The 143334-nt window shown below is 42.8% G+C and overlaps 11 protein-coding genes across 13 annotated transcripts; 4 read left to right on the top strand and 7 right to left on the bottom strand.

The window, feature by feature from the left end:
- Positions 1–21658: 21658 nt before the first annotated feature.
- Positions 21659–24336, bottom strand: LOC131286925 (calpain-7-like). Its single transcript, XM_058315936.1, has 4 exons — positions 23932–24336; positions 23238–23866; positions 22284–23171; positions 21659–22215 (listed from the first exon to the last, which is right to left on the bottom strand). The coding sequence occupies exons 1-4, from the start codon at positions 24212–24214 to the stop codon at positions 21841–21843; spliced, it is 2175 nt and encodes a 724-aa protein (XP_058171919.1). The 5' UTR covers positions 24215–24336; the 3' UTR covers positions 21659–21840.
- A 1239-nt stretch (positions 24337–25575) lies between these two features.
- On the top strand, positions 25576–26455 carry LOC131286374 (DNA replication complex GINS protein PSF1-like). The gene is made up of 3 exons (XM_058315321.1): positions 25576–25710; positions 25777–25841; positions 25904–26455. Exons 1-3 carry the CDS (start codon positions 25639–25641, stop codon positions 26349–26351), a joined length of 585 nt encoding a protein of 194 aa, XP_058171304.1. The 5' UTR covers positions 25576–25638; the 3' UTR covers positions 26352–26455.
- Positions 26363–27455, bottom strand: LOC131286373 (peroxisome biogenesis factor 2). Its single transcript, XM_058315320.1, has 3 exons — positions 27374–27455; positions 27239–27316; positions 26363–27170 (listed from the first exon to the last, which is right to left on the bottom strand). The coding sequence occupies exons 1-3, from the start codon at positions 27404–27406 to the stop codon at positions 26454–26456; spliced, it is 828 nt and encodes a 275-aa protein (XP_058171303.1). The 5' UTR covers positions 27407–27455; the 3' UTR covers positions 26363–26453.
- A 933-nt stretch (positions 27456–28388) lies between these two features.
- On the top strand, positions 28389–29184 carry LOC131287341 (protein transport protein Sec61 subunit gamma). The gene is made up of 2 exons (XM_058316381.1): positions 28389–28519; positions 28599–29184. The coding sequence occupies exon 2, from the start codon at positions 28606–28608 to the stop codon at positions 28810–28812; it is 207 nt and encodes a 68-aa protein (XP_058172364.1). The 5' UTR covers positions 28389–28519; positions 28599–28605; the 3' UTR covers positions 28813–29184.
- Positions 29185–30091: 907 nt separating this feature from the next.
- On the top strand, positions 30092–32582 carry LOC131285653 (leucine-rich repeat-containing protein 15-like). Its single transcript, XM_058314510.1, has 2 exons — positions 30092–30108; positions 31472–32582. Exons 1-2 carry the CDS (start codon positions 30092–30094, stop codon positions 32580–32582), a joined length of 1128 nt encoding a protein of 375 aa, XP_058170493.1.
- A 1371-nt stretch (positions 32583–33953) lies between these two features.
- On the bottom strand, positions 33954–54833 carry LOC131285654 (uncharacterized). Its single transcript, XM_058314512.1, has 8 exons — positions 54488–54833; positions 52708–52864; positions 49124–49334; positions 44771–44921; positions 44396–44671; positions 43460–44164; positions 42326–42441; positions 33954–33971 (listed from the first exon to the last, which is right to left on the bottom strand). Exons 1-8 carry the CDS (start codon positions 54831–54833, stop codon positions 33954–33956), a joined length of 1980 nt encoding a protein of 659 aa, XP_058170495.1.
- Positions 54834–55811: 978 nt separating this feature from the next.
- LOC131285655 (mucin-5AC-like) lies at positions 55812–57104 on the top strand. The gene has a single exon (XM_058314513.1). It carries the CDS (start codon positions 55812–55814, stop codon positions 57102–57104), a length of 1293 nt encoding a protein of 430 aa, XP_058170496.1.
- A 9441-nt stretch (positions 57105–66545) lies between these two features.
- LOC131288706 (uncharacterized) lies at positions 66546–87424 on the bottom strand. 3 transcript variants are annotated; one of them, XM_058317876.1, is made up of 8 exons: positions 87319–87424; positions 76077–77991; positions 70520–70962; positions 69836–70445; positions 69649–69759; positions 67692–67943; positions 67244–67346; positions 66546–67169 (listed from the first exon to the last, which is right to left on the bottom strand). In XM_058317876.1, the coding sequence occupies exons 2-8, from the start codon at positions 77679–77681 to the stop codon at positions 66850–66852; spliced, it is 3444 nt and encodes a 1147-aa protein (XP_058173859.1). In that variant the 5' UTR covers positions 77682–77991; positions 87319–87424; the 3' UTR covers positions 66546–66849. The 3 variants fall into 3 exon arrangements, with proteins under 3 accessions (XP_058173859.1, XP_058173858.1, XP_058173857.1); XM_058317875.1 differs by having other exon boundaries at positions 87294–87410; XM_058317874.1 differs by having other exon boundaries at positions 76077–77994; positions 87294–87409.
- Positions 87425–123899: 36475 nt separating this feature from the next.
- On the bottom strand, positions 123900–129536 carry LOC131289423 (serine/arginine repetitive matrix protein 1-like). Its single transcript, XM_058318675.1, has 6 exons — positions 129523–129536; positions 129044–129123; positions 127291–128952; positions 125316–125872; positions 125101–125244; positions 123900–124619 (listed from the first exon to the last, which is right to left on the bottom strand). Exons 1-6 carry the CDS (start codon positions 129534–129536, stop codon positions 123924–123926), a joined length of 3153 nt encoding a protein of 1050 aa, XP_058174658.1. The 3' UTR covers positions 123900–123923.
- A 251-nt stretch (positions 129537–129787) lies between these two features.
- LOC131287350 (phosphatidylinositol N-acetylglucosaminyltransferase subunit A) lies at positions 129788–131846 on the bottom strand. The gene is made up of 6 exons (XM_058316391.1): positions 131750–131846; positions 131330–131666; positions 131128–131245; positions 130942–131064; positions 130242–130881; positions 129788–130178 (listed from the first exon to the last, which is right to left on the bottom strand). The coding sequence occupies exons 1-6, from the start codon at positions 131758–131760 to the stop codon at positions 129971–129973; spliced, it is 1437 nt and encodes a 478-aa protein (XP_058172374.1). The 5' UTR covers positions 131761–131846; the 3' UTR covers positions 129788–129970.
- Positions 131847–136633: 4787 nt separating this feature from the next.
- On the bottom strand, positions 136634–141697 carry LOC131289155 (catenin delta-2). The gene is made up of 3 exons (XM_058318364.1): positions 139515–141697; positions 138243–139067; positions 136634–138163 (listed from the first exon to the last, which is right to left on the bottom strand). The coding sequence occupies exons 1-3, from the start codon at positions 141568–141570 to the stop codon at positions 138156–138158; spliced, it is 2889 nt and encodes a 962-aa protein (XP_058174347.1). The 5' UTR covers positions 141571–141697; the 3' UTR covers positions 136634–138155.
- Between the last annotated feature and the right edge of the window lie 1637 nt (positions 141698–143334).

The following is a 143334-nucleotide window of genomic DNA, read 5'->3' on the forward strand; positions in this document are numbered from 1 at the left end:
TTGCAATATATAAAAAAAATTGTAAAAAAATATATTTAAATATACATTTTTTATGTTTGGGATGGATCTAAACAAAGTGGTGAAGATACCATATAACAATTGTATTGATAAAAAACAAGGTTTGTATCAACACTTCATTGAATTACTGTAGAGCCTCAAATGCTATATTATCAAGATAATCACCTTCGTTCCGCGGCCCATCACGACGAGAGGATGCAATCGTTTATATATATCGTTAGTTCCTGCTCCACTCACTCCAACACCCCGGTGTTTGTGTGCTTCACATTTGCATAAGGATTTACGGAATGAAAATTTATGTCAAAGTGCGCCACGGTGGGCGGTATGGCGTGAAATTTGATTCGTTTCTTTTAGTAACTATCTCCTTAAAAAAACGAAAACGGATTGGAACGTGTGGCGGCTAAGTGAGGATACCATTTTTATCCAAAACATTACCGCCAGTTGAAATGAGCTTCAATCCTCCGCTAGATAAAGAGCAAATGGTTCGAGAAAATGACGCGAGAAGCTCATCGAAAAGATTGTTATCGGTCCAAAGATGATGACTTCGAGGAATCTTTAAGATCTGAGACAGTGCGGAAGGAGGAAAATCCGCTCGGTGTACAGGTAACATTGTGAAATATTCATATTTATTGTGATAGCAACGAGCGCAGTTGAACTACTTTTTTTAATAAACATTTTTCACAATCTATACGGAATTTATTCATGAAGGCACGTTTGCTTCCCAATGCTCCGCAATGCTGGTCCGTCACCAAGCGACGTTGTAATGCAGCATGGCTGACAAAGTATGCATTCGAGAGCAAAGCAACAATGGAAAAAAAGAAACGAAAACAACCATAACGGTAGAAAATATGCAATTGTGCCTTTCTGCATTAATGATGGAAAAGATATGAGTGCAGTGCACGGTTAGTTGCTATGGCGAAGGCAAAGTATACCTTTTTGATGAAGCGCTTTTCCATGTTTCAACCCATCTTCGTTAATGAGAATCGATTCATTCTTTATGAAACTTCGTGGAAAACCCACGGGGCTCAATTACGAATGTGAAGCCTGCAGCAAATGTCAATAAAAAATACATTAAAAAAGAACCATGCAGCATCACACGCCTCAAGGCTGGGAAATAATATTTATTTTAAGTTCCATCCAAACAGCATCTCGCGCCGGTTGCCATTGTAAACGTGTACATTGCAGGTGAACATATGGGGTTAGAAACAGTGGCAAACCAATCCATCAACCCTGACCTGCTGTATCGATTCCGACGAAAAGGCTCTCTCAATTCCCAGCAAACAACGGTGGGACGCCGCCTGGGCATGTGCCCTTTTTTTGTATGATCATTTGCCAACGAGCAACTTTGCTTGCGTCCCGGGATGGACATGCATTTAATTTCCCACCACGTCACCGTGTTATCCGCCGTTTCGTAAACAATCAGCCAAACGATGCGACAACCTTTGCTTCCGCTGATGGAGTCATTAACGTCACCGTCGTTAAAATAATTATAAAATTGATTTATTGTATCATTACTTTTAATACGATATTAATGCAATGAATTTTCCACCTTGTCCACTCTGTTTTCTCACAACCCGGGTGGGAAGGTGCTGTAGGTGGGTGGGGTGTTTGGAATTCACTCATACGGAACATGCTCTTTCCGGGAGCACTATGAACCAGTATCGTTATGAACTTATCCAATGTTGATGAAGGTTGTCGGGCAAATCCAAGAAAAATCATTTTGGGTTAATTTAACAAAAATCCTATCGCTGATTTTACTCTGTATCGTTTTTTATTATTTTCCAAAATTCAAATAATAGCAATTATCAATCTGCGTTTTTGATTAGAAACGGCTATTTTACACTTCATAGATTAATTATTATCGTCTAATACAGGCTGAAAACGCTGATCAGTTTTTTTTAGTTTTATTTTGTTGTTATTTTTTCAATATCGTGTGAATAACAAAATTTTAAACTGTAAACCTACTACATGTCCAACTATAATGCTCATCTCAAAGTTTATTAGACTGATCAATTTTATGTTACACCCATTATATTACGGCAACCTCCATTTGAAGAATATATTTCCCCGTAAGTCTTACGACTCATCTCCTCAATGACACATCGATCTGGAATTCTCCTCCATACCGGTCCGATTATCTGTCGAACGGTCAAACATCCCATCCAAAGCCAGATCACCCGTCGTGTTGCACGTTAATGTGTGCAAGTGGCGGTTTTCGGTGGCCTTTTCTCGTTAAATAAATAAACAAACCACCGGTGCGTTTCCCTTGGGATCGCGAACCCCTCGCTTTCACTCGTCCACACGCGCCATCCGTCGTAGTGTTTGCTTTAACGTGAAATGTGCACTGAAATGTGCATTATGCGTACGGCCAGTAAAGAGCCGTCGTGGGCTGCCCGTCCTTCTGTTCACCACCTTTGTTCCCTCGCTCGCCCTAGCCGTCCAAAGCCGAACCGTCAAAGGTCCTCGGTCGAAGGTCTACACTGGCCCTGCTTTGCATATATTGATCCAATCCAATTATCGAGTAGACTAAAGGCTATGAAATATTTATCGGTAGCCATATTCACAACCTCGCGCCCCCTATTTCCGTTCTGCACCCTACTTCCCATAACGCGGTGGGCCACGCGTCATCCGGGTGGCCTAATGATGTTGCAAAATTTGCTAAAAGTCACACTAAAACGCACCGAACACGGGGGCGCACTGGGCCGTGGGCTGGGCCGACGTATTCCGGTCAGCATTATTCAGCTGGCCAACCGGAAGGGTTCATAAATCGTGCTGCCATGAGCAGTGGTCGCGTTCGTGCGAACACGGGAGATCACATTTCCGTTGCGATGTTGGGTTTGGGGCATATTATTTTTTGTTCAGAATCGTTTTGCTCATCAACACGATTATAATGACGATATGTACAAAAAAAGTAACACATACATTCGTGGATAGGCTAGACAGATGCCCCGTAGGTGATATTGATTGTCACAATCAGAAAACTGTATGATACGTTCTCTACATTGACAAGTGATATCACGTCGCGTAACGTCGCGAAACGAAACTTTCGCTGTGCGGCGATGTCGCTTTAGCTTACTTTCTACCAAAGGGCCCAGCGTCAGTGTCATATTCGAATCGTAAACAAACCATCGTCAGTTGGACGAGACGTAAACAAATTGGCACAGTCTTGTTTGCTTGTAGCCGAAATGAAAACAACCTGCACTTTTTCAAGAAAGTGGTGGCAGGGTAACAAATACCTCCTATTGTGGGTCAAAATATACACACCCTTTTGTTTTTTTTATACACGTCCTCTGTTTTAGATTGATTGCTCAGTAAATTCAAAATGTATAAGCACCAAATTCACTTAGAGTTTCTCAAAATGCGCAACTGAACTATTTTTTCCATTACAATGCTGAAAATCAACCTAATATATGGGGCGAGTTTGCGCTCCATTTAAAGATATAATTATAACTGGTATAACGATTATTCCAAGTGTGACCAGAGTAAATGACCCGACACTAAGCCTGACCAGATCGGTAATAGAAAGAAGGACTCTCTTCCAACTTGGCCTCTAGGGTTACAGACGTGCGAATAAAGGAATTCACGACACAACACATTATTATATATTTCCACTTGTTCCCATTTCTGTGTCACGCTAGCTCTAGCGCCATTGTTTTTGGTCTAGTTCTAGCTACTTTGGTCCCGCTTCGTAGCGCCTCGTCACTTGTAAATGTAGACATCGTGTAAGAAACAACACTTTTTCAAGCTATGTACAGGTGTATTTAACCATATAGCAAATATATATTTTAACGGAACCAATTAAGAATTCTTTAAACTACCCGTCTATACAGATTGTAATTAAATTTTTTCAACTAATTATAATTTAACTCATTTTTTCAGCTCATACCATTGTGTCCTTTTTAAAAAAAAACTCTACAAGATGAATCCGTCTTGTTATCTATATTTTTTTGTAAAGAAACCATTTGAAAGTCGAAATTTTGCTCAATCGTTTCATGTTAAAAAAGTTAGAGAAATGGATTAAATTACGATACATATCTACAGGAAAATCACTTTCTTGCTTAAAAAAAAATTTTCTTGCTATAAAATTTTCTCATCTGTGACACGTATAAAAAATTCATCGTTACAGGTTTTCCTATTGAAAACCCATGCCACGACGATGTTTACGTTTTATCATACAAAAAATCAGAAAAAACACGCTTTCGGAATTCCGTTATGCGAAGGGAAAAAGTATATTTGTTGCACCCCATTATATGCCACGACCAATAACACAATAATTACATCATCTGCCAATGGATCACCGTCAATGCATCGGCACGCCTCTGGCCGTATATTTTCAATTAATGAACCATTCCCTAACCGACCGAGCGATCAGATGATTAAGGGCTGTATTGGACAGCAGCAGCCCCGACATAATTTGCAACCGGATGCACCGGATGCAATCTAAATAACACCCCAGCAACCATTTCTGCGAAGTGGTAAAAATGCATTCCCATTTGTCACCGTTCGCCCGATGGAGCCTCCGTTCGCACCGTTTCCATGGACAAAATAGAGATATCAAGGGAGTACCGTGGGTTGACAAAATAAAACACAAAATGTGGAGCTGTGCTCATAGGTACCACCATCATTAACTTGTCCGGGTGGTGGCTAATTAATAGAATAATTGCACGCGAAATGCGTTTTTGAGTTCACCGAAGGTGTTTGGGGAGGACGCGGCACGGTCGACATGGCCGTGGACATCGATGTTGGCAAAACGCTGATTTTATCGATGGTTTGATAATCGCACTGTCGTACACAGATTGTGGCCCGCACAAACCACTTACGCCGACGACCAACCCGGGGTGCACAAATCACGATGCGTGTTGTACAACATTAGTCCCACCGATTGTGTTCCATTTCCGGCGCCAGAAAACCACTCGTAACCCATTACACACCGTTTGGGAGGGGGATTAGTGGTGGCCGAGCGGGCTGGGACAATTAGCACCGGGCATGGCGTACTGTTCAAATGTTTTTTCAGACCTTGCCGGTGCTTCCCGGTGCAATAAAGGTGATGCCCTGGGGTGCCCCGAAAGCCAATTCGGGAGTCACCAACTGGAGCCGCTTTACAATTATGTGCAAATTTAACAGATTTTAAATTGATATCCACTCACTCGCACGGTATGAAGGGGGATGGGATGTGTCAACAGACGGGTCACTATCGCCATGATAGAATCGATTTTTGAACTTTGCCCCACACTTCACAAAGCACCAGGCGCCTCCATTCCCGACGCAAATCTTTTACACCGCACCAGGCGCCTCCATCTGAAGCCACAACCCGGAGGCCGCGGTGGTTGTTCCCGCGTGACTATAATTTATTTTATTTAGCGTTGAATTTAAATTAGACTCGTTAACACACTTGGTGTGTGAATCGCGTTACGCACATCGCTTCGTTCATCTTTTTCACCCTCATCTGCGCGTCATCCGGCGTACGCCTGTCCCGTTTTGGTTCGGCGACCACGTGCATTATGTTTCGGCGTCGCATTCTGCCACAACGCACTGCACACAATTGAACCATCACGATGGTGCCACACCGAACCACACCCCAAAAGTCCTACATCGGATGGGATAAATAATGCGTAATCGATAAATGGGATCGAACTGGGCGATAGTTTAATGAGTGAACAAAAGTAGTGCTTCGCCTTATACAGGCGTGCGCACGCGCTTCCGCTTCAACGCTCGATCGCGTTCCGAACAATCAGGATTATGCAAAGAACGCATAATTGATAAATTGGTCAATTTAATTCAATTCATATCTTAGATCAATTAATTCACAACACATTGGACTCGCACTGGTGTAGTGATTATGCCCGCAAAAGGCTCTGCATGTTTTGTTTCGACGTTTCAATTGAGCTTAAAATCCACAAGAAGCGGTAATGATCTTTATCAAACATTTAGATTTATTTTTCTACAATAGCATGTACTAGTAAAATTTGAATAAATGGATTTTGAAACATGGCAACGAAATTGTAGAGAGCGAACGAAATTAGAAGCCCTTCTTAATTTAATTTTACTAAAATAAATATGTAACATAGCAAAGTTGAATCCTCAATTTTATGAAAATTTGATAGTTAATTTAAACTAACTGCGATTGCGATACAATTCAATGAATATTTATAATTTTCAGGGGAGTGCAGTTTTTTTTGGTAAATTTTTCTATATTTATTACTCACTTCATAATGTAAGTAAAAGATTTTTTTAGGTACTTAATATTAAATAAATTGGAATATTTTAATAAACACATTATTAACGTAGAGCAATCATTGAAGCAACACGATAGCATCTGCAATCTTTCTCAAGTTCTTCCTGGTTTTGACCGTAAACTTTCGTACCACTCTGACCTCCAATGGCAAACATCACGTGTGCGCATAAAGCACCCAAATATGCTACCGGTGTGCTCCATTTCTCTTCGTCCGCTTTACCTTCCGGAGCCTCGGGGATGGGGATCAGAAATAAAAAATCATGAAGCATCATCATTCATCCTGCGAAAAACAGTGAGCGAAAAAGGAACACATCCCGGTGTACATATTAAAACCCTCCCCGAGCATATGACAAGGTGCGAGCATACACGTCCCAACGCTCAGGCAAACGGGTCGAACTATTTTTCATTTGCATCTGGCCAAACGGAGGGAAGGAATGAAAAAGAAACAAAAGTCGAAGAGAAGGTAGAGTGAGCGGACAGCAACAAAAAAAGAATAAAACTGCCAACCCAAGATAACTTGTCGCCGGGCGAGGCGTTTCGATGTCACGGGCCGCCACTTGGGCCACGGACTTTCGGCATCCTCTAGTACATTGAAATACACACACACACACTAACATACACACCAAGGTACCTCCACCGGAAAGGGGCCCACTATTAAGTGAGGAAATATATGAAAGCCTCATTTTTCTGTCGTAAATTCTCCCCCAGATATTAAATATAATGTATCATTTTAATAGTTTTCTTCCGTCCCCAGGGACGTGGTGGAGGTGCTCCCGGCACGTGCAGCTCCTCTAGAAGGTCCACCGGTGCCACTCGTTTCCCTCTTGCACCACCTTACCATGGTAATTCCACGCACCGCTCCCTCCGTTTCCCATGATTTACGTTACTATTTTTATTCTCACTTAACTATGGCACCTTCCCTTCCCAAGACAAATGCTGGGAAACGTTCCCGCGTTAACTTCACGCCCGGAACGGCATCGGGACCGGTGGGAATGCGGTAAGAATGCAATGCCCAACGCAAAGCGAGTGGAGGAAAAATTCTAGTAAATTGTTTCCTCATTCAGGAACTTCATTTTACCGCACCGTGCCGGAGATGATGAAGCCACCCGGCGGACGTTTATGGATCGCAGGCAAGCTTATTGTGACGGAGTGCAACGATCCATTACAAGATCTTCCATCTCTCCTTCTCCTGGTCATCCGCTTTACACATGACTCTCACTTTCTCTCCCTCACTGTCTTCTTCTCTCTCTTTATTTTGGTACCCTGTCCACGTATCCGAATCCAAATCCACCAGACGAATAAAGGGTGTCCCAGAAAGTATAGGCACGATTTCTAAATTACGTTTCTGGAAAACGGATGACGCCAAACAGTTGATTCTTCGGGTGTTTGATTGTTTGCATTCAAACCTACTGGATAATGCATCGAAACTATGTTTTTTAACCGTTTCTGTTAAAATGCGAGGCATTTCCGTCAAAAAGCGCAAAAGCGTTCTGCACAAATGGTGTTCGACTCCTTACATTTCGCTAAGGAAATTGGCGAAATCGGTAGGTGTGAGTATCGGAGCCGTACGAACCGCCATCCAAAAGTTTCGGGAGGAGTCCAGCTTTGAGGATACGCTTAAAAGTGGTCAAAAACCTGGTCCTATCGACCAACAGTTGAACCGGGAAAGAGCAAAAGCATTCAAGCAAAAATAGGAAAGTTCCATTCGCGATGTGGCTCAAAAAATGGGTACGTTAAAAAGTAACGTCCAATGAGATAAGGCAAGATTGAATTTAAAATCGTACAAAATTCAAAAGAAATCGAAACGGACTGCAAATTAGGCTGCATGCATTAAACATCGGGCCCGGAAGCTGTACGACAAGCTGCTGTGTGGTCAACCCCCATGCATCAGTTCGACGAAAAGTCGACCAAGACCAGACCAATAGAGATATTTTGGGCGCTAACGAAGGCACACTTGAGAAAACATGTTAAAGCTACGGAAAACATCAACAGTTTTCAAAAAAAGTGTAAAACCGTTCAAAAGTGTCGAAAACCGTTCACGACAAGTATGTGCTGAGCCATATCGGAGGCGACAGATCAAAAGTGCGGTCATTAGAATACGATTAAATTTTTAAAAATTTTATCTTTCGCAAATAGTCCAGAACAGAACCCAAACACAATTTATGAAACTAAAATTCAGTTTCTGGAACAGGTTTTATTTTTTACATAATTTTGAAATCGTGCTTATACTTTCTGGGACACCCTTTAATTCCACATGCGGCCATCAAAAACACGCGCACGAAGCGTCCGTAGAGAAACGCAATTTTCCAACCCACTGCTAGCAGCTAAGATTTTCATATTTACACACCCATATTGTCGATGTGATGTCGTAAAAATGATGAGTTGTAAAAATGTTAACCTCGTCTGCAAAGTCCCAATTACGTCCAGTACCTTGTTCCAGCCGGAGTTGAGCAGATTTTATTCGCTTGCATAAAAACTGCATCGCCACCAAACACAAATACACACGCACACACACAAACACAATCGTGCACTCGTTGATTGTGCATCCGTGCGCGCTGTAAAATGGACGATCAAAAACGTCTGTCCGATTATTCGTGCTGTCTGTCAAACAATCAGTCGCTTCGCATCAGGCTTCAGCTCGAAACAAACAACGTTGACACGTGTACGTGAGCTGGCTTGTGCCTGTGCCTGTGCCTGTGTGTACAGAAAGAAAAGCGCGTAACATACATACTATAAAATATGTGGCCACCAACAGTGCAGCCGGGCATGACTTGAAACCTCGGTTGAATTTGTTCAATTCGCCTCTCAAACAAGTGAAAGGTTATGTTTTTGCTCGCTTCTGTGTTCTTATCTTGTTGGCGGTTTGTTTTTTTTTTATTTTCTTCGTCGCTTCTCCAGTCATGAACAAAGAAACTCGCACTCGTTTGCCCACTTGCCGCCATATCGCCGTTTACGACGGTTTCACATGGCATCGTTAGTTAGGGTGAAGAAATCGCGTCACCTCGCCTCGTACTTTTGCTGGAATTGATATTTCATTTTTCACGGTTCCATTAAATTTGTTTCTACTGCGATGCGAGATAAATGTTACTATCTTTTTTTTTGTCCATTTTTGGGCTTTAACTCTTTTGCTGAATATAACATTTGTTTCTTTTTCGTATTTTACTCTTTTCAGCTGTGTTACTGCTTAGATTGTCCAGTGAACACCTCCACCGGTTGTAGAACTATCAACACCGGTTCAACATATAACTATGTTGAAAATAAACTTTTTGAGAAAAAGTAAAAAATATGGGTACGTAAAATACCTGGAGAATACTTGAACAAAATAAAATTATCGTAAACTTAGTAAATTTCATTTAAAATGTCATATGGTCATTTGTCGAGACATTTTTTGCTTAGTTTTGTACATTTTGTCCGTTGCCTGTCTAGACAGGCAAACGTGCTTTGTTCGACGTTTAGTTTTAAGATGCGTAATGCTACTTGAATCGTATCTCAACATCGAACTGTCCCCCAAAAAACTCTTATACGTTGATGTCATAGGCGCTTAAAGAAGTTTACTTTTGCCAAACTCCACTACTAGCAATGTGCAGCTCATTTTTCACAACAGCGCAGCAATGGAGCACAACATGCGACGTTTTTCATCAACCTTTTCTATCTTTTGTCCACCGCTCGTTAGAAGCAAAACTACTTTTTCTGTCCGCTTTCTTCGACTTGTGACTTTTGCGAATATTTGTTTACGGGAACGGAACGGACATAACAAACGTAAAGAAGAAACAGCATTCTCATCAAAAAGCGACAGCGATGCTGTTCGCGGTGCTTGTGATTCAGATCTGCAAAATACAAGCACATTTCAGGGAAATTAAAAGCAGCACCACAGAACAACGCACTGCTTTTGCTCAGCTCACAACTTCCACACTACGCTAGTGACGCTGAGGGAAAAATAATGTTTGCTTTTTATGTGTTTTATACTGCTTTCGGTAGAGTTGTTAACCAAAGTGTTGAACATGAGGTTTAGGATTCTGCAGTTGTCTTAAAGATGCACACGTCCTTAAAGAGTAGAAAGAGAAAAAATAATATTTTATTTTGACAAAAAGTTCTATGTTATTTTATGTTCTTGAATAATGTTCTGCGCTGTGAATTTACGTGGATAACTTAATTTATGGAATTAGAAACAAGAAGCTGATTTATTGAGCAAATAAAAAAGTAAATCATCAAGGTCCTAACAATAAGTTACAAAGTTAACTAGTAAAGTATAAGTTCAAATTTGAAGAATTATAAGCTAGCTAATATCATAGCAATGTATTAATTAGTCGAGAAAAGAAAAAGAGCGGGAAACTCTACCGTAAGCTGTTGATTATCTCGATTTATCATTTTTTCATCATCGACCAAACCTACTATGGTAAGCGAACTTCAATGAGTAATATCCACTAATTAAATAAAAGATAAAGAAACCTTAGAAAACCATATTTATAGAACTTATATTTAATTTATAGTAAAAACAAGTCAAAAAAGTCCAAATTTTAATTCTAAAGTGCACCTTTACTGATATATAATAAATAGACGCCATCAGTAGCGTGCTGTTAAGTGCATTTACTGAGAAAACGTTTTCTGGTTCCACTTCCTTTCTGATGCTTAACTTTCCCCTCGATTTTCGTTGCACCTAAAACCACACCAATTTTCACGACACTTGCTGCAAACACTTTTCACAGTAGCAATTCCACAAAATCCTCTATTTGGTGCATCACACGAATGCATCGGCACATCGAACTGTGATAAATGAGCATCCTTACCCACGCACGGTTCCTGATCCGTGTCACGTACGTCTGTGTGTGTAAGCGCTGCCATCTTGCAAGGGAATGTAGTCCCTGCGGAGTGAGAGGTCGCGACAGGCGACCGCAGCTGAACTAGCGAACAAGCGGAGATGTTGTTTGGTGGGCGAGATTCGTAAATAAGATGCCACCCGAAAAGTTTCGACAGCTGCCGTCTGGTGGCGCGAAACGTTGAGGCGTTTTACTGCATCCTGTGTCTTATGACACCCCACCCACCCCCCTGCCTCCGTTGCTTTGCCGATCCCGATTTCGCTCATCCGCTCGGCATTAAAGTTTAATTAATTAAGTTTACCAAAGTCAATTTACGATTATCGTGCCTCACGTGTGTCGCAGCGCAACGTGTCTAAACACACGGCGAAGACGAAGCCAAACCACGAAAAAGGCATCGCCTGCGAGGATGCGGCGTTGAAACGGAAACCGTCTGCGATGGCACTTCATAGTTTATGCATTTCGAATCGCAGAAGCCGAAGAAGACGAAACTCACTATAGTGGATGGTCCTGTGGGCTTTACGTAGATACACTAGAGGACATCCCAGCTTCCTACGGAGGAGAGCATCATGTAATGAGGCAAACAAAGTATTTAAACAAATTTTAAAAGGAACTACAGTAAATCCTTAAGTTAAGTGATGTGCCCACTCGGGGTTGAAGATGCTTCGACTAATTGTGAAGCTTCAGGTGAGAGATTCAATACCTTGAAATCATATTAATTAGGACATCGAAAATAGCGGGCTAAGTCAATCAAAGCCTCGCTGTTAACGTTGGGGAGGGAAAATCGATCAAACAATTACCAGCTCCAACATACCCGTTGGTCTCACTGGTTACACGCACACCCACATGAGATGCCCAATTTGCGGACATTCAACACTGGTTGATGCGTGGATAATTCCCTTCGGGGACTTGTCGCTTCACCACACCAACTCGGGTTGGGCCGAATCGAAGGGATTAGTTCATTAGGCTGGGTAGGACGATGGTTCCAAGTACGTGCTCGAACTTTCTAATACATTTTACCTGAGCCGTTTCAGTTCATTTTGCAAATTACGCTCCTGCTTGCGTGCGGGGCGGAATGGCAAAGTCCTTGCAGGTTGTTTTGAAAGTTACTTATGCTGTTTTTTTTACCTTCTAGTAGTTTATTGCACATTTGTTTCGTAACAACTAGCTGCGGGCTACAATTGTCAAACACTTAATTTTAATTAAATTTACAAGATTAGAGATACAGAGATTTACTAAAAATGTTAAGTTAAGTTTAGTTTTTGTTAGATGGACACGTTTGGATTTTCTTTCATTTATCTTCAGTAAATTATGAGTTAAAGGGCATATTAACATATTCCATCGAAATAGAAAGACCCCACGAGACTTTTAGCTAATCATGCTACGTATTCTACGAGCTTGTTTATTCCTCCTTCTATAAAGCCTACGAACAGTGGTTTAGCGAGCGGACATTTTATATAACCTTTCGATAGACCTTTCATTAAATATTTTATACTTTCTGAGGTCAGACATATTGTAAGGAAGATTTAAAAATTATGATTTTATGCGACATGTAATTCAATGAGCATAGAAGAAATTTTTGATAGGCAAAAAGGATTTCTTTACATCTTTTATTATTTATTTTTCTTCATTAAGTAACCACTATTTGCTCTGTACAGTTTGTCCATTTTATAAATACATTTCGGAAATCAATATAAGTCCTGCTATTTAGATGGGCCAATCAAAAATTGAAACTTGTGAAAGTTTGCGCTTTCTCCAAACATCGATAAATTTCCATTCTTAAAACTACGGATGTTTCAGTGTTCTAAAAGCGTTAAAAACCAAAATTTTGCATGTATTTGATTTTTTTTATGTTTTACCACCCATTTGGTTCATCACTGTGTTCGACGTGCTCATTGAGTGAGAAGCAAACTAATATTCTATGGCCACATTTTACGCCACAAAATGAGGGCGAGCGGTAAACGCGTATGTGTCGATTTTCGCCATGTGCGTGTATGTTTATAGAATTCTAATTTAGTAGAACTGCACATCGAAAGATGGGGAAACATAATGGAGCAGGAAAAAGTTTGACCGGCTCTTTTTACCTTTCCTTTTTGAATTTTCATCTCAATTTGCCCATTACATCAACTCGTTCATGGAAAACTCGTCTGGTACGCTTCCATTCGGCAGTTGGCTAATTTTCGACCGAACATCGGATAAAAGGTTCCGATGTTTTTAAGTCCTGTGTTTGTGCGCTGGCCGGACAGGACGGGTCGGACGCCAGAGTGGTTGCTACTGCTACGAAAACCATTAATACGGAAGGGAAAAACTCACATGCACTTGGACGGAGCGAGAATGCTGAGCAGATGGCCGGGATCTATCTGCACTTGAATGCTTTTAGTCCCGATGAGCACCGAAAAGTTGATCGAAGCTAATGTAAACCGTTAACCATCTACACCCAGCTCCAGTAACTATTGGATGGTGGCAGCTTAGGTGGATGAGCAACTTTGTATGGAAGCTGACTTTCCTCCCTCAAATACAGCTTTGCTTTCGATTAGAGGGTGAATACTCGTAGGTAATATTTTTGTTCTTGCACTTTTTTTTTCTTTGAATTTCGTGCAGGTGAAGTAGGATGGTTTTTAGATTAAAAAACTTTTCTATCAATAGCTTCAAGCATATCGTATTCTGTGAACTTTTTCTGTGGCTTAGCATTTTTTACTAACATTTTGCGAACATTGTATGTTTTCCTACTGACTCATTTGACTACAAATATGCTATTAAGGTAAAATGTTGTATTTCAATCTCTTTCAAGCCTAGTAATCTTCTTTGCTCAATTAACGTTGTGTCTTCTTAAAGTATGCAAAGTCATCTGACAACCGGCGAGAGTTCTCGATAGTCTTTCGCCCAAATCGATTGACATCTGCGACAATGGGAATGACAAACATACGCGCATAACAAAAGCCAAAGTCGCTTTCGTTTGAATGTTAATTATTAAGAAGTTCAGTTCAACTGCAATACTATGGCTTCAAGACTGAGTTAAGACCTTTGTGTGTTAAACTTCCTCTCGTTTAAGTCAAATAGCAAATATCGTCGGTAGCTTTAGAAGACACTTAAACTTATAAAAAGGTACATTTTTATGAATTGTCTAATTAAACTGTGGATGCATAATAATTACTGAAAAGCACTAAATCTCAGGTTTTATTCTATTCGTAGGTATGACCAAATGAATGATTTGAATAAGAAATACGGCAAAAGTTGAAGTATACCAAGCTAATATTAATATTTTTTTAATAAATGCTATGAAGCAACTACACAAGAAAGTAAACAAGTTTACGAGAAAATTGAAAAAAATTATAATTCTAAACAGTGTTATTAGACTTTATAAACTTATTAATCTAGAAAACTTTTTTTTATTATTTCATCCATTATTTCAACAGTGCAAGTCCGAACTTGGCAAACCTTTCAAATCGTAGATCGAATTCCATCGCTTTATTCGCTGTGTGTCAGGGCCGATATTCACTCGAAACACCACTTGCAGCTATAAATACATTCAACAATCACGAAATTGTTTTCATCGATACTATTCGAATGCAATTGAACTGTCGGAATATGAAAAAAAGTCGCCCAAAACCTACCCGGGAAAGGGACTCTAGACAAAAAGCAAAAATATTAACGGAAAACACTCCACGAAAGAGATACGGAAATGTGTGCTCACGATAACAACGAAAAACCAAGCCGGTTTTCCCCGCTTTAACAAATAACGACGCGAAAATGGATATTAAAAACGCCCTCACACATACGCGCATTCAGCACCATCAATAAAAAATAATTTGGTAACTATCGGATTCTTTTTTTTAATTATCAAAATTGCCACGTTCCAACTTCCGCCATGATATGTGGACTTTGCGCCGATCTCGCCGCGGTGAAGTCGAAATTTCAATGCAGACAAATTTCGGCCAACGATCCTTATTGCGACACCGAGCTGGATATTGAATGCCACCGCACACATTGCATATTACGTTACTCGATAGTTTTCCAATTTTATGTTTACCTTTCCTTTCGGTTTTTTTTTTTTTTGGTTTGTTTTTGTTTAAACTCATATTGAATGAGAAAAAGCCCATCTGATTGCACGTAATGTTCCGTGCGGTGGCAAACAGAATGTCCTTTATTCGGACACTCCCATCTCAGTGACACGACACGTCAATGGTTTATTGAATTCATATAACGTACGAACAAAGTTGCGCGGGACATTTTCCATCGGGGTCGGGATTGGAGTCAGTCGGAAAAATGCACTCGGAAAGCAGCAGCAACGAGCGCTGAAACGCCGGAAAGTGAAGTGGAAGTAACAAAAAACCGTATCGGAAATAATAAACGACGCACACTGCAGAGATTCGCGGTTGGTAGCATAATTGATATACATGGAAATTATGGAAATGGAAAAAAGGGGAAATAAAGGCGAGCTGCTTTTCTGTGATGGATATTTTTTAAACTTGTCTGATTTTCCTGGCATGTTTTCTTCTTTTCTTACCGGTTTTTCACTTCCTTCCTTTACACACACACACAAAGTGCAATTACGCTTTCCTTGCATCATCAAACAACGTAGTCAATATGTTTTCCATCGCGAATGGGGATTTAATAGATGCAATTCACAATAGGAAAAACCGGCACCACAACGTTCAGAGGGCGCAACGTGCATCAATGCTGTTTTGGTTTTACGAGCAATTAAGTGCATTCTCCACAGCCCGCGAGAGGGCAGCAAAGGTGAGGTTCAAAATGAAAAAGGCAGGAAGAAGATTCGGAGGCAGGCAGCAACCGACCGGCTACAAAAAGGGCACACCGACACGGGGGTGGATCGTTTACGGGGTGTAATCGATATCGGAATGGAATGAAGGACATGTGTGGGTGAAATGTGTTTGTTTTTTAATCATGCGTGAAACTTTAAGCGGCTTAAAATAAGTTGTTTTTCGGTAACTGCTTACAGGGACGGACTGGATAAAATCGCTGTTTGCTCATTATTGGTCATTACACGATGTATTTTAGCATATGCGGCATATTAACGATTCCATATACCAACATCGCTTATGTGATATATTATCTAGGTAAAGTTTAAATTAATTTATCTTAGAATAACACAAATGTTTCTTCTTTGTTGCTCTTAAACTTAAAAAAATCATTCAAACGCCATGGTCATTCGCCGATTTTCATAATAAAAGTACTAATGTTTACTAACTAATGATTGTTAAACAAGATAAAGCTTATTTTACCACTCTTCTAAGTCATGTTCAGTTCCCATTAGTAATGTTCATGTCATATTAGGTACTAGGATTGTTTTAAAATTCCGTTTTTCGCTGTTTTGTTTCAACTGTTGTTGTTTGTTGCCAACTGGTCGATAGTTGGCGTTGGACTAAAACAACGGTTTATAAAGAACCATTACGAATGACACTCATCTCTTTGATTGTTTATTCGCTTACTCTCATCGATAGAAAGAACCGCGATGCTGTGGGACAAATCCACTAAAATGTGTAACGCCAGACAAGTGTCGTGTTTTGTGCATAAACCCATCGGACAACAATTGAAGATGTTTTTCAGGCACGAATAAATACGAATACACCCACCTCAATGAAGCTATCGTAATACCGGTAACTCAACACAAGGCAATTAAAAACCCTTCAATCGGCGCTAACTCGGCATTGAAGATGGTACAATTATTTACTACAATTTATCACCCCCCGGCGGTGTGGGGGGAAGTGGGGAGTACCGGGTGGCCGGCCGGAAACGGAAACATCTTCAAACAATCGTACCGGACCACCCGGTGTGAAGCCGTCCGACGGTTCGTGACAAGCCACCCGGGGGGTTCTGGCGCAACGTCGGGGAAAGCGGTTGTTGCAGTGCGCTGAAAGCGCCCTGTCGACTATTGCCCACCAGGGAAATAGATGTCGAAAATGGAAGATGAAATGTTTTCAATCCCGAAGCTACCGATAAAATTGCAAGGAAAGTACAAGGAAAATGCGATAAACGTGGAGAAGGAGTTAAAAAAAAAAACACATTGCAACGACGACCAAGATTTGCTAGGGATACACACACGCACATCGATGGACAAATGTCTTATATGATTGTGACACGAACTTTACAAAAAACAACAACCAAAGTCCGTAGAAAAGAAAGGACGAACGAATGAGCACAAGTTATAAATCATTGCTCAAAGGCCACTTGTCCCTTTGTGCATATATGTGTGTACATAGAATATGTGTTACTGTTTTTGTATACCACTAGCTGGCATGTCTCATTGTTGCTATACTTGCCGGCTAGTAGACGATTGTTTTGCGTCGATTTTCATCAGTAGTGATTTTTCCTGACTATCCTAATGTCTTAGATCACGCTCCACGTTCTCGATGTTTAATTAAAGCTGTCTAGGTTATTTACGCATTACCGTGCGTACACACGGGCTTGCGACAACTCTGCGACCGGGGTTTCTGCGACCGATTTGTGCTCACCGGAAGTGGCAACGCAATCAAAAATAGCCCAAGTCGGCCATCTTGCATGTCAAAAGTGTCGCAGAAACTCCGGCCGGCATCGGGTCGCGGCGTTGGACGATCTGGCCAACGTTTTCGTCGCAACTTTCTGCGACATTACAAAAAGACCGTTATTCGTATGTAAAAATGGTCATTGTCGTGGTTTGTTCGAAGAGGAGGAGTTTTCATATAGGTAATAAATATACTGGCGTACTAATTCATGTTTCTATTGCGTTTTTTAATTTACCTATTGTGTTAAAATGAAAGAATGTAAATAATAATTATCATGTAAATGCATATAGCATATTTTTATTTATCTAGAAAGTCAACAATATTAATTGAATGAAATTGAATTAAAAAACGGATTCAACACATGAATTAATACGTCAGTATATTTATTTACTATAGCTTTCTTTGCTCCTTCTCGTCGAACAAACCGGCGTTACTTGTTTTTACATTAATGCTGTTGACTTTCTAGAATAATAAAAATATGCTATATGCATTTATATGCTCGTAGAACCCAATGCTAGAAACGATGACGTATTAGCCTTAATTGGCAACAGCTTCATGTCTTAGGAACAATACAATATCAACGATCACTTAAAAAAATATTACCTTCTGTAGGAATATTTCTTTAAAAGCGTGATTTATAAAAAGCCTATTTTATGGTTATGTTTATTTTTAGGCATAAAAGCATAGAAGTTTGTATAGAACCATCCGGAGCAGTAGGAAAAGAACCAGAATAAATTGTCATAAGCAGCAGTAGATAGGGATTTCGAGCTTTTTTTTTTGTTAAAATAGTTTGTTCGCATTTTGGGTCTTTTTACCAATTTAGAGAACAAAATCATACAATATTTCATTAAAGTGAAAACATTCTCATTGCTCAACGTAAAATCTTACATATGTAATAATAAAAATTACCTACTCAGCGTTATCTAAGTGCTTTTTAGTTTTTTTTTTTCTATTTTGTCCCGAGGAAGAATATTGTTGCTCCGAGAAAAGGAAGAGAAAGCATCAAAATAACAACCGAACGACGAGAATAAGTATTTATCGCAAAATTTGTACACGTACCGTCAGAAGTTACAATAAATTTCCATCAACCAGCGCTGAAATGTGCCAATTTTTTTCATTTTACTTATTTATTTCCAATGCGGTCCTTGTTCGAAGGCGCATGGCAGATGCAGCGGGGTAATTCAGCAAATGGCTCCCGGGGCTACAAATAACGTCTATTCCATTCAGGAGATGCTATAAATTATTGGATGTCGGTAGTAGCGAGGGATACAAACATCCGATGCATTGAAGGAACGGAAAATTTAGGAACGTATTGAATAAATCCTGACTTTTCATAACACTGAGCAAGGGGTGAACAAGTGAAACAAATATTCCTTAGCTATACCGGGTGCGCAAACCGCAGTTAAAAAGGGAGAAGCAAGTGACAGTGAGTCCATCGACTTTCTCCCTCGTGAACTAGGGTAAACCAGTTTGTCTGCTTGAGCAAAAATTGGTGATGACAGCGGCGAGACGAGCGAGCGTCCTGCAGTCGGACAAAGACGAGTCCTCCTAATGACCACCGTGGGACGTGCCTGAGGAATTAAGATGGATTACTCCAAACGAGCAGCGAATGGATCACCGTTTGCAATGTTTCCATGCATTAAATGGCATCAGGATGCGGTCTCAGAGTACCGACAGGACGATTAAATGCACAACTGAAGAGGAAGCTTTTTGCGAATACTGGAGAACGTGGATTCCTTCAGTGGGTTTTCTCAAATGTTAATTTAAATGCAAGCTTATTTTAATTGCAGTACAAGAACGTATTTTGTACTCGTGGGATTTTCCCAATAAATGAAAACCAATATCTCCTGTTTGTAAATTGTTACTTTCATCTCATTATTCAGCCGGGATTAAAAAACGGAATCGAATAACAACATCGTATCATTTGCAGTGAAAACATTAATTAATTGAAATTAATTGAATACAAATTGGTAAACAAAATCGAGTTTTAATTGAGTAACGAAAAGTTATGAGAACAGTACAATCGAGAAAAAATTGTGAAATGACGCCTCCACTCTAAGCAAATTTGTAGCATTCTCTGTGTGTTTGATTCATTACACAAAATCAATGTAGAATTTCAAAGAATGTTATTAAATTTAACAAATCATCTGTTCATATAATTTCTGCTTTGATTGTTCTCAAAGCAAACCCTGAGCACACGGTCCAAAGAAAATATACCAACGAACAAACAATTCACACGATGGTTCCAAGCTTTCTGCTTGATTATCGGCCCAATTGCATACACCCACCGCCGACCGGAAACCACCGGAATCGAAATGTTTTATGATGAAAGGGGTACCCCAAGTTACGAAGCGTGCCAGTAAGGTACGCAAATGAAATTACAAATCGGCATGCGATCGGGTACACCGGGGCAGCAAGCCGGATGCCGTTGCCCTGGCGACCGATATTCCAGCGCCCGATACGGCGCATCTGCTCACGGGTCAATGGGTCGCGAACTCGCGCTCCGGCCCGGGAAAAGTTGATTGTATTTCGGGGGAAAAGTGAGTCGCTGGCGAAGTCGCTAAGACATCAAAGCGTATCGCGATACGTCGAACTGGACGGATTGGAGCAGTGCGGGACCGGGTGCTGGTAGGAGTGGGATCCTTTGGAAAGCACACGGCGGCACGGTGTAGGAACTGCGAAGCTCCGAACTTCAATCATACTTTCGATGATGAAAAACCTCACCCACGTGCTCGCTCTGTTCGCCATGCCTTCGCTTCGCGAATCAATCGAGTCGGTTCACCTTGCCCCGACGTTGGTCGGAACTCCGGGCACAACGACATCGACCCATCATAAATTGCAAAGCTTCACCATCCGCCGAATCGAACCGAGTCTGGCCCAATGCCCTCCATCCATCGGCGTGGTGCATTTGTGGCTTCTAGAAAATAGTCGGCAAATAGTCAGTCAATAGCAGCTCCATCATCGTCGGCATCCTGCGGTGTCCATCCCGACCCGCCTTCGTAATGCTTCTGTGCGAAAAAGGTAAAAAAAAACTCGGCATCAAATAATGTGGGTCAATCGCATTACGGACCCCGATCGGAAGCGTGTGACGGTTGGCCATCGTCAGTTAAAAAGGAAAAAATCTAATGGACCCACAGCTGTTTGGAGCAATCAATATTTTCCTGCCAGTTAATACGATTCCACCGATGGGCTTCCGCTGATTGCGGAACATAACAAGATTACGGTTGGGCAATCCGCGCCACCTTAAGGGAGGCGTTTTTCGGTCGGAATGGTTGTTTTATTTTTGGCGGTTTCGCGGGTTCGTACAAAATTCACCAAACGCCCCCAGTCGTCGGCAGAAGGGTTCGGGAGGAAGTGGCAGAAGGTGGACATTCGATTAAACCACCAGCGATCAGGCGATTATGATGATCATCATGATGTAGCTCGGAGTAAATTAAATTCTTCGGTCTACATTACAAGAGATGACATCGCGAGCAACCGTCCAAATAACACCAATGGGACCAACCTTGATTGTCCTGATGGACCAAAGCAGGCAGAACGAACAGCATTTGCAAAATTACTAAAATATAATGTCATCATGCCCTGAACTAATAATTTGAAAAGAAAAAAAATATCTGACCGAAAAATCCTGCTTGACAAAACAATATTCAAAGCCAATCAACTACAATTTAAACCGTTACTACAATTTAAACCGGTTTTTTGGGTTTGGGAAAAATAAAGGGAAAATTAGCTTTTCTTAAGCCCAGTGGCCCAAGAACAAAATAATTCAACACGAATGCTACGAAATCTGGTATAAAGCTACAGTTTTTATAACCCGTGCAGAATGAAATGATTATGCTTTGTCTATAAATAGACCCAATACAAAGTATTTGGATTGAAACTAGAAGAAATGGTAGCTAAAATCAAAAGGAATCTCTTTAAGTTCTCTCAGAAGGAATCGTAATCAGATGTTGAGGTTTGAGCTTTTTTCACCTGTGTAAAAAGAAAGAACGTTTTACACTGGGTTACAAATGGATCCCTTACTAAATGTTTTAATTGAAACTAACGAACATTATTGCTGAATGTTAAAGCAATCTCTCTTATTTTTTAACTTTATTTTCACATTTAAAACTATTTTCATCATTATACATTCGATTGGTAGCGGTAACAGCGAGTATACGGATTATAACAAAATAAACCAAATATGGTGAACAATTAACACGTTAAAATGGTAAAGCTTTGCTTGGTAAAATGGACTTTTTAACAAAAAGCTGCGCGCTCTTGGTGATCTTCAGTTAAGCTTCTCTACCACCACGTTCGTTGTTGATTTCACCTTCAGAAAGAATGGTGATTCCTGCTCCGGTAGGAAGGTGGACGGCCGCACGTGGTACACACCGGCCGGAATGTTCGCCAGGTCGAGCACACAGAACCCCGACCGGTACACGCCCGTCTTCTCCGCCACGAACGGTGCCGTTACGGTGGAGTCCTCCAGGGAAGCCACCGTCAGCTCAAGGCCGACCTGATACACCTTGGGGCCGCGCAGTTCGATCACCAGATCGCTCATGTCGGCCGGACCAATGTGAAGCCGGTAGAGCGGATTGTTTTTGTACGTCAGCGGATGGTTAGGGCAGCCACCCGCCGTCTTTCCCTTCCATTCACCGTTCAGCTGATTGAGGGAGAGGTGAAGGAACAAATCAGTTGTAAATCGGAAGCTTTAAGAGCAGAAACACTTACATTTTCAACGGTCTGATAGCGCGGGCCCAGCTGTTTGAGTTCAAATTTTGTCCTACTGTAGGCCCGCAGCGAGTAATAGATGGTGGCCGTTTTTTCGTACTGTGAAACGACCAACGTATACCGGCGTTCCGAGTTTGGATCTAGCCGGATCTTGCACAGATAGTGCGGACTGTTGATGCGCACCCCGTCGATGTACGGTGGTGGATCGGTCGGATAGTATACCCGCTTGCCGCCACTGTTGTACACCAGCACCGTTATGTACTCGTGGTTCTCCCGGAAATCCTCAATGCTCGTGATGTGTCGGGTAAGCAGTATCCAGACCGACCCGCGGCCCGCCGGCACGGTTAAACTAAACTGCGGATTGTCACCCACGTTGTACGCATCCTTCGTCGGGCCAACGCCGGCACTCCACGACTGGTGAATGCAGTAGGTGTACTGAAACAACGACGGATCCCAGTTCAGGTAGAATACGTCGAAGAAGTTTATGATCGAAGGATAGTCGATCCAAAACACGCCGTTGTCGTATGTGGCCGCAAGCTTCGGATCATAACCGAGTGTCCGCTGGAGCTCCGATGTCCAGTGGATCACGTCCAGCTCGGAGTAATTGCCCCGCCAGCGGAGGTGCGACCAAGGGTTCTTTAGCTGCAGCAATTTCACGCCATCCACGACGCGCATATCGAGCACGGCGTACGCGTGCGTCGATACGAGCCCAGTCCGTTCGGCTTCCGCGTCCGAAAGTTCACCGGTAGCGACCGTCACCAGACACCGGCCCATACTAAGGCCCTCCTGCAGTCTGGCGAACACGGCATCGGCATTAAAATCCGGTTCGCTCGATTTCACCAATGCTCGCTCCGGAATCCATCCCGTTAGCGCGTGAAGATCGATATTCTACAAATGATGAATTCATTTTAAAAAAATAACTAATGGATTGCAGGGAAACCCCTTAAGACTTACACTATTCGAACCCGGGAAGTCGTAGCCTCCCATCAGCTTCATATACGCCTTCTCCAGCAGTGACACCCAAAACTCGTTCTTATTGCTCGAATACGAGCACAACAGCTGATTGTAGCGTCCGAGCGGGAGATAGTCGTCAATCACCACCTTCCGCGGGATGCCATTCACGTGCATGCGGATCGAATACTTCCCGCTTGGATTGTACACTGGCTCGTCCTTGCTGTTACGTGGATAAATTATCGACGTCAGTATGCGTCGTTTGAACTTTTTCTCGAACTGCGATGCGACCGCCAGCGATGCCACAAAACTGCAGTCCGAGACGACTGTCTGCCGTATGCTGTAGAAATCGGCATGGTCACCTACGATCAGCTGCGGGTTTTCGCTGAGCTCGCTCACCCGCACCCAGCTGACAAAGTCGCGCTTCTGTTTCGGGGCCAGTTCGAGGTAGCCGTCCTTGTCGGTGTACGGCATCGGGAAGTGGAACTTTTCCACCAGATCAATGTCCATGAACGGGACGTAAACCTTCGCGTTAATGTGTGACGTATGCTCGAGCACCTTCTTTTCTTCGTTCGTGTAGGCATGCTTGCTGCCACTTATCGCAAGCGTTGGTCCGGAACGAGATGGACTAGCTGAACAGCAGAATACATTGTATTTCATCAGTCAAAGTGAAGCCCAACCATTACCTCAACCTTACCCAAATTTGCACTACTACGAACGACAGGATTTGAAGCGGTCGGCGTGAGACTTGCGCCCGGAACCGGATTGTGGCCGGTGTACTTAATCCCTTTCAGCTCCTCCGCCCGGTCAAGCGCTTGTTTGGCAAACTTGCTCAACTTGTCTTTCTTTTCGCGATCATCCAGCCGCAGTATTTGCTCCACTGCCTGTCCGTACAGGTTGATGGCCTCATCTTTCCTGCCAGCCTCATCGGCATCCAAGGCACGAGTAAGGATAGCACGTATATCGGATTCACTAGCCATGGGCGGAAAAGGTTTTGCCGTACCGGTTTCAAACAAAACAAAAAACCAACGAAGATGAATCCCCCGCAGACCTCCAAAATATAGCCGTATTTTGTGGGGGATTAAAACGTCGAAATAAAGCTAACGATGGTGTTCGGAGGGTGCATGGTCTAATGTAATACTCTGGTCAAATACTGTAGAGCATTTTGACAAATCGTCAAAAGAAAAATACAAGAAACCTTTGACAGTCCGGTTAATATTGTTTGCTTTTAGAATGACCGTTGTGTTGGGGAGTACTATTGCGGTTGTGGTAATTGTGTCTGTTTTAAGTAAAATTTTGCATAATTTGAGCGCACACGAAGGCAGATTTGCAAGGATGCTGCTCACTGCCACGGTTATTTGGCCGTTGGCGATCGGGAGTACTACTTCCGGAAGGTGTTGTCTCGGTTAGGCTACTGAAGTTGACCAAGATCCCGCGTTGCATGTTGCTATTGGTCAGGTGTTTGCGTACACGTTGAAGGGTCTTCCAAAGTGCGAAACGGTCAACGGAACAGTAGGCAATGTGGACGACGGAACGTTGTCTTGCTTCTTGATCAAGCTAGTGAAGCAGGAAGCAGGTGAATGAAACCACCTGCAGGCGCAGGCCTGTCTGAAGCAGGCTTGTGCTATCTGGTTGCCGCCGAAAAGTGCAGAAAGTTGCTGCCGATACGCAGTTGTCCCAGATAGGCGTTCTCATCAAGGTATCCGATGAGTAAGGATGGGTCCTCCAGAAAAGGGAAAATTGTCGTCAGTGCTCGTCGTTTTCCCTTTGTTTATAAACAATATTTGACACTTGAGTTTAATCAATATGGTGGACATGAAATCCCCTATTCCATAACCGTAGTCATTCACCGTGGGAGGGTGACTCAGCTCCCTGGTTTGTTTATGTTTACATTATTTTTAAAAGAAATAGCGAAGAAGTTTCGATCCAAATGTCATCCTGTATCAAGGTAAATTTACCACAAGTATCAAAAGACTGTAATAACCTTGTCCGAATCACAGTCGGTCTCGGTTGGACCACGATATGTTAAAAATTACATTATTATCTCCCGGGGATATATTGGAACACTTTATATTTATAGATCAACTACAATTTGATTAATTTGTAATAAGATTCATAATTAAAGCACACAAACTAACAAAACAGTATCAAACGGATGAATTCTAAAAATAGCAGCTCCATCATGATGTGTCGCGTGGTAATCACTGTATCTTTGAACAAATCGCACCTAAATATTTAACAGTGTAAGTTCACATGTAAACAATTATTTACCGCGCTTTTAATTTTTCGATCAACATCATTTCGGATATTTAATTTTATGTGTTTATCTTCCTAAAGTAAATGCTTCATTCATTGGAAAGTGTCTTCGTGCTATAAAGCCTTATTCGTCTCGCAAGTGAAGACTATGACTTCCGATAAAGGGTTCGAATTGATAAGAGAGTTTGAAAGGTCAACCGACCCTATCCCCGCATTTAATGTAAGTTTTCAAACAGCTCATACTTTTTCATTCATAACAGTAGTAACATTGTCTACCCTTGTGTAGGATGATGGCGTTCGATCGGTTCTGGAGGATATTTCAAAGATCTACCAAGAAAACTATGCTCATGCGTAAGACCATACCATAGCGCGATTGGAGACTGTTCAATAACCTTCCGTTCCGTGTTCTGTAGCATAACCTTCAATGAAACTCGTGACCGCAAGTTCCTTCCACTGGTCCTGTACCGGCACAAGCTGATTCAACGCCAAAAACGGTGCGTCCTGGCATATCTTGCGAACCGGCTGTTTCGACTGAAAGCCCTCCGGTGGCATGTCGGTGCTACGCTTCCTCCAGAGATTAAGGCGTGCATTAACGAACCGGAATCTTTGTGGTTCAACAAGTACTCGAAAATACTCGCCGAATACATGGCCTCTATCCACGACGGGTATGGATTAAACCTCACAAATGACATCAAACCACCGAAATCGCTGTACATCGAGGTTCGCTGCCTGACTGATTATGGAAAGTTCGAGCTCGAGAATGGCGAAATCATTTTGTTGAAGAAGAACAGCCAGCATTACTTACCGAAGCTGCAGTGCGAACAATTGATTCGGCAGGGAATTTTGCAACACATTACTTAATCATAGTGAACTTTGTAATTATTTTCCGTAAACTTTTAACCCGTACATCGTACTAATGTGTAACCTCATCCAATAACAAGCAGAAAAACAAAAATCACTTTACTACAAAACTAAAACTTTCTTAAACGAATCGCTCCGGTAGTCACAGACGTTACATTCGAATCCCTCGTCAGCTAATTGATTGCCCTTAAGGCAATAGTAACAGAACACATGACTGCAACCCATGTGGTGAGGAAGGATAACACGTTCGTTGCAGTAAGCGCATTTGCTTTCCGAGGTCAGTTCAACCCGCTCGACAGGCTGCTGGTACGGGTCAAGCCGTAGGGCGTTTCTTAACTTTCGCTTCAACGAATGGTAGTTGATAAACGGTATGGTGAATCCCAGCAACTCCATAAACCCGGCCCAAACCAACTCGCGCGTCATGTAGGAGTATCCGATAGTTCGACGCTTTGCGCCGTCCAGAGAACGGTGGTTGATGCGCAGCAAACAGTCCACCAGCGATGGTTGTTTGCCTGATTTAAGGAACTTGAAGAAATTCAACAGATTGAACAAAACGAGCGCATTTTCCACTACAGAAAGAACTCGTTGCAGCAGCGACCAACTGGTTAGACGGAATTGGCAACTTTCCTTAATATAGGGAAGCAACGTCGTTAGCAGGTAGTGAAGACCCAGCTTTGCCGAGGGTAATTGGTCTTTTTCGTATGCTATCGACAACATTTGCTGGCCGAACGTTGCATACGACTTGGGAAGAGAAAAGTTCCATAGCGCCGAGTTGAGCACAAAGTTTATCTCCGGTTGAAGGTGACTTAAAAGGCCTGGCTGTAAACAAACGTTAATATAAAAGCTATTATAAAAATCGGTGCTTGCAGTATTTGATTGTAGTTCACCGGTAGACACTGGAGGATGTTTTGAATTTGTTGCCGCAGCAGGTTCTGTATTTCGCTGTCCAGTTGAATGGAGTCCAACTAAAACAAGAGCACTCGATAAATGTTGGTTTGTTTACGAAAAAACTCTATTCATACCTGATTAACGCGAGGCACAAAGTTAGTTTTCATTGTTACTCTGGTTTTATCTACAAATTATAGGTTGTGAAGTCATGTTTTGGTTATTCAGCTAAGGATTATAAACATGTCACTATAACAGCATTCGGTTAGACAAAACGTTCTGTCAACTTTTGATAAAATTGATCAATAATGATAGTTTAAACATCAATAATCGTTGCATTACACATTTAATAATGTACCAACCAGTAGAAAAATCAAGTTTCTATTTTAAACATCCTGCTGCTATCATATCATTTAAAATCGTGAAACCTAGTGAAAATAAATCACGATGCATTACTTTCGACGTCTGTTGTCATGTAACATGCGTTACAGCTGTTATTTGACTACTTGCCACAGTAGTGGTGGGAAAATCATATTTCTTACGAGACTCGAATGTTTCGAATCAATCCTAGTGTGAGATCCGGTTCTCCAGTTCCAAATCCTACTCAGCCATATCATGCGTGCACATACAACTTGCCGATTATTTCATGAGTTGAATTCATTGAATGATTTAGGAACAAAAATCAGAAGTTATAAAGCTTCTTTTTAACACAATACGTCGTCGAGGAGCTCAGCGAGCTCGGTAGAGCAAAATCCCCATGAATGTGACCGGGGATGAAGAGGTGCAGCCATGGATTGTGCTCCCTGGAGAGCGATTGGTTACCAGGCCATGTCAGCACGACGTGCTCAAATGTGAGCGGGCAAGAAAAGAAGAAGAATAAGAACACAATACGATACTTCAATCATCTCTTATCCATCTTGACAAAAATAAGGAAATTAGCTGATTCAATCAATTTAATTTATAAAGAGTAGCAGGATTTTTCTGAAAAAATCGTGTGCAATCCAATTCAAATCTCAAACAAATTAAACCTAATTCAAATTCGTCGGGATCTACTCCTTCAGATTCCGTCAAGGGATTGAGTCGTCGAATCTTCCGAATCTAGATTCTGCCAACACTACACGACCCCGGGTGACGTTGAAGTATTTTGCGTTCGACGTGGAATCCAAAACGGACACAAACTTGTGAACCGTAGTCGTGGTTAGTACGTCGCTTTCATTCCATCTCCAAGTTTTGCTTAATTCAGACCGTGTATTGCTGGATACGATCTCCAAGAACTGTTGACGGTAAGTGTAACGCATGGTGAAAGTTTTAATCATAATAAGTGAAACAAAGTTTCTACAATATCTGTTTTCTGGTGCGTAGCGTTAACATGGATCAATTCGCAAAGTTCTACGAACCAGGCCGCTCGTTCGCCAAGGATTCCATCCGACTAATTAAGCGCTGCACTAAACCCGACCGTCGCGAGTTCCAGAAGATCGCTATTGCCACCGCTATCGGATTCTGCATCATGGGATTCATCGGTTTCTTCGTGAAACTGATACACATCCCGATCAACAACATCATCGTCGGTTCATAAGTTAGGCGATCGCCCCCTTCATCGTTTCCCTGCAAAAGCTTAAGAAAAAACATCCCCTTTAAACTTGGACGACTGATACCCGTACACATAACCCTTCTGCTCCGTTTTTCGCATCCCACAACCCTTCACATCCACAATCGGTCACGAAGACGATTGGCAAGTTTCACTGCTATCAAAGGAACAGCTTACCGTCGCGGTCCTACTCGGTCGATGGCGTACCGAAGTCGTTTTCCTGGCACTTGCATATATTATAAGAGTATGATTCTGTTCTCGAGCGTTATAAGTTGTAATTAATCGTGTAACCCGTTACTTGTAGTAGCGAGAGTTGCATAGTTTAGTGAAATGAAATAAATAATTTATTGTTTCACTAGAGACCTAGACTCAATCTTTTGTTACTCGCGTAATTGGAGTGAAAGAATTAATTAGTTCGTGGCAGAGCCACAAAAGAACATGAAACACTAAAATAAAGCAAGAACATAAAATATTTACACGACTAGCAAGACAGATATCCTTACTTTCCTGTTGGATTGATAATTTTCTGAACATCAATATTATTTTCAATTTTTTTCGGATTGCAACATTTGCTAAGTTCTCTTTTTCTGTTTCTTATCTACAAAAAATCTTATGGTGGAACAATATATTGATGGGGTATTTATTGAGCACGGGATAACAGGTGCTATTACTATTACTTTGCTACCCACCCTCTCCGATAATACAGTTCCCAAGGGTGTTTTCGTACAGTTGCATCTTTCAAGTTAAAGCCTTTTTTGTCCGTTGGTTATTTGAGCCAACATAAAACATCTAAACGAATGTTGAACAGAAAGATACCTTTTCATCATAATTAAGTAGGTACCGCCTAAACAAAGAGAGAGAAGAATCGTATTTCTGAAACTGTGGGAAAGTTAAAATACGACATGTGATAGAGTATCACTTGCCGCATGTATCATTTTTAAGGCACAGGATGCCTAAATAAATAAAACCTGTAATGTTGAAAATTGTGACTGAGCGGATACTTTAGTGAGCAACCGTAGACAAAATTAACGTATACTTCCGGAGTCGCCAAAGTACGACCCAACAACTGATTTCATGCTGCACGTCGGATATCTTGTATACTCTAGCCCCTGAACATCGAAAAACGTGTGCCAACCCCTGCCATAGTGTATCGCTCTTGGATCGATGCGCTCTCTCGCAGTTCAGTCAGTATTTCGTGAACCTTTGGTCGAGAACGTTGCCGTTATCGAGTACTGTGCGGAGACGTCCAGATAGAACCCTTTTTAAAATGCAGCCTCCAATCAGGTAAGTTATTGTGGACTCAACCGTATGGTACCGATTGCAGAAGGTACACGTGTTACTAGTTTGAACAAAAATCTAGCGCCCATAAGGCCTGTTTAAATAGTATTTTTCATCACACTCAACATGGAATCTACTTTTTCCGTCGCCCATCGCGTCATCGCTAGACAAATTGCAGCCGATTGCAGTTGGAGCGAGGGATGGGAATGTGGTTCGATTTGAGTATGGAGGGCAAGTTCAAGAGACAGACAGAGAGAGAGAGAATGTTAAATTGAAATAAAACCAACGTTCGTTTGCCGGCTAGCTAGACAGAATTTGGCGCATGCGGTTAAGACCTGTGGCCCCGCTGTCTTGTTCCGGTGGCGTGTTTTGGTTTTCGCACGGTCTCCACCTGCCGGTCACCGTGTTGCACATATCAACGTGTCTCGAACACATCAATGTCTCGGTGGAAAAGGAAGGAAAGGTTGTGTTCAAGTCTGGAAATAACAAGTAGCACGGTAGCCATTGATTTGTTGAAGTATATTCGTGTTTTCTTCTCATTGGCACTCGCAAGGTGAAGTTCGTTAACGAATTATGAACAAACTTCGCGACAAGAAGAGATTTTTTTCCACCCCACCTCCATACACGTGGTGTCAGTTACGTGAAATAATAAATGGATTATTACTGTGATGCGAAAGTTGCACGTAAACGTTAACCATCACTTTATTTATTCTCAGTAACAAAATGGTATGTGTGTTTCTGAACTAGTACCAGTAGTGTTTTCACGGCCAATATTAAAAGGTTGAACAAATTGACCTAACAACTATGTTTTGAATAATTAATTACGACAGTAACCAATTTTAGGAATTTACACTTGCATCCAGATAGTCTCTGTTGGTGCGAATAGTTGATAAATCAAAGTACCATGGAACATTTCTTATACCCAAATTAAAACTCCTCTGTTATGCAGGTAGAACTTTGGTTTGCTTTGGGAGAGATCCAAGAAGAGAAAAATAGCAGTAAATAAACAGCTTCGAACTTCCTGCCATGTTTATTTTATCACTGCCGTTGGCTGAGTAAACAAACTGATACAAGTGTTCAGTATGCTAACGAGAAAAATACTCTACAATCCGACTCCGACAATCAACAGTAGGCCGATAAATCAAAACCACAGGAGCATCTCCGTGGTCTACCATTGATCCTCGAGAAAAACAAACTCGAAAATACGTTCATTTTGTTGAAAAATTGTAGAGGCTTCAGAGTGTCTGGATATTCGTTTGTTATATTTTTTATTTATTTATTAGAAACACTTTGCACTGTTACGGCAACAATGGTCTTTTGGAAATTATTATGTTCTTTGTTAATTTAAACTTTATTATTATTTTTTCAGCTTCACTGCTTTGCTAGCGATCGTATGCAGCCTGGTTTGTATTGCTTTGGCTAACACCATCCATGAATGCACCGTGGAAAAGCGGCAGGATGAGCATGTTTGTGTGTTCCGTAGCGTGGTTTACCGTGCGAACGATACGAACTTTGTCTTCAAAGCACCGGCGTCGCCCAAGGTAGAGCACATTGTATTCGAAGACAGCACGCTGAATCACATTCCGACGGAGTTTCTTACGGCTTTCCCCACACTGAAAGCGCTCACCGTGGTCCAGGCGAACTTGAGCTCTGTAGTGATCCCGTCCAAGCTGGAGCGCCTGTATGCGTCAAATAACCGTATCTCGAAAGTGATAGTGCATCAGACTAAGGATAGTACAACGATGACCGAATTAATACTTGATTCGAACCATCTTTCGGATATCTCAAACCTAACACGCTTGGCAAAGCTGGAGATATTGATGCTTAGCGGCAACAAGGAACTGCCATTCGAGGACACGGTCGATCTTGGTCGCTTCAAGGGACTAGATAGTCTCCGCTCGCTGGTGCTGTCCGATGTAGGTATGATGTACGTCGAGAACAAGGACAATGTCGCCCTACCATCGTTGGAGCTGCTCGATCTTTCCAACAACAATCTCATCACCACAAACCTGGAAATGAAGGTGCTCGCGCCTATGAAAAAGCTGGAGATTCTCCGACTCACACATACGCTTATCTCCGACCTGGAGGCGTTGCAGCTGACGCAAAACAATGGTAATCTGAGAAAGGTATACTTGGAGGGTAACAATTTCCAGTGCGACCGACAGAAGCAGATAGTGGATCATTTCAATCTCTCGGGAGTTGAAACGCCGGTTGACAACAAGAACGCTAACTGCATACATGGCTTCCAGAAGCAGAACGATATATGCTGCCAAACTGCTGCTTTGGGAAAGCTGCACCAGGCACTAGAACCGACCACGAAAATAGCCACGTCACCCGAAGTTCAAACGACTACACCAAGCACCTCAACTATGCCTTCTAGGATGGAAAAGAACAAAGAAAGCGCAGCCACTCTGATCATGTTGGGAAATGGGCTGTTGGTCCTGACGTTTGTCGCCATCCTCAAGTCAGGTTGGTTCTAATCCGTCTACAGGGCGCACGTTCCTTTATGGAGTGGTCGGACTATTGATTTCGTCAAATTTTTTTTTGTTCTATTCTTAGTGGGTGGAAAAACAGTAGATGATGAAAGGCCTCGGTGGTAATCTAACAGTACTGATTGCAAACTAATTACAGTTTGGGAACGATTACCTCGTTCTACATTTATTCCACATTCGATGTCTTACCTTTTTTTTGCGAGGAATTCATATCTTCACATGAAACTGTGGCCAAAACGACACACGATACCATTTTATCATGTCATGGCTAGGAAATACTGTGGAAAAGAGATATGAATGCCCGCTTATGATGTGTTTGAAATTGTTCGATTAGAAGGAATAGGAGGAGACCGATAAAATATCATTCTTAAATGAGGCTGAGAGCGTAAATAGGTTGCATGGCGATGTGAAACAGCAGATTGGCTATTTGGAGGACTACGATTAATTGTGATTTTGCAAAACGAAATCGGGTAGTTCTAGAATTACAGTATATAAGAATTATGAATTGTCTGCATGCGGTATTGTTTCCATTTGGCCATTACAGTAAAAGTTTGTTTTTAATCTTTATTCTGTACGTTTATTTCTTTGCCACAAGCTTTCGATGTTCATACATGTCAGGTTTTAGGCGATTTTAGCTGCCAAATAGTTGGGATTGGGTTTAATGCTGAAAGTAATAGGGTATCATCGGATAATCTTGGTAGTCAACGTAAATAAATAAAAATAGATGTAGCTTTAAGCATTCATGGTAACATTTACGGAAAACAGATTTGTCTCAAGTAATCCTATCCATTTGATAAAACATACACACACACTTTAGCTTGCAAAATGAGCAATGAATGGCTGCAACCACATGTATTACAATAATCTTTTATATAACAGTTTTTGAAAGGATGAGTCCGTCTGGTGTAAACGAGTGATAGAAGTATGGCAAGTGCTCTTACTGAGAGGAAGTAATTGTAACCGAGTTAAAAAGGGTCAGGAACATTCATTTGCCAGCAGCAGTAGAAGAACAAAACCAAATGAAGGTCCGAGAAGGTGATTGATAAAGAAGTAGGAGGAAAATCGTCCTGTAAAAACTCTTCTTTTGTAGCTTGAAGCACTTGAAACAATTATCGTCCACGCATGCCATAGCAAACACCTATTATCTTCATTTCAAAATTAAATTTCCGTCGTCCTTCTACCTTAAATTAATACTTAACAATATTGAAAATATCGTTTTTTTACCCATGCACATTTCCGGTCTGTTTTTCGAGCCAATTTGATATGGTGCTAGTGACAAAAAGAAACCCGCAAACCACAAATTAGAACAAAAGTCTCCTTACCCGAAGCTTTCATCTAACATGCGCGTCACACTGCACATTATTCATCGTATTCACGCTGTATTATGGTAGAAGTAAACAGGTTTAGAATCTCACAACTTACCACCCTGAAGTTATTGCTTTTGAAGGAAAATATGAGAAAACTTAACATTATTTTATTTTTCTTATGATAGTCATGTGAATGACGAGGTATTGATTTATTTCATTATAATAGTTGAACTTTTTGAGCAATTTAAACAAGTTTTCCCAGAATAGCAAAAACAATATTATAATATAAGTAATTAAAATCATCATAACATGTTTTACAAATGGCAATTGTTATCAATTTAACTAAACAGATCAATTATTGTATGTAAGTTCACCTAGGTTTTCCGCGTGTCTGAGAACAAGGCAAATGTAATGAGCATCGATTGTCATGGAGCGTGTGGCTCCTCGAGATGCTATTTTTTGTAATTTCGTTCTTGGTGTTCGAGCAACTTCCCAGAGTCGATTGCAGAGATGCTTCAAAGGACGGTGGGACTTTCCACGAATGTGAAATTTCTCTAAATTTATGAAAATTGGTACATGCTGTGTATCACCTGGAAAGTGGTCTTTAATTAATGGGGGTTTGGTTAAGTTGGGAGGTGCGTCCTCAAGCACTAAGCAGAAAGAGGGAATGATCGAAGGGGATTTTGAATATAGAGAGGAAACGATTTCATACGGGGTCGCTTCGTAGGCAACACGTCCGACTCTTACAGGGTTTTCCATTTGATAGCACAAAATAATCAGATGATTCCACAAACGCAGTAGATGATTCCACAAACGTGACAGATGACAAGCCAAATGAGGCATGTACACAACAATCGTGGCACATGATATCACAATTGTGGGAGATGATAGCACAAGCCAGTACGGTGGTGTCAGTGAAGTACAAAATCGCGCGTATAAACGAAAGTCAACGCGGGTCTACAAGTCTGCCGAATCGCTGTGGATTCGTTTATACGCGCGATTGACAGACCATCCGTACCGGCTTGTGCTATCATCTCCTACAATTGTGATATCATGTGCCACGATTGTTGTGTACATGCCACACTTGGCTTGTCATCTGTCACGTTTGTGGAATCATCTACTGCGTTTGTGGAATCATCTGATTATTTTGTGCTATCAAATGGAAAACCCTGTATTGACGATCTTAAGATTCTTACGATCTTATGCCAGAGTAAACTTCATAAGTATGGCACAACACACGCAGAAACGATCTATTTCCGCTGGCGTTTCTGCAGCTGTTTGCCTTCTCGAGACTTCAGCTCTTGCTGGATCAATGTCACTGATCTTGCCTTCCTTTTATCTTCCCTTTTAGGGTTCGTTGCCAACTGGTATGCAGATAGGTATCTGTAATACTGCTGTTTACATTGTTACATTTACTGTTGCTGCTAGTGATGCTTCGGTGTCAGCGATTTTATTCTGTATTTAGTGGCACAGATTTGTCCCGTGATACCTCTGACAATATTGCTTTGAATCTCGTACACGATGCGACCCTCACTCTTACGAAAGGACGTGCCGTAAGCTTGTGAAGTTGGCTTAGAAACAAAAACTGGTTTATTTAAGGCCCGACTTACCTGTATGCGAAATAAGTCAATCCAATTTCACGAAGGCTCCTTTCGAATATTTATTGTTTTTTATTCGTTGTAATGTACATTTTTTTTATGTGAACCTTATCTTAAGTTCATTTACAAGGTTACTTCATTATTTATTTAAGAATAATATTATCAATAACTAGCTTAAAAACAAACATATTAACTTTACAATTATTTTATATTATTTTGATAAACTTCATACGACAAGTGTTTACATAAATCCGTGAATATTCTTCTTCTTTGCGTAACGACCTCTTGGTCATACCAACCCGTTAAGGGCTTACGAGACTTGTTTCCCTGTTGTACGTGGATAGTCAGTCCTCTCGTACAGGGGAGGGTCCGGTCTCGGTTGGGATTCGAACCCACGCCGTCGAGGTGGTGACCCCCGGCGCTCATGGGCCTATTTTCTAACCGGCGCTACCGCTTGGCTGTCGCGGATCCGTGAATATTACTAACTCTGTTATTGCCATCCCCTAGTTTTCAACGATCGAAATACAAATTATGTAAATCTTCTCAAAGATTATCAATAAATCAACCGCATAGATATATCTTAGACTTATAATTACACTGTTGAAAGATGATGTTTCCTCAATCTAACTATTCTCTTTGGTATATGCAACCATATGATTGCCTTTCCATATACAGTTAATTTTTTTCTAATTTTGATTCACTCCACCGTTTCGAAAATTTGGAAACCCTTTCCTCAACTAATCTTTTGCATTGAACTTACTTGCAACTTGCTAATATGCTCAGAAACAAGTATATTATTAAACACCGCATGATAATAAAAAAAACCCTCAAACCGTCGCAATCGAATACACCAAGGTAGTTACGATTGAAAAATGAATGATTAATTTTATTAAGCCATCCTCAATTATGCTCACGTAATAGAACAAAGCGTTTAAGATATCATATTGATCATTCAGTTCCTTCGCATCTAAACCGTAATAATCAATGAGACATTTCAGCATTTTGATAATAAACCCCTGGCGGATTTGGCCAAGCAACAAAAACTTTCTTACCCGTTTCTTTGACTCCCGAGTTCAGCTTTCCAGTTGATTTTAAGAAATTTCATAAGATATCCATCAATCAAACGACTTTTTTATAATACTTACACTTCTAGTTCAATTTTTTTGCCCATTCCAACAGAGGTTTGTGCAATTAGAGAAGAAATTGTTCCTGCAATTTTTGTTCTCGCTTTTTTATCTCTCTATGAATTTTGCTGTTATTGAACGACGCATACCAGAAGACGCTCTTTCCCATCGAATCCGGTTGATCAATGCAGTCAAAAGGGTCTTTGTCCATCAAATAAGTGAATATTTCCACTTTCTGTGCAACATTCCTACTGTCGCCAACGCAGTAGAAGAACGCATTCCTGTTTTCATCTTTTTCATTGATTTCCTTTGCATCAAAACCATGTTGCTCAATGAGACATTTCGCCAAAGTTAACCAACCCTCCATACAAACAATATGCAGAAGATTCCTGCCCGTGCTTTCGTATCTGTAGTCCAGTTCTCCATTTCTTTTCAAGTAATCGCAAATGATCTTTACCGACTTTTCATCAACCAACATATTGTCTTCTAAATATTCTAACTTTCCTTTAAGATTTAAGGTTGAACTTTGTAATTTGACCATCAAAAGAGGGATTCGTTCTTCGATAGGAAGATGTTCCTGTCGCATACCAAAAAACGCTCCTTCCCATCGAATTCAGTTGACTGAAGCAGTCGAAAGGATCTTTCTCTATCATATAAGTGAATATTTCCACTTTCTGTGCAACATTCCTACTGTCGCCAACGCAGTAGAAGAACGCATTCCTGTTTTCATCTTTTTCATTGATTTCCTTTGCATCAAAACCATGTTGATCAATGAGACATTTCACCAAAGTTAACCAACCCTCCATGCAAGCGAAATGCAGAAGATTAATGCCCGATTTTTCGTATCTGTAGTCCAGTTCTCCATTTGTTTTCAAGTAATCGCAAATGATCTTTACCGACTTTTCATCAACCAACATATTGTCTTCTAAATATTCTAACTTTCCTTTAGGATTTAAGTTTGAACTTTGTAATTTGACCATCAAAACAGGGATTCGTTCTTCGATCGAAAGATGTTCCTGCAATTTACACTCTCGTTTGAAAATATCCTTACGAATCTCATTATTATACGTCGCATACCAAAATAAACTCCTTCCCATCGAATCCAGTTGACTGAAGCAGTAGAAAGGGTCTTTCTCTATCATATAAGTGAATATTTCCACTTTCTTTGAAGGATTTTCACTGTTGCCAACGCAGTAGAAGAACGCGTTCCTGTTTTCATCTTCTTCATTGATTTCCTTTGCATCAAAACCATGTTGTTCAATGAGACATTTCGCCAAAGTTAACCAACCCTCCATGCAAGCGATATGCAGAAGATTCCTGCCCGTGCTTTCGTATCTGTAGTCCAGTTCTCCATTTCTTTTCAAGTAATCGCAAATGATCTTTACCGACTTTTCATCAACCAACATATTGTCTTCTAAATATTCTAACTTTCCTTTAAGATTTAAGGTTGAACTTTGTAATTTGACCATCAAAACAGGGATTCGTTCTTCGATAGGAAGATGTTCCTGCAATTTACACTCTCGTTTGAAAATGGCCTTACCAATTTGTTCATTAATAACTGTCGCATACCAAAAGAAGCTCCTTTCCTTCGAATCGAGTTGACTGAAGCAGTCGAAAGGGTCTTTCTCTATCAAATAAGTGAATATTTCCACTTTCTGTGCAACATTCCTACTGTCGCCAACGCAGTAGAAGAACGCATTCCTGTTTTCATCTTTTTCATTGATTTCCTTTGCATCAAAACCATGTTGCTCAATGAGACATTTCGCCAACGTCAACCAACCCTCCATGCAAGCGATATGCAGAAGATTCATGCCCGATTTTTCGTATCTGTAGTCCAGTTCTCCATTTGTTTTCAAGTAATCGCAAATGATCTTTACCGACTTTTCATCAACCAAAATATTGTCTTCTAAATATTCTAACTTTCCTACCAGATTTAAGTTTGAACTTTGTAATTTGACCATCAAAACAGGGATTCGTTCTTCGATAGGAAGATGTTCCTGCAATTTACACTCTCGTTTGAAAATGGCCTTACCAATTTCATCATTATTATCCGTCGCATACCAAAAGACGCTCCTTTCCTTCGAATCCAGTTGACTGAAGCAGTCAAAAGGGTCTTTCTCCATTAAATAAGTGAATATTTCCACTTTCTTTGAAGGATTTTCACTGTTGCCAACGCAGTAGAAGAACGCATTCCTGTTTTCATCTTTTTCATTGATTTCCTTTGCATCAAAACCATGTTGTTCAATGAGACATTTCGCCAAAGTTAACCAACCCTCCATGCAAGCGATATGCAGAAGATTCCTGCCCGTTTCTTCGTTTCGGTAGTCCAGTTCTCCATTTGTTTTCAAGTAATCGCAAATGATCTTTACCGACTTTTCATCAACCAGATGATTGTCTTCTAAATATTCTAACTTTCCTATAAGATTTAAGTTTGAACTTTGTAATTTGACCATCAAAAGAGGGATTCGTTCTTCGATAGGAAGATGTTCCTGCAATTTACACTCTCGTTTGAAAATATCCTTACCAATTTCTTCATTACTACCCGTCGCATACCAAAAAACGCTTCTTCCCATCGAATTCAGTTGACTGAAGCAGTAGAATGGGTCTTTCTCTATCATATAAGTGAATATTTCCACTTTCTTTGAAGGATTTTCACTGTTGCCAACGCAGTAGAAGAACGCGTTCCTGTTTTCATCTTCTTCATTGATTTCCTTTGCATCAAAACCATGTTGTTCAATGAGACATTTCGCCAAAGTTAACCAACCCTCCACGCAAGCGATATGCAGAAGATTCCTGCCCGTGCTTTCGTATCTGTAGTCCAGTTCTCCATTTCTTTTCAAGTAATCGCAAATGATCTTTACCGACTTTTCATCAACCAACATATTGTCTTCTAAATATTCTAACTTTCCTTTAAGATTTAAGGTTGAACTTTGTAATTTGACCATCAAAAGAGGGATTCGTTCTTCGATAGGAAGATGTTCCTGCAATTTACACTCTCGTTTGAAAATATCCTTACCAATTTCTTCATTACTACCCGTCGCATACCAAAAAACGCTTCTTCCCATCGAATTCAGTTGACTGAAGCAGTAGAATGGGTCTTTCTCTATCATATAAGTGAATATTTCCACTTTCTTTGAAGGATTTTCACTGTTGCCAACGCAGTAGAAGAACGCGTTCCTGTTTTCATCTTCTTCATTGATTTCCTTTGCATCAAAACCATGTTGTTCAATGAGACATTTCGCCAAAGTTAACCAACCCTCCACGCAAGCGATATGCAGAAGATTCCTGCCCGTGCTTTCGTATCTGTAGTCCAGTTCTCCATTTCTTTTCAAGTAATCGCAAATGATCTTTACCGACTTTTCATCAACCAACATATTGTCTTCTAAATATTCTAACTTTCCTTTAAGATTTAAGGTTGAACTTTGTAATTTGACCATCAAAAGAGGGATTCGTTCTTCGATAGGAAGATGTTCCTGCAATTTACACTCTCGTTTGAAAATATCCTTACCAATTTCTTCATTACTACCCGTCGCATACCAAAAAACGCTCCTTCCCATCGAATTCAGTTGACTGAAGCAGTCGAAAGGATCTTTCTCTATCATATAAGTGAATATTTCCACTTTCTGTGCAACATTCCTACTGTCGCCAACGCAGTAGAAGAACGCATTCCTGTTTTCATCTTTTTCATTGATTTCCTTTGCATCAAAACCATGTTGTTCAATGAGACATTTCACCAAAGTTAACCAACCCTCCATGCAAGCGAAATGCAGAAGATTAATGCCCGTGCTTTCGTATCTGTAATTCAGTTCTCCATTTGTTTTCAAGTAATCGCAAATGATCTTTACCGACATTTTATCAACCAACATATTGTCTTCTAAATATCTTAACTTTCCCATAAGACTTAAGGTTGAACTTTGTAATTTGACCATCAAAACGGGGATTCGTTCTTCGATAGGAAGATGCTCCTGCAATTTACACTCTCGTTTGAAAAGATTCTTACGAATTTCTTCATTATTCGTCGCATACAAAAAGACGCTTCTACCCTTCGAATCCAGTTGACTGAAACAGTCGAAAGGATCTTTCTCTATCAAATAAGTGAATATTTCCACTTTCTTTGCAGCATTTTCACTGTTGCCAACGCAGTAGAAGAACGCATTCCTGTTTTCATCTTTTTCATTGATTTCCTTTGCATCAAAACCATGTTGTTCAATGAGACATTTCACCAAAGTTAACCAACCCTCCATGCAAGCGATATGCAGAAGACTCCTGCCCGATTTTTCGTATCTGTAGTCCAGTTCTCCATTTGTTTTCAAGTAATCGCAAATGATCTTTACCGACTTTTCATCAACCAACATATTGTCTTCTAAATATTCTAACTTTCCTTTAGGATTTAAGTTTGAACTTTGTAATTTGACCATCAAAACAGGGATTCGTTCTTCGATCGAAAGATGTTCCTGCAATTTACACTCTCGTTTGAAAATATCCTTACGAATCTCATTATTATACGTCGCATACCAAAATAAACTCCTTCCCATCGAATCCAGTTGACTGAAGCAGTAGAAAGGGTCTTTCTCTATCAAATAAGTGAATATTTCCACTTTCTTTGCAGCATTTTGACTGTTGCCAACGCAGTAGAAGAACGCGTTCCAGTTACCGTCTTTTTTATTGATTTCCTTTGCATCAAAACCATGTTGTTCAATGAGACATTTCGCCAAAGTTAACCAACTCTCCATGCAAGCGAAATGCAGAAGATTCCTGCCCGTTTCTTCGTCTCTGTAGTCCAGTTCTCTATTTGTTTTCAAGTAATCGCATATGATCTTTACCGACTTTTCATCTACCAACATATTGTCTTCTAAATATTCTAACTTTCCTTTAGGATTTAAGTTTGAACTTTGTAATTTGACCATCAAAACGGGGATTCGTTCTTCGATAGGAAGATGCTCCTGCAATGTACACTCTCTTTTAAATAGTTGTATGGAAATGTTGACATGATTTTTTAAGAAATAGTGAAATACACTGTTTCCATTCGAATCTAGTTGAGCAAAACAATCAAAAGATTCTCTTGCTAACATATAAAAGAAGAAATTCGACAATCCTTGTCCAGAATCTATGTGCGTCTCACTCGAAGCACAATAGAAGAATGCGTTCCAGTTAGCATCTTTTTCATTCATGTTGGTTATGTCAAACTCAAAATGCTCAATTAAACATTTTCCCAAAGCAAACCACTGATTCCGAATGGCGGTATGTAAAAGATTCCTACCCATTTCATCAGTGTATTGAAGTTCGTTGACTGCTTTTAGAGCCTCACAAATCGTTTTACATTTCATTGGAAAACCTAAATGTGTGAATTTAACATATTCTAACATATCCTTTGCATCGAAGTTCATTCTTTTCAATTGCTTGAACAAAAGAGAAAGAAGCTCTGAATTGAAATCTTCTAACTTCGTACGAAACTTTCTTTCAACAATGTATTCCGACATCGGGCGGTTGTTCTTGACTGCATAGTAAAAAACATTTTTATCCTTCAAATCTAGCTTATCAAAACATTCCATTGCATCTTTTTCCATCATATAAGTGCATATATTTTCTCTGTTGGCATATGTCGATTGACGCGATTTCTTGATTGATGCGTAATAAAAAAAAGCATTCCAGTTGTTTTCCAATTTGTTGATTTCCGTTGGTTTGAAATCATAATCTTTTACCAGACATTTCACGAAATTTAAATCACCGTATTTTGCCGCTAAATGTAACAGATTTCTACCTTCTTTATCAGTGCCCTTAGTGTCTACTGTTTTATTGAGAAGATAATGAAAAGAGTCTTGGCAAAACCATTCAATTTTACAGTTTGTAATAATGTGTGTTATGAAGTGATTGTTTACTGTGGTTTTTGTTTTAAGTAATAAATATTCAATTATTGATGTATGATCTATCAGCAATGCCTTTGAGAGCAAAAACTGTGTACCTATGTCAATACAGGTATCGTCGCTTGGTTCAAATGTTGTAGGAAAATATCTGTAAAGATCGCGTTGGGATAAAAACACCTTATTTGCTTGTTTTTTATTATATGGCGTTGTTTGCTTTTGTTCTTGTATCTCATTTTCTTCCAAACAAGTTATTTCGTGCCGAGAGCAGTAATTGTGGAAAAGAGATTTAAACTCCAGTTCATTACTTTGCATGTACAAAAGCAACATCAACAACTCTTTTTCAAAATTATCCATCACTGGCAATGGGAAGCTATGATCGATGATCATATACCGTAGAACGTTAATCGAACGACACTTGGCTGCCAATGCTATCATATTAGATGCGTTTGATTGTAAGAAATCAGATTTTTTCGATTTTTCTACCAGTATTTCAAACATTATTGAATCAGTCATGATGCAAAGGTCCAGAAGAGGTAATTCTTTTGTTTCGTTTTTCTTGTATATGATTTTAAATTGATGTTCTTGATCTTTGATTATATTTTTTAAAAAATCGTTCGGAATATGCAACTGCAAATTCAGTTGATTCTTATCAACCAAGTTTGCCACTAACTTATCAAAAAAAAGGTTCAAAGATTGCTTTGCGATTTCCTTCTGTGCAGAATTCAATGTATAATGCTTCTTCAAACATTTTGGAAGGTTCTTTTGAACAATATCTATTTAACATTTCAGGAGTATCGATAGAAGTTCCTTTATCTAATAATTTTATCAAGTTATTGAATGTTTCCAATGTTTGCTGGTTCACGCAATAGGCATAATCCATAGTAAACCACTCAAAATATGTATCTTTTGATCCTATGCTGCTTTGGTTGGGGTGATCTAATAAAAACTCAATAATATTTGGTGTTTTTTCACAATCTTTGAAAATTTGTGATCGATAGTTGAAAACTGCCAATTGCAATGGGGTTCTTCCCCATGGATCCTTTTTATTTATTGAATTTGGGGTTTCATTAAGAATGTGTTTTATTTTAGAATTTGAACAATCTAGAATTGCAGTATGAAGAAGAAGGTTTTTACAAATCATTCTATCCAAAAACTGCGTTATTTCTACTCTTTCATCTGCGTCATATACTTTGCGTTTCAAGAAGTCTTTCACAATCGCATCATTTGTATGACTATGGAACCAAAGAGACGCAAAGTATTCCGCAAACAATCGGTGGTTGAAGATCGGTGCGCCATTCACTATTCCTTCGATAAAACCAGATTTTTCTGATCCTTCATGAACATTTTCCATGCACTTGCGAGCCTTTTCTATTTGTGTATTTGATAGTAGCATCTTTATTGCATGTTCGTCAAAAACAGCATACAAAGCCAACAGTGTGTGGTTATTTACAAAGTCTTGTTTGAAGGCCTTTTCTCTTTCTCTCGCGGCAGGGGTTTTAGCTGAATTATAAGTTGAGCCTGTTTTCTCAATGTTGAAAATGTTCAGCTTCTTATCGACAACACTTTCCATCATTGTTAGAAGGTCAAAGGCTTTCTCACACTCATCAATAATTCGCTTTGAAATTGATTCTTCTTCCAAATTAATGTACTTTTCGAGCATAGGTATTATTAGCATAACTGCCATATTTAAGAATAGAGGGTTTGCAATCATGTTTTGCATAGATGTTTTTAATATTTTACAAACAATAAGACAAGTTTTTGTTTGTTTTTTACCGTCGAATGATGTGTACCCGCTAAAGTTATTCAACAACTGTCGATGTATATAAGTGATTTGATCGTTATCATCAAATTCCACTAAACGGTAGCAAGCACAACCCTTTAACCATTTCTCTATTTCGTTTCTCAAACCGTACGGTCGACTAGATAAATACAGCTTACAAATTCCGTCAAAATCTGTAAGAGTGAATAATAATTCACATACCAGAAGCTTGTAATCTGGTGCGATTTCGTCAAACCCGTCCATCAAAATTACGAGTTGTTTGTCGTTGGACTTGCGTTCAAATAATTTTAGTAACAATAACTCATTCGGCAACCAGTTTTTGACGAGGGATTCATTTAGTTTCACATAGCCATATGATAATTCAAGTGCATTCGCTAGTTTTTGGGCAGTTTTTCGCCTTTGTTCTGTTTCTGAATCAAATTTGTAGCCAGGTTGTACAGCTACATAAATAAGCTTAAATAGAATTTTGATTGCAGATAATTTGTTCCCAATGCAGAATTTACCCTCAGTTTTTAACTGTTCAAAGTCCGTGGAATATTCATACAGATTTATCTTAATAATCCACCACGAAGGACAGATCTCCTGTAAATAGTTTGCTAGCCAAGTGATGTAGAATGACTTCCCGGACCCAGCTTCATTAAAAATTACGTGCACCTTTAATTTGGAATTGTTTTTAGCACAATCAACGGAATTTAATTCAGTTTCTACAGAATTAGAATTAATATTTACTAGATTGAGTTCAGTTTTCTCCATGGCGTTTCTATCAACACCAGGTGGTTGTATGTCTAGTGTGTTGCCCTCCAAACGAGTACTATTGAACTCTATGTTACGATTCCAATTGGGTTCCAAAAATGTTTCAAAATCCAGTTTGTCTTCTGTCCCAAACATCGATAATAATTCTGACAGTGTCCCTCCATCTTCCTTCCTAGCATACCAAATGGCACGACTGGAAGGCTCATTTAATTCATTTTTGTTACTATTTTCCCATTTTCTATGAATGTATATGCCTTTAATTTTTTCGAAATTATTTTTGTTTATGTTATTCTTAATTCCTGCTCGATCAGAAAACTGTTGGACTTCCGAGACAAAATCGATGCTATCATTTTCAAGCAAAAGTTCATTTACCGAAATTTTGGTTCCAAAACAATGTGTGTTCTTTGGTTGATCGATTATTTTGCCTCGACTTTCGTGTGTAAGATCTCGAATACGAAGATATCGTTCAGTTTCTAAAACATCAAAGCTTTGATGGGTTATTATAATTTTTTTCAGAAATTCCGTTGATTTTCCCTTAGCCAACAATTTTGAAAACTTTTCTATTCCAGGGATCTGCTTGCAGTCAATCGCCAAAATAACTGGAAAGGGCACCTCAAAAAAGGTTTCTATTATGGTCTTTTCATGTTTTTCAACTTGTTCATCTGTCAAAACCAAATAATTCAGTTCAGATTTGAAGGATTGCAAAATTGCACGAACATGCGACGGAGCAATGTTGTATCTTTCAATTTCTTCTTTGAAATCATTATTTTCGTTATTTTGTTTCTCATATAACCACCGCTTGACGTTTTTGTATAATTTATTTTGGTGCAATATTTCCGGTTTACATTGGATTTCTAAGTTTTCGATTTTACTACAGTTAGAGTAAGATATACCATCCAACTGCAAAAATTGTAATAATGCCCTAAAATGCACAAAAAACTTAATAATATCTTGTTTTTCGAAAGGTTTGCTCGCTTTATCTGTCATCCACTCCAATAGCCACTTCGAAAGTTTATCGTAAGCTAACTCGGCTACAACAGATGGTTGAATATGATAAGGTAACAGTGTAAAATTGGCATTTTTGAGCATATTAATAATGACTTCAGGTAGTATTTTCTCGTTCGCTGTATTGCAAGCAACAATGAATGATGTGAAAAATGTTTCCATATGAAACACTTCCGTTTTGATTGGTAGATTGGGTTTCGTTTCCTTTTGTTGAGAAGTAGTTTTTTTTTCTTTTGTCAACTTAATGCCCTTTGCATTAATATCTGACCAAATATCTTGCGAGGGACCAAGCAGTCCCTGATACTCCTTTTCGAATTCTATTCTAAAATTTTCAGCGTCAGGTGCATCGGAAAACTTTTCGTTAACTTCGTAAATATTCGTCTTAATATTCCGTGCAATTTGGGATGCAATCCTGTTTTGTATAAAATCACGGTACCGATTAAAAAGAGAAATACGAAAATCAACAGTAAGTTGTTTAAAAATGTATTCAGCTAATTGCTTTGCAAGCTGCTTAAAATCTGAACCTTCATCCAAGAGTTTAAAATTTTGGAATCTATAAAGGTCACTTTTTAGTGAATCAAAAAAAGAAGCAAAAATATTTACGTCAAATGAACTACGGTTAACTACTTCCATTAATTTAGTATCTTCTTCATCTAGTCGTGCGTTTGTACAAAGAACAAGCTCAGTTGGTGTCGAATCGTCCAAATGTTGGTGCAAAAAGGAATTGAAGTACTCACTCAGCGAAAATGGCCCACTCGGGGATTCAAAGTCCTTCAAAGTGATGGTCGCGGGATCATCTACTTTATGCTTAGCTTGGATGCAAAGGCGGTGCGGCGATTGATTACCCTTTTTAAAACGGAAAACGATGTCATCAAATTTTCCGCCTGTGGGATCCTCGCTGGTGATGGAGAACTCAAACTTATCGTCGGCTTTCATTTCTTTCGCTGCGTGGCACAGCAACAGTATCAGGAGCTTTTGCTGGTAGGTTATGCCGTGAAGAAATTTTGTCAATCCATGATGTTGCCCAGGCGTCTCTGTATCCGAAGTTTTTGTACGTTTTGCTGGAAATTTGCTGGGTCCGCTGTCTGTACTCTTTCTTTTTACCTTATTTCCTGTATCCTGAAAGTTGGATGCCATTGTTGGATTGCTTGATATATTTAGCAGTACGCTATCGGTATCAGAGGCTACACCACACATCGAATCTCGCATTGACGCATCAATTGTTTCTGCGGATAATTCATGCACAACTTCATTCGAATCGATTGTCAACGACGCCATTTCAAACTCGAACTTCTTGGAGTTTTTCATATGTTGATCTGGTTGATTGTTGCTGCCGCGATTAAGCGTTTCATGAACCGCATCGTTCAAATTATTCAGTTTTCGTATTTTGGGCGATGAAGCCCCTTTGTCATCAGGGTTGCATTTAATTTTCTCCATTTGCTGTGTTTGAAAAAAACTTTGAAATCTGAAATAATACAAAAAGTCTTGGCTTAGCAGCGGAATTAGCTAGATGTCGCAGAAATTTGATGATTATTTTCATAAAACGACCGGAGATATATTCAATATCATCAGAGGTCAAAAAGAAATCAATTCGGTTTTAATACAAAGCACAACTGTTCAAAGAACTTCGGGGGACTTCAAACCTTAAATTTTCTTCCGAGGGTCGTCATCGGCCCAACAAACACGCCCGCGCCCAAAACTCGCAGTCTGATTTTGTGTCACCCTACTATCATTTTTGAATGAACTCAGGCCTATCCTCGTGGATCAGAGCGAGACGCAGCGACTGACTTATGCTCCGTCGCATTCGCGCTGAAGCGCCGACATTTTTCAACGCGCTCTTGAGTGAAACTTTGCATGAAGAATGAAACAAAGCGACGGATGGAAAGCATAAACCGTTACAGTTTGAACGGAAAGCTTATTTATGAACTTTGGAAGGCACCGGCGCTGCCACCAACGCGATCATTGTAGTGATGTGCAATCAGTGACGTATTGAATTGATGCTCATCATTTTTTTTTTCACACCTCATTTTATCATAAATTTCTCGGTGGTATGGAAAAAATAGTCATGTATCAATATGGCACAAGTAAATTGAGTTGGTAAGCTAGTAGGTGAGCATCAAGTGTAGTGGAAATTTTGATCACTGAAAATGCCTACGATAGGTTTTAGAAAAATCGTCATACACAACATGACTCAGGGCAAAAGTGTCCGAGAAATTAATGAATTAACGAATATAAATTGGTCAACAGTGCATGATATTATTAAGATATACAAAGCTTACCGTAGAGTTCAAAATAAAACTAATAATAGAGAAAAAATATGTAAAACACAGTTCCTCTCCGAGACTCGTTGCGATCGGACGCACTTTTACCAAAACAGAGTGTTAAAAAAAAAAAAGTGCAAAAGCAAGCCACATCATGGCTGCTTCGAGAAGCACCCTGCGGGTGGATTTCTCGAAGCTCCCCAAAAGGCCGTCCTTGATGGAGGCCACAACCCTCGCCATGACCAAGCTGGGTCTAAGCAGCTCTTCAATCGTTTCAATCGAACGACGAAAGCCGGCATCCCACTTCCTTCACATCCGAGTGAAGGACCAGAGCCTTGCTCTAAGAACCGTCGAGGAGAACGACGGCAAGCATTCTCTCGAATGCGACGGGAAGAAATTCCCGATCCCGATCGTAATGGTCGACAATTCCGTGGTCATCAAAATCCACGACCTGTCCGAGGACATCACGGACAGATGCATTACGGATTTCTTTGCTCGCTACGGAGAAGTCCGGTCAATCCGAGCCGGAGTATGGGCGAAGCCATACCCGTGTGCCGGAATCCCTGACGGATACCGCTACGTCACAGCGGTCTTGTCTAAGCCGGTGCCGTCATACGTCTCGATTGGAGGGGAAGAGACGCTGGTAACATACCGGGGACAGCAGCAAACGTGTCGAACATGCCGTCTTGCTGCACACCATGGGATGACCTGCACCCAAGGCAGGAAACTGGTGGCTCAGAAGACGAGCGTCAACGAGAGGCTGTCGTATGCCTCAGCGGTGCAGAATGGCACCGAAAACCCTGCTCCAGCAACAGTCCCCCGGGCGAGCACACAAACCGTCCGTGCACCGACCGACCCGGTGAGCACACCGACCGTTCCGGCAAGCACAATGCTCATCCCATCGAGCACACCGATCATCCCGGCGCCCGCATCGACCGTCCCGGAGAGCGCACCGGCCGTCCGCGCACCGACAGTCCCGACGAGCACATCGACCGTCGCGGCGAGCACATCGACCGTCGCGGCGAGCGCACCGGCCGGTGCTTCGAGCCTGACAATAGGCGCACCAGCAACGATCATCCCGATGCAGGCCACTAGTGTTGCGGCTAGTACACGGACCGTCCCGGCAGTAGCATCTTTCATCCGGGCAAGTGCGTTGACCATACCGGCAGCATCGACCAGCACCAAGATGGACAACGCCGGACTTCAGGTGGACGCCGATGCCTCATCGACGTTCAAAGCCCCTCGTGTCCCTTCACCTTCCGCTACACCTTCATCCCTTTCCTGGCAAACAGTGGCAGGTAAGAGAAAGACGGACGAACAGACGGACAGCGACGTGTCGTGCAAGTCTGGGGAGGAACCGATCAAGCGTAAGCCAGGTCGTCCTCCCAAAAAGACCAATGCCACGGCAGCGAAACCGACTGGGGTAATGGAAGTGGACGCACAGTAGTTTGGTGGAAATGGATGAGTTGATGACATCAGTGACGATCGCATCGATAAACATCAATGCGATATTCAATTCCACCAAACTAGATGCACTACGAACTTTCATACGCACTCTTGACACAGACATAATCTTCCTACAAGAAGTTTCTGTCAAAGACTTAGTGCTCCCTGGGTACAATGTTGTAACAAACATTGACCACACAAGGAGAGGTACAGCGATCGCCTTGCGGGTGAACCTAAAATTTTCTCACGTCGAGCGTAGCTTGGACTCACGACTAATCTGCGTCCGGCTTGAGAATTCTTCCACGCTATGCAACATTTACGCTCCTTCGGGAAGTCAAAACAGAGCTGAGCGGGAACTCTTTTTCAACCGCTCGTTGGCGTACTACCTGCGGAATGCACCGGGACCGGTCATCCTTGCAGGGGATTTCAACTGCGTGCTGAAGTCCAAGGACGCCACGGGTATGGGGAATACGAGTCTCACTTTGCAAAACTTTGTTGACAGTATGCAGTTGTGTGACAGCTGGGAGGCTCTCAAAGGAAACTTTGTAGAGTTCTCTCACATCACACGTGGTTCGGGCTCTCGCATCGATCGCTGCTACGTCTCTAAGGACATGAAGGATCAACTGCGTGCAACAGACATGCACGTATTGTCTTTCTCGGACCATAAGGCGCTCACGGTGCCTGCCTTCCAAACATACCTCGCATGCGGCAAAATGGATACTGGCAACTTCGGCCACATATCTTGACAGCCGAAAACATGGAGGAGTTTAGATGTAAGTGGAACTATTGGACAAAACAGCGAAGGAGCTTTGGCTCCTGGATGGAATGGTGGATTCATTTCGCCAAACCAAAAATAAAATCGTTCTTCCGATGGAAAACGAATGAAAAATACTCCATGTTCCGCTTGCAGCATAACATTATCTATGCGAAGTTAGAGTCCTCATACGGTCGGTATCTTTCCAATCCGATCGAGTTGGTCAATATCAACCGTATAAAAGGAGAAATGCTACTCCTTCAGAGGCGTTTCTCCGAGGACTTTACAAGGATTAACGAAACAAGGGTGTGTGGGGAAAACCTCTCCACCTTTCAGCTTGAGAAACGAAGGCGGGAGCGCACCGTGATCACCAGACTTACGTGTGACAACAACGTTGTTTTGGACTCTCCAAAACAACTGGCAGACTATATACATACGTACTACAGGGAGTTATACACCGACGAGACAACAAACGTTGACGATACTTTCGCCTGTCATCGTGTAATCCCCGAAGATTGCGAAATCAACAACGATTGCATGGATGAGATCACCTACGGTGATGTCCTTCATGCAATTGAAAAATCGAAACCTCGAAAGTCTCCTGGGCCGGATGGAATTCCGATTGAATTTTATCAGCGAACGTTTGGGATAATTTGGAGAGAAATCATATTGATTCTCAACGATGCTCTCAGATTTTTCTGATCCTTCATGAACATTTTCCATGCACTTGCGAGCCTTTTCTATTTGTGTATTTGATAGTAGCATCTTTATTGCATGTTCGTCAAAAACAGCATACAAAGCCAACAGTGTGTGGTTATTTACAAAGTCTTGTTTGAAGGCCTTTTCTCTTTCTCTCGCGGCAGGGGTTTTAGCTGAATTATAAGTTGAGCCTGTTTTCTCAATGTTGAAAATGTTCAGCTTCTTATCGACAACACTTTCCATCATTGTTAGAAGGTCAAAGGCTTTCTCACACTCATCAATAATTCGCTTTGAAATTGATTCTTCTTCCAAATTAATGTACTTTTCGAGCATAGGTATTATTAGCATAACTGCCATATTTAAGAATAGAGGGTTTGCAATCATGTTTTGCATAGATGTTTTTAATATTTTACAAACAATAAGACAAGTTTTTGTTTGTTTTTTACCGTCGAATGATGTGTACCCGCTAAAGTTATTCAACAACTGTCGATGTATATAAGTGATTTGATCGTTATCATCAAATTCCACTAAACGGTAGCAAGCACAACCCTTTAACCATTTCTCTATTTCGTTTCTCAAACCGTACGGTCGACTAGATAAATACAGCTTACAAATTCCGTCAAAATCTGTAAGAGTGAATAATAATTCACATACCAGAAGCTTGTAATCTGGTGCGATTTCGTCAAACCCGTCCATCAAAATTACGAGTTGTTTGTCGTTGGACTTGCGTTCAAATAATTTTAGTAACAATAACTCATTCGGCAACCAGTTTTTGACGAGGGATTCATTTAGTTTCACATAGCCATATGATAATTCAAGTGCATTCGCTAGTTTTTGGGCAGTTTTTCGCCTTTGTTCTGTTTCTGAATCAAATTTGTAGCCAGGTTGTACAGCTACATAAATAAGCTTAAATAGAATTTTGATTGCAGATAATTTGTTCCCAATGCAGAATTTACCCTCAGTTTTTAACTGTTCAAAGTCCGTGGAATATTCATACAGATTTATCTTAATAATCCACCACGAAGGACAGATCTCCTGTAAATAGTTTGCTAGCCAAGTGATGTAGAATGACTTCCCGGACCCAGCTTCATTAAAAATTACGTGCACCTTTAATTTGGAATTGTTTTTAGCACAATCAACGGAATTTAATTCAGTTTCTACAGAATTAGAATTAATATTTACTAGATTGAGTTCAGTTTTCTCCATGGCGTTTCTATCAACACCAGGTGGTTGTATGTCTAGTGTGTTGCCCTCCAAACGAGTACTATTGAACTCTATGTTACGATTCCAATTGGGTTCCAAAAATGTTTCAAAATCCAGTTTGTCTTCTGTCCCAAACATCGATAATAATTCTGACAGTGTCCCTCCATCTTCCTTCCTAGCATACCAAATGGCACGACTGGAAGGCTCATTTAATTCATTTTTGTTACTATTTTCCCATTTTCTATGAATGTATATGCCTTTAATTTTTTCGAAATTATTTTTGTTTATGTTATTCTTAATTCCTGCTCGATCAGAAAACTGTTGGACTTCCGAGACAAAATCGATGCTATCATTTTCAAGCAAAAGTTCATTTACCGAAATTTTGGTTCCAAAACAATGTGTGTTCTTTGGTTGATCGATTATTTTGCCTCGACTTTCGTGTGTAAGATCTCGAATACGAAGATATCGTTCAGTTTCTAAAACATCAAAGCTTTGATGGGTTATTATAATTTTTTTCAGAAATTCCGTTGATTTTCCCTTAGCCAACAATTTTGAAAACTTTTCTATTCCAGGGATCTGCTTGCAGTCAATCGCCAAAATAACTGGAAAGGGCACCTCAAAAAAGGTTTCTATTATGGTCTTTTCATGTTTTTCAACTTGTTCATCTGTCAAAACCAAATAATTCAGTTCAGATTTGAAGGATTGCAAAATTGCACGAACATGCGACGGAGCAATGTTGTATCTTTCAATTTCTTCTTTGAAATCATTATTTTCGTTATTTTGTTTCTCATATAACCACCGCTTGACGTTTTTGTATAATTTATTTTGGTGCAATATTTCCGGTTTACATTGGATTTCTAAGTTTTCGATTTTACTACAGTTAGAGTAAGATATACCATCCAACTGCAAAAATTGTAATAATGCCCTAAAATGCACAAAAAACTTAATAATATCTTGTTTTTCGAAAGGTTTGCTCGCTTTATCTGTCATCCACTCCAATAGCCACTTCGAAAGTTTATCGTAAGCTAACTCGGCTACAACAGATGGTTGAATATGATAAGGTAACAGTGTAAAATTGGCATTTTTGAGCATATTAATAATGACTTCAGGTAGTATTTTCTCGTTCGCTGTATTGCAAGCAACAATGAATGATGTGAAAAATGTTTCCATATGAAACTCTTCCGTTTTGATTGGTAGATTGGGTTTCGTTTCCTTTTGTTGAGAAGTAGTTTTTTTTTCTTTTGTCAACTTAATGCCCTTTGCATTAATATCTGACCAAATATCTTGCGAGGGACCAAGCAGTCCCTGATACTCCTTTTCGAATTCTATTCTAAAATTTTCAGCGTCAGGTGCATCGGAAAACTTTTCGTTAACTTCGTAAATATTCGTCTTAATATTCCGTGCAATTTGGGATGCAATCCTGTTTTGTATAAAATCACGGTACCGATTAAAAAGAGAAATACGAAAATCAACAGTAAGTTGTTTAAAAATGTATTCAGCTAATTGCTTTGCAAGCTGCTTAAAATCTGAACCTTCATCCAAGAGTTTAAAATTTTGGAATCTATAAAGGTCACTTTTTAGTGAATCAAAAAAAGAAGCAAAAATATTTACGTCAAATGAACTACGGTTAACTACTTCCATTAATTTAGTATCTTCTTCATCTAGTCGTGCGTTTGTACAAAGAACAAGCTCAGTTGGTGTCGAATCGTCCAAATGTTGGTGCAAAAAGGAATTGAAGTACTCACTCAGCGAAAATGGCCCACTCGGGGATTCAAAGTCCTTCAAAGTGATGGTCGCGGGATCATCTACTTTATGCTTAGCTTGGATGCAAAGGCGGTGCGGCGATTGATTACCCTTTTTAAAACGGAAAACGATGTCATCAAATTTTCCGCCTGTGGGATCCTCGCTGGTGATGGAGAACTCAAACTTATCGTCGGCTTTCATTTCTTTCGCTGCGTGGCACAGCAACAGTATCAGGAGCTTTTGCTGGTAGGTTATGCCGTGAAGAAATTTTGTCAATCCATGATGTTGCCCAGGCGTCTCTGTATCCGAAGTTTTTGTACGTTTTGCTGGAAATTTGCTGGGTCCGCTGTCTGTACTCTTTCTTTTTACCTTATTTCCTGTATCCTGAAAGTTGGATGCCATTGTTGGATTGCTTGATATATTTAGCAGTACGCTATCGGTATCAGAGGCTACACCACACATCGAATCTCGCATTGACGCATCAATTGTTTCTGCGGAAGATTCATGCACAACTTCATTCGAATCGATTGTCAACGACGCCATTTCAAACTCGAACTTCTTGGAGTTTTTCATATGTTGATCTGGTTGATTGTTGCTGCCGCGATTAAGCGTTTCATGAACCGCATCGTTCAAATTATTCAGTTTTCGTATTTTGGGCGATGAAGCCCCTTTGTCATCAGGGTTGCATTTAATTTTCTCCATTTGCTGTGTTTGAAAAAAACTTTGAAATCTGAAATAATACAAAAAGTCTTGGCTTAGCAGCGGAATTAGCTAGATGTCGCAGAAATTTGATGATTATTTTCATAAAACGACCGGAGATATATTCAATATCATCAGAGGTCAAAAAGAAATCAATTCGGTTTTAATACAAAGCACAACTGTTCAAAGAACTTCGGGGGACTTCAAACCTTAAATTTTCTTCCGAGGGTCGTCATCGGCCCAACAAACACGCCCGCGCCCAAAACTCGCAGTCTGATTTTGTGTCACCCTACTATCATTTTTGAATGAACTCAGGCCTATCCTCGTGGATCAGAGCGAGACGCAGCGACTGACTTATGCTCCGTCGCATTCGCGCTGAAGCGCCGACATTTTTCAACGCGCTCTTGAGTGAAACTTTGCATGAAGAATGAAACAAAGCGACGGATGGAAAGCATAAACCGTTACAGTTTGAACGGAAAGCTTATTTATGAACTTTGGAAGGCACCGGCGCTGCCACCAACGCGATCATTGTAGTGATGTGCAATCAGTGACGTATTGAATTGATGCTCGTCATTTTTTTTTTCACACCTCATTTTATCATAAATTTCTCGGTGGTATGGAAAAAATAGTCATGTATCAATATGGCACAAGTAAATTGAGTTGGTAAGCTAGTAGGTGAGCATCAAGTGTAGTGGAAATTTTGATCACTGAAAATGCCTACGATAGGTTTTAGAAAAATCGTCATACACAACATGACTCAGGGCAAAAGTGTCCGAGAAATTAATGAATTAACGAATATAAATTGGTCAACAGTGCATGATATTATTAAGATATACAAAGCTTACCGTAGAGTTCAAAATAAAACTAATAATAGAGAAAAAATATGTAAAACACAGTTCCTCTCCGAGACTCGTTGCGATCGGACGCACTTTTACCAAAACAGAGTGTTAAAAAAAAAAAAGTGCAAAAGCAAGCCACATCATGGCTGCTTCGAGAAGCACCCTGCGGGTGGATTTCTCGAAGCTCCCCAAAAGGCCGTCCTTGATGGAGGCCACAACCCTCGCCATGACCAAGCTGGGTCTAAGCAGCTCTTCAATCGTTTCAATCGAACGACGAAAGCCGGCATCCCACTTCCTTCACATCCGAGTGAAGGACCAGAGCCTTGCTCTAAGAACCGTCGAGGAGAACGACGGCAAGCATTCTCTCGAATGCGACGGGAAGAAATTCCCGATCCCGATCGTAATGGTCGACAATTCCGTGGTCATCAAAATCCACGACCTGTCCGAGGACATCACGGACAGATGCATTACGGATTTCTTTGCTCGCTACGGAGAAGTCCGGTCAATCCGAGCCGGAGTATGGGCGAAGCCATACCCGTGTGCCGGAATCCCTGACGGATACCGCTACGTCACAGCGGTCTTGTCTAAGCCGGTGCCGTCATACGTCTCGATTGGAGGGGAAGAGACGCTGGTAACATACCGGGGACAGCAGCAAACGTGTCGAACATGCCGTCTTGCTGCACACCATGGGATGACCTGCACCCAAGGCAGGAAACTGGTGGCTCAGAAGACGAGCGTCAACGAGAGGCTGTCGTATGCCTCAGCGGTGCAGAATGGCACCGAAAACCCTGCTCCAGCAACAGTCCCCCGGGCGAGCACACAAACCGTCCGTGCAACGACCGACCCGGTGAGCACACCGACCGTTCCGGCAAGCACAATGCTCATCCCATCGAGCACACCGATCATCCCGGCGCCCGCATCGACCGTCCCGGAGAGCGCACCGGCCGTCCGCGCACCGACAGTCCCGACGAGCACATCGACCGTCGCGGCGAGCACATCGACCGTCGCGGCGAGCGCACCGGCCGGTGCTTCGAGCCTGACAATAGGCGCACCAGCAACGATCATCCCGATGCAGGCCACTAGTGTTGCGGCTAGTACACGGACCGTCCCGGCAGTAGCATCTTTCATCCGGGCAAGTGCGTTGACCATACCGGCAGCATCGACCAGCACCAAGATGGACAACGCCGGACTTCAGGTGGACGCCGATGCCTCATCGACGTTCAAAGCCCCTCGTGTCCCTTCACCTTCCGCTACACCTTCATCCCTTTCCTGGCAAACAGTGGCAGGTAAGAGAAAGACGGACGAACAGACGGACAGCGACGTGTCGTGCAAGTCTGGGGAGGAACCGATCAAGCGTAAGCCAGGTCGTCCTCCCAAAAAGACCAATGCCACGGCAGCGAAACCGACTGGGGTAATGGAAGTGGACGCACAGTAGTTTGGTGGAAATGGATGAGTTGATGACATCAGTGACGATCGCATCGATAAACATCAATGCGATATTCAATTCCACCAAACTAGATGCACTACGAACTTTCATACGCACTCTTGACACAGACATAATCTTCCTACAAGAAGTTTCTGTCAAAGACTTAGTGCTCCCTGGGTACAATGTTGTAACAAACATTGACCACACAAGGAGAGGTACAGCGATCGCCTTGCGGGTGAACCTAAAATTTTCTCACGTCGAGCGTAGCTTGGACTCACGACTAATCTGCGTCCGGCTTGAGAATTCTTCCACGCTATGCAACATTTACGCTCCTTCGGGAAGTCAAAACAGAGCTGAGCGGGAACTCTTTTTCAACCGCTCGTTGGCGTACTACCTGCGGAATGCACCGGGACCGGTCATCCTTGCAGGGGATTTCAACTGCGTGCTGAAGTCCAAGGACGCCACGGGTATGGGGAATACGAGTCTCACTTTGCAAAACTTTGTTGACAGTATGCAGTTGTGTGACAGCTGGGAGGCTCTCAAAGGAAACTTTGTAGAGTTCTCTCACATCACACGTGGTTTGGGCTCTCGCATCGATCGCTGCTACGTCTCTAAGGACATGAAGGATCAACTGCGTGCAACAGACATGCACGTATTGTCTTTCTCGGACCATAAGGCGCTCACGGTGCCTGCCTTCCAAACATACCTCGCATGCGGCAAAATGAATACTGGCAACTTCGGCCACATATCTTGACAGCCGAAAACATGGAGGAGTTTAGATGTAAGTGGAACTATTGGACAAAACAGCGAAGGAGCTTTGGCTCCTGGATGGAATGGTGGATTCATTTCGCCAAACCAAAAATAAAATCGTTCTTCCGATGGAAAACGAATGAAAAATACTCCATGTTCCGCTTGCAGCATAACATTCTCTATGCGAAGTTAGAGTCCTCATACGGTCGGTATCTTTCCAATCCGATCGAGTTGGTCAATATCAACCGTATAAAAGGAGAAATGCTACTCCTTCAGAGGCGTTTCTCCGAGGACTTTACAAGGATTAACGAAACAAGGGTGTGTGGGGAAAACCTCTCCACCTTTCAGCTTGAGAAACGAAGGCGGGAGCGCACCGTGATCACCAGACTTACGTGTGACAACAACGTTGTTTTGGACTCTCCAAAACAACTGGCAGACTATATACATACGTACTACAGGGAGTTATACACCGACGAGACAACAAACGTTGACGATACTTTCGCCTGTCATCGTGTAATCCCCGAAGATTGCGAAATCAACAACGATTGCATGGATGAGATCACCTACGGTGATGTCCTTCATGCAATTGAAAAATCGAAACCTCGAAAGTCTCCTGGGCCGGATGGAATTCCGATTGAATTTTATCAGCGAACGTTTGGGATAATTTGGAGAGAAATCATATTGATTCTCAACGATGCTCTCAACGGTCGTTTCCCGGCGGCCTTTGTCGATGGGGTCATAGTGCTTGCGAGGAAAAGGGGAGATGGGTGCACACTATCTTCGTACCGTCCGATCTCTCTGCTTAACACTGACTACAAGCTGCTTTCCAGAATTCTGAAGCAGCGGCTCGAGAAGATTATTGCTAGGTGGCAAATCATTTCACCGTCGCAGAAGTGTAGCAATAAACCCTGCAATATCTTCCAAGCTGTGCTCTCTGTTAAGGAGAGAATATTCGAACTCAAACGGAAGAAGAAGTGTGCAAAACTCGTCTCTTTCGATCTCTCGCAGGCGTTTGACCGTGTTGACAGGGGCTTCCTGTTTGGAACGATGGATTCGTTAGGGTTTAATCCCGCACTAGTGCGGCTTTTGAGGAAAATTGGTGAGCAATCTTCGTCCCGTGTCATTGTAAATGGATCCCTATCACCTGCCTTTCCCATCCAACGTTCCGTGCGACAAGGAGATCCCTTGTCAATGCACCTGTTCATCCTCTACCTTCACCCCCTCATCAAGAGACTCGAAGATATATGCTGCGATCAGGACGACCTGATCAACGCGTATGCTGACGACGTCTCCGTGGTGAGTACTTCCCCTTCCACAATCGAGCGGGTGAGAGCAGCAATTGAGGCCTTTGGAGTCACTTCTGGAGCGAGGTTAAACGTCCTTAAAACCACGGCTCTGGACATCGGAATGGTGACAACCGAGAACAGAATCAACCTGCCATGGCTGCACACCGTAGAACGGCTCCGTTTACTTGGAATTCTGTTCTCTAACAGTATCCGGGAAACAGCGGGCCACAATTGGGATACTGTTATCAATCACTTTCGTCAGTTGGTATGGCTGCACAGGGTGAGAGATCTAAACCTGCTGCAAAAGGTAACGCTGCTCAACTCATTCTTGCTCCCTAAGCTATGGTTTGTTGCGTCAGTCTGTGGCCCTCGCGCAATGGACATAGCCAAGGTGACAAGTTTGATCGGGTCTCTCCTCTGGAACGGATCTGGGGGTATACGTGTCTCGCTCCAGCAGCTGGCCCTGCCACGAGACCGTGGTGGCTTAAACCTACACATCCCAGCCGTGATGACAGCAGCCCTACTCACAAACCGCTATGTTGCAGAACATCAGAGCCTCTCATTTGGAGCCCAACACATCTTGTGTGCGGGAAACCCCCCAGATATTACATTGATACCGTCTACGTATCCGTGCCTTCGCAGTGTTGTCCAGCAACTGGCGTACACTCCATGTACGGTAAAAACACAGCTATCCACCAAGGCCCTCCGCAGGTTGCAAGTGAACAGACTACCCCCAGCCAAGATTCAGTCCCATCCGAAGGCAACCTGGAAAAAGGTGTGGAACAACATCCACCGAAGCAAACTAACAGCGGAGCAAAGATCCACCTTATATTTGCTTGCGAATGGCAAGATCCCGCACGGAGAGCTGCTTATGCGTATGGGACGCACGCCTTCGGCTTCCTGCATGTTCTGTGTTGAGTGTGACACCCTGGAACACATGTTCACCTCCTGCACTCGCGTTATTGCCGCCTGGGACCTGCTGCAGCAGTGCATCAGGAATGAAGCTCCAGGGTGTCAGTCGTCCTTCGAGTGTCTCCGATTCCCAGTGCTTGGGAATATAAGCATTGCGCAGCGGAAGGTTGTCCTTCGTTTGTTTGCAAACTACATCATCCACATCATTGGAAACAATGATGCTGCGATCGATGTAAATGTCCTTAAGTGTGCACTGTATTTGTGATTATAGAGTATAAGAAAGTTTTGTTTGTACACCTTATCTATTTATAAAATAAATAGTTTATATTTTACAAAAAAAAACTAGCGATCAAGACGGACGGGACGTTATTAGACAACTTCGATCAAACCCATTTACAAGTGCTGTTGAGCTTCGAAAAAGAATGCGTGACATGCGTGGATTGATGATTGATGAGGATGACATTTTGATGATTTAACTGTACGGCGTTTTCTAAGAAAACCCCATTTGTTCGGAAGAATGGCTGAAAAACAACTAATCACATCCGAAAAAAACGTTAACTACGGCTTGATTTCGCAAAATACTGCATGGATAAAGATGCAGAATTCTGATCCAAGGTATCACTCAAAACTTCTCAAACAACCATGTTGTAGCTAGATTTAATTATTTTGACAGGTTTTGTTTAGAAACGAAACAAAAATCAACCTTTATGCATCAGATGACTGCCAATATGTAAGGAGGAAAGCTGGTGAATCTTACGATGAAAAGTTCACCATAAAGACTGCGAATCAAGAAGAGTGGACCCATAATGATTTGGGGTTGTTTGGCTGCCCAGGGGTTAGGAAAACTGCATGTCATTCGAGGAAACATGGATGCAATTTATTACATCAACATTCTTAACGAAAATGTGCATACGAGTGTTGAAGAACTAGGCATCACGAACAATTTTGGATTTTATCTGGACAACGATCTTAACATACAGCTTTTATGACGAAGATCTGGTTGCTCTACAACTGTCCATTTGTTTTCTTAACCCCCCACAGTCTGCAGACTTAAATGTAATTAAACATGTTTGACATTCGTGAATGAAAAATGTTGCTAAACATTAGCCGTCCAACTTATCAATATTGAAATCATTAGTGAAAGAAGAATTGGAAAAAATTGACCAAAAAATTTGTCTAAAGTTAGTTGAAAGTGTACCCAAAAGATTACAAGCAGTAATAATTGCCAATGGTAATGCTACCAAAGATTAAAACAATGATTTCTGTGTGATGTGTAAGGTGTCCGACTTTTAGTGCCTGGCTCGTATTCAAGCCTTTTTTCATTCGTGTCCCATTATTTCCGCAGTTGGAGTTTTTTTGTTTCTTTTTTTTTTGTATATGCAGTTTCGTGTCGCTACCTGCTTCGAAGAAGAAGATAACTTAACTCAAAGTAAAAAGATTGTTCAATTTTCAAGTGCCCGACTTTGAATGGCTGGTACTGTACATGACAGCAGCAGAAAATTGGAATTAGAAATTATGGTAGCCATGAAGCATAAAAGTTGAACCATGGAAACGCATGACGATTTTTATACAAACCTGTGTCTGGTGATTATAGCCGCACTTTACTACGGTCTTGATGTGCGTTCCGCCAACTGTCCACTATATTTCGCCACGCTGACGAGAGGATGCTTCACGGAAAATTACTTCGAAATGCACGTTCTTTTGGCAACTAGTTTCATAACGTAATCCTAATTTTCGAGACGAGTCCTCTTTTTGCGTGTCACGTGGTATTTCACTTGGTGACTACACTTTGTGTTTGTTTCATCTAAATTTCACTTCAAGTTATAGTTGTAGCATGTGTTATTTGTTCTAGCTCTTCTATTAGCTCCTCAAAAATGAAGGGAACATTAGTCGCACATGCGGTTCCACAAGTATTTTCTTGACATCACTACGGACCGCTACAGGGTGTGGCTCTCGCACACATACGCACCATTAAACGGTCGTTGCTGCTTGCTCGATCAAACTTAGCGCTGTTATTTTCGTTTTTTCTCTTTATTCCACGATCGTATAAAGCACTCGTTGTTTGAAACTGTACAGCAACACTTTTATACCACTTTTCGTGAAAAATTTAACCAATTACAACCGAATTAATCCATCGACGGGTAGTGCACGTACGGCGGAATACTTAACAGTTGCGTTGCAAGACGTTGTGCTGTTGATTTGACGATGGCTTCGTTTATATATAACAGAAACTGAACCTAATTTTTTACCACGCTCACGTATTGACACGCAATTTTTTTTCTTTTTTCCCTTTTCGCGCTGATTATGTAGATATCTTATCACTTTCTACGCCTTTGTGTGTATAGTTGGGCTTCAGTTTTCTCAGAAATTTAATCAAACTGATAACCTTAAGGAGGTGTCAGTGCTCTGATACGTTAGATCAGGGGTCGGCAAAGTCCAGCCCTCGGCCCAAATCCGGCCTGCCAACTGATTTTAACCGGCCGGGTTATATGTTGAATGTTGAACATACATACAACCGAAAATAAGTATTAAAAGAAAATGCTTGAAAAAATTCAAGGTTAAAATTTTAAATATTAACATTTGCATTATTTTTTTTTAAATTGTTTTTAAATTACCGGGGCCTCATTTACTCTTTTACCAATTGTTATCTTTTAAAATTTGGGTAAAAGAGTAAATGAGGCCCGGGCTAGATTCTCCTCTTCCTGCTAGTTCACATTAAGCGCCTGAAGCTATGCAAAGCGCGACACATGCATTCGTTTCGAATTTTTGAACGCTAACGGTTCGCTTAAAAGAACATAACGGTTTAAACTAATCATCCAGTGGAGGTTTAATGCGGGTCAATATACTTTTACATGTTAAGTTACTAGTAAGTAAACTATACCACACACAGCATGAAACAATGAGTTTAGCCGAAGAAATGATTTGGAAACGGCGGCGCGCCTGCAGCGAGCGAAGCGAGCGGACTGCGCTAGGTCTACCGAAAAAGAGAGTTTGTTATAGTTTTAAGAAATAAGGGGGGCCCGTGGGCCCCCCTCATACCGCACCCCTAGGTTGATTGCGTAGCCGAAATTAACGGTACACACTACGGTTCAAATACTCGTAGGTTGAATTTAACGAATTAATGTATCACCAATTGCATACATTCAGTTTAAACGTCCACAAGAGGTGTAGCCACGATCGAAAACATGGCGGCCGGGGCCTCATTTACTCTTTTACCAAAATTTGTTTATGTAAATTTACTATTTAGAAAGTTGATACTCCATTTAAAAGGATACTATTTGGCAAACATTACATCATCGTTTAACCGTCACCCGTTCAACCAAACCTACATACGTAGACGTTCAACCGGACTACCCGGGTAGTCCATACATTTTGTATGGGAGACTCCGTTTTCCTGTACTTAAGACTTAATAACTTTTTTTCTAGACGTCGGATCGATTTGAAATTTTTAGTGAAGATACTTGAAGGTGTTTCTCAAAATATTGTATAACATTTATAATTTTAAAAATTCATTAACTATGTTAATTTGAGGTTCCAAAAAATTTCACCCTTCACATCTATGACCCAAACCTGTGTAGCTTCAACATTTTATATAGGAGTTTGCATTTTCTGTATTTCAGTATACATATCTTTGATCATTGAAGCTGAATTACTTGAAATTTTCAGAAAATTATTCAATTTTTTTTCCAAAAGTGTTTTAGAAATGTTCAATGTTCAAGTAGGATTGTTTCATTCGAAAACACGAATTCGATAACTTAAATATTTATGCCTTACGTTTAGGTATAAAAATCTTAATCTAATATTAAATACAAGTATGCTTCACATCATTTTGTTCAGAAAATGTACGCCACAAACACGTATATTAATCCGCTTCTAATCGCCTATGTGTATGATTCAAAGTACAACAAAAGCTGAGTAAAAGTGAGCGTTATGGAAAAACTCAATCCTTAGAATAGATAAAACCGAACAGACTTATAGAAGAATTACTAGGAACAGCATTTCTGACGAAAATAGAATTAAATAACGGACAAAACTCTGTTCCCAGTTGAAGCATGAAGATAGCATGAAGCGACTGTGAGTTTATTAATTTTTACGATATTTTATGCAATTTTCCAAAAAATTTAAAGTAGTTAAGTATCTACGAGCAAATACATTAGTACTAAAATACAGAAAAAGCAATCTTCTATGTCAAATATATGAACTACACAGATAAATGGTTGTAAATGTGTATGGTGAAATTTTTTGGAACCTCAAATTAACATACTTAATGAATTTTTAAAATTATAAATAATATACAATATTTTTGAAAACACTCTCAAGTACCTTCACTGAAAATTTCAAATCGATCCGACGTCTAGATAAAAAGTTATTAAGTCTTAAGTACAGGAAAACGGAGTCTCCCATACAAAATGTATGGACTACCCGGGTAGTCCGGTTGAACGTTTGAGGGGTATCAACCGAAAAACGCAAATAAAAATTATTTAAATTCCTTGGAAAAATTTGTTTCTTTAGCAAAACGATAGAAAATGAGTTTTTCTAGGCATTCTAAAAATTTCATGCCGATACGTCAATCCAATCAAAAGTTAGAACAAAGCAAAACTCCAAAAACTACCCGGGTAGGCGGTTGAACGGGTGACGGTTAACGTATCTGGCCCGCGCTTTCGGTTTCATTTTATTCATCTGCCCCTTTTAAGGAAATGTATGCCGAACCCTGCGTTAGATTATAACGGATGGCCGTACCCGATTTTATGCAACAACGTCTGATGTTTGATAAAATATCGTGAGGCAAGACACTCACACCAGCCTAAGAACAAATTGTTATACCTCACAACCACTCGCTACAATGGTCCGGCAGACAACATTCACGTAAAGCTCAATATTGCTATTTTCATCATTTAAGAGTACTAGGACCGGTGTACATGGCGCAGTGGAATCGCCAGTACATACCATGCAAAAGACGAGGGGTGGAATTTGGAGTGTGGCACCTCCTGGTATTACGAACGCTTGACCACCGATCGCAATAATATACCGCCGGATACCTAATCCTATTAAGGGACGTTGTGCCACTTAAGAAAACTATAAGGCATTTCATGGATAAATGAAGTTCAACACGTCCCTAAGCTGCGAAAATTCATGAATGTGTCAAACTGTTTCACGCATGAAGTTCGATGAGTCATGACAAACGAATTCTCTTTAACGTTCAAACAAGACTATACTTGTATCTCTTGTTTATTCGTTCTAGAAACTTGAAAAATTTTACCTGAAGATTCACGAATTGGCAGAAAACTACACTACAGTACACTGCAGTACACATGTATGTTTATTCACAAAGTCATACCGGCCTTGTCGAGGGATTGATTGCCGCTGCAGAATGCTATATTCTTATTTTACATTTACATGGTTGCCGTGCTGAGGCAGTGTTTTTTCATCGTTAGTGACGCATGAATTTTGTCGAATCATACCAAACGTGTTCTCCGTTACCGTTCGAACAAGATTGCACATGTTCCCACTTGTTTCTTCAACTACACGTAAATTCAATTTAAAAAACAATATACCTGAAAAAACTCCGAGTTACATTAAATAGAATCAGAGATGAATTAGTTGGGTCTTTTAGTTTTCGCAGTATGTTCGAAGCGAAGAATAATAGTATTGTCTCGCGAAATGTGATCAAATCTTCCGTGAAGCTCCCACCAAAGCTCCGATCCTGTTTTAGAATTTTGAAACTATGCGGTCTTCTTCTTCTTCTTCTTCTTCTTCTTCTTCTTCTTGGCGTAACGATCTAGTTGACCTGCCCCGTTAGGGGCTTATGAGCCTTGTTACCCTACGTGTACGTGGATAATCAGTCTTCTCGTACAGGGGACGGTCCGGTGTCGGTTGGGATTCGAACCCACGCTGTCGAGGTGGTGAGCCCCGGCGCTCATGAGCAGATTTTCTAACCGGCGCTACCGCTCGGCTCTCGTGGACCCCCAATGCGGTATGTGGACATATAACACCGTGAATTGAACAGGATCACACAGCATCCGTTGAAATTACTTAGCTTAGCTAGATAGGCTTGGATACAGGACTCCCATTGATTTGAAAATTCACATTTACCGGATGATTTTTATTTCATTTTTTCACGATAATGCCGAAAAGAACCCTTTATAGGGGGTTTCTTTGTTTATTTTAATGTTTTCACGTTGAATTTTAAAAATGAGCTCAACTGGTGGGAACTGGCGTTTTCCTTTGGATACGTCAAGATGTCAAACCAAGTCTACTATGATTATGACAACATGTTTTAACGAACCAAGCCTACTGTGTTTCTCACCTTTTAATTCAATAAAGTGCTATAAATACATTTTGAATTCCATATATGGAAGGATACTTGTACGGCATTTATTTATTGACCTCTTTTTAATTACAATTTTCGTTCGCGAACTTTACATATCGCTCATTTGAAATTATTTTCTCTAACACAACACATAAGTTATTTACATTTATTGCCCTTTTTCAACTACGCATTTAGAGCAATGCGCCCGATTTCACATTCAATGGCCATTCTAGTACAACGGATATTATTTATTTAAAAAACGGGCCAACCATTTTATCTTACATAATTATTACTACAAACCATCCTTACTATGGGAAATTGCCTTCGATAATAGTGATGACCTATTTTGTTCATTTTATTTTATTTTACAGAAACCTTTCAAAGACGGACAACGTATAAGCTTGTACTCTGCGATAGAATTCATAAACGTATTCTTCATTCTTTTGACAAACAACGTTTTTCCTATTTACATTGAACAGAACGACTCATTCTCAAACTAAGGAATCTCTTCAACATAGGTTGCCGGGAAGATTCCGATTTGGCCCCGCAGCGCCCCAAGCCACCAGCCGTCCTCCTGCTTGATGTGCACCTCCAGAATATCGCCGGGTTGCAGCTCCAGCTCGTCGTAAAGCTTTGGTGTGTAGCTGAACAGTGCCTTGCAGTGACCTAGGACGATCGATTGTTTGGATGACGCAGTTCCCGAGCATCCAATTTCGGTGCCATTTGCATTTAGACCATTACCGGTTGTCGGGTGACACCCATTTTCCTTGGCCGTCAGTTTCGGATCGTCATCTTCGTCCTGGGAGGAGAATTCATCTGCAATAAATTGATCAGCAAGTTTTGAAAATGAATATGATGCTCTTCTAAATGGCCATTATGCGATTACAAACCAAAATCGGAATCGGGCTGGTTCGATACGCCATCGGCCACGCCTCGGTCCCAGACGGGACTGCTTTCGTCCTGCACCGTTGCCTTTCCCACTTTAGTGACCGTCTAAAGGAAAGAAAATTTAAAACATTACAAAGTTGTCACAACACAAACGTAAGCGAAACCGTAATATGTGATGAAGACAATTTAGCTAAAAGCAGGGCAATGGATTCAAACCAAAAATGTAGGTTACAAAAGAGCAAAGTAGAAAAATTAACACAACTATGGAATTTGTAATTTGAGAAGATAAAATTACAAACCATTCGCTTCAATGGATTTCCACCGTGTTTGTATTTGATTGCGTTGAAAAATGATTGAAAAAATAAAAACTTCAAGGTTTTGTTTGAAATCCGTTTGTCCGTTAGTGGAACGAAATGTTTTTGAATATCAATGGACTGGTCAAACACTTACATAGTGGCCTTGCTCTCCGTTGCATCCACTTCGGGCGTACTTGTGCACGATGTGTTTGATAAGCGTATCGTTTTTGATGTCCAAACAATTCTGCTCTCTCGACTCGTCCGTTTCACAGCTTTGCGCGCTATAGTCACGACCGTTGTTCGTACCACCCGAAGATTCCAGGTTGCCTTCATCATCCTGGTCGTGTTTCAGCCACAGAGGCACCTTCAGCACACTCGTCTGCAGACCAGTTCGATCGCGTGTTATCTAAAATAGAAGGAGATTGTAAAAGAATATGAATATGAATTCCTGGATTGAACTGGGCCGTCTAACCAGTCCAAGCATCAGACTAATTGTTCATCATCAATGGAATCGATAGAACGAAACTACTTTTAAATCAAGAACTATGTTTGTATGTTTTAATTGAACACTGTGACACCAGAATGTCTGTTCCATTTTTAATAATCACTTTTTGATTGTTGTAAAAACAAGCGATTGAAGTTGAAATTTTTCTGCATATTTGAAATTCTACATATTTGAATCAATTATGATCGAAACATGACTTTTCTTCTGAAAAACATCTATTTTCGCCGTAAACCGTACAAAATACACGAAAAAAAGCGTATTTTTCTTCCTAGTCGGTTGCTCCTATTATGGTGGTATGGTTCCTATAGTTGTGGTATCGTGTTCCTATAGTGGTAGTAGTACGAAAAACTTGAATATATTTTGACTATTACTTATTTTTGAAGCATATTTCAAACAGAACGGTAAAATACTACTTGACCAATGCGTTGTCATTGAAAATACTGTATTGTTTTACCGAAATATGTCCAATTTTAATTCATAAAAAAAACTTTGAATATTACAGCTAAAACTATAGTATATGCTTTCTCTTTTCTTTCTTCTGTTTCTTCTGCTGAGCCTCCTCCTGTTTTCGTCGTCTAAGTCTTGCTTTTTCGATTCTCTCCAGTTCCGCTTTGTTTATTTTGTAGAAACAGAATAAAATCACTAAATTTACCTGATTATATTGACCAAAAACGGAATAACACCAAAATATACTCGTTCCTTTCTTCTGTGTGTTACTTGTGAAAAAATCTATGGCTACTATAGGAACAACTTGGGTTTTTGTGCCTATAGTGGCACTATAGTAAAAACTATGAAAATATAATAAAATTATGCTAAAATGCACTAAGTTCGTATAAATCAATTATATTGTAGTATTTAAGAAGCGAAATCATATGGTTTTAATGATTTTGTAATGATTTATAGCCTTAAGGAAATCATGATATTCGTTATAGATTCTTAAGGAATGCAGCATGTTGAGACAACCTGTTTAGAAAATATGAATTTTGGAGCTTATATATTACGGAATTAGATGGTTCATATTTTTAACACTCCGCAGAAGATCAAAGAACATTTCATAGAAGAACAAATAACTCCATTGTATATATATCGGCGTAGAGCTAGGATTTTATTCGACTACAACCACTATTGGTACTAGCTCCACTATGGGTGCACTTACCCTACTTCTTACAAATTTTCTATTAATCATATCTAACTTTTCATTCTCACGCCGATGTATAAGGATATAAGGATTTTACCCAGATTTTTAGAGACAAGCAAATAAATCATTTTCATGAAGAACAAAGCTGACGATCTACAAGCGCATTCTAATTTAACTTTTAGATGTTCAGCAATCAGTTGGATATAATGATTATGCACTTTCACTTATCTTAACCCTCTACCAAAAAGCACACCCTACCAGCCATAGCTTCGGGTGGAGATAGGGAATTCAATGGACCAGAGTGAGATGGTGATTTGACACCTCTGGTGTAAGGTATTAGCAAAAATAGGCCGCCTTTCTTTTAAATGCGTTTTTTTCGATTTTCGTAGTTACTCCATTAATCTTACTTATCATGCATAAACTCAACAAAACTCATAGATGCGGTGAACAGAGAAAGAAACAACTAACCTGGATGTGTTGGGCAAGTGGATGGCTTGACCGCGGTTTATGGTCCAATTCCAAAAGTGCCGATTGCAGCTTATAACGAGCACCCTCAAGGTATGTGAGCATCGATCTTATCTAAAAAAAGATACACAAAGAGTAGTCAATTGGTCTAGCCAAAGCATGCGCTATCTCCCATCAACGGGACACCTACATGATATAGTTTGTCCGCAATGTTCTGGTTGCTTTCACCGTTTTTATCCAGCGTCTGCGAGAATCCCTTCAAACCATTGCGTGACCTCCGCTCCCGGTCCAGATCCTGGCGGATGAGCTGCAACAACTTAACCAGCGATTGCTTCCGCCGTTCCCGGTTCATGGCGAGCGTCGTGTGTTCGCAGTAAAAGTCCGGCAGCAACTGCTCGCTGGGGCCCTCGGTAGCCCGCCGTATGTTCTTCAGCACGTCCAGATCCTTGGCCACGCTGCACATGGCCACCTGGGGGCTCAGTCGGTCGATCGTCTTCGTCAGCAGTGGGCTCATCTCGGCCGAAAGTTTGAGGTAGTCGGAGACATGCGTTTTGAATTGCGCCAACCGCTGGCTCTCGAGGGTTTGCAGCATGGAAGAGCCGCGTAGGACGGACATTTCCCAATCCACGCGCGCACGTTCCGCCCGAATGCAGAGCGTGTAGTACTCCACGTCCGCCTTCTTCACGGCCTCTTCGGCCTTCTTCCGTTTGCCCTCGAGTTTGCTGCTATCCTTCTCCGACACCTTCGTGTCCTTTTCGTTCGTTTTGTGCAGCAGGCCGATCGAGGGCGTACGTTGTAGTCTGAAAATGGGTGGTAAATCGAGTTTATTAGCTTTACATTCCACTACGCAACCTAAGGAGAACGAAATACTTACTTTACGTCAAGCATGGCATCCTGCAGCTTCTCGTTTTCCCGGGCCGCTCCGTGCGAGTTCTTTTTCGCCTTCGTCTCCGCCGTCCGCCACTCGGCAAGGATGCGGGCGGACTTGTCCACGTTCGTCTCGATCGTCTTGCGTGCCTTGTGCTGGTTCTCGATGACCGCCTTCAGCGGCTTCACAACCTCCTCGGCCAGCGAGTTCGAGAACTGGCGGTGTACCTCGCTGCGGCCCTCCAGCTCGGCCGAAACGGAGCGCCACGATTCCGCGATCGTACCCGGCAGGTCCCGGCACGCCTTGTTTAGCTTGTTGGCGATCTTGGACAGTGATTTGGCGTACAGTTGTTCGATTTCCGTTCGCTCGTGCAGGATCGCGACCAGGTCCTTACCGAAGTCTCCGCCCTGTTTAACGAAACGGCGAACCTCTTCGAAGCCATTCTGGCCCTGCGAAAGAGAAAAGAGCGCAGGGAGATAGCGATTAATTTGCGAGTTTATTGCACATGGTATGATTTTAATTATTTCCAACACATTATAAAGTTCCTACTTTTATAAGGAATGTTCCAAATTGACACTATTATGATTGTATTTAAAATTCAAATTGACTATCAATTGATTGACGGTTATGTAAATGTTATGGATTTGTCTTAAATGATAAGGTATTTCGTAGAAAACATATAATTTGGGCACAAACCGTACACAACATTTATTTAAGAATTCCGCTGTGAATTTAAGAATTACATGGAAAAAAGTTACTTGAAACCATAAAATGTTGCAATAATACAACATTTAAAATAAAATTCTGAAGCTCAGATAAAAAAAATGTAGTAGTAGATTATTCCTTTTTATAAAGCAAATACTTTTCTCTTTTAAACAGGTTTAGCTTGAGATAAACTTTAACCCTTTCACGACCGTAAGCTATTCAAGACTAAAATTGGCAAAACAACACAATATTTTGGCTATTTGGAGTGCATAATAAGAGAATATCACCAGAAAAACCTAGCAGTATGTGTAGGTTTTTAATAATTTCGTGGGAAATATTTTTTTTATGAACCATAAAAGTCAATAAATGACCAGTATAGTTGTGATATCGGAATTTATTTTATTTGCTTTCTACTACAAATTACATAGTCAAAATTCTAAAAAAAAGAGTTTAGCCATTAGATTCTATGAGAAAAATTGTGAATTCATCAACTTGCCAAATACTAAGTTTTTGTTGTTGCTTGCACGCACAAATGGTTTGGTTTTGGAGCAATTAATTTTGATAGTTCTTTTTTGTTTATTCGTTCAGAAAGACATTTTCTGCCTTTGACATAATGTCTTTGATGTTTCGTTTCAAAAGTATCATTTTGATAATAGTTGAACAAACAGTAAAGAGTTTTGTAGATGGGAAAAATGTTTCCCTTGGTCGTGAAAGGGTTAAAAAATAAATTTTATAACTGTTGTTCATGTACCCAAGATGAATTCAGGTAAAAAAATCAAATATTCAGATAAATATTGGGCATATACCTTTTCTGACAACGCATTGGAAAAATATGAAAAACATGTGACGAAGTACAGCATCAGATATAGCAGCATATTAGAATTCCTGGTTCCACGAGGAGGATACAGGAAAATCCCATTGCGCTGATTGAACTACCTGCGAGCGGTGTAATCGGTCATGTAGGGTACAATTGTCAACCATTCCCTCCATCAATGATTACTTCCGGTTTGGTGGCAAAATCTCGACAGGTTGGATGATTCCTTTTCATTGCAACCCCCTTTCAGTAGCCGGCCCAGCTCCAGATTCATTTTGCACCGACCGAGAGGGCCCTTTTATCTTGCCCCAGCGTAGTATTTATGGCTATTAATAAGTAGCGACAACCCATTGCCAATTCCATTCCCTTTCGAAACGGAGTGCTCTCGAGTGAGTGATATCTAATCAAAACACACCACCTCCATTGCTGACGGCAGGGGTGTTAAGTCCACTCCGGTTTCCCTTTAGCAGCAAAATAAATCTCACACTAAATGAGGAAGAGATCAGACCACAGCGAAGGAAAATTATTCGCATCTCTATGTTGTGCGTAAAACAAGTTCGAACAAATATCTTTCAATATGAGGAGCGCCACTGTTTGAAATGGTTCTTCAATGACCTTTTTTCTGAAAGAATAACTAGTCGTGATTAAAGTGATTGAAAAAAGGCTCATCTTTTTTCGATAGTGCTTCCAGCTGTTGGTTTTGAAATTCACATTCAATTGAACGGAACCAATAGATCCATCGAAGTTAAACTTGCCCGAAACAACCACACAACAATCGATGTAAGTAGTTGTCTCACGTAGTGATAATCGTCTCGTAAAGGGAAAGCCGGCTGATATGTAGTATTCATTCTTTCAGCCAAATGAAACGGAACGGTCCGTACGTCGATTGGAACAGGTTAGAATTAATTTTTGGACTTCCTGTCGTACGCAAGTTATTCGCGGGTGGTTTTGTGCGTCGTTGCTTATCACATAAACTGAAAAACCATCAAAACAAGGGAAGAGGAAAACGAATTTAATTTCCACTACGCAATGACGATCCAGAGTCAATAGGATACTGATATTCTGTGCGTCTTTCTTAAGTCTTTGCAATGATCGATGTCGCATTACCTTTTTGTAAACCTACAGGAAAGTAAAACCTTTGCCTATCGATGCAAATGAGATTGAAACACAATACAACAATCGCGTTGAGATACACTACTTTGCTTACTTTTTTTTTGTAATTACTTTGCTCCTGGTTTTACGGCGCGTGGCAGGATCTTCTGTGCGAAAATGGTTTAAAAGATGTCCAAAAAGCTTGTGACGGTTGGAATCAAGAATAATATAACGTGCACTCGACCCCATTTGTAAAGGAAATTTGAAAATTTCTGTTTGTGTATAAAATATTCATGAAAAGGTTTAGGTACCAAATAAATGGGTGCTGCATTTAACACTAGTTTTGTTTAATCTACTTGATTTCCGCTTCCTATAGTTTAAATTTCAAATGTTGCTTATATAAGCATATGCTTGTTGCATGTTGCACAGTACTAAAAATCTAAGCTTCTTTGCAATGGCTATCATTTTTGAATAGGTCTAAAAAGTTATCTCCACATAAATAAATAAAAATACAACAACCAATAGTTATTATAACATATTATTTGGAAAGCTTTGCTTTTGCTTTGTTTCAAAACCGGCCTTTGAAATCAAGTTTATATACAAATTTTATAAAAAGATTTGTACTATTGTTATCTTGCTAAAAAAGTGTGCTCAAAAAGCTTGGCAGTGAAAGTGTTAAATGTTTGAACCCTTGAAAACAATAATATATTTATTTATTCATATTTATAAATTTATTTACATTATACGGCACTACCAACAGGCCTAATATGGACAATAACTCAGCAAATCGTTTTGTTTTAGTACTTAACTTAAAGAAATTTGCTGTTTGTTTGTATTTAAGATGTTGGTTAGGTGTTGCTCAAAGAGATCATTCCTTGTCATTTTTTACCGTTTGCTTAAGCCAATATGCACCAAGGAATACCCTTTATCCAACGCTGTTACCAAAGATCGAAATTGGCCTTGCGAGAAAATGTCATCTGAGAGGCCAACAGGTGCTCGTATCATATCGTATCCCATTTGCAATTTACAAACATCTTTTTCATGAACCTTTTTTCGTTTTTCGTTCATTGTTAAACGCCTTGGTGAACCGGTGCGCAATTCTAGGTCGGTGAAATTTCACTTCCAAACGCTGGGAGTACCAACTTCAGTACGTTCCCTCTCAGTGAGGGACATTTGCGACACGTAAATCCCTGTAGCCACAATCTTGCCCTTTCGTCCAACCAAGGCAAAGAAACTCACTGAATCTCGCGCAACAAAACGCTGCACAGACGTCTGGTGTGGCCTTGATTGACGTTCGCTTAACTGTTTGCTCAGTTTTATTTCTCAGCCCTGTCAGGTTTTGTGAAAGAAAGTTGTCCACGCACTCGATGAGGTGGAATGAGGGGGAGGAATAGCTGCTTTATATTCAACGGGTGTGTTAATCGCGAGCTCATAACCTGCTCCACAACGACACGCGGAAAGAAGCAAACCGGTAATCGCATGATTTTGGCGTATCGGTTTCAAGGACGCCGATCTTCCCCAAACGAGAACACGTTTTGGAGGGGATGGATTTCTGGTTTTCACGACGAATTCGGATTGAAATGTCTTCTAAAAGGGGACATTGTGTAATCAAAGAAATTGGAACTGAAGCTTAGATGATACGGAGCGAAGATCGAGAATGGTTTATTCCACTTAAACCAAATGTATAATAATAGCTTTGTGTCGAAATAAAAATATTCCAAATAAATCGAAAATATATCAATTCTTTCCAAATGCAAGTGGGACATATTTGTCTTCTAATATTGTCTATATTTTTGTAAAGAAAAAACCCCCGATTGATACCAGGTTGACAAAACCCGACTCATATTGAAAAGCAGGAAATAATTGAAATTATCTGTCCATTTTCTCACTCATTCACTCACATCTAATTGGCAGCATGCTGCGTTTTTGTGAGGATTTTCACCACTTGACCAAGGTGTCCCTCTGGGAAACTAGTTTTTCATCGAACATCATTAATCTCCCCCGTTCAAGGAAGCGAGGTACCTTAGAGCGAGGTACCTTAGATGATGCCCTAACCGGCCTTTTGTGTGTGTCTTTGAACGTCCGACAACAACCGAACCAAATTGATTTGATTTGTTAAGTTAAATGGTATGACGTTGTGACGGAAATCGAAGCCACTGCAAAGGTTTTGAGAAAAAGGTGCAATTTCTTCCCATGTTCGAACCACCTTTAATCATGGCGAAAAAGAAGCATCAAACAAGGCTGTCTGTTGATTTCGGGAAAGAAAAACCAACGACGATGTTGCGAAATGAAAACCACTTTTGCTTTCATTTAGAGGCGCTTGTTTGGTGGCGTGCGAAATAAAATTAGATACGGAGCATGGCGTTTCACGTCATACCCAATGGTTCAATGCTTCTTGAAATGATTTCAAATCGCCAGTGACAAGGAGTGCATGCCCCGAAATGGGACAATAGTTGTTTGGTAAAAAGCAAGGAAAAGCACTACAACGATGAAAATTCTATTAATGATTATTTGAGTGAATTGGTGGGATGTTCTTTAACAAAAATGTCCGACGATCTAAGACCGGATTAAATATTTCATGGTTCTCAAGAGTTAGAAATCGTATAAGAAGAAAATAGTTGAAATAGATTTCGCGGAAACAATTTCTTAAAGTTTTCTTATAATTAAAATTCATGAATTTAACGTGTGTCGTATTAAACGACAAAATGTAGTGTCATTTAAGGAATTCGAAAGAACGGTATTTTTTGTCTATTGAACATAAATTATCTTTTTGAACAAAATGTGTCGCTTTTGACATTTGAAAAAAAAATTCAAATATGTTTATTACAGCTAACAATAACATAGTAAGTAGCACAAAATAGCAGAATTAAGAAGCACAAATCACAAAACAGCTACAAAGGAGAATAGCCACGCGTGGAATAAATAAACACGAGCCGATTGGAAAACCATTACCTCGAGAATCTCCGCGTTGACACTCTTCCGGTTTATGGTGCGAGATCCGTCCCGATCTTCGGACGACAGTGTCCGGTCGCGGCGCGCCACACTGGACTCCGGAGGCGTCGGCATCGTGGCCTCATTTTCCGTCCGCGAATCTGCATCGCTCGTCGTCGTCGTGGTCACATCACTGCTATTGCGCTTCACCGCATTGCTGCTACTGGTGGTGTTGGTGTTAGGTCCAGCGTCTCCGACCCGCTGCATGGCGGCGTGCTTCTGCACCACCTCCCGGATGCGGCCCTGCTCCTCGCCGATCCAGCTCTTGAAGCCGCTCCACTTCTTCGTAATCTTTGCCTTCCGCCGGTCAAAGTCGATGAAGTGCTTGCCCGGAGCGCTCCGGTTCTTCAGCAGCGTCAGGCGCCGCTCGGACGGATGCAGTTGCTTCCGGTGCTCGCAGTACTCGTCGCTGTCCGGAAGCTGGTGTGCGGACCCGCGGAATGCGGCCGACTCGTTGATCTGGCGCGTCAGCTCGTTCAGCTCGTCCATCGACACGGCCAGCTGGCCGGCACCGGTGCCCGCGTCCGTCAGGCTCTGCAGACTGGCCGACTTCAGGTCGAACTCTTCCTCCCGCGTCGACCGGCTGCCGGTGGACGATCCCGCACTTCCACTGTGCGTGCTACTGGCGAAGCTCTGCTGCACTACCGGCGGCACGTCGTAGTGAGCTGCCGGGCTCGGCAGGTTCTGGTACAGGTTGTCCCCGCAGGTGTCGCTCACCAGTGAGAGGTTGATTTCGTTCAGCACGTGGTGGGAGCGTGTCAGATCGTACGAGGACTCACCGGCCGGTTTGCGGATACCGTCCGAGCGGGTACTGCGCGGGAAGTCGTAGATGCTCTCCACCGCCGGACTGTTCGGAACCGACACGGTTCCGGTGGCATTCGTCCGGTGGGGCGTTTGATGGAGATAGACTTGCGCGTCGGAGTTTCCCGAGAGGTTTAACGAGGGAGCCTTCGAGTACAGCGATAGCCGCACCTCCGTACTATGGTGTTGGTGGTGGTGGTGGTGGAGGTTGTATGCCGACTTGGAGCGACTCTTCTCCAGTTGCCTGTACCGTCCACCCTCCGCATCGCCCTGCCCCCCGACGTTCCCATCCAGGAAGCTGCGACAGTTGTTGTTGCTCTCCGGCAGGAAGGTGAACCTGATCTCGCCAAAGTTCGGCAGCGAGCTGTTCGCGTCCAGGAAGACATCGTTCTCGCTGTCCTCCGATGTGGTCGGAGTGCCGGCCGGTCGCCCCACCACCCTCGACGACGGGACCCGCGGCAACGGCAGCTGCTCCACCGACGAGTCCGTATCGAAGTCGAACTTCATCGTCTTCGAGATGAGCACCGGTGCCCCGATCTCGGGCCGAAAGTCATCGGACCGGGTACCGCACATGTCGTAGCTGTCGGAGAGCGGCTCCGCCACGCCACCCTTCCGGCCGGGCGTTTTGCGCAGAAAGCGCGTCCCGATCACGCCGGAGTAGCGCTTCGTCAGCTTGTCGAACAGATTCGAGGACGACTTGCCGTGCTTGCTGCCGACGCCACCAGTCGCCGCCACGTGCTGCACATCGTAGTTTCGCTTGATCATCTTCCCCGTCGGCACATCCGATCACACACACACACGTCCTCTTTTCTTCGGCACTTGTTCGAGATGTTCACTTCTTTTACGTTCGATTTTTCTTCGCGTTCGTCACGATGTCGTCACATTTTTCTTCCCTTCCGCTCGGCCGATTCGGATGGAGGATCACTTTGTTTTCTTCTTTTGATTTCCAATAAAACTTTTCACATTTTCGGTCGCTTGTCTGCTCGGGCGCTTTCCGGTGTGGCGTTGCAATTTCCCGCCTGCTCACGATCGCCACCGTCACGCCGTGCGTCGCTTTTTCAGTCTTCCGATGCGTCTGCTATCAATAAACAATTAGTTTCACTTTTTACGTCGCTAACTAACGCTTTTCTTCGCTTTTTCTGGTGGAAAACTAGCTGGTCGATCGGGCTTGTTTGAGTTGGGGTGCAACTGTGGGTGCAATAAACAATATATTGGGATTCACGGCGAGAAAACTGTTTCACGGCGAGAAAACCACCGTCAACGGTTGGATTATCAGGCAAGTGACACACGCAAGCGGAAAAGTCGGACCAAAATACGACGACAACCTCCTCCCCTTTCCCCGGGCGGCATGCAACCAAGCATCGAAAATGAAGTCGTCGAAGAAAAAGGTACAATTAGTGGAAAGGTAAACAGAAAGCCCGCGAGCTCGGTGCAAATTTTGGCCACATCCGGCGCGGTAAAGCCAATGATTTGCGAATGATTTATCGACCTTCGGTAGCGCATTAGCAAGTCAGTGTGCGGTACGGGAGGAAACCACGGTCCAACCCAAACGCGATGGAAAGCGATCCGTGATCCGTGGATTAACTTTGACCGAACGGGCTGATAGTCGGGCCGTTCCGCAACAAGTGGGAAATTAATAACAAGAAAACGCATCGCAAGGAAAGCAAAATTTAAAACCCCCGACAGCAGTCGGCTCGCGGAAGAGTGAAGAAAAACTTTCGGCGAATGAAAGTGAAATTGGTCTGGTGAAGATGGTTGGGTTGCAAAAATTATTACATCTTACGTGAAGGCTGATAGCAATCGGAGGACGAGATTAAGCGGAGCCTCTTTTCACTTCGCAAAGATTCTTCTTGTAGCAATCGTTTTAGTTCCATTTATGTTTGGCAATCGTTTGATTATGTAATTAATTTTTGATGAACCATTGCGATGTTTCCCTCTCAGAAAAAAGGGGAATGGAATGAGAAAACCGTTTGTTGAGTATTTTGCAACAAACATAAATTAGTACAATACGAGTTTATGTATTCATCTCCCAACAGTTTAGCAATAAATCATTCAATACCGTTGCGACCACTGCGAACGATCGTTTCAAGTAAATCATTAAGCAACATCTCAAAATCTTGCATGTCCTCCATAATAAATCCCACGAAATATAGATAATTATCCTATCGAGAGGGAAAACTTATACTCCAACCTGCAGTCGCCAAAGTGGTCATTCGATGCATGGGAAAGAAAAACAAAAGTTGAAAAATCCGCGAGTCGCCAAACAATTTGTCCATCGACTTTGAGGGACACGGCACACAGACAACACAATCAGCGATCTGCCAATAGTTTCACACATTTCCGACGGCAGTTTCCCGCGACGGTGTCTCACGCCACATGAAAAATGTTTTGCGCATTCTGCAAGAGGTCAGTTTGCGCAGCCATTTTGGTTGGTTTATTTTACCTTTCTGCTTCCCTCGCACGCGCACAAACATTGCGGGATTCGTTAGGCGGTCAAGTCCCACGAAAATAGCCGCGAGAAGAATTACTACCACCACACGGACAGTAGTCCACTCCCGGGCTCCCACCTAGCGGGTTCGTCCGTCGAACGCATGGATGGACTGTTATTTTTGGCAGTTTGGCGCTCTGGTGGTCGCACCGACCGTTCCCTTGGCCTACGTGGTGGTAGTGCATGTATTTTTTCTAACCTTCTCCCGAGGTCATAATTCATTTACGGATTGTTCACCAACCGTCTGTGGAGGATGGTTTAAATTCCATTATGGCAGCACCTGTGCGCCCTTTCCCGGTGTTCGCTCGCTAATGATGGTTTCGTGCCACTAGCCGACTTCACTTGGAATGTCTAAAGCCACGAAGGGAAGGCGGGATCCCTTCGAGAGCTCCCCAAAGGGAAAAGAAGATGGAAGTGGAACGAATCGAACGCCTCGAGTGACCTCTGTAACGCCCGCCGAATGGACCCGGCGAGTGCTCTCGATAGAAGAGAAATGTCCCACTTAGGGGCGACTCGAGGGAAGTCCCGGTTTGCACGCATCAAACCTACATCTGGTTCTGGCTCATCAACGGTCCCTTCATCGCCTCCATCATTATCAGTTGCCGGTAAACTGAAGGCGCTGCTCGAGCTGCTGCTGAAGCTGGTGCTCGATCTGACCCTGTTGGATGTAGTGCCGGATCAGATTGAAGCAGAGCACGCAGTAGGTGAACACCTCGAAGGCCACACAGAGCAGGATGTGAATGATTTCCAGCCGATAACCCATCATTGGCTGTCGTCCGAGGAGCTCTTCTAACGTTGAAGGCTGCTGCTTCGCAAGGTAAAAAACCTTAACACCCACAAAACACTAGCACACTGTTAGTAATCCCGTCAAAAAGTCTCGAATCGCAACGCGGTCCCGCACTCGTCGGTTTGTCGAACACGACGGAAACAAATGGCGGCCTCAAGATTGTCCGCGACAAAACCAACGAATCTCCGAGGTGAATGTTTTACTTCCCGGGAATATGAGCTTCTATTTCCCGAGCAGAGCGTGAGAGTTTGTTGACCACTCAGAAGATGTACTAGGATTGTACAGTGAGGCAAAAGATTTTTACAAAAAACTATTTGTCTGGGTCAAAATTACTGATCACGGCACTCTAAGTAATAGCCAAACTGTTTAGCGTTATTACTTATACCCTTTTTCCTCATATTATGATTATTAAATGTGTTTTGCAATAAAGTCTTTATATTATGAACTTTTACAGAAAGCGTAAAAAACTCCAACACATTTTTTATTTATTTTCCCTAGTGCAATGTTGTTTCCCAAAATTCTTCTTCATCGGTGAAATTTTACGCAAATTAGAGAGAGGTGTAAATTTGGTATTTTATTTATTATTACTTGAATTTATTGTTATGGATAAGAAAAATATCATTTGTCAAAAAAGTAACATTATAATAAATGTCAGCCTTTTCTTTCTCAAACAATTTTACTTTATAAAGTTAAAAGTTAATATAATGCCACATAGTTTCTCTTGGCGGTTCACTGTTGATTATCTCGATGTGAACGAAGAGAATTTTCTTCTCATCCCCACGGGAGGAAAAAGAAAAAAACCCATCCAATACAACTTTGAGAGGCATACGACGAACCCTTAGAAAAAGAGGCATTTATGCCCTGCTCGGGAGTGTGAGACATGATGTCAGCAGGAGACCATCCGTTATTAGCATTGTGAACCGATTTTCCTTTTAACGTTTGCTCAATCTCGTCGGATTAAACTGTCTCACTCTGGTTTTCGGATCGAATCTCGTCTGAGCGATCGAAGATGATCGTGCCCGTGCAGTTGGGGTGCACGGACCGCGGAGATTAAGTCCCTACAGCTAGAACATTCTGGGGTGCCCAAGAATGACCACTTTCACCGTAGCTCAGAACGGTTTAGGAGCACCGACAAACGGCATTGAGAAACCAGAGAATCTCGGAAAACAGGTCTTCGACGGCAATTTAAATCTTCAAATTTATAGATATACGCGTTCAGCGGCATCATTTACCTTCTGCCCTGCATTCGGCACACTGGCGCTCCTTTGGAAGTGCTGCATAAGAGTGCGAGTTCGGGACAGAGAGAAGTGCAACGGAAAGGGGAAGAAAAAGAAAGGGAGAGAGAAAAAAACAAAGAATAACATTCATTCATTGAAGTCTCAAAACTGCGTGCTCCGTTCATCAACTCGAAATCATTTCTTCGTCTTGAGTGTCTTAAGTATTCGTGAACGGTGGAATGTTTGCTGGTGTTGTTGTGCGCGCAACAATATATTTGGAGTTCGCTTAACATGTCGATGGTTGCCGAAGCAAGAAGAAAAGTTCCTCCTTATGGTGGTTTTCCAATTTCATCCGTTACCGCCCGTTCCGTTTCTTTTCCAGCCAAATGGCGAGTCATTGGGAAAAATTAAAAATACACCCCACTAGAGAGGTTCCCACCTAGAGAGGGTGAAGGTTGGGATACTGTTACGTGTGGAGTACCCGCTCTAGAGCCTCTACGGACGATGATTGATGTAGGCGATGACAAATCCCATCGACTGAGAGTTCCCGACCCGCGTGCGTTCTTATCTGCTCACAAATTGTCGAGTGTATAACTAGCCCCCAAAAAAAAAAAAGGAAAAACCGCCGACGGGAAAATGGATACCTATTGCGCCAGCCCACTTGTTGCCCACGCAGCAGATCATGGTGGATCGATCAATGTTTTTTCCTTCGGCTTTCGTAATCGCCATGGTTATCCGATTTAACCTGCTTAATCGTTCAGCCGTGACAAGGTTTCAGCCGTTGGGACACGACGTTTGATCAATACTTATTTTTAACGAATGTTTGCTCACAAAAAATATCGATAGCTGGTTGGTTTGGTCTTGCGGAATGGAACGGATCCGTTTTGCGATTGTTGAAAACAAAATAAACGATTCGATGTAGGAAACCTATCCTATCTTTCGAAAGTCTCGATTCGATAAAAAGTATTTGGAGATTCTTTTGAGCAGCTCAAGCGAATCACAAATTGTTGGAATTCCAATATTCCACCGTAAGCAAGACTTTCAAAAGCTAGCAAGCGGAGAAATTTGGGAGGCGTCACTCATCATTTGGTAATCTGGTTCACCTGTCCTAATAATTGCAGACGTATATCTTAATGATCATCATTCTTGATAACACAGAGATGATTGTCAGATTTATCTCAATCTTATTTATTCCACGAGTTTCGCTGAACTCCTGAACTCTTCCACGAACGAAGGTAAAATCTTTGCGCCATCGTGACGTTTGAGGGCAAGTTATTTCTAGCTGTGAAACGCGTACGACCGAAGAGTTGTGCCAACTTGGCCTCACCCCTTCCCGGCTGCTGCCATTAGCTTTAAGGTTTTATGTGATCGACAGTTGACGATGGATACGCAGCCGAGGAAGAGCTGCTCGGATACACCGACACCGCACGCTTGACATACGGAAAGCGGATCATTTCGATCGGCACATCTTCAGCCGGGCAGAGGAAGCCGGATTCGGGCCGCTGGGAAATGCGATACGCACCGGGAACTGGTACGAGACCGGTACGGTACATTAAACCCCCCTTCGGCCACCGGTTGGGCGGCTCCTGTCTTCGTCGGTGTTCGGAGCAGTTTATTATTAAAACAACAATCATGTTGACGCATCGCTCGAGGTAGTAAAAACCGGAAGGCAATGTAGCTAAAACGGTTCGAGCATTCGATCATCTGGAAGACAAACTCCCAAACGGGCTAATGATGTAATTGAAGCTCCTTTCCCTCGCGCACAATCCATTTCCAGACGTTTTCCTCCATTGCGGGTCACAGCTTCAGAGACTTATGGAGGGAGGCAAGTCGGTGGGTGGGTGAAAAATATGCAAGTGCGCCTTCGGGACTGCGAGACGTTCCCAGCAGGAGGTGAGAACAACATATAAACAGACACACACACACACACACTGAACCAACTACTGTGGGAACGGGACGGCTTTAACGACGGATTGCGGATCCGTCTGAAACATCTGGCGATCGGATGATGCCGTGCGAAGGGAAAATAAGATTCTGGGGTTTTTTTTCTACTTTCCCAGCGTAACGTCAAGAATTAACGCCGGTAGGCTTTCCTTCAACGCTCTCGGAATGTACGTCAGGGCGAACAACAAGCGTGCATAATACGCTGTTTTCGGTAAGTAATTCAATTTAGGCAAATTTCCTCATTTATTCCGCAGACATTTTCTTTTCGCTTCAGTTGCACCGTTAGTCGGTTGTATTTATGTTTAGCAAACAGCAGTCATTCAAGAGGCGGAAGCGAAACTTTATGCAAACGATGGCCACATTGTGACGCATATTTGCTAAAAGTTAGCTAAAAATGAGAGCAGAAAAGGTCCCTATAATTTTTAACGGTATTATTTATTGTCTGTCTAGCGTAAACCTTCGGTTTAAAAATCAATATTGACCACATTGCCCAACTGAGAAAAGCGTTCCATTTATTTTGTGATTTATTCCCTCTTTGTAGTCCCAAACTTAGTACTTCTATGGTATCGGCTTTCAGAAAAAAGTATAATTAACAGAAAACCAAACAAAACATCCCATTCATTTCAGCTCAATCTTCCGCTAAGTCAACCTTGATCATTTTTTAACGGTTCGGCTGGCAAAAGTGTGACCTCGTACCGGTCCATATTAATAGGAAAGTGCCTACCATCCTTTTCAGCCCCTTCCAACGAAGCGCTTAATGTAAACCAAAGGCGGCTAAATTCCGCGTTCCTGTTTTGGTTGCCTGAAAGCCGACGAAAGGGAGATGATTTATAATTCAAACAGACCGGCCGACCGATCCGATCGACAGGTTGATTGAAGGTGGCTCACAGTAGGCAAAGAAAGGTGGCGAACAAAATGAAAGGAAAGCTCGGCATGGAAACAATTCCACTGTTCCCCGCCTTTTGTGCTCCAAGTGGGCGTACGGAAAAACACCCACCAGGGCGGTTGTTTTCCTATGCCCCATGTTTGTTGCTGGAGAAAAAAATGGAGAAAAGAATCAAACACAACATCCAAAAGGCATCAACGAGCGGCGTTTGAGTTAGGGTCGATCGTCAGTTTTCCACCACAAGCGCCCATCTCATTCCGATCCGGAGAGGAGAATCGATTAGATGTGATAATGGTAGGCCCGGAGAGTAGGTAATTAGTTGGTCGGTTAACCGGTGCTCGATTTCCTCTAGATTTCTTCCCGATTGCTATCCGTAGAAGGGCATGATGGTCGCCGCCACCGGCGTTGCCTACGCGAGCAAGTGTAGAACCATGCCGGAAGCTGCAGAAGAAAGCGGCTAGAACAGGGGGCAAAAGAGGAGAGTAAGGGCGAGTGTTTGGCGATGGCGCCCTAGAAGCGACCGCTCCGAGGTCGTTGTAATGATCAATATCCGGGATGTTCGAATTGGAAAATGCAATCACACTACGCGGGGCCTCCGAAAACGGGCCACGAAGAATAGGAAATCGTTCCGCACCGTGGAGGGCCCCGTTTTTGGGCCTCTGGACTGGGCATCCCGGGAGAAGGAAACAAGCGGGCGGTAAAATGGAATCTTAAAGGCAGAACTGCTTTGTGGAGAAAGAGAAGATCATAACGAAAAGTGGTAGACTAAAATGCCTAAATATTAGAAGCATTGAGGATTGAAAACATATAATTGATTGAGTTCAATTAAAGCAATATTACTCTTTTCTATATCCGATTGATCTTCCCATGAATTGAATGTCTTTTATTATTTCGTTTTTAAAATGAATGAATCAAATATATTGAGATTTATTCGACTTTACTCTACGTTGATCAAGAAACTCGAACATTAATTTTACGTAATTATAACAACTTTTCAAATATAGAAGAAGGTATCAATTACAAAACAAAACAAAAAAGCTGGTGATCTTCTAGGTGAATCAATCAATCAAGGCACTGGTTGCTCGTCTATGATATTGTCTCCGTTACAAACCATCCCGTATCGATGTCCCGCCGATCAGTGACGATCATTTCAGCCATTAGCTGGCATATAATTTTCAACTTAACCAAAACTGTTAAGGAACCAACCACCATCATCCCGAGTCAGCCCGAGCAATGTTTCGCGAAACCATTTTGGCATTGCTAATCTCTTTCTTTTCGTTTTCCTTCCTTTTTTCCGTTCCCTCCAAAGGTAATCGAAACCAATTAAAATAACATTGAGCCTACGGGACACTGTGGAGTGAGGAGAATAGTTTAGAATGTTTTTCCTTTTTGTATTTCAAGTTTTCATTAAACTTCCCTCGCCAAGCCGCGGTTCGCGGCCGTAACTGATGTGCCTTTTCATCGATCGTTGACCGTTTCTTCAAAAAAAAAACAAAAAGAGAGCTAACGTCTAATCCGGCCACCGGACACTTGAAGACACTAACTATTCCGTCGAACGACGTCGCAGAATTGAGGCGTTTTTATGGATCATCCGTCGAATTATGGGGTTTCGTCAGGATTAGGGGCGCAGGGTGTGCAAGGTAATCCCTTCCGTCGAGTTACGTTCAATTAGACACAGAAATCGAATCGTAAGTATTGCCACAGGAGCAACTCAAAATCGTACTTCATTTGTGGGTTCAAGTGTCTTGCGAGCCAGCCGTATCCAGTTACGATAAAAAGGGCCAATGTGTCAGAGAAGTATATTTTCAAAAATGTTTTAAATCCATATGGGACTTGAGTTGCCCATCTATATTAGTATGCACACTTGAGCACGCCAACTCTAGCAAAAGATGGTGTAATGATACTTTTTAATAGACATGTTAAATTCTTACGAGGGTGCAAAATACGCTCGAGATAAACTATCACCTTATCGTACCGTCGCTACCCTGGCCTTGCGCATGGAAAAGCCAAGACGAGCACGTCAGATGCGACCGTGTGGCTCCGCTTTGACAGGATGATTTAGAACGAATGACGCGAGGCGCGTTTATAGTTAGCACTGGACATGTCCACAGCACACCACTTCGCCTGTGCTCCTTTCCGTCTGTTTACCAGGGACGTTACGTAGCGTGACGCTAAACGGGCCGTGCCAGGAAGCACACAAGAAAATCACACACATGTCTGATATTCCGAGCAGGAGGAGGAGGGCCACTAAACACCAAACCCACGAGCGGACCTTGCAACTCGTCCTAGTCATTGGCGAGTGTTTAGTGTTTAGTCTCGTTTTATTGGATACGTGCCGCCGCCGGAAAGCGAATACAAAACCACCCCAAAAATGAGAAGAAAAAATAGAGAAGGGCTGCAAACAAGTCTCATTACGTCCGCACTGAGTGTGTAGGACAATGTGAGTAAATTGTTTTACGATAGTGTAGTTTTGATTCCTACGGATGTCGTTGCCTTTTTTTTCTTGTCGTTGCCCATAGTACTACACATCGTGTAGTACACCATCCAAGGAGACATTCATAAAACGTTGATATGGACCAAACGACAGGAAAACCAAAGTAAACAAAAAAAAGAGGGGGAACCATAACGTAACAGCCTATCACTTTGAAATTCGACACAATTTCAGCTAATGAAGTCCCGCTGTGTTGCAGTGCAGAAAAGTTGATGATATTTGATAAAAGATAGAGCAGGTTTTGGGAAGATAAAATTAAAAAAAACACCGAACACACACACACGCACACTTGTTTGCCACCACTGTGGCGCAATGATCTTCCACCATTTTTATAACGCGAGGACGTCAGAAGCGGGTTGAGGATGCGCAAAAAACAAATGATACGAATATTAATCTCGCACCTGAACGGCGATAAAAACCGACACAAACAAACAACACAGCGAGTTGATAGGGATAGCCCGTCTGCGTGCCCGTGTGCACTGTGATAAAACCGAGGAAGCTGTGTCGTTTTAGATTTTCGGTCAGCAGAACAAAGGGAGCACCTTTGCAGGATACGAAACACACCGCAGCACCGTACACGTAAGGACACCTGTAGGAGATTCCCGATCGCAACGAGAACCAATTGAACACACACAGATCACTCCCGGGGGTACGTTCGCCCGCACGCAGAACTGTTCTTCTTTCCCGGCCGGTACGCTGGGGCAGACTGAAGCGAACGAGATGAAGTCTCGCGCCGGCCGCTGCGCGACGAGAGAAACCACGCGCACGTTCCTCGCCCTGCCAGCGTCGGAACCGAATGCCACCCGAACGGTAACGGTCTACGCATAGAACGCACGCGGACCGAGAAGATCTACCGCGGTCTACCAACTCCGAGGGAAGCACCAAACCGGTACTCTCGACGTGCGGGGTTGCTGGTGGATGGTGGCGCACAGACACATACACACACGCTCTGCGTCTTTCTGGAGCACGCACCCATCGTGTCCAGCACTCGCACCGGGTGGCGTTTTGGGGCACGCCGCGGGAACGAGCTCCAACAACGCGCACACACACACACACGGTACACGGGAAAATCGGTCACCGATGTTGACGCGCTTGGCGGTCGAATTACATAAGTCGAGTAAAACTGCAACTTTAATCCAATTTCGGTTCTGCTGCTCGCCGACGAAACACCGGGCTGGAACTGGACTCGCGGTTAAGCCTTCGAACGACCGCCATTGGGCTAGTCTCGTGCCAACGGTGAAAGGTTGCTGGAACGCGAACGAGTTGTGGTATGTTTACACTTTTTGGCAGCATCTAGTTCCAAGCGCGGATCGTAGGAAATGTGCCCCGAACTGGCCACGATAACCGTCGCCGTGGTTATTGTTTGAAATTTTTGTCACCACCACCAGCTCTGGGCCCTTGTTATTGTTGTCGTTCTTTCTTCGTTTACGGTCGGGAAAAAACAACAACGGCCCCGACCAGGAAGGCGGAGGCCGGAGTTGGGGCGCAGGACAAATCAGCACGATACCAGTGAAAGAATGTCGGTAAACAAACAGCCCGGCGCTGCCGTGTTTCTCCGTCGATCGCGTTCGGGCAGCGGGGTTTTTACTTATGCCGTTATGGTTTCGAGTAGGGTTTTCCGTTTGTTTTCTTCGCTTTTAAACACAAAATTGTTATGTGACATTCCACTGGCTCGGAGTGACATGATGGCGATAAACCACTACCGGGTTCTACCGGGAGTCTTGGGCATGCGCCGTTACGAAAACTTCCGCAATGTTCTGGCGCGGCTGGGAAGCTTACTCCAAAAGCGCAACTTCAGCTGACGGAGGAGAACTGTTTGGAAAAACCTTATTGAAAGTCAACATTCAACTGCGGTGGAGAATATAGACTAGAATGGCTAATTTTATTCTTATATAGCGACACCAACTTCTGGGGTTGTAATAGTACGTGAACCTTTTTTTTCTAAAGATATAAGAAATTCAGCTCTTGATGGTCTCAGTGATTAACTACAAGAATTTGGTGAGAACCTACACTTTTCCATTGTCTTGAGTTTATTGACGTGCATGAACATTCACCCGACCGCCTCGTAGAGTCACAATAGATCCCAAGGTTAGGTTTTTTATTCCAAAAAAGAGCACTAAGTTGACTTATTTATCTTCCAAATCTTGGAAATTCTTCTCCGGAAGTTGATATCGTCAGGAGTGCATCGCTAGAACATCACTATAATGAAGTCACTTTCCAAAATGGATGAGCAAACCGGTCACAGAAGAATTTCACACTTTTTCGCTCTAAATCGCTCCATCAAATCAATCCCGCACAGATATCAAACGGGATCCCAGTCACGGATAACATCACAGCTTGTAGAGCAATATGCTTGCCTCTAGTTCACACGTCAAGGGCGGTACGCCGATACGTCTTTCGGCTACTAAGACACGCCGCGAGCACTACCAGTGTCAAGTCCGCGGAGGTGACACTAACGAGAACGACTTCACCACAACTGGGCAACTTGCCCTCCGGATCGACACTAACGTGCGATATGCGGTTGCTGCGCCACGGACCGTGAGTTCGGCGCGAAATACTTCACCTCATCTCCGCGCACCTTGTTTTCGGCATTTTGGAGCGCACGGTTTAGAGCGGTGCTTAGGGGGGTTTTCTTTTTTTCGGTAGTATTCAACCCTCTGCTTCGCGTGTTGTGGATGTGTTGGTAGTTTTTGGATATCACCCACTCCCCCATTGGGGCACGCGGTTGCAGTGGACATGGACCACCCTGTGGCAGGTGCAGAGAAACGCGCGTTGGAGCTTCTTCTCGGAACGTGCCAACAAATTTATTTTCCTTCTCATCACGGCCAAGCGCTCTCTCGCGCGCGGGAAACACGCAAACATTGTTGTGCGGTTTGGAAGAAACGCAACCACCGGCGGGATGAAGAGAGAGGGTGATGGACTGCTGGGAGAGTCTGTGAGGTTCGTGGGTTGTAATTATGATTTAATTAAAAATCTTCCACCTAACAGCAACCAGCACGAATGAAGCAAAGGGGGGGGGAGGGGGGGGGGGGGGATGTTACATGGTGGAGGGGACGTGCGAGCAGTACAAACATTTCGAACTGACCGCAGACAAAACTGGAGCAGATCCGGAACGCGCCTCCCGAACCTCAACATGGTTCGTAGGTTCGAAACGGTGTGAAGAAGGCACCGCAACACGAGATACTTGCCAATGATCATGAGATACGGTGTGCAATACCGAAAATGAGTTCAATAGAGCTCGGACCTTTTTGATCCCGCCCGGCATCACGAGTCGTAAGGAAAACCATTCGGCCAACCGAGCTTGTAGGATTGTTTTCGTTTCATTTTTCTTACAATTAAACAATAAAATCCCATTAGAAGATATTCCCAGGGATTAAACTCTTTACTCTTACCATAACTGAAGGTTTACCGAATAGCCAGTTTATATGAACACCTGACTTAGGCTGCCGATTGTTAGCAAAATATCTTTACCAAAACTTTTCTGACACACCACTGACACAAACACGCTATCGATACAGACAGACAGATAAGATCGAGTGAATTCTAAGATTGTGGTAAAATTGGAAACAAAAAATCAAAACCCTGTAGATAGTGTATCACGATAAGCGGAACGGCTGGTCGAGGGCGATAAGGAGAGGTTAAGTGTAATGTGCAGCCAAGCGCTTCCGGAGATCAATTACTTTCACCCCATTTGGTTGTCCGTTGATTTATACCCTGCTTTACTACTCTACCATGGCAAACAGTTGTGGGGTAACGGATATAGTTATGATTTGTGTTTTGAGTGTATAGTTTTGAAATGTTTTAAAAATCAAAACAAAATTTAGCAAACATAAACTATAGTTAAACTTGGGCTTGAAAGAAAAATTATAATAAAAAAATATTACAGTAACGATATTATAAAACCATATATAAGTGAAATATTTGATAAAAGTTTTGTAAAATTAGTATGATCAACTAACTTATTTAAAAAACAATGATAAAAACATTACAGACAAAGAAAATAAAGCACTGAGCATAAACGATGCTTAAACTGAACTGAAGAAGTTTAATGTTGAAAATTACCGTGCACAGTCAATCAAAAAAGTACAATTGAAAGAAAGTCAATGACAAGATGAATAATTTCTTTTTGATAACATATCAAACAACACACTCACCACCAACTTGCGATTTTCAAAATTTAATTGTTTAAACTTCTCTTGTTCCACAACTAACAAGCGGAGTATTTACCATTTCAAATCGCATTTTAGCGTTAACAAACCATTAACTTAACCCTCTGCATTTTCTCGCAGACGTTGAGAGCGAGCCCCACCATGATCGATTTTTGTCTGTAGAAAACACTTTTTCCCGAACCGAGACGACAAACACCTGCATTAATTTCCTGACGCTTTGAGCGCTCGCTTGGTGGAGTTCACATTGAGTATCAGCTTTCCACTGCGCGCTGATGCTTAGACAGAGGCTGTAGGAAATTGATCGAACTTGACACACGACTCTCCAATTCAAGCCAATGCAGACGCATCAATGCGCATAGATACAGATATCCGAGGTAGGGCATCGTGGAAACGCAACAACTGTTGCTCGGTGCATTTTCCTCCTCTCCAATGCATGACGAAGGGCTTCCCGGGTGGAAAAGTGCGTGCTCGGACTTTCTCTCGCAACACCGACGCCTCGGTGTCCTTCTTTCGCCGACTTGCGGTTCAAATTGCACCCGCAATAAGGGGCGAACTCATTCCTTCTCACGGTCAGCGGCGTGCGTTGGACTTTAACCGATCGCTTGACGACTCTAAAGCGTATGACAAATCGGCGCTAATCTAATTTTAACTGTATCACGTTGTCACCTCCACCGGCGACGCACGCCTTTCGCGGACGTCGTTTCGAAACGCACTTGGAAGATAGAAGGGGGAACGGGGAAAGGGTTCGCACGGAAAATTCGTACCTTTGACGCTCAGTCAAGGGCATCTAAATGTAATCGATTTTCCCACCACAGCAGTCACCATCGAATTTTGGTTTTGGTTGTGGTTTTTTTATTCTCCGTTCTCCGTCAGACCAACGGGAACTGTGCGCTTATGGACACCGAACGCCATGAGGTTGGGGCCGGGGGCGATTTAAATTTAAACACATTCGCGAGCAAAATCCCCTGCCTGCATTTTACGATTGACATCGCTGGTGTATTAAATTGATTGGGGTTTTTTTTCATACAATTTAATGCTGCTTTATGACTGTTGACAGTAGGCAATTGGACACGATTTGATGATGAGCTTGCGACATTAAGTTCAACCATGATAGAAGTTGACTGTTTGAAATTTTGTTTTCAGACTCGTTTAATGTGCTGCTGTGATACGCAATGCTATTTTAAGTTTTTTTTGGCATATAGTTTTTAAAACTAACTTTCCTTGACTTGATGATTACACACTGACTCGTATCAAATAAAAAAAAAAAACAAATAACTCAGCGTGGTAGATCTTGGCACCGTCAAAACGTTTTATGGTGATACAACGTGGGAGAGAAATTTGAAAATAATGTTCTATTTTAAAGTGACTCTTCACCTCTTCATTGAGGACATTAAATGAGGCACACACTTTTTTTTTTGGCTGCAATGCCATTAAAAGGTATAACAACGTGTGACATAATGGTACAAAAGTAGATAAGAAACAACATATTTACATCGGCAATTGCAGTTCCAGACACAATATAGCAGAAACCCCTGCTGTATTATTTAACTGAATATTTCTATTCACAGTTTAGCGTATATTCAGAAGTCAGATTTTAATAAATAATATGAATTAGTTTACAAAATCTCAACATGTTCTTTTGCTTTCAACCAATAATTCAAAATCGTCCGTTGACCGGTTTAAAAATACGTACAAGCTTACGACTACCAACATCAGATGGCGCTAGCATCGCATGGATTTTAAATTTGAACGGAAAACCGTTAGCTCATTCGCTTTCGATGCATCTTTCAGTTTTTGAAAATTTATTATGTATGTCAAGGCTTTCTTATTTTCTTATTTTTTCTTTCATCCTTATTTTTGAAGATAGAATTTATTAAGTAAATAATATTATTTACTTTCGAGTGTGAAATAAATAAACAAACAAAACAACTTGTTAACGTCTTTCAAAACAATCATTTAAATTTGTTGTGTTGTTTAAGAGTCTTTAGACGAATTTTATTTCGTGATAAATACATAGAAATTTTTAAATTTTAGAATTAATTTACTTAATAAGCCGTTTTGATTTATTTCACATTATTACACATACAACAAAGTATGTGTTTGCGTAGCGTGAAATCCCTAGATATACGTTCTGCTAGATCTGCCAACAATTAGAATGATTTTTTTTACTAATTGACTATGCTGCTTTAACTTACTTTCTTGAACATTCATACAAATAGGCAAATCAAGTTATGTAAAGTTAAATCAATCAAACATTTTGATAAACCGTTATAATGTTTTTAATAAAGATCAACCCATCTAAGTTATTTTATTTGTTCCATGTGTATACATTCCACTTTCCGTTACTCTCACCCCTTTCTCCGAGCCCTATTTACATACACAACCATATGCAAAGGATTTTGCACACCTGGAATGCTAATAAGTGTCCCGTTCCACTTCCCCCAAAGTCTCGCGGGAGTGTAGAAGATCTTCACTGAATCTCAATTTGTTCAGTTTTTTAGGTCTTAATTCAAGTGTGTCTTGCCGAACCGCTTGACCCAGTTGCAATGTTGTCTGGAGCCCTGGGGGAGGCGAAAAGCAAAAGGAGAAGACGGAAAACCACGTCAACATCAGGGTGTTGAACGTCGGTCTTGAAACAACGCGCCCGTTTGTTGTCTTTTCGAGCCGCCTCCCGGCGCGTTCGCTGTTCAATAATTAGCGGCGCAGGACTTTGCCAATTTTAGTTTGGTTTTCTTCTTCCCCAGCTCCCGCCTCCTTTTCTTTTCCTTTGACATTATTCGTAGCCATCGTGGAGCCGACGATTCCGCCCGGTTTACCCATTCGTCGGCTGTTGTGAACTTCCGTGGGAAACGCGAGAAAACGCATTTCGTCCTCTTCACGACTTACCGGCACGAGAAGCGAAAGTGCGTGTAAAGGAAAAAAGCTAAAGGTACATTATCGCCATTTTTTGCGAGACCGCCCAAGCAACAACAGTAGCAGAGCCGCCTGGACAGACCTTCAAGACCTTCAACTTTGAACGTTCACCGCACATACGCACATACTACAAGAGTCAAGCTTGCACAAAGGACGGCCGACGCTGCGATTACATAAAGACATCTGAGTGTACTGCACCGCCCTGCCACCATGCAGCGCAAAATGCATCGCTAAGTGCAATTATGCAACAAACAATGAACTTATTTGAGCCACCGTGCCCCGCCCCGCTTCACTGCTGACGTAGCAACCCGTGTGCCGTATTTTCCACCGAGAATTCCTACGCATTGCGTAGATGCATTATGCAGCAGCGCCAGCTTCCTATCACAAAGTAAAGCCGGGGAAGCTTTTCCTGGCTATTCTTTGTGTGCAATCGTGTGCGAAAACGGAGTTCCCCACGCTCTTATCCTCGCCAATGATCTAAGAAAGCCCGGCCTGTCTACGTCTGGTCTGATCTGATCTTCTCTCATTACGCTCTTCGGAAATTTGCTAATCGTCAGTATTTTGTGTTAATCACTTTCCCAGATGAGCAAAAGCAGGTTCCTTTTTTTAACGAATTAAAAATCCTTTCAGAATAGAATATCCCAGATAACAGGACAGAAAATGATCAGAAAATGTTCTACGGATGCACTCAAGTACATAACTACAACTAAAACTTTTTTTTAACCGTTCCTGCTGTACTTAACTGGGAGATCCCAGTAAATGTATAGTAAACCAAAGCTTTAACAATCGCTTCTTGTATTATAGCTATTGACTTTAAATTCTTTTAAAGCTTTTAGAAAAAATGATGAGTTCTAAATTAGCTTGCGATAACTTTAAATTTATCCATAAGCATCTTTTAATCTATTTGAACGAAAATTGTTGCACAAATATTTGCTGAACATACGACAGTTTTTGAGTGAATAAAAACAGCAATTATAAACCGTCTACTGAATTAACTTATAATTAACTTATTAACGTCAACTTAAACCTTATTATTTACTTAATGTCAAATGATGAATCTCACAAACTACATTACTGGATGTTGGAGCATCGCAGCTTTTTGATGTTTTCCCGGAATCGATCATTTTATTTGCCAATAGTTTATGTAAAATTTATTCCACAATTTATCAAATATTTGTCTAATCAACTGTCACAATTAATTAATTACAAAGCTGTTTTTAATATTTTAATAGCGCACCCCTTGACTTTGCGCATATATTAGCACAGATGAACGTAGCAAAGCATCCCCCCTGGCCTGACGAATCTTCGTCTCTCTCTCTAATGAACTCGTCAAACGCGTTCCGAGACCCCCGCAGGGATGGTGGGAAATGTGGAACACGACGGCGAAAACCACCCTAAGGGAAAATTACACGCTAGAACGAGGGCGAACCGCGTGTTAGAACCACTAGACAACAACAACAAAAAAACACACATAAATTCTACCTCCCGCCTCGAGTGATGGGGTGGTTTTTGTGGTTTGTGGTTGTATGAGAATGTGTGTGTGCAGTGTAGTTTGCTTGTGTTCTGTACAATGTTTACCAGCTGCGACTTACCTTAGTGGTAACGCTGATCGGTAGCAGATTCAGCATCGATTCTGATCGCGAGATCATCACCTTGATGGATGGATTGGTGGACGGACGGATGAAGGGCGACGAGGTGCAGCATGGAAAAAGAGAAATAAAAGTGAAACGTTGCAATGAGTGCACTCGTGGTGAGGGTGGCAGATGTGGGGGGGGTTGAGGAGATTAAATGACTTGTCTTACGTTACGTCTATCGTTTTTGCTAGTAACACTATCAGTTGAACGATAATGGAATGTTACTTGTTGTAAGGATGTCGCGACCAAAGTAAAGTGAAGGGAGCTTAAAACTGGTTAGCATGGACAATCAACACAAGTGAAATGATCAATGTCAACACTTTTATGTAATGATAGAATATGAGTTGTTATAACACAGTGATAGATTAGTTTCAACAACGTTCCACAATACATGTTATATATAATTTACCATTTAATAAACAAACTTTAAATCACCGCCTAGTGATGGAGTTTTCCATCATTTTCCACACAAGCATAGTGATTCGTTGCGTCATACTTCGATACTTTAGTACCTCTGAATTCGATGCCGGAAACCTATCGTACGCTGACTTCAACCAGCCGAACTTGGTCGAAATAATCCAAATGGAACCGATGAATAATGTTTCCCGTCGAACTTGGAGACCTCGGGAGCAGCATCACGGTTGAACGAGTTCAAATTCTATGCACATTTGTTTGCCTTTCGCGCTAGACCTGGCGTCAATGGGAGGTCCAATGTGGCCGCACATGCATAAAGGTATACGTGGGCTCACCTGTGTTCGGGTGTGGAACGTCGAGAAGAAAACAACAGAAAACAATCAATCGGACTCATGCCGACTTTTCACAAAATGTGGAACACCAACGTTGGAAAGAGGTGTTTAAGGTTTTTTTCTGTGTTTAAATGCAAAAACGAGTAAGAAATGTACTCAATTAATACATTATCAATATATTTTTCATCCGCCAAATACCAATTGATGGAATGGAACGTGAAGAAATTACAACAAAAAATTGATGTAGCTGCCAATGTAAATTGTTATTCGCTTTTCCCAAACATTTTCTGAGAGTGTGTTCGGGAGACAGCAGCTGCCGTAGACTAGGGTAATTCGGCTGAACCATCTGTGAGACACAGGTGCATTTTGAAGTTTTTCGGGACGGAATTCATTAAGGTCAAGCTAGGCCGACGCTGAGACCGAGGAAAAGCTAACGAAAAATTCAAATCGCACGTCGAGTGTAGTTCAATACATTTCCCTGGTGGAGTGATAGGAGTGAAAGTGCTTTTCCTCATGATCTATGATGGGGAATGTGAGAGTAAAGGGAGGGAACACAACCAACGAGCGTAACATAAATCGGAAGTCATGCGAGGAGCAAAACACGAAAGTAAAGTAAAATAAAATCGAGCATCGAGTATGTCATCGACGCCATCGGTGCATACTTATAGCATCAGATGAGGTGTGGATTTCGTCAGGTTAGTAGAAAAGTAAGCAATTTCTTTAAGCCTCGGTGGGTAATTTTTTTCCACCGTTATGTCATCTAACCAGTTGCAAAATTTTATATGCATTCAAACTTTTTGATATGTTGAATATATCTAAGAAGGAAATGCTCGTTAAAAAGCAATTTTTCGAAGCACAAAAACTTATTTTTTACGTTATATTTTTTTCTGTTAATTTGACAGACCTTTCATGCAGGAATGACGAGCAGAAGTACCAGCAACGGCAGCAATCCATGCAATGCGTAACATTGAGCTGCATACAAACTATGCTCCCGGTATTTAATGAACGTAAAAGTGAGGTGGTAAGAGCGATCGCATTCGCTAACCATATGGTTTGTACATGCGTGGCACGAAGTTTTTATTTCGTTCATTTCGCGGCACGAATTCACGCACGATGCTTCAAACAATCAAATCATTTGCATATGGCTAGTACACCGGCCAGCTGGGAATAGGAATACGTAAGGTTGCACGGTGATTTTGTTGTTTTTGATTTCACCGAGATGGCCACTTACAATTCGAAAAATGAGGAACTTATAATGTAATGAATAACAAATAGAAAACCTGCATCAATGAACAATAGAGGAATTATATTAAGAAAGTCAGAAAGTGATAAATTTTATTTCTTAAAAAAGAAAATGCAAGTATAGTAGGTTTTGTTGTATAATTGAAATGAAACGAGTACTGCTACTTTTATATCTTTTGATGCTTCTACCCTGCCTGAATTTGGAAACTTTGAAATTTGCAATAAATTTATGAAATTTTTATTTATGAAATATTTTTTTGGTATATCAGGTAAAATACCTGGCTGTCCTATATATATTTGGACGAAAACCCATTATGAAATAAAGATGAAATATACATAAAGATTGAAACCACTGTGGCTTTTTCGTAAGATCTGTAAAGTGAACGAAGAATTTAAACTGACTGATGACTGAGAAATGATTGCAGCTGCTTTCGTTTGCAAACACTTGTATTGAAATTATGGCATGGTGAGGTTATAATAATCCCTGTGAAAAGTGCTTTGAAAAGTTTATCTATATTTATATTCTACCAAACCCATTGCTGGAGTGAGGTTCTTTGAGCTGCCAGTAAAAATGATCGCACAATTTACGTTGGAAGAATGCGTAAAATAATTACGAAACTGCTTCACATATAATCATACACAACGTTAATGGTTCACTCAAAGTGGAAGACTTTGACCCAAACAAGATTACTTTAACCCGACGCACGGAGGGAGCTACGGAACTGAGCCATTTCACCAATCCCACTTTTTTCCACCGTGCGGTTTTTATGTGCTGTTTTATTCTCTACAAACGAAATCAATTTAAATGACGAAGCACCGCATTGATGCTAATTGAAAGCCACTCGAAGGTTTACCGCACCCCATGGGAAATGCGGGAAAACATCTCTCAGCATGAGATATGGTGCGATGTTCGCATCTGCAATACGCACGGCCGCTTGCGAATGTAGCGATACACTCCCTTCCGGAATGGATTGATGCAACCGTACCTCTTTCTTATCGCCTCCGAAAGCAATTGGATGGGATGCTCGCTTGGCTCAGCTAAGATGCAGTTGGTCTAATGATATAATTACCTCGTTGAGTCCGATAGCTCCAGGAACGAAATGGTAATGGAATTGTGGTAATAAAATGTGGAAACGTTATTTCCCTTTTGCCATTCCACTCACCTCAGGTATTACCTATTTTTATCCTCCCATTTATCGTTACTCATTGCGTAGCGAGACTTTGGAGATCCCATGGAAGATGCTTTGATGTGTAGATCGCCTTAAGGTGCGTCATCGCCATAAATGGAATTCCTGTGCTTTCTACCTTCGCCACAAACCGCACCAATTTCCCGAGTGCGGCAATTGAAAGAAATCTTTATCTCACGGCTGGCACAGCATGGCGGGGGTAGAAAATTAAGTGAAGAGTGAAATTGTTTATTTGACACCCAACGAAGATCTTTCCGCGGTCTTCGGTCTGCACGTCTCACCATCGAGTGTCATACACACCACAGCGCGGAAAAGACTACAGCACCGAGCGTGATGTGTTGAGAGGTTGGAAGCCGAAAAACACCACCGAATGGAGCAGAAAATAACGGCTTCGCTTTATATAATAATGATAATTAGCTTTTCAGGAGGGGGTGCTTCATTAGCCCGAAAGGGTTAGTGCATCGGAGCCGGTCGGACTAGCGTTGCCCAGCAGCCACACTTCACCAACTTGCTCTCGACAGTTTTCCACAAAAGCACCACTAGCAGCCGAAACTGAAACCCCGCAATCGGCAAAAATGGGCGGCTTCTGCGGCTCGCAAATAAACGTTATGTGAACGGGCCAAGGCGGGGTGGCCAAACGGCGTAGTCCCTTTCCAGCGCTGCATACTCGAATCGGCTCAACGAAAGTGGTAATATTTGCCCGCCCGATGGCACTTGCCGGCGTAATCGTTCATCTTTCATCGGCACCGTAGGATCGTTAGAAAATAAATCTGTCTTGCGCTGCCGGTAAATGATCCTCTCGAGTGGCTTCGGCCACTATGGACCACCACACGAGTGAAAGGCTGGTCAAAACTGTATTAGTGAAAAAAGTAAATAAAACGAGAATTTGTATTCAGGATGACAATTGAAATTTCGATCTACCATTTTCAGTGAGAAAAACGATAATCTACTACTACAGTAGTATTAATTTTGATTTTAATCTAGTAAAATAACTACCAATATATGATGACGCTTTTTGAAGGACTTTGCTAACTCCCCGAAATTTTCGTTTTCTCTCAATTAACTTTAAAGCACTTTCTTGATGTAAATCAAAAGATTTTAGACTTGTCCCGCATTAAAACCATTTTGTGCCGAATGTGTTAATGGAGGAAAACTCATTGCATTCGTTAAAATGCAATCCTAAGGAATTTCTGATGAAGCTTCAACAAGTCAAAACGTTGTATGCGCTTATAGTGCCACTTTAGAATTAGTAGAATTTTCTGAAATCGTTATCGTGTATACGTAGCTTTCCTGGTTATTGCGATGTAAAAGTTAATTAAAGCACATTAAAATAATTTTGCGGCCACTACGTTGGTTTTCTTTAGCTAATAAAGAATATTGAATATGATCGTACGATATATCAGTTTTTATTCGAACCACTCAGACTCATCTAATAACGCACAGGTTTACAAACATGAAAGGATTAGCATTCAAACTAGTAACAAAAATAACTGCAGATAAATATAGTATGTATTGTGATCTCTGCTTATTGAAATTATAATTAAATAATTAAAATAATTTTAAAACAATACAAAAATGTAAGTTAAAAAATGGATTTGAAAATACCATTTACCCACTGTGCAATACCTTGAAACTTGGACTGTAGGTTCCGTGGTGGGTTTATTTACACCTGGTGTCGTTCCACATCGTGCGCGAAAAACAAATGAAACTAAATCAACCGAAAAACCTTCACCAAGTGCATTAAAACAATGACCACGTCTCGCCTCGCGTAACGCATACCGGGGGTGTGATGGATACATTGTCCCCTCCCGACCTCCACGGTAGGTTTTCATCTTCACCTAATGAATGCTATCATCTTCAGCGGCACCATTGACCGTTGGGTATTATTTTGGGCTGCCCCATCGTTGTTTGTATTGAGATTTCTTTTGACTTATTACGGCTGCTTCCGAGGGCATCGTAGGTGATTTTGGAGATTCTTACAACACCGTCCGCACTACCTGCTGACCTTCATGTAAAATTCATTTGGCCAAATGGTGATGGCAACACCGCGCCTAACCCCGCGCCTAACCCCGCGCCCGGGTGATACGTTCGTCTCAGGCGCGGATGCAGTCAAGCACGGAGAGGAATTGGCAATGGGCCAATTGACGTTACGATCGCCTTTAGCCTCCCGGTGCCCCCGGTGCTTTTTTTCGACACGAAACTAATAGCGCCTATTTGTTGCCACAGACTGTGTTAGCAAAGGCTTCAGAAACCTTTTTGGAATTGGTAGAAATAAGTGCGGAATGTGCTTGCTAATGTGTATTTGTTTTACAACCGACTGTATGCAATCTAAACAAGGGTATTCTCCTTTCGATCTACAAGAAAAAAAAACCTCAAAATAGCAATGCCAAAATTATTGCCTTTCATTTTCTATATAGCAGTCTTGTTAACTCTCTTTTTATTCAAAAGTGTTTGCTTGAGTTTGCTTGAGTTTTGTCAATAAAATCAGCTATTGTTTTTGGATCGAACATTTAAAAACATCTCGGAAAAAATCTATTTATAAAAGCCGTTGTGCGTTGTTTTTTGACCTATTTCGGGCGCATTTCAAAAGTATCCATGCCCTCAAGAAAGCACTTTTGTTTTCGAATATTTCGGCCAGCCTCTCGCATGCAACGGCCATTATAATCTCAACCACTTTCTAAAACCAACCTACCGTTGAGCTAAGCAACGAAACCAGAAACTAATAACGATAACAGGCACGCGTATCACTTAAGATGTCACAACGGGACGAGAAGATTTTCTTCTAGGACGTGGAGTTTTCTCCGGTCGTTACCGCCTCGCCGCAAGATTAGATAAACCATCTAGCGTAGGGCGCACATCCATCATCCGGCAGGGTAGCATAGGAACACGGACAGTCGGGCCCGAACCCAGGCTCGAGTGATGTTATGCGTACAAAAGCGACAATGCATTTGCCGCTTTCAACTGAAGCTTCAGACAAGTAAAAAAGCAAGCCTTTGCAAGCATTAAAATCACGTACTAACCCACCCGATGCCAGCCAGCTAGCCGGTTGGATGGTGTCGTGGCTGCAAATGTGCAGCCGGATCGGACGGACGGAAAAAAAAGTATCACCATGAATAATGCCCCATCGCCGCACCACCGCACCTAGTTCCCACCTGGAAGGAAAAGTGAGGGAAAGGCGACAATCCGCTTTCCACGCACGCACATTGTGCATGACACTGGCAATATTAGAGACCACTTTGTTACCTCCATACCTTCCATACCTGTTAACTCCGGCCGGAAACGCACCACCGGAAAAGAGCCGGAAACCGAACCGCGGCGGCGTACGTTCGTCGCTTGCAAGTCGTTGCTGTCTTTCGCTCGCCAGTCGTTCAAACCAGTCCGGGTGGACTGGAAAAAGCCTCTACTGGTGGCGAGTTTTTTTTGTAACCGTCTTATGAACGGAGATGCTGCCTCTTTATTAGGAAGCACTGCCCGCAATGGACAAATTCATTTGGCTGATAGAAAAATAAGTTGTCGAGAAAAACGGCCATTCCTTTGGCGAGATGGCGGAAATGTCACCTGATGGTGCGCTCGACGACTTGTTATGACTTCCCTTCTGGCGAGGTCAAAAGCGGTGGTTCGTACCGGAAGAGAACCATGAGTAGGATGGGACGCATTACCGACAAGGTAAACACTGGAAGGAACCACCAAAAGCAGAAACATTTCGAATTGAAAATGGGCAGCAGAACCAAATTTGTAACCTTTAAATTTTAACCAGTTTCAAATGGTTAAATTAACGAAAAAGATGACGCTTGAAGCAGTAATAAAGCAATCAGGAAAAATCAAACATGTATTTTAATAGCTTCATTGAAGAGAGTTAACATCCTCCACTAGAAAGTAAACAGTTTAATTAAAGACAGAAAAATATTGTGGTGTACACGTACACATTCACAGACATGATCTAGTTAGTTTCACCTGAAGCGAATACCGGCTGAAAAGTCGATCCAGACCACGGGCAAGGTCTCAAGTGGCCCACTTTGGCATTAAAGTAGGATAAAAACAAGATTTTGCACCCCGTTTATCAGCACAACCTGTTCTATCAACCTCACACTATGTATATTCAAACAAACACACCCCGATGTGTCGCTTGTATTCGTTCTCTCTTTCCCTCGCCAAGGGCTCACAAATGGGGATTCCATTAATCTACATCCTCCGGCCTGCGGTGGCGCCCATGATCGTTTCCGTTGCTACCGCGGAGACACGGGATGACACGGGTATGGTCTTTTTCCGCCGCACTTTGTCTCATTAAAATCAATCGTGTCTCATGCGCTCAATATGTCCACCCCCCGCTCCAGCCAGCGGTAACGGGGAATTTGCTGACGTGTGAACTTGTAGGGTTGTAGCCGGTAGGTTGGAGGCGCTGAAATTTGACACGTAAAGCCGTACAACCGCTGGAAACGATCATCTAATCCCGGCGTACAATGCTTGGCGCAGCTCCAATACAAACAAAAAATGGTAGTGAATGATCGCACGAGTTGGCAAAAAGAATGGATCGACAACATCAAAATAGTTGTTTATGCAGTGTTGTTCACACCGTTGGCAATGTTAAAATCACCACAAATAATGCTTCCATTTCAAATCGAGATGAAATTTTGCTCATCAAAGTTTGCCTGGATTTGTCATTCAACCCTCTTAGTGAAACTCGGACAATGCAAGATATTGTATCAGCGCGATGAAACTGAGCACACAAAAATGATGTTATCATTGATATGTTTAATTAAAAGATACCACCCTCACGGGTGTAAGGGCCAAGTACAGCTTGACTCACATCTGTAACCGCGACCGAACCGGTCGGATGCGAGATAAAGGTACGAAACTGAAGCGGCTGAAGTCACTCGCAAAAAGTGAAGGTCAGCTCGCGTCCGGAGGCAACAACGACCGGCCAGACAACAGAGGCTCGAGCTGTCAGAGCCGTCGCCGGGGAGTATGTCTTTCTTACAACAGCAGGTTACGGTGGTTTATTTGTCCTTTTTTAACTACAGCCCGGTGCATTCATCGTTGTGTGGAATTGTTTGCACACAATCGCACGCTGTGTGAGTGCGGGGTCACTTCGTTCGCGAGGTAGTATATTTTATTTACTCCTGCACTTGGCTCTACTTCACACCCACCTACCCTCGCGGTGATTGTTTACGGCTGACGTAATGGCATTTTTAGTCCTCTCGTTGACAAGCTGACTCCAAAGGTGAGCACGAGTGTGGCCGCGTTGGACGCGAGTGAGCGAAATTGTCGCGCAGGAGATGATGAAGCTGCAAATCTGTGAGGAGTTTTGTGGTCGAGTAAAGTAAAGTGCCAACAGATCGAGCACATAAGCATGCCACTTTGTGTGAAAAGCTGCAGGTTGACAAAAGTGATCATAAAAAAAAAAACAAAAATTTGTACCTTTGAATTACGTGCATTTCAACAGCATTTCGAACAATCTGCCACAACGTGAAGTTGAATATGAAAAAGTTTACAAAAATGTGGCCCTGACAGATTATTATATAAAAGTTAGGTCGACGGACCTAACTATGGTTAAAGAGTTTTTAAGTTTAAGACGTTTAAAACTTTATACTTATAAAAGCTAAGAGTCAAGTAAATGAATAGAAAACGGGGCTAAACAATTTTATAAAAGACCATCATTATATTCCATTCCTTGCAACATGAAACTGTTCGCCTCAAAGAGACTTAACTTTTGATGATAAAATGCTTTCTACTTTTCCAAAAATTAATTTATCTGCTACCTCACATTACAGGTATTACAAAGAGTGTTATAAGAACTACCGCATTTCCAAATGAAAAGAAGCTATGTGCTACACACTAGAATGGTATATCACAGCCTGACGTGAAAAAACGTTAAAAAATACCAACATTTTGTTTTTGTTTGGCTCAAAGAAATAACTTTTCAGTTTCAACAGGTGTCTGTGTGTGTGTTAGATGTGAAAGTATAACACATAAGAAAACCAAAGCCAGTTTCCATTCGCTTACAATAGCTTTCTTTGAAAGCAGTTTATAATTCGATAATTGAACTGATCGTAAAAGAAAATCTTTCTTGCCATCCAATTTAATTTCTCATAACTTATAGATGCCCGTTTTGCAGCAGGATTAACATCCAGGACAGGCACAGGCACGCAAGCAAGCTTCGCTATGCAAATTGTGACGTCGATCCCCCGGGACTGGTTTGCCACCCTTTTCATCGCGTTTCAAAAAGGTTTAATTCTTCCATTTCCCAGCACCAAACCGGAGTGTGCAGAAATTTCTACTCATCAACTATTCCGCTGAATGACAAGTAGCTGTTGTGTTCGAAAGTTGTGTGTCTACATCTTCCCCCCCTTCGTAATTACACCTAGGAGCGGTGAGTGTGTCTCCGTATTTCTTTTTTTGTTTCTAATATTTTTCCTCGGTTTAGGAAGCATTTTCGGCGTGGAGTTATTCCGCCCCGGAAAGATGACTTTTCCTCGCACCGAACCTGAGACCTTTCGTCGCCATCATATTTAAGCGCCATGGTGACGTACTTCACTGCGTCTTGCGTAGATGAAATAATGGCAAAATAAAAGGCACTAAACTGGCACGCACAGCAATCAGTCACAGCCGACGTCGATAGTCACTTCCTTATGCAACCAATAATTACTCCTCCACTGGATAGGCACACCGAAATGTTTTAGGTGCTGAAAGCAGTGCAAATTGAATTTTCCTCGCCAGCGTAATCAAAGTTTTGCGTGACCAAATTTCGTCTACCATATCAAACTTTCGGCTACAAGGAAGGCTACGCAACACTTAAGGCAGTGGAGTAGGGTACACATACAGTCTCGTTTAATCGTCTCAATCCAGAGAGCACAGCTCCTCTCGTAATGTGAAAAATAAACGTATTCGGGAACATAATAAACACGTTTAAAACAAATCCATACCCTGTTCGCGTAGTGAAAAACATGAAATTCAGTGTACAATAAAACAAAAAAGGAACTGGGAAGAAACCTGTTCATCCGTATCGGCGACTTTACTCAAGGTTAGAGCAACCTTTCCCTCCAACAACCGGCCCGACTCCGAGAGAATGTTGAACGGTGGAAAAGGTCATCAACTAGAGTGCTTCTTGTGCGTCTACGATCGTTCCGTTGAAAGTCGCAGCGACAAGTTCGTCGAGCATCATCGACAAGGCCCGCGAGTGCTCCAAGATCCAACCGGCAGGCAGGCGTTTTTCGATAGGCCATGATTTGCTGGATGTTCTTTTTGGGAGTGTTGTGTCTTATGTTACATTAAGAAAGTATTTTATTATCTATAAATTAACGATTAGACAATTACACTTTAAAACGGGTTTCGCGTGAAGGATGGACAAATGCGGTACGGACGAATACGGTACGGACGAGGCAGCTCCCGGGAGACGATACGCGTCCTCTCGCTAGGACGGTCGGGAAGCGAAGCGGCCATCCTGTTGTTCACCTCGTCCGCTATCGGACACCGATAGCGGCGAGTGGAAGGATGGCTGCGTACGTTGCAGCTTCCAGTGGATGATGAAGCTGCGTCTCCACAACATCTCCCCCTTTTATTTCCGATAATCGTTAAGCCAACGAGGAAGTCTTCTTTGCCTAGAAGACTTTCGTGGCACCGTTAGCGGCTGAGTCGAAACACTCGGAGCTGCTTCCGAAGGTCCGCATGACGGCTGACGTAGTGGCGCTTGCGAGACAGCTGTGGATGGTGCAGGCGGCGGAATCGGATCCACCGGGTCAGGAGCCGCCGGGCCGATGAAGGAACTGCTCGGTATCTGTTCCGTAGGCGCTCTCCAGTCGCCCATCACTATGTCGTAGGGCAGATGGGGGGACGTTGTTTGCTGACCCAACTGCGACGGGCTACGAAGATTTCGCTTTCGTAGCTGATTTACGTGCCGCCTAATTGTACGCCCATTTTCCGTTGCTACCTCGTACAGCACACGTCCACATCTTCGAATAATGGTCCCCGGAATCCATGTTAAGTTTCCTGAGAAGTATTTTGCCAGAACCTTATCACCTTCGTGGAAACTTCTACGACTCTCGCTCTGCTGTGACTGATGAGCCGTCGGCGGCCGCAGTAAATCGAGCGCAACCCTCGGCTGTCGACCGAACATAACTTCGGCGGGCGCCTTCCTTTGGTCCAGGAGCGGGTGAGGAGTCGTTCTGTAGGTCTGTAGAAAATTGTCCAGCGCCTCGTCTGATGAGGATCCATCCATTTGACCCTTCTTCAAAGCCCTTTTGAAGGTGTCGACGAATCGCTCAGCCTGACCATTCGACTGAGGATGGAAAGGTGGCGATGTGACTTGCTGGATGCCGTTTCGGCTGCAGAATTCCTGAAACGATTCACTGGTGAATTGCGGTCCGTTATCACTCACCAACGTTGATGGCATCCCAAAACGAGCGAAAAGACTACGCAGTATTGCTATCGTTGCTGAAGACGTCGTGCTCGAGGTTTTGATGATCTCCGGCCATTTGGACAGCGCGTCCACTACCACCAGATACCAAAAACCTTCTATTGGACCGGCATAGTCCACGTGCACTCTGGACCAGGGACCTGATGGTTGTGGCCATGGAATGGGGTCCACCCGTGGAGGAGCCTTGGATGCCGCTGCGCATGGCTCACAGGATGCAACGTAATCCACGATGTCGTCGTCTATAGATGGCCAGTAAAGGAAGCTCCGTGCGATCGCCTTCATGCGTTGAATGCCGGGATGACCATGATGAAGTTGCTCCAAGCATCGCGTGCGCAGGGTTTCAGGGATGACCAATCTCTCCCCGAACAAAAGGCAACCTTCCACCGTTGATAATGCATCCTTCCTGTCACTGTATCGCCTTATTTCTGCACCAAACGATACTTTTGCAGGCCATCCATCTCGAACGTACGAGTAAACTTGTTGTAGTACTGGATCACTTTTGGTGCTACGCTCAACATCACTGAAAGCAAGTGGAAATGAGCTGACGGGATTTACGGCTACAGACTTTGAATCGTTTTGTAAGTCGATGCTTGCTATAATATTTTCTGCTTCTGGCTTTGCGTGATCCTCCGGTCGTTTTTGCCGGAAAACAGGTAGACTGTTTTCTTTAATCTGCCGCGCAATGCGTGCATTAGTGCACTTTCCTGGCCCGCGAAATACCTCCGGAAACTTGGGCTCTACATTCGCAACGATTTGCGGAATCGTGGCTAGCTGCCCACAAAACGCATCTAAAGGCATCGAACCTAATTCGAATGCGTCTATCAAATCGGCTCCGAAAAGTTCCAGTTCAGCTTCTGAAACGCGAATTGTAGCCTTTTTTGTATTTTCACCGATTCTAACCGTTGCTTCGAATTCGCCTGTTAGTTTTAGGTTCGACCCGGATGCTGTTTTTGCCTTTACGCTGGCGTTTGTTAGAGGCGGGCTGCCAACGCGTTCCCAGAGGCTATGGCCAATTAATGTTATATCTGAACCCGTGTCCAGCTGGAGCTTTAGGTTGGCTCCGTTTATAATAACATTAATGTACTTACGGCATGAGGCCACGGTACATACGCTGACCGTTACGGCTCTCGTCACTGGCCGGTTTTCTCGATATCTTGTTCGCCGGGTGCCGCTGCTTTTGTGGGAACAGAAACCTTCCCGATGCCCGATCTTTCCGCATGATCTGCATTTTTGTGTCTTGTACGGGCAGTCTCTGGTCCAATGTAGTTCGCCGCATAACCAACATGGCCTGCTTGGAGTACTTTGCAGTGAAGAACGGTGATGCTGAAAGCTTTTCGATTTTGTAGTATCATTTGCTTCGTGCAACATTTGTACTTGCCGTTCGTGTCCCTGAATGAGGGCACTGTCTCCTTTTAGGTTGGTTATGCGTCGGCACTCTGCGGTGAGCTGGTCCAAGGTTACTTCAGGGTGATCCTCTATGCGCGCTAGTAACCTTGTCCGGATCTCAGCGTCTTTCTCGTCCTTAAGTCCGCACACGAGGATGAGGCATTTGAATTGCTCTTCATTCATTGCCGGTAACTCGAAATCAACACACGCTCTGTTGACCCGGCAAGCGTAAGCCACTAGGTCCTCTGTTCGCCTTTTTTCCGTCTGGAGGCACCTATATCGCTTGCTGAGGGTCGATTCCGCCTTCCCGAACAGGGCTTTCAGCTTTGCCGTCGTCTGCTCGAAGGTGAGTTCCCGTGGGGCAAGTGGCAGAATAAAACTCACGTAACGAGCATGCTCGGCGGTGCCCAGCTTGCGCACCAGTAACCGCACTTTTGCCGAATCGTCCAACCTGGACGCATCAAGACTGAAGAGATCGTCGTAGCGGGAAAACCACGCTTCGAACGTGATGCCATTTTCGACGTCGAAACGGAACTCGCTGATGTTTCCCGCCAGGGAATCTACGATTAACTCTGGGTTACTCACGGGCTGCTGCTGGGGCGGTGTGTGTTGTTTTAGGGCTTGCATCATAAACTGCTGCTGCTGCTGCATTTGCTGAGACATCGTTTGCAGCATCTGGTAGAGGAATGCGTTTTCCGGGCTCGTGAAAGATGGTGCTGGGACTCCATTTTGCGCGCTTGGAGTCGTCGATGGCGCCGGGTTGAAATTTAACGATGGCGCCGGTGCTTCGCTTCGGGGCGCTTGCCAGGGCGCCTGCGGGTTACTCGAGGTCATCGGATGTTGCAATCCTCCTACGCCGGATTGTCCGAAGGATGACCTCCGCTGCTCCTCGTCGGGCAAAGCGTTCGTTTCCATGCCGCTCAATCTGCGTCGTTTTGCACTCGGTGGCGGAATTTTTGTAGATAGGATTCCACCACTTTTCACACGCACGACACGCGATATAACTTAAAACTTTATCCTCGTCGCCACTGTTGTGTCTTATGTTACATTAAAAAAGTATTTTATTATCTATAAATTAACGATTAGACAATTACACTTTAAAACGGGTTTCGCGTGAAGGATGGACAAATGCGGTACGGACGAATACGGTACGGACGAGGCAGCTCCCGGGAGACGATACGCGTCCTCTCGCTAGGACGGTCGGGAAGCGAAGCGGCCATCCTGTTGTTCACCTCGTCCGCTATCGGACACCGATAGCGGCGAGTGGAAGGATGGCTGCGTACGTTGCAGCTTCCAGTGGATGATGAAGCTGCGTCTCCACAACAGGGAGATCTTTCTGGCGATTTGATACGGGGCCCCGTCCGATCGTGGGATGAGCTTGGGTGGCTAGCCAGATATGGTAGGGCATACATAAGGAGAGAATTTGTTTTCTGCGTGGTAGGACCATGATTTGACAGAACACCTTCCACATCCCACTCGGCACAAGTCAGCTCAGGTGGAAGCCGTCGAGACCGTCTTTGGCAGTGGCCGGAACTTGGATCTGATACTGCCAGACCGATGGCGCTGATATGGCGAGTAGGCTGCGATGGATGGTTTGCGTTGTATGTGGAAGATAAACAGCTTTTAAGTAAACTGTACGATGTCTATTTGTTCGCTTTCGACCACTTTTTTTTATAGAGGTATTTTTCTTCTGTTTTGCATCAAATGCACGTTTTTCCCAGTCCGCCTAGGAGAGAACACAACATCTCACTTCCATTCGGTGGTGAAAATGTGGTTGTTCAATTAGCGTTCCGCTCCCATGACTTTCCGTTCGGCCGAAGAGTTGTCCATAGCTAAGTGGAGCTTCATGCACATCAGCAGTCGTTTGCATGTGAATAGGAGGGCTACCACCGACTGGCCGGCTGGTTTGGGGCCTAGGTGAGGCTGTACATGAACCGATTCACCATTTACCAAGCTGTGGTTTCGGCGTAGGTATTCCGATTCCATGTGATGAAAAACCTACTACACAAAACCATCCTTCTTCTGGCCTGTTCTGGCCTGTTCTAACAACAACACAAGGTATCATCACAACGGCCAACTACCGATGGACGCTGCTGTGGACGGCGGACGGTGTCAAGTAACATGGTAGTTGCTGACGATGATAGTTTACTTCCTGGAAAAAATAAACGTTCATAGGAAACCGCAGAGGAAAACCCCACTCCGAGCTACAGTACACCTGGCCGGCGACGTAGGATGAATAGGATTGTCAACTCCCGTTCAACACTGCTAACCAGAGTAGTCGCCGTAACTTCATCACACGCTGTATGTTTAAACAAAGTTGTGTCTATATAGAACCCACAATAGCGATACACAATTATTTGCAATTGAAATGTCCAGGGAAACACATATGAATTATTTATAATAAGTGATAGTTTCAATTTCTTGAAAGTCGCTTTACTAATCCCTTGACTGACGATTCATAGACGCAATATTACTTTTTGGATAAGATAAAACAACTATTCAGGTAGGGGGATTAGACCCAAAGTATTGCTGTTAATTGACATTGACGTTCTCAACCACTTACTTTTTATCATCTATCCCAAGTCGTCGGAGTCCAGGGATGACGATTTATGGGTTGTCGTAAGTCAAACTTAATTAGAAACCGTACACGACACGGTAAAGCAGACGGTAACGTAAAACGCGGTAGGTACAACGCTTCCACTTCCGAAAACTGTCACTTTCGCTCTTTTTTTACCAATTCGCAACGCGCAAGTGCTTCAGGGTTTTGACTAGCAATAAACCTCCTAGACATCCGGAGTACAGCTGTGTTGACTGACAGACCGGGACACCCTACTGTGCAGGAACCGGCTAGCAAACAGATAACGTCCGTGTAAAACGTAGCACACACCGAACCGATGGTGCTGAATCAGTGAAAGTCGATTGAGGCGGCCAGGCCGCAATCAAAGGAATTTGACCGCCTTTAGCACCCATTAGTCCTTCACTCAAGGCTAAACCTCAAGTTCAAATCCGGACCGGTGAGCTGCACCGCGCGACGCCACAGATTAACCAGTTTTGCGGCCCTCAACCTCGCTCCTAATCGCCACCGTTCCGAACACGCTTGCTGCCCAATGTGGGTCTTTTCTCTGCCCACGGGAGAGGTGAGGTGTGTGTGTGTGTGATAAATGGGTTCGGCGAGAAAGAAAAACGGAACGCCACAACCTACTGGCAGGGCCCGGAGGAGGTCTCTGGATGATGCGTGACATCCCGCGGCTTCCACTGGAAGTCACAGGCCGTTAACAGCTGCAATAATGTGTCTGTATGTATAAACGCAGACGAAAAACGTTTGGCAACGCTTTATTCCAGCAAAACAAGCTTCTAAGCATACTTCCTTTCGTTTTCGTAGGTTATTATTTACTTGATCGCTGGATTTCTGCAGGAGAGCCGCCGGATTGGGTGTGTTCTCGGGACGCGGATTTGAACCGTCTGCGATTTTCCAACCTCCAAGATGGATGGACTTTTAATCACCGATCGGCACTTTCTCCTATCGGCACCTCGCCCCCGGTCAGCCGTCGCACGGCCGACCACATCCACACCCTTCAGTGGGTCAGTTCCGGATTGTGGCGATTGTTTTCGAGCACTTCCCGCGCGTGCAGTTCGGTATCTTATCTCCCGATCCGCGTTGTGCCGCGAAACGTCAGTCACTTTCCTTCTCAATTGGCACACCTTCCCCGAGGGGACCCCGCAAACCCACACAAGCCCCTTTTGGTAGCTGGATAAGGCCGTGATTTGTTCGATATGTTCCCGTTTCGGGTACGATTGTCCCGGGGATGGAGCGTTTTAGTGACGGAAATAAATAGACCGCGGCGCACAATGTGATTCCGGGTGTGCGGGCCGTTACAGTTGAACAGATTCTGTCATTCCACAGACACAAGGGAACTATGAAGAATCATTTTTTTATCCCGGTGGGATAAAAAATACGGGGACGCACGGCTCCACCCAAGGCAGGGGTGAACATCCGATTGTGGTGTGGGCTCGAAACAAAACAACCTTACACAACACTCTATGCCTGTTGCTCGATCATCTTTCCCATCTTTCTCCGGGGGGAAAAATGTAGGTTAATCGAAATAGATTACCTTCCTGACCGGTCGTGTTCGGCCCCGGGGTGGGGGGAGAGGTGCAACGTTCGCTGACATTTGCCGGCCACCGGGTTGACCTTTCGGCTCCTCGCAAGTCATCGTCGTCGGACGCTCTGCTTCGAGGGGCTGGCTTTAATTAATTTATCATTGGATTCGGCCACAACACAGTGGAATGTTGTGGTGGTGCGTTGTTACTTTTCCGCGATGCCCGGACGGTTCCAATTAGGAAAACAACATAACCCGCCTTTCCGACCTTTTGTGCGCAGGGTTCCGGCGAGCACAGATCGCCCGCTTCCTACCGATTTCGTTTTAACGACTAGCTTCCTCCAGGCAGGTGGAAAAACGGTTATTATAGTTGTCGATAAAAAGATGGGATTGTAATAATGAAAGATTTTCCCATGATTTCAAAAATATAGTACTTAAGAAAAGATTTTCTGACATACTGTATTTTGTAACGTTTTGATGCTTCAAGACTACGGAAGACAAATACTTATCAACCCCTGGCACAGGAAAGCAGTCCACCTTCGCAAGGTTCACAAACGTTGACCAAAATAACAGACCCTCGTAACGCATCGTTTGAGCCTCCAAAAGTTTCTTTCGTTAGTTCGATACGGTTCGGAGGTTTTGTGCCGGCGTAAAATATGTCTATTACATATATTTCGGAGAGGCTTTTCGTTTTGGTGTCGACCCACAACCTGAAACAGAACGCACTCTGCATTCAAACCCCCAACAAGCAACTCGACTCCGTTATAACGTCGGTGGACTATGGCAACCGGTTAATCCAACGTTGGCTGGACGCATTTGGACGATGTTTATTTTTCTGTCGGCTGGATGCGTTCGTCTTCGGTAGATGGTGGCGGTTTCGGAGATAATTTTCGAAATAAACTCTCAAAAGGTGGTGCCTTTCGAAATCAGCAAGGGTGGGGACGTTGGCCCCCAAATGAATGGTGGGTTCTAGCCGATGAAACATCGTCTTGTCGTGGTGGTTTTGGTGAGTTTTATTTTTATATTTTTAAGAGGAGTTCGGATGTTTTTCCCGATGTTTTCATGTGAACTTCGTCAACCCCAAACATAAAATCGATACGTTACGTAAGATTAACAATGTTTAGAAAAAAGAGATGCCGTTTCTACAGAAACAAAAGACAAATTTAACAACTTTTCATGCAAAACCGGAAAACGTTAGCAACTTTCTGTTTAAAGGAAAATAAAGAGTAACATCTATTAAGTTTAGAACAAGTTCGACAACTTTATCATTTAAATTGAATCCCCTGTGGCCAAAACATTAAACCATCTACGTTTGATTGTATGTTAAAACTTAAAACATACAGCTTTAATGCGGATAACGCGACCAAAGATTATTTAAAGCCATACACACAGCGACAAGTAGTAAAAAACGCTGGTACTTTATGCTGCTTTTGTAGCTTGTTACAGTATATTTAAAATGTTTTGAGGACCCTTAACTCCCATAGAACGCCATATCGTGGCTGAAACCCAGTGAGAAGAATATGCACAAAGCCGCTGTTCTTTCTGACAAGACTTCCGTCGTATGGAGAAGTGTTTAGTGTACAGTACCTTCCGAAATCAAGTAAAATTAGAAAACATCATAAAGAGTACGATTCAGTAGTTTGGACATACCTGGCCATAGAAAATACCTGCGCAAAGAGCATCGGAGGAGTTGAACCGCTCAAATATAATTGAAATACCCCACACTGCTAACCTTCCTTATGCCTTTTAACTAAAACCAATCGGAAAAACATTTACAACACTTAAAGGTAGGACCTATTCCAACATTTTAAAGTCCAAACAGAGTAGCATTTGGTCATGAATGCCTCACAACAACTGCAAAACATATTTACACGATTGGTTTTGTCGGCTACAGCTAAAGTTTCGGCCAAGGACCGTAAAGCCGCTTTACTGCTCGTCGGAATATTTTTTGAAACTACCTACAAGATGTAACTTTACAATAAAATCTACTTCATTCAATTAGCTTCGTTAACTTTTTTCTTATCGCCGATGAAAATGTGTCTATTTTTTTTTAAATGCAAATTTTAAAAATTGGATTGGATTAACATTTTAAATCCCCGCTTATCGCTTATGGACTTCAAAACGATCGCAAATACAGAAATAAACTTTGTTAGCAAAGAAAGTGTTATATTTTTGTACGTCTAAATAAAAGGATTCAAAACTGCAAACTAAAAAGATGTCACCAGCGATAAAAACATTACTATGTTCTGATAAAGAAAAAAAACCATGTAGTACTTCATTCATCACCATTATGTAACGTTGAAAACAATATAAACAAGAGTGGATGTGCATTATTGTGCAGTTTTCCACGATCAACATTTTATTACTTCCTCTCGTGACTAACCCAGCCTTTTCCCTGGTAAAACATCCAAACCCCTTTCGATGTGAGAAACGAGATAAAACAAGCTCCACCCAAAACAATGGAAACTTGTGCCACCATTTCAAATGCAGGAGGGAATGATTTGCTCCATCTGGTCGGCTAAGACGCGAACTTTCTTTACGACTACAATTCATACTAATTACACCGCGCGCACCGAAAACGATCTCTAAGCCAATTTCGAGTCGGAACTGTGTGCTCCCGTAACAAAAGGGATGGATAATTAGCCGAGGGCATTCCGGTGAGGGACAAGGGTTAGGTGGAGATTTTGGAAGTAGGGCGACATCAAACATATACCGCCTGACATACAGAGCGATCGTAAGGAAGCCCAATTGTTGCCTAGCGCCGGGAAGGGGATGTTGTAAACGGATAAAAATGGATGGTTAAGCGATCGAACGATTTTGATAAACTATTTGTTCCAGCTTGGCCGAAACATGGGAGGGGATATGGAGTAGCTTTATTGTTTTTTTTGTTCGACGCTTTCGCTACGAGAAAAGCAAAACACGCGCACAAAATGGAGATGTTGAAGATGCTGAAATTATTCGTAATGGTTGGATAATAATTTGGATGCATTTTCCCCCAGTTTTTTAACGATGAAGTATGGCAGTCGTGGTGCTGTGGAGGGACGGAAATGTCCATTTGGAGCCAACGCCGTCCGGTTTTGTGCCGGAAAGTAGAACGGAGTTGGCGTTCGCTCAAGCCGTCCGGTTTCCCACGGAATGTGGGACGCCACTCCCGACAGATCAATCTTCAATCCCGTCCAATCCCGCCACCATAGATTGGTGGCGAAAGCGAAAAATCGAAAACGCAAACCGTATGGTACACTCGATCGGATCGGAATTAAACGGTCGAGTCGGATCTGATGGTGCCTTACGCGAGTCGATTATTTTCGGAGGTAATTTTTGACGGTGTTTCATTTTTTCCCCTAGCAACACTCGGAATGGTTTTCACCAGCAACGGATATGGTCATTGGCTAACACCCTCTGCTAATGGCTGGTTTTGGTTGGTTGAGAGTCGGTAGGTTCCGGAACCATCGAGCTAAATCTTTACAAACTCTCCCTTTTTCGTTCCGTTTTTTTCTCATTTCAGCTGATCGCACACCTAAGCTCAGTCATTTTTGACTAAAATTTCCATCGATTTCAAGTCGCTCCAATCGATTTCTGTCCGTAAAAGCGCTCTAGAATCAAGTGGGGTATCAAAAAGGTGCGATTTTCCACCGAATTCAGACCAGCGTATCGTAACCGAGCTCACATTATGGCGTCGAAGCGAGCTTGCAACAGCTGATTAGCGCTTCGCGAACTGTGAAACTGTTCAGCCCGAGGCGCCGGTTCGTTGCCATTGTCATTCATGGCGGCGTGTTCGGTGAGCAAAGGCCCCGGCAGGCTTGTTGTTGTTCCGGTGGGCTACGTTCCGACGTCCCGGGTTTCCCACTTCCAGATACACGTATCATTTTCCGCACGCCGACGACACGCCAAACATCAAACGGCGACTCGGCTCGGAAATGATTTACGGTCGATGGGATTTTTTTTTTGCGTAATAGACTACAACGTCTCCAGCATGTGTGTGTGTGTATGTGTGTATACGTCTATGCATACATGTTTTCCTGCAATTTGGACCTCTTTCGTAAGGCAAACCGAGCTGAGCTGCGCTGAGGGGAAGCCCGGTGTGGGTAATTTGGTTTGCAAAAAAAAAAAAATACGAAAATGTTTAAATTACCCCAAGTCCACCATAAGATATCGATCACGGGTTGAATAATCGGAGTTCGGGGTTGAATTAATTTTTCCCCGATGTGGATTACACAAAGAGCGCTGATGCGGAGTAGGTTGATTCGTTCGCGAACGACTGTGCATTAATCTGGTGTTCAATCTTACGATTCGTCTCGATCGTCAACTAATTTAATCGTCTACAAAAAAAAGAAAAACATACGCGCAATTTAAAGATATGCCGCGCTCATTGCATCATTTAACGTTGTAACTTTCGTAATGCACTTGAATAGCAACATTTGTTGACTGGAATCTATTGGCTTGGAGCAGCTTCTTTAGAAGCGTACGAGATAGTTACTTTTATTCGAAACATTCCTGGGATCATGTGAACTGCAAACGCAAACTGTAGATCCGAAAATTTGATCAGAAACAACAACTATATTTATGGTACACGTCCTAGTTAGAATATATACCATTCTTCTACCGCTGCCTTATCGTTAATAAAGGTTTGTTACAGTGATAAAAACTTTTCTAATATGTTACTCAGATAATATTGCTAATCAAAATGGATCTACGTTGGTTTGTATGTAAATATTAGTTTTGCTCGTCCGTGTAAAAAAAAAACATTACTCATAGTGACGATAATGCATTTGTGGAAAAAAATTCAAGCGGATCAATCACGACACCTTCCTCTTTGTGGCGGAAGTTAGTGAGTAATTTTGAAGTGAATCATTCTGAAAACAATTTCTTAGCTAGCTGAGCTACCCCTAAATAAGTATCTTTTGGATAGAAGGAACCAAACGTTTCGCAAACTTTACTGGATAGTATCAGTCAATTGCTCAGCTGTGCGAGTGATAAGGCACATACCGTGTTGGTTTCGCTGTGATCACGTTTTTCCACAGTTTACCGCGTGGCGGAAATGACTTGAGGTGACCGTTTTTCCCACAGTCCGTTTTAACCGTGCTCAAACGGGAAGCTCCGGCGCTACTTACTGACTATGAACACGTTGTGTTTGTGTGATTTTAAATTTTTTTGTAATTTTACATTTTTTCATACATACCCATGAGTTGTCTTTGAACTGCGCCATGTTGGATGGTCCGTTCCAGACGCTGCACTACCTGGTGCTGGTACTAATTTCGACCACTGCTGCTGCCGTTGAATGGAAGCTTTTTTCTTATTTGCAGTTGCTCCTGTTTTTCCCTCGCAACGCTCCGTTGCTCAGGCAATAATTGATCAATTGACACTGGTCACCCTGTGTGTAGGCCTACGACGGCAACGAGAAACGATCGTCGAGGTGCACACTTAGTACACATGGCAGGGGAGGGGCACGAGGAACACTAACCGTAAGCAATAGATTGGTCACCGAGGCAGCGCTCACCTTCAGTAACGTTCAAAACAACACTTCTAACGAGCAGCGTTAGTGGCTGGTTTGTGGCGCTTTTTTTTTACTTTCGCGAACTAAACACGGTTACACCAACTGTGATGCACAATTTTCCGACTTTTAACAAGTTACTTCTCACTTTGCGCTTGCAGAATGGGTAGCAATGATCTCACAAAACACTTGGTGGCTTACGTACGGACGCACATGAGCTTGGGTTGAGGAAAACGATCGCAGTTTCCACAAGGTCGGAGAAGGAAAATCGTGGGAAAGTGTTATCACCTTTGCCTGTTGTGAATAAACGGATGCAACGTGATTTAGCCAGCTTCCTTGTGGTGTTGGCAGTGACGGAAATTGCGTCTGAAATCGGCGAAATTTGAATCGCAGAAACAAAACCCCAAAAAACACACTTGACACTTGAACTCGCCAGAGGAAGATTACACTTTTGGGTAGTTTTTTTTCTTTTCTTGTTATTTTCTAACCATTTACTAGTCGAAGAACATGCACGACCGTTCACGCTCAAGTAGGCCAGATCGAGATGCTTTTCTACCGAAGAAAAGATGGCTTACCGCACGCCACCGTCGAGAGGCGAAACGAGAAAATCACTTTTCCCTGCGCCGTCCCATACGCTCATTCCATTATCAACCAGCTGGCGGTTAATTTTCTCCTACTTTTTTTTCGTTGGTTGCGCTTCTTCAAACTCTCGATCTTCAAATTGTTTCCCCCCACACTCGCTCCGATCAATGCGCTTTCTGACCGCAACACTCGCGGTTCTTTTCTTTTCTTGAGCCGGTGGGCTGGAGAAAAGATTAAGAAGATTAACTAGACCGGTGAGGGTACGCACTTCCACCGCACTTGAATTAATCGCACTCTAATTTTACTTTCTTCACTAGTTCAGCCTTTTCAGAGGTCGACGCTGTAAATTTGACTAATCCAGCAAATGACAGCGTGACGCAGCTAGCTTTTCCAAGTTTCTCCCGGGTTTCGCTTTCGCTCGGTGGTCCCGAAACAGTCGCTGGCCCCGAAAATGGTTCCACCGGTGGGAACGTTTGGTTCTGCAGATATACAACCGACTGACACCGATTGCTGGCGATGAGCGATGATGGTTAAAGCAAAAGGCAGCCTACTTGGTGACACGGTTCGTATCCGCCAAAAACTGGAGCAGCCACTGAGATGAAGATGCTGCTCGACCGATTAGCGTTCATCGCGAAACGATCATCGGCGGTGTCATACGGTGTGAACCGTTCACTCGCGTGCTGTGGTTAATTTTTTGATCTCGTTCCAGTTGTTTCTCGGCATCACTTCCCTCACGCATACGCGCACGCTTGCGCCCGACGGCAACGTGACGTGACTTCGTGTGGTGTTTGTTTGGGAATAGAGATTTCAAAAATGTGTCGCTTCCCGTTGGCCTGTCGCGACGCGCTTGCTGATCACGTAGCTGGTAGCACGCTGTTAGAGGGGGTCACTACCAGAATAGGTCCGTCGTTGGTTGGATGGGCACGCACGCGGCACTACAATGTCTGTCTCGCACGCTTCGCGCGGGCCTAGGACTGTTTACCACACCGAAGGTATCGAAGCACGCGAGGAATTGAAACACGACGGCTACGAAGCTGCACCACCGGAGACGGTTCAACTCGTACTGGAGTCATGCCCCCGTGCTCCGAAAAGTGGCCACAGTGCTGCCTTTCCCATAGTAGCCTCGATGGAGGGGAGCCGGAGTTCACTTTGCGTGAAGCACGCGCGAGATTTTGCTCTCGCGGTGGCCGCGAAACAACAGATGAATACTCTCTCTCCAGCGACGGAACGGAACATGCGCGCGCAACTTATGTTCATCCGTTGGAGTCACAATCAACTCGCGGTACACTGATGAGCCCAACCCCAACAAGATGCGCCGATTTTGGGCTTGTTGCAAATTAATTCAACAGATTGAAAAGCGAAATGTGTACGAGAAAGTTCTTACCCCTGCGCGCATTCACTGCGATCGATGAAACGAATCGTATGTGATGTGATCGTAGAAATCGCTGCACGTATGTCGGCCATGCATTGCCGGCTGCGAGAAAGTGGCGAAAGGTTCTGCACATAAGCCGAACAAACTGGTGTTGTTGTTGTTCACTTTTCCGCACGAGATATTCCTTCCCGAAAGCACAGGGAAAACGAACCACCTGGAGAAAGGAACATATGCTTTGAAATATATTTCAATCGAACCATTCGACCGTTTCATTTCAAACGCAAACAGGCGTCTCATGAATGGACGTTAGAAACTCACACCGACGGACATCGCGACGCGATCTAATCTCGCGTTGGTTTATTATCAGCAACGTGCGTTTGTAGTCGTAGCGTCGACGAGGAGGTTCTTAATTGAACGACTATGCTTTGAATTCTAACGGTTAGCCAACGTTCACAGCTGATACATACTTTTTGCTACACCGGGGTTTAAGCTGAGACTCAAAAGCATTCCAAGGAGCGGAATACATTGCGAAGCTGAAATAGATAATATTTAAAAAATGCTGAACAATTTTGTTAAATAATGAGTTAGTACCTTACCGCATTTTTCCGCATAACTTTAACCGTTACAACACAATCTACAAATATTAAATAAAAACTTATCTATGAAAAAAAAGTATAAAAATTCGTATTAAAGTTAGAAATAACACATAGTTTTCTTTCGACAAGACACACATAGTTTTCTTTCGACTACAAAAGAGCGCTTGGTTAAGAAATCCTTTGCAAAAACGAAAGGATCGAGTTTTATTGTGTTATTTTGATCGATTTGGCGTTTTCCGCATCTTTTAGTGACGTTGTAAGTCAGGTGTTTTTTTTTTTTACTAAGCACTTTTCCCCACCTCCATTAACCCTCGTTTTAAAAATGCGTTAAACATGTCCCCATGATGATGAAACAATCAAAAGAACTTCCTGCCCCAAATAAACAAGAAAAAAAGGTTGAAAAAAACTTAAACAGAATCGATGCAGGGAAGTGATAACGTTCGGCTTAGTAAAAGATTACTGTAACCTTGCGGGTTAGCACGTATCGCGCCACGGGTCAAAGAACGGAAAAAAACAGCCTAATGAACCGAACTTCACTATCCGGGAGTAAAAGAACGCTGCAACCGTGGAGCAAAACAGCGATTACATAACTTCACCTTAGGTTCCACTACAGTAAAGCGTATGCTACGTGCAACACACACGTCGTCGTGCACTGGTTTGTTTTAACGAATGTTTTGTTTGGTTCGTTTTCATCGGTCGTACTTAGGATATAGTGTCATGTTCTTGCGGTATTTAAAAGGAATGTGCAATCGATTTCATACTTCTTTCTAAATTCTAAATTGTTGTTTTTGTTCTACGATAAATCCCACCCGATCGTACCATTGGAGCATTGGCACGTTTCTAGCAGCCTACATGGATCAAATCAATTAGTCCAATTGCCCACCTTCAATTCGATTCTAATTTGTCTACACTACTACATCACTTTCCTCGGCGAAAAGCATAGTCTGGTTGAATGCTGAAGACAGCGGCTGTACATTCAAAACGTCGATAGACTTCATCACATTACTTTCAGCAGTTCGAAAACTGACCGGTTGTTTTTTTTTTGTAAGTCGTATTCTACTGCTTGCGCATGGCAGATTTGTACTTTTGTTTTTGTAGTTCCTTTCTATCAGTTTTGGTTGGCTTTCTATCTGAATTGCCCGGTACACAGAATCGGCCAGCTCCTGCAGATAAGCACACATTCACACGAAACAAACTCTTCCTTGGAATGTCGAATGACTGTTAAAGGGGCGTCTCGTTTATACACATATTTTGTTTCGTTTTTCGCGTTCTGCAACAAACGTACTAATTGAGCCACGACTGATCGATTCTCAAACGGACGCCAAAACGTTCACAACGTTAAGCAAAAATGCTAGGCATAACTACCCTCTGACACGTAATGCACGGAACGCACATCTCTTTTCCCTCCTCGATCACGCATGATCGACATTCGACAGATTGGTTTGTACTTAAGAGCTAGGAACGGAAAACAAAACTAAGATTTACAACGCAACGTTACGGGGAAACAGCAGAGGATGCGCCGCAGTTTCCCTCTCGGTATCGCATCGACTGACGGATGGGGTTTGTAATACTTTCAAACATAAGAGAAACGTTATTATTTACACGAGAATAAAAACCACATCCACGAGCTTTTTCTTTTGCAGAGTTATCTTTGTTTGTTCACATAAGATTTTGAGTGAAACAGTTTGTTAAACTTTATTTTATTGATTATATCTTAGGTTCGTACTTCGTAAAAGCAGATGGGGTTTGTAATTTTCCTATCAATCCCCTATTTTCAGTGAAAGGCTAACACGGAAGGAAAACGCGAAACGGAACTGTGCCCAGCGGGATTGATTGGTAAGGAGCGGTAGACGTTAGGACGCGGTTTGTGGCTCAGGGGGGGTGGGAACGGGGGTTTTGGAAATTAACGGGAGGAATCATAACGATAGGAGCCTTATCCCATGTACTAGTGTTTATTATGATTATTATTATTATTATTATTATTATTATTGTTCGATCGTTACACCCTCGCATTCGTACCACCTTCGGTCGGCCAGAAATGAATGCGCTCGGCAATGCTGCCAACCCAGAGCGCCCCGGCATGCCGACATGCGGAGACCGCAACCGCGTTCGAGAGTAATACAATCGGAATTAGTTGGCCTAATTAAATCTAAAGAAATAGATGAAACAAACCCTACGCAAACCCTCAGCACAAACTGTTTTGTTTCTCTAAACCCTATACACAAACGTTAGGTCCTATACACAATCATAAGTCATACAGAAATGTTTACTTCCCTAAGTAGGTAGATGTACAATTTTGAATCAGTTGTATTGCAAAACGGATAGAAAAGTCGCATCAGCGGACATAAAACGTAACATTTAAGAAAATAATAATAGTACGGATATTCTTCGTGATTATGAATAGGTGTATAGTAGTCAATTTGGTCAGGATGTAAAACCGTGACCACCCACAACACCACGCGGATGGTGTTGTTTCAGGTCACATGGTCGTCAGTGAGTACAGTGGTCAAGTTTTCTATGGTATAAAATGGTAGCTGTCCGTATATGGAACCGTGGTCAGATGTTAAAAAAATATTTAGAAAACTTGGCAGATTTGGGAAAAATGTTCCAAGACATAAACACAAATTTTCCACACAAAATTCAGATAATTAGATACAAACTTTTTGACTAATAACAACGAACATAATATTCGCGCAGTTGTATGTTGTGTATGAAAAATATAAGAAATTATAACATTGAAAAAAAGAAGTAGAAAAAAACTTCACTAAACAAAGCAGCGTTATCGCAAATGTCCCAAATCAGCGGTGTATAAAACAAATGGACAGTATGAGTTTGAACTAGACTAAAAAAAAAAAATATAATAACTTTTCCAAAATTAATTAGAAAAGCAGGCCTGAATGGACCATTCTTCGCACACATACTGTTCAGCCTACTTAAACGTAAATCTACTTTCAGCCTAAATTACTATACGATTAATGTGTGTTTGTTCTTTTGTTTGTGGAGGAGGAGGGATCGCTTATCCTTTTTTTCTCCCGTTAATTTTTCTTATACACTTTTCCGGCACTTCTTAACTCTGCGATTGGCCGCCTCGAATGGAGCGACATGGGGGAAGTGCCTGTTGCACCATGGCAATCAGATGAAGGGAAATAGTTTGCAAATCTTTCGCAAAGACATCTAAATCCAAATATTTTGTCAAACACACACGCGGCTCACTCAGCCATTTCCCGACAGTCGCAAGAACAACCTCCGTGGGAAAAAAAGCGTGTGGAGAGCAGGACAATGGTGGCGGTTGTGTACGACAAGTGAATATGTATGCATAGGTGTGTTTGTGTGTTGTGTGTGTCTGGATATGGAACAAGACGGTTAATTAGGCTTGACTAACCTTTCAATTTTACGTTTATCGGCTTCGTTGACGCCGATGCGCTTGTCCAGACGGTCGAAAATGCGTGACTTCTTGCCCTGCGACTGTTGCTGATGATGATGATGGTGGTAATGGTGGGATGTCGCTGCATTTTCCCGCTCCTTCTTCTCCGCCATCGGCTTCAGTACGATCCTGCGACTGCTTCCACCTCCGCTGATGGTGTTGTTGTTGCTGCTGCTGCTGCTGCTGCTAGTTCCGGTTACGGCGTTCCGTTCCCTCGAAATGCTGCCCGCTCCACCCGTGCCAGTCAGGCTGGACGAAGTCGCCGGTACCACGGCGGTCGGTGCACTTGTGGTGGTGACCTGGCTGGAGGAGGTCGTCACCTTCGGTCTCGTCGGCATCGGCTCCGGGGTCGGTTCCCGCAGGAGCAACTCCTCGAGTAGATCCAACTCGACGGCTTCCGAGTTGAGCTCGCTGTTTTTGCGCTGCCGGCTTCCCAACTCGTCGTCGTTAGAGTGGGGCTGCTCAACTTCCGCCGGCCGTGATCGACTGCTCGCGTTACTTTGTGAACGGTCGTCGGCCGGCTGGCGACGTGACTCCTCCGGTGCCGGTTCTGTTTTCTTTTTCAATATTATTTTCTTATCCGTCACGACCAGCGGCGTTAGCTTTGGCGGAGTGTTCTCCTGAGGTTTACTCTCCTGCAAAAACAAAAAATAAAATCCAACGGATCGCATAAGTATTGTAACGAAATATTGCTTTATCCGTAGGTAAATCCGTAAGTAAAAGTTCGTTAGTTTAAATGGCATTCTTAATCACATCCCATGACAGTAAGAAAATCAACAAATGACTGATATTTTATGGAAAAATCACTTCAACACACTATTCAGCAATGATTAGATATAATTTAGTGCGGCGTGTTTTTGCTAAAATATTCTTTTGCGCCTCCACAATCGCCAGAAGAGCAACTCATTACAACTAATAGGTCATTCCAACTAATTTACGTAGATGGTGTTGATTGTCAATTACTTTGAAAAGACTGTAAATGATTTCAAAGAAACAAGCATAACAAGCAATTGTTCAGGATAAGCCACTTAGAAATGTTTTTAGTCTTTGCATTACACTAATGAATCAACAAACTCAACCTGATGCTGATATTTTGGATTAGTTATAATAACTTACATTAGCCCGGTTCTTGAGCTTCTCTTCTGCTGCCCGCTTTCGGCGCATCTCTTTCTCGCGCAACATCTTTTCCCGTGTGGCTTTTTGCTTTTCAATCTCCATGCGGTAGGCCCTCGTTTCCGGGTCTTCGTCGTCGTCATGTCGCTGCAAATAAGATTAGGAAGCAACATTAGACCCAAGCCGTGTCAGGGGAAAACCTTTTCAAGTTCACTTACATCATGATTACCGCGATGGTTTTCTCCATAATCGCCACTCTTTCGGCGTTTCGGGTACCTGCTGTCATCGTCCCGGTCACGGCTGGCGTTGCGGCTGCGCGGAAAGTTTCTCCTTGGACGTCCCAGCTCCCGGTCCCGGCTTCCCGCCCGTTCCCGGTGGCGTCGCGGTGAATACTCTCGATCGCGCTCCCTATCACGGGATCTCGGTCTAAGCTCCCGTTCCCGCTCGCGTTCTCGAGACCGCTCGCGCGATCGTGGCCGTGGATCACGGTCCCGTTCGCGTTCCCGCTCACGCAGCTCTCGTTCACGTTCCCGCTCCCGGGAACGCTCGCGTTCACGCGAACGTGCTCGATCCCGCTCGCGCTCACGTTCGCGATCACGTTCACGATCGCGCTCCCGAGACGGTGACCGCTCGTGTCGGCGCTTTTCCACCTCGATCCGGTTCTTGTTAATAAACTCCTCCTGCTGCCGCAGCAGCTCGTCGTCGCTGACCACACGCGGGGGTCCGACGCTTGCCACAAACTGGGGGTTCAGAGCTGCGTCGCGCATAAGCTGATCTGCAATGTTTAGATTTGACAAAACCATTGATACCTGCATCCCAAAAACGAGGCCTAAACGCCTCGAGCCATTCGATCGGTAGCGTGCGTTCTTCTTCTTACATTACTATAATTGCGTCGTAACCATGGATAGGAAATGTTACCAAAAAATAAACTCACAAAATCAGAACAACACCATCCACAGCACAGCTGTCCAGGAAAAATAATTACATCCCCCAGCAACTGGAAACACCATTCCGAGACCAGCAGGTAAAAATACGGAAAACTTTGCATGAAAACGCCATAAATAAGTACCAATATACTCCATTTATAAACATTTCATTTCGTATTCGGTACAATAAACAAAAAAAAAAACAAATAACGATTTAACAATATACAACAATGATGTGCGTAGTAAAAACGTTTGTAAAAAGGGTATCTTACAGCTATACCTTACACTACATTACTAATGTTGCGCATAATACTGATCGTAAACATCGTTAACAAATATTAATATTCTATCATTTGTTTTGATCTTTTTTTTAACTCAGTCTGGTTCAGTTCAGTTCAGTAGTTAACTTTAGGTTTGTTGAGTATTTCACATAGGTTTCAATACCCGGAACGCTTTCGGGATTGAATCGGAATTACATTACTGTTGAGGAAAATACCACGCGACAAGACATTGATGTACGTGAGAAAACACTTTAGACAAATAGAAGAAATTGCGCTTATTCATTTCAGAGTATTATTTTCATTCGCTCGTAATTGATGTTAAACCCTGATGAATTCGTTTCGTCGTTAAGCCGGCCCAAGCACCATAAACGCAATATGAATTATATTTAACTTCAACTGCTTTTTTCCTTGATGCTCCTATACAATGTTAAACCAAAACACTTATCGTTTCGGTAATTGCTATCCACCTTGGAACTGTTAAAACGGCATCATTCATGAAACAGATCATGGATTTGATGATGCAGTACAATTTCTTCATGAAAATATCTTGTTGGTTCGTTTAAATTGTTTGACATTTCTCGTTTCTTTCTTTACGTGTAGTCTAGGCACATGAGACTTCTAAAGCTAACTTGTAGATTTTCGGGTTCGATCTAGGAACATGAAGAAGTGCATGAACACTCAAACTACCAAGCTTTGAAATATCCTAGCAAAGTGAATTGATTGTAAAATGATAAATAAAGTGTTACATTAGCATTGCTAAACTTGCAATTCACACGATTGATTATAAAGTAGAGAAAAGTATTACGATCCTATTTTTAGTTTTGTAAAAGAGCACGCTTGAATGGCATTTGTATTTAAACAAATATAGTATGAAAACAATTCGTATGATTGTGCAAGAATTTCATAAATCGACGACTTTGATACAGGATGACTCAAAAATGGTAGTTTGAGTGTAAAACTAACAAGACAAAGCTTCGTATACTCACTCTTAACCGCTTCGACGCCACCTTTAAAATTAGGGTTGATGAGAACTTTTTGCGGGAAAGCAGCAACGGCGGCCGGCGTCTGGATAATGACCTTGTTCGTTGCACTCGCTGCACTTCCACCTCCGACGGTCATGGGATCGAACGTACCGGAAAGTAGCGACTGTGGGGCCCCGCCAGCGTTCGTCGATGCAGCGAGGGAGCCCACCGATTGCGGAGGAACTCCTGGTCCAGTCGCGGGAGCATACGGTCCGTTCGGGCCTGCAGCAATCCCAGGAGCACCCTGTACTGGTCCAGTGCTTCCTCCGCCGGCCGGTCCATTTGGTGGTCCATTCGAGCGAAACATCTGTGGCCCATTCGCTCCACCACCCCCAAGCGGGTGCTGACGCATTCCACCTGCCTCGAAGCCATGGTGTTCGCCGGGTCGCATCGACCGAACCATATCATATCGCGGGTGGCCCCGTGGCGGGAAACCACGGTGAGGTCCTAGCATTCCCATACCCTGCGGCATGTGTCCCGGCGGACCAACCACTCCCGGGTGCATGCCAGGACCTGGATGTTGCTGAAAGTTCATTCGTCCAGGCATACCACGGAATGGATTCATGTCGCCGGGAAAGTTGGGACGAACGGGAAACCGTGGCCTATGGACACCCTGCCGGAAATCCATCCGTGCACCAGGATGTTGCAGCGGGCCACCGAAGCTATTCGGACCTTGCAGACCGAGAAGACTGGGAGCGCCCATACCGGAATGTGGTGGTTGTTGCTGCTGCGGAGGCAAGAGCGGATGCTTCATGCCCGGCTTGCCGTATTGTCCCGGCCCGCGGTTCATGCCCGTTCCAGGTGGACCATGCTGGTGTTGCTGGCCTTGCGACGACATTGGGTGCCGCATGTCGCCCTTGGTCTCATTCTTCCAGCCACGCTTTTCACTCGACTCATCCGTATCGTACGAGGGATCGAGCTCCTGGGTGCTCGTGTAAGAATCCAACACATCCTCCGTGGACGTGGTATCACACTGTTGGCTGGCGGCGATAGTGCTCCGACTCGAACGTTGTGTTCCACCGCTCGAAGTCATCGGGGACGTAGTGTCGCTCTCCGCCTTGGAACGTAGCGGTGATGCGTAGATGGTGGAAGCGTTCGGACCATCTTCCCGCGAGAGATGAGACGGTCTCTGTGGCTGACTCTGGTTCGAATCGGTCACAGATACGTTCACTTCCTGGCTGTTTAAAATAATCGCACCACTCGCAGTTGTTTCAAGTTCAGCCTCGGTCGTCGAAGGCATCGTCGTTTCTACGCAACTCGCATCCACATCTCGTTCCACTGCCGTGGCTTGGCTAGTTTGTTTAACATTGCTCGCAACGTTATTTTCAACGTGTGGCTGACTCTGTTCAACAGAAGGATTAGCATCAACCACCGCCGCCGCTTGGGCGTGTGTTTCACGAACGGTTTCACTAGTATTGTTCACCGCAGGCTCAGCGTGTTGTTGTTCCTTTGTGTCTGTGTGCCGGCGCACAAGCTCGCCCGATTTCCGGTCATCTTTTCGATGCGGCTCGCTACTGCCGGCATTAGACTGTTCACTTTCTTTAGTTGCGAGCTGTTTGCTCACCCACTCTTCCGTTTCGCTCAGCAGAAACTCCTCGTCCTGCTGGTCCAGTTTGATGCCACCCTCTGCGAGGTTTGCATGAAACGAAAATACATCATAAAACACAATGCCGACAAAGTGACAGGGAAAATATCGATTGATGGTATATCCTCTTACCTTCATCGGACAGCAAAAGCTCATCCTCGTTAAGGATGACAGGATCGTCATTGCCCAAGTCATAGGTAAGTAAATCCTCACTGTAGGTGCGGAGCGACGGGAAGGGAGAAAAAGTAAACAAAAAATATTATTCATTCATTCAACTTATATACACTAGTAGACAGAAACCCAGTATTTTCATGCACATCAATTTCACAATGCGGTCCTTGATGGGTGAACAAAATAAAGCCACAAAAACTTCACCGAAGCCGAATAGGACGGCTTCTTTACGAACACCATGTGTACCAGACGGGGAAAAAGAAGCCACTTTTAGAATCGAGTTTTAACCGTGCCACCACAGATCAATCCATACACTTTTACTTCCATCGTGCGCACCATTGGCCATAGTTGATGGTGGCGATACGATTGAATGGTGAAAATTTGGCAAAACTATGAAAATAGTGGTTTAATTGCAGGAAAAAATTCACCCTCAAACTTACTTCGTTTCCGACATTTTTAGTCACATAGATGTTTTGACAGCTGCTGTCAGCTTGCTTGCCCAAGCGTACCAAGGAGACACAGAACGAGGTAACTTCTACGTATTTTGACAGTTGGCACCATTTCGACATTTTGAATACCTGTCGAAAAATATACGTTATTTCAACGAATGTTCGTAACGGCGTCGTAGATTCATGGGCATGTAATAAGAATCATAAAAAAATGAAACACGCAGTATCTAATCACTTACGATTAATGTATTTCGCATGGAAGTAAAATAGTATTTTATGATTATCTAGCTTAATACAGTTTGTCCATGACGGCAGCAAAAATTTGCCAAAATAATTTTCTCACAAAACAAAATAATTCCTCCACAAGACATTTGTGCGTATTGTTCTGGCCCTCCCATTTCCTGCACTATTCATCCACAGAGCAGAGGGCCGCCTGGCGTCAGGAAAATTTTTCTCGTTTCCTTCGAACCGTCGAGGCCACGTTGTCGCTTAGTTGGCGCGACTGCACGGAGTCAGTGTTGAGGAACGGATTTTCCGGGCAGCACAAATCAATGTACTTCCTCGGAACGAACCAGTCCAAAAAGCGTAATATTAGATGGCACAACGAGATGACTAGTACAAAGGGCCACACGCCACTTCGCAGGCAGCTGCAAAAATAAAGTAAATCGTTACGGAGATAAATTATAGAATAACCCTGACTAAAACCTTACTTTTTCATCATTAAATCCAATGAGCTGGGGGCCTCCCGTAAAGCTGTTTTGTAAACCTTCTCCGTACGTTCAGTAACGTTGTTCCAGTTGTACAGATTGGCCACGATTTGGTTGCGCTCGAAGGCACACATCCCCGAGTAGGTCGTTTTCGAGGGCGTTGGTGTGAGACCGTCGATGGACCCGTTCATGTATCTGCTACTAGTGATTTGCTTCTTTTCCATCTCCCGTGCAATGGCCTCCCGAAGCCCCCGGTACACAGAATCTACCGTTGGCTCGGTGAGGATGATCAGGCTAGAAGGAAGCACCTCCGGAATGCCACCAACTCGGGTCGACACAACCTGCAAACCGCAGGCTGCGGCCTCTACTATCGCCATGCAGTACGCTTCCGTCAGGGAGGTGTTGAGAAAAATGTGCCCCTGTACCAGCACGTCCCGCACTTTGGCGTGCTCCAGCGCACCGAGCATTACGACCCGATCTTGTATGTTGTTACGTTCCCGGATTTCCTCCAGCAGCGCTCGCTTGGGTCCATCACCACCGATGATAAAGTGCACGTTTGGGAGATGCTTTAGTTTTGGAAGAATGCCGGCCAGTAAGTCAATGCCTTTTCGATACACTAGGCGTGAAACCACAACCACATTAACTAAAAAAAGAATCAGATTAAAGTTATGTTTTAAGCAAACCTGAAATGCAGAGACATTACTTGTTTCATCATCATTCGGCCTACGACATGGGTTTGGCGTAAAGTATGTCGTATCGACTGCATTTGGTATCACGGAGACTTTATCCTGGTGGACCTTTGCACGAAGTACGGTGTTTTCTTTACCTGCAAAGACAATTGGTTACTTCAATCAGTCAGTCTCTAGAATACCTCACAACCAGATCTTACCCGTGTGGGACACGCAAATACAGTGGTTGCAATTGGCGAGAGAAATTTCCAAAAACTTGTTGGTTACCACGGCCGATAGGTCAGCAAATCCGAATAAACTGTGGTCGGTAAATACGGACTGGAATGGAGGTGAATGGTACATCCCGGCTATGATGTTATAGTTTGCTTCGAGTAGAAGATAACGACGGTACGGTTTACCTACCCTCAAACCTAGTAATTGTGCCACGTTCATAGTTTCATGTGCTAGCGTGCTGAATGCCGAATGTCCGTGTACGATCTCGATCTGTTCTCGCAGCAGGATGTACCGTATGAGGGGAACGTTGCAGATCATCGTTGGCAGCACCACCTGATTGTAGAACACTTTGATTGGAATGTAGTACACTTTTAGCCCATTGGTCATGTACCGGATACCCTTGCGGTCGCCGTACGAGTGGGTTACGATAATCACTTTATGTCCACGGGCCAGCAGGCACTGGGACAGGTTGAAAATATGCTCTTCAACTCCACCCATGTTTGGGTAAAAAAAGTCCGATGCCATGCTGAGGAGATAAAATAAACACAATCACCCCGGTTAAAGTAGTAAATAACTGCTTGGCCTACCAATTTGCTCAATTTTACTTACCATATTCTCATAGTTGTTTCATATACTCTTTTATCCGGTCAGCAACCATCCAAAATATCCTTCGCAAAAGTATCGTGTTCAGTGGTGTTTATGTTTTGTTTTTATCTTCATGTTTTTTTCTTTTCGCGCTTTGACAGAACTGGCAGTAATTGCACACTAGATTAAACACTCTTGTAAGTGGACAAAATTATTTTTTAAAACCATAGTCGTGGTTTGAAATGCAATTTCAACCATATTCTTTAATAATAATAAAAAACCCATAAAATGTTATAAATCATTTACCTTTAAGATGCTTGATGAGGTTTTCATTGGCAGAGTTAAAATAACAAAAAAAATAATGAAGTAACAAATAGGCCTATTTGCCGTTGGTATTTATGCTACTTTACAAAACAAAAGATATACTTTGGTGAGGCGACAATACACGTTTCCTAAAACAAAGGCCAGATAAGCGATCCGTAAATTTATATATTTTGGGACAATATGATATAAAACTGCTGTAAATTAATGTTTTTAAAGTACTTGTATCCACGTGATGTTTATTAACAGTGGCATATAATTTTATGCATATTAAAACATGGTTAAATCTTATTCCAATTTTCTCGCCGAACAGGAAAACCAGTGGGCCGACCGGACTTTACTAACCCGTGCATTGTGTTCGAGCCATTGAGTTACCGCAAAAAAAAATGCTTCGAAAGTTAACAACCATAGTTTACATTCGGGGATCCGCGACAGTCGAGCGGTGACGCCGGTTAGAACATCAGCCCATGAGCCCCGGGGCTCACCACCTCGACGGCGTGGGTTCGAATCCCAACCGAGACCGCAGACCCCATGGAAACAAGTCTCGTAACCCCTTAACGGGCAGGCATGACCAAGAGGACGTTACGCCAAATAGAAGAAGAAGAAGAAGAAGAAGAAGAAGTTTACACTACAATAAGTATCTGTGTATTTAATACTGTACTGGTTCGAATCCCGACTGAGACCGGACCCTCCCCTGTATGAGAGGACTGACTGTTCACGTACAACAGGGAAACAAGTCTCATAAGCCCTTAACGGGCAGGCATGACCAAGAGGTCGTTACGCCGAACGCCGTTAAAAAATGTTATACTCAAAATTGTAAAACAAATTAGATTTGATTTCCCATTATCTTCTTCCTTGGCTTGAATATCGTTCACGTTCGGCCACATTTACCCCGTGAAGCCCACATTTACCATACTTACCCTTGATTTGTGAATATTTTTCAATACGGGTCTAATTGTAAGCCTGATGTTATTTTTTTATTTGAATATCAATAATTTATTTTTATTGCATTTTCAAAAAAAAAACTCGTTTCCCTTTATGTTTACTCGTGGTTTTAAAATATACCTTTTTGTTGTTTTACTTGCGTTTTCTGCAGCAGGAGATTTTCTAGCAAAACGGACATTTTCATTTCCTTAGTTGTTTTTTTTTGTCGGTCTCTACTGTGTCTTTTCATTGATTTCCTTCTTCTCGTGCGTAACCCGTGCGAGCTGCGAGCGTGAACCCTTAGGGCAGTTGGACAACCGTCAGCACGGTGCCAGCCCATTCGATAAGTGCGAAAATGATATTTCGTTCACTGTTTCTTCCCGTTATTTGCTGTCCTACCGCACACCGCTTCAATGTCGTATGACTTAAGAGAAATAAATCTAAAATATGTATATTTATATATTACCTAACCGGAAATAGAAGAGGAAACAAAATAAAATAAACAGATTTATACGTACAGACATGTATATATAATATATAACACTACACCTCAATACAATCCATCTAACGGAAGAGAATAAAAACGAACGATAAAAAAAGGAAGAGATAATTGTACCACGGAGCTTGCGACCATCCCGACGATTTAGTATAATAAGTAAGTTTAGATGGAATTACAATAATTCAGCTACACATGTTGCACTGTCTTCGCATCCGATTCGCATCCGCATTTACCCTGTGGTGTGCTATCGTATTTATCCCGTCACTTCTCTTCCACATCACTCCACTACCTTGCCCGGCGTTACTACAATGTTCCGTCAATACTCATGATTACATGCTCACGACATTATTAATGCTTTTTTCTTCCTTAGAGTGTTTGTATGTGCTTGTTTGAAACAGCTCATAAGAGAAATGATTTCCATCACTCAATTGCAATTCTTCACCATCTAACATCTGCTTGGATCATCCCACAGCTTGTGTACTTCCTTCTGTTTATTTAATATTCTAGCGTACTTTTCTGTCCTGCTACCGGATAGCTGCTCAATTTGCTATTATAACGGAACCTAGAAAAATAATTTTGGAGTACAAAATCAATCGAGCAACATGCACTATTAACATTCATTATGGGCGCTTTTTCCTATCAACAAAGCACATTCGACCCCCCTCCCCCACCTCCCGTCATCCTTCTTTGTTTAATTCCAAAAGTAAAAAGGACTTGAAAACAGGAACAACATACGGGCTATACAACTTGACTATCCGTTCCACGGTACTGTGTGTCCCCACGTCATATCTTCTATTACCCGCGCTCTCTATGGTTCGCCAATGCATGATCTACCTTTGTTTCTGTCAACATTTTTTTGGAAACGAAAACCAGAACCAGGCAAGTCACTATCAACTGTCCTTCTCTCTGGGCAGGATTGTTTCATGTGTTTTCTGGTGCATCGTCCGCCCGCTCCAAAATGGCCGACCGTTGAGGGTATCAACCACCAGGACAAGCTCTTCGAGAGACGGAACTGGTCTACGTTAGGAGTTTTGTGGTGGTCTATGTGTCTCTGTGCGTGCGTGGGACCACGTCCTCGTCCACGCGGAGGAGAACGTACGTCTTTATGGCAACATGTTCCTTCTTCTAGCTTTTCTATCGGTTACCCAAACGGCCGAAGCTTAGCGTCAGTGCCCGAGGGCGTTTTGTTTCATTGTTCCGTGGCCCTTGTTATTATTTTCTAGCGAGTGTTGCATGATCGTGTATATTTATATGATAAAATTGACCATAAAATCGTGTTATTTATCAATGAAGATTCATTCGTACTGTTCGTGTGTTGCCTCGGTTCCGGGCGACCACGTGCTACCCCTCATCCTTCGCGTGGTTCCTCGTGTTCAGCGTAGTCATTGTAGTGTTGTATTATTTCTGTTCGAATCTCTCTCGTACCTGGTTTTCATGGTGTAAATGACTGCTTTCAATTAGTTGTGTTATTTGTATACTCCTAGTCTAGCTTTTGTTCTAAGTCTTCTATCCTTTCCTATGTTTTTGCCAGTTTGCTGCCCTTTACTTTTTCCAACACTCGTTTCGTAATGCTACGCTTCTAGCGTTTTTCACGATCCACCAATGTTTGAGTTCAATATTCCTTGCCGGCTAACTTGTGGGTTGTACAGTCACACATACGCACGCACACAGACACACGCTCCTTCACACATACACTCAAGCAAACACACACGCACACACACAATCGCACTGTTCAAACGGTACGATATTTTCGTTTGTTTTGAGTTTGAGAATTTTATAATAACATTCTACATTCAGATTCACGATTCAATTGAGAAGGAGCGAAGAAATCGTTCGAAAGAAGTTTCATTTCCATTTGCAATTCTTTATCCCTTGTTTTGCTGTTGAATATTTGGTTTGTTTGATAGATTTCCCGCAAACCTGCTTGCCTGCTCAATTTCCATGCCTTTTTCCGTATGTTATCGAGGCGTTATTGTGTTTGTGTAAATGGGTTATAGAAAAGGAAAACAATAAAACGGTTGAGTGATTCAGAGTGGTTAACGTGCGGTATATTGAATTATGTTCGTGATTGCTAAACAGTCCCAGGGAAAGAGACCGCTAAAATTCAGTTTTCCCTTTTGCTTGTTTTGTTTAATAATGTTTCCTATTGTTAAATTTGGTATATGTCCTACTAGTTTTATCCTACGTTTCATGCTTTTTTATGTTTTTTTGTTTTCTTTTGTTCTGTTACCCTTTTTTAGCAGTTTGAATTATTCGTACATGTTCATTTTTTGTTGTTGTTTGTTTTTCTTCTCTCTACCATGTCGTCTTTGAGCTAGTATAGTTTTTTGTGTTTATCTTGTGTGTCCTTTCCTTCTGTCCTCTAGTTCCACTATCGATGCGAGCGAGGATTAAAAATGGATTGTTGTATATATTTATATTTATGTATAATTATTATATGAGTGTATGAAATTTTGCTCTACCTCGGGCCAGTTGCTACTTCGCAGTGCACTGCGCGGTCGAAGTATGCTGATGGCATTTTTTTAAACTGTACGTACACAAACTCTGTTCCCATGGATTCACACAATTCGCATTCCCGTTTTGCAAAGCTTTTTCCGATTTTTGCTGAGTCATCATGTTTTGAAACTTTGTTCAATTTAATGGTGTTGCACGTGCTACTCTCGTCAGCATTTACCGTTTTACATGCTTTTTAGTTTTACCCTTTTTTGCGGTCGAGATCTGGTATGGAATATGGAGCATGGTTTTTATCTCTACTAGAAAATGAATTCCCCTTTTGCTGCAATGCGTGAAGTAATTATAAATATGCATTCGTGAATAACATTGATCATTGTTTTCCGCTAAGATGTGTGTATAAATGACTTGTTACGGTATTATTTTGTTGTTTATATTCCACTGTCGTCCTAGGTCGTAATTTTCGTTCTGGTTCCAATTTCAACCACGCTTGCACTTTTTTCCTCCCTTACTTTCGTTTTTTTATACTCCTCTTACCACCTGGCCAGCAATCTATGTACTTTTAAGTCTTTGAGCAAAACGGAAAACCTGTTATAAACTGATAATTTGGTATGTTGCTTATACGAAATCCGATTCCTATTCCAAACTTGTGGTTTGAATGTTGCCAAATCTGATGCTTGCAGCTGGTTCTCTTATTTAAGGTTCGTTTTTTGCCGGCAAGGCTAAGGTAATGACGATCGTATGCGTTTTTAAAGTTACTGCAAATACTTGCACTATTCCTTTTTATAACCTTTGCTGAAAGAATTTTATATCAGTTTTAATTTCGAGCCGTGGATAAGAAAAACAAACAGTAAATATATTTCCATCATGGTCATGGCTTTTGGAAGCGCAACGCAACTGCACAAAACTGTTTTGCTAGGAATAGAAATAACAGAAAACATATGGTAGATGAAGGTAGTGAATAGTGGAGCATGAATCGAATATGAAGGCTAGAGAGTTTTCCACGTTTGCTAAATTCTTCTTTTATACTACAAGCAGCTCGCAACCATTTCTTATATCACAATCTTTCCACATCGGGGTAGGATATTATATTTACCGCACTTCTTTTTTTAAATATCTGTCCTTTAAAATTGAAACAAACCGCGATCGGTGAACTATACTTGAAGTACTTCAAAGAGAATTTTTAGTTCCATGGCATGCTTGGACTTTCTAAGCTACTAATACTTGCAGACGAGGAACAGTTTTACTGGTCTGCTGGCTGGATATCTTTGTTTTTCTTTAAGTTCTATTTCTGTGTAAGACAAGTGGTTTGCTGAGTAATTAGTTTCAGAAGATTTAACAACAAAGGAGAGTGAAGTGAGGACGAAGAGAAAGATATTTTTAGTTTTGTCCAATATGAAAAAAAAACTGTTAACATTCCTTGCAAAAACCCCAGTTAAGAAAAAGTAAAATGCACTACAGTTTTGCAGCACCTTCGAAAAGATTGGCGAAAACAAAGAAGCACCAGAACCCGCACCAAATATGCAGGTACATTCATTGTCATGCACGGCTTGCTTTGCGTATTCTCACATACCTGATGCTACCTCAGAGCCTAATCCGACTACATCCATGCGAAGGGAACCAGGTATGAATATTTGAGATGGAAACATTTTACCAAAGGATTCATTTATCGCTTACTGTACTTTGATGTTTACTCGTACACTGTTCCTAACCCCCTTGGCCTCTGGTTTAGCTAACAACTATCTACGAATGTGTGACGTACTTTTTCAGCCATTATTTTTGAGAGTAATATTGAAGAAACATTCGAGTAGGATTTTGCCCTGAATTCACGCGTGTGAGTATGTGTGTGTGGGTGTGTGTATATGTGAGTGCGGAAGAGATTTGAGTTTGGAAGCCAGTGGTGCATTGAACAGAAAGAAATACTACTACTAGCCAAATCCAATCGGTAACCTCTCCCCCCGTATTGTCTGGGGGCGATAAAGGAGCCTGCAGGCCCGCGGCCATATCGCCGCGCGTGTCGTGTGCTCTCGGAATCGAGCTGATGAGTCGTCGGAACACTTTTGCAAACATTTTCACAAACTCGACCAGGTGGCATCATCATTATCATTGTTTAGCATGAATGTTGTCAACTATCCATTCCTTCTCTTGTTTTTTCTTCTGCTATTTCTCTTGCAAGCTGTGTCAAGAAGTCACAATGGAGCGCTATCCAGTCCTATCGGTTGCCGGCGAATTCGTTCATCTCCCTAAAATAAACAAAAAAAAAATCCACTTAAACAAACCCTATCAAAAGCCACGAGCCCTTCGCAAGGACGTTCGACTCACCCATCTTGATCGTGCCGTCACCGGGCGGCAATGACATCGCCTGCCCACCATTGTTTGCCGACGAGGACGCCTGCTGGCGCTTCATGGTGCGATCTTCGTACCTGGTGCCGCTCTGCGACGCCATCGGACGGTTCAGTGTGTTGTTGGGCGAGTTGGGCGAGTTGTCACTGTAGCTGCTGCCGCCGCCACCGCCGCCGTTGCTGCTGTTGAGGTTGCGTGACGCGATCGTCTTCGTCACGAAGTCCTGCTCCTTCCAGCCGTGCTTCTTGTATACATCGCGCAGATCCTGATGCTGCCACATGGTGAACAGTAGCTGGCTGGCAAACTTAAGCACGCGCGGCGTATATTTGAGCTTCTGGCGCGACATGTTCATCAGCCGCTCGACACCGCCCGCGTCCAACAGTGAACGTGCGAATTCGGCGTTCTTCTTGATGACTTCGTTCAGGGTGGCCAGCACGGCCGCTATCGTGTCGTCGGACGTGCCCTGGTCGCACTGCGGATTGCCAGACGGAAGCTTCTGCACCAGGTCGCGCATCGCGTACTTGCCGATCAGCTCCTTGTTTCTTTGGTCGATAGCTAGATTTCGGAGGGCGGTCGCTACCGCGCACACCACCCGGTCCACCTCCATGCGCAGCAGCTCCACCAGGATCGGCAGGCCCTTCTCCTTGCGCACCGTCGCCCGGATCTCTATGCTCGGCTGCCAGTAGCAGGCGGCCAGATTCTGCAGTGCGCCCGCCGCCGCCTCGAGCGTCTCCGGGTTCGAACAGCTCTGCAGTAAGGCAAGATAAGAATGTACAACGTCCGGTTGCCACAGCTGCTCAGCTCCTGTAACATGAAACAGACCAAACATTAATATCAGTTGTTGAGGAATTCATCGGTTAAAAAACCATGGAATCTTTATCTTTATTTAACCATGGAGGTAGAATGATTGCAACAATATAAGTAATAAAATAAATTGGTTTCGCAAAAGGAAATTACGTATACCCTTTGAAAATACGTATAATTTAAGTAGAAAAAATTTTCGTACATGGTCAACTTTAGCATTCTTCAAGTATTTCTCACCATTTAGTAATGAATTTAGAGGACAACAATATCCAATATAAAAGTACTGTGGCGCATTGCTTTGCATAGAAGCTATCCAATAGATGTAATAAAGAGTTCAGTTTTCAGTCAGCTCATCTTCGTACTACACGTCTTTTCATACGCGCCAACAGTACCAAATCGTGTATAGGACTTTTTATTTATAAAGTTTACTGTCAAAGAAATACCTACCTTTGTAATGGGCAGTATTTTTGTAAGCCATCCGCGCCGGATCACCGTTCGAACTCGAGTGGTCTTTGTCCGCGGCCGCCTGCTGCTGTGCAGCAGCTGCAGCTGCCTGCTGCTCTTTCTTCTTTTTACTCGCCCCAAAGCAGCCTAAGTTTTCGCCCTTGGACGAAGCGGCACTGACGATTGCGCCACCACCGCCGCCGCCACCGCCGACGCTACCATCGGCGGAACTGTGGTGCGGGATCGGGTTCTTGTCGTAGTTCGGATCCTCCACCTCCTGGCACCGGTAGGAAAGGTTGCGCAAGATGCAGACGCAATTCTCCACGATCTTGTTACCAATGTTCGACTTCTCGATCGCTATCCGGATGACGTACAGTAGCGAATCGACGAGGCCTTCGCACTCGCGCAGCTTTTTCCGCGCATACTCCCCGGCCGAGCTGACGTTGCGCAGGATGCCGGACGCGTTGCGGAACACCGTGCTCCAGCATGTTTCGCCCGGATTCGCCGGATCCCAGCCGGAATGAGGAATGATGATGTACGACACGATCACCACCACCGCGTCGTCGATGATGAATCGCTTTAGGTCCTCGCAGGACGACATATTCCAGATGATGCCGGTCACCAACTCTTTGATGTCGGATTCGGCCGTCCGGCGCAGCAGGTGGATCAGTGCCTGGATGCCGCCGGCCGCATTAATTGCACGTTTGTTCTCGTCGTTCTGCCGCCCGTACGACAGGTTCCGCAGTGCACCGCACGCGTTACGAAACACGTCAGTGTTCTCGTGCCCGAGCAGCTTGACCAGCGGCGGGATACCACCGAGTGTCCGCGTCCGCTGCTTGTTTGGATCGTCCATGTAGCACAGGTGCTGCAGGTAGGCGGCCGCATTCGCCTTGATCGCATTGTTCGGATGGCTCAGGAAGCCGATCACCTCGGTGAGATTCGGATCGCGCCACTTCATCTGACGCTGCTCGTCCAGATCGAGCATGCCGCCCGCTCCACCACTGCCCTCGCCAGGTCCATTGGCAACTCCCGCTCCTCCCCGGCCACCACCCCCACCGGGTGATGTGATGATGTGCTGGAGAAACACGTGATTATGTATCTGCAGGTTCGACATCTGCTGGTGCAGATCGTCATCGCCGCCATCGTAGTAGCACGATCCGTCCGGTGCCATCACACTCCCACCTCCTCCCGCTCCCCGTTGCTGTCCAGTGGCTGCCTCATAAGCGAGCTGCTGTTTGGTGGCGTACGTCGGCTCCACCACGCCACCGACTCCGTTCGGATCCATATGCGAGCTGATCGTACCGTAGGGTGGCGTCGAAACGTATCCGTACACCATGGCCGACGGGTTGTCCGGATAGAGCCGGTCCACGGGTCCACCGGGTGACGGTGCAATCACGTACTCGCCCATCTCGTCGTACTGGCCCTGCAGGTAGCCACCCGGGCCCGCCGCTAGCAGGTTCGCCGAAGGGTTGCCCAGCTGCGCCACACCCATCGGCATCGGGATGGATGATTCACTGTTCTCGCTCGACGTGTGCGGTGTGTTCGAGCGGTCGTTCATCTGATAGTCACCGAGATACGACTGCGCGTGATGACCCGGATGGTGCGTCGGCTGTCCCAGATCATATCCGGTGTCCGTGTACTGCGCGTAGTGTTCATAGTCCTGGTAGTGGCCTTGACCACCCGCCATACTCCCTCCTGGTCCTCCGCCGCCGCCACCACCACCACCGCCTGCTCCGATGCCACCACCCAGCACCTTTCCACCGGGCTGCAGGTGGGACTGAGGCGCACCGCCCACCAGCTGCTCCGGTTGGTCCATGTGGTTAAAGTTCAAGTACTGCGTCCGGGTGGTGTACATCCCCATCGGCATCGACACGTAGTCGATCGGTTGACCGTCGGTTCCCATGTCTAGAGGCATTGCTACATAGTCGAACGGTTGTCCACCATCCGGTCCCAACTGTTTCACCTCGCGGACGACCTTTGTGATGGTCGTGATCTGCTGCGTCGTTTGCTGCTGGTTGTGTTGTTGTGCTCGGGCAATTAGATCATCCTCACTATGCATTGATGGTGGTTATATTCCTGCTCGTCCTTGTCCGTTCTGGTAGGGGTTCTTGCTTAAAAACGCCAGTTTAGATTCGTTGGTGTGTGTTCTCTCACGGCACTGCGAGTGACGGCCTTGACGGATTGTTTGCACGAGTCGTTAGCGTTACGGTAAGACTAAAAGCAGAAAAAGATAAACCAGATTAGTTAAAATATGTTCATTAACGTGTCTTTACGGCTTTACATATGTATGTTAATCGCATATGAATTAACGGCTGACAGAGAAAACAGTATAAAACAAATCATGACTGAACATGTCCTTACGATTTCCCTAATGTAAAATTCATTGCAACAAAACGATTGCAGCTGGAGTTGGGAGCACATTCAACTAAATTTCTTTACACATTCTACTTTGAAATAGAATTACAGATGCTTTAAAAATATCAAGCCACGATTTTTACCGTAAAATTTAGAATAAGCAGTATTAGATAGTTTAGAGAATCAGTCTGTAAAAATTTAGTGTATTCTCGTGAAAGTTATGCTTTCCACTTGAAGGGGATATCTTGCCTTACATCCCACGTAACTTTTCGAATTCGCGAGTAGCTATCGATCTGTTGAATTGTCAGAACATTTACGGTTCATACTCACATAACAATTTTGTACGTTAGGCGAAGAACTAATTTACCCATTACTTTATTACTTGTCCGTTTAAAACAATTTATTTTAGAATGAAAATTAATTATATAAATGTAAAACTGTGTATGACATGAAAATTGTTTCAGATGAAGTAATCATCAAAGAAGTGAATTTTTAAGTTCACAGACATTTGTTATGCAAAAACATTTATTTCACATGGGACACGTTAGAGATGGGACAAGTTATAAAACATGGGACAAGTTAGACTTATCTTATAATTGAACATGAAATCGACAGAGAACATGAAAAACAATACTTCATTGAAACGAGAATGAAGTTAGCAAATTAGAGCAATCAATATTTTAAACTTTTCTCACTAAAGCGTACATAGTAGGCACAGTGAAGCTCCCATGCACTCCGGAAATAAATGGTTTATGGCACTATTTTTTTCTTTATTTCAATTTGCTACTGGTGACAGCGATAATCGTTGATAGCGATTGATAACTGGCCACCGCTTCCTTTTGTTCGCCGTCATAAAATGAGCATTGGAGGTAAATCAATCGTCCGATCGATTACAAACACAGATAGCTCATCTTTGTGGAATCGCTTCCGTCGGAGCGAATGACGATTGTTGCGGCGTGCGTTAATCGTTTCCTCATCGATGGGTTTCAATTTTACACTCGCCGTTCGATTCTCGCCACTACTATCCCGATGCAAAACGACCCGTCGTGTGGCGTTAAACTGCACCACCAAGCGTTGAAGCATTCCTCTCCCATTCTGCCCCTTATCAACCGGACAATTCCACCCCGGTGTCACACGATCCGATACGGTGAGTAAAATGTGCGATCCAATAATGATTTCACTCACGCCGCACCAATAGCTGGTGGAAAAGGGTGGCTTGGCAACAGGCTTTTATCTGCAGGAAAGTGGACGGAAAATGCATCCACCGATCCGCGCGGTTTGGTATCGTTAGTGATGCGTTTTAAATAAAACCGTCGATGGTTCGGCTGGCACCGTGTCGTCGTTATCGATGGAACTGATAATGGACACACAATACACGCTCGTGACGCGTCGTTCGGGAAAAGTTTCATTACGGACCGAACCGAGAAAAACATGAGTCGCTACCTGATAGATTACGTTTCAGGCCTTT

Source organism: Anopheles ziemanni, chromosome 3 (genome assembly GCF_943734765.1).
Source record: "Anopheles ziemanni chromosome 3, idAnoZiCoDA_A2_x.2, whole genome shotgun sequence".
NCBI classification, from domain to species: domain Eukaryota; kingdom Metazoa; phylum Arthropoda; class Insecta; order Diptera; family Culicidae; genus Anopheles; species Anopheles ziemanni.

Bases quoted from the DNA above. Each gene is read 5' to 3' on its own strand.
- LOC131285655 (XM_058314513.1), top strand. From the start codon at position 55,812: ATGGCTGCTTCGAGAAGCACCCTGCGGGTGGATTTCTCGAAGCTCCCC.
- LOC131288706 (XM_058317876.1), bottom strand. From the start codon at position 77,681: ATGATCAAGCGAAACTACGATGTGCAGCACGTGGCGGCGACTGGTGGC. The intron at 70,446-70,519 runs GTAAGTATTTCG...ACCCATTTTCAG, and splicing joins GATGCCATGCTTGACGTAAA to ACTACAACGTACGCCCTCGA. The intron at 67,944-69,648 runs GTTAGTTGTTTC...CTTCTATTTTAG, and splicing joins CACTTGCCCAACACATCCAG to ATAACACGCGATCGAACTGG.
- LOC131286373 (XM_058315320.1), bottom strand. From the start codon at position 27,406: ATGAAAACTAACTTTGTGCCTCGCGTTAATCAG. The intron at 27,317-27,373 runs GTATGAATAGAG...CTCTTGTTTTAG, and splicing joins TTGTGCCTCGCGTTAATCAG to TTGGACTCCATTCAACTGGA. The intron at 27,171-27,238 runs GTGAACTACAAT...GTTTGTTTACAG, and splicing joins ACATCCTCCAGTGTCTACCG to CCAGGCCTTTTAAGTCACCT.
- LOC131289155 (XM_058318364.1), bottom strand. From the start codon at position 141,570: ATGCATAGTGAGGATGATCTAATTGCCCGAGCACAACAACACAACCAG. The intron at 139,068-139,514 runs GTAGGTATTTCT...TTCATGTTACAG, and splicing joins AAATACTGCCCATTACAAAG to GAGCTGAGCAGCTGTGGCAA.
- LOC131287350 (XM_058316391.1), bottom strand. The intron at 130,882-130,941 runs GTAATGTCTCTG...TTCTTTTTTTAG, and splicing joins GCCGAATGATGATGAAACAA to TTAATGTGGTTGTGGTTTCA. The intron at 130,179-130,241 runs GTAAGGTTTTAG...TTATTTTTGCAG, and splicing joins TTGGATTTAATGATGAAAAA to CTGCCTGCGAAGTGGCGTGT.
- LOC131286374 (XM_058315321.1), top strand. From the start codon at position 25,639: ATGACTTCCGATAAAGGGTTCGAATTGATAAGAGAGTTTGAAAGGTCA. The intron at 25,711-25,776 runs GTAAGTTTTCAA...ACCCTTGTGTAG, and splicing joins ACCCTATCCCCGCATTTAAT to GATGATGGCGTTCGATCGGT. The intron at 25,842-25,903 runs GTAAGACCATAC...CGTGTTCTGTAG, and splicing joins CAAGAAAACTATGCTCATGC to CATAACCTTCAATGAAACTC.
- LOC131286925 (XM_058315936.1), bottom strand. From the start codon at position 24,214: ATGGCTAGTGAATCCGATATACGTGCTATCCTTACTCGTGCCTTGGAT. The intron at 23,172-23,237 runs GTAAGTCTTAAG...CATCATTTGTAG, and splicing joins ACTTCCCGGGTTCGAATAGT to AATATCGATCTTCACGCGCT. The intron at 22,216-22,283 runs GTAAGTGTTTCT...TCCCTCAATCAG, and splicing joins GCTATCAGACCGTTGAAAAT to CTGAACGGTGAATGGAAGGG.
- LOC131289423 (XM_058318675.1), bottom strand. The intron at 128,953-129,043 runs GTAAGAGGATAT...CAAACCTCGCAG, and splicing joins GCTTTTGCTGTCCGATGAAG to AGGGTGGCATCAAACTGGAC. The intron at 125,873-127,290 runs GTGAGTATACGA...TAAACATTGCAG, and splicing joins TGGCGTCGAAGCGGTTAAGA to ATCAGCTTATGCGCGACGCA.
- LOC131285654 (XM_058314512.1), bottom strand. From the start codon at position 54,833: ATGGAGAAAATTAAATGCAACCCTGATGACAAAGGGGCTTCATCGCCC. The intron at 52,865-54,487 runs GTACAGACAGCG...TTGATGTTTTAG, and splicing joins AAATAAGGTAAAAAGAAAGA to AAACTGAACGATATCTTCGT. The intron at 44,672-44,770 runs GTAAATTCTGCA...ATTCAGAAACAG, and splicing joins TGAACAGTTAAAAACTGAGG to AACAAAGGCGAAAAACTGCC.
- LOC131287341 (XM_058316381.1), top strand. From the start codon at position 28,606: ATGGATCAATTCGCAAAGTTCTACGAACCAGGCCGCTCGTTCGCCAAG.